The following is a 123,100-nucleotide window of genomic DNA, read 5'->3' on the forward strand; positions in this document are numbered from 1 at the left end:
GTTTTTGAAGCACAGGGATCTGATCCTCTTTTAATTCTCATGAACTCTGAGGACCACTGATGAGTCAAAGTTGGGTTTCTAGTAGAGTCATTATTCACTGATTTTTTTTTTACAGCTAGAAGTAGTGATTTACTTGCTACAGACCACTTTTCATCATTAACATCCATTGTCCATACTATTTGTCAAGAATAGTTGATAATCATTAATTATTAATATCTATAAAGATTGTATTTAGGAAGACTAATCTGGTTAGGTCTGGTATTCTGTTCCCTGAGGCTTAACCATGTATATGTATACACTTGGCAGGTATTCAGAATAAATATTTAGGTACTAATTCTTTCAGCTTCACTGAAGCATTTAACTTAATTGATTGCACTTGGCTTTTACAGATAATGATGTTCCCTGGCTGTAAATTGCTTAGATGACTACTCTCAATGGGTGATAATGTAATTAAACAATAATTTCTGTTTCAAATAAGTACTCTACACAAAACAATAGGCTGCTTTCATTTTCCAGATAACTTCTTGGGAACCATTACAGCTGAAATCAGGACACCAGAGGTGCAGGTGTCTGGAGAGAATGCAAGCAAGTCTGGGCTTTAATGCCAGCTTGGAACATGTTTACTTCTCTCTGCATCACCAAAGTACCTGATCTAAAAATTAAATCACCTGCATCCCAAGTCAAAGTCTGCCATACTTTTACAAATTAAATGTCAAGCATCTCCCAAGAGGGTAGCGTTGTACTCATAAGTGTTTTCTCCGTTCCTCACTTCATTCCTCTAATACCAATTTACTCAAAGTACCTTGCTCTTATCTGTCTCGCTGATGACTTCTTGCTCAGGTCTTCCCTCCAGCCTGGAACCACCCTTCTCCTTCATATACATTAAAGCCTTCAAACCCTCACTAAAATCACATCTTCTCCAACTAAGCCCACATTCCTCCTAGTCTCCCTTCCGCACCCCCAGTGCAGTCAGATATGTACCCTTTAAGCTCTTAATATTCATCCCACCTTCAGCCCCACAGTACTTATGTACATATCTGTATAAATCTGTAACTGATTTAATATCTGTCTTCCCCTCTAAACTGTAAGCTCCTTGCATCTACCAACTCTGTTGTATTATACTCTCCCAAGTATTTCCACAGTATTCTTCACACAGTAAGTGTTCAGTAAATAACATTGACTGATTGATGAGACCAGCCCCAGACAGATTTGAACTTTTATTACTTGTCATAGACCAAGCTGAATCAGAATGATCAAACCTTGAAATCAAAGATTTCCCTGTCATCTACTCCAGGGTTAGGGTTTCTTCCTTCTTGAAATTTGGATACAAAACTATGAGTGAAACTAAATATAATAATAATACTGTTGGTATTTGTTAAGTGCTTACTATGTATCAAGAACTTTTCTAAGCACTGGGATAGATACAAGGTAATCAGGTTGTCCCACGTGGGGCTCACAGTCTTCATCCCCATTTTACAGATGACGTAACTGAAGCACAGAGAAGTTAAATGTCTTGTCCAAGGTCACACAGCTGACAAGTGGCAGAGCCGGGATTAGAACCCACGACCTCTGACTCCCAAGCCTGTGCTCTTTCCACTAAGCCACGCCGCTTCTCATGCACGTGGGGCATAGAAAACTGTCACCAAGGCAGAGTCCCATATAAGTAATGGCGGTCTAGTGGAAAGAGCACAAGACTAGCTAAACTTTTCCTGATGTATGGCCTTCAGCAAATCACTTAGCTTCAATTTCCTCGTCTTTAAACTTGGATAAAATGCCTGTTCTCCTTCCCTCTTAGATTATATGCTCCACTTGGGAAAAGGATTGAGCCTAATCTGATTAGTTTATATTTACTGCAGTGCTTGGCACATAGTAAACACTGAATGAAGACCAAAGTCAATATTATTACTAACAAACATTTCTACACTCCTTGCTCCAGATCTTGGGACATCCTGTTTGGTCTGCAGGCAGCACATACTCACTGGAAAATTTCTCCAAAATCCACCTAACCATGGCCAGGTCTATTGTGGCAAGTTATTGGTTTGGAAAATATAACTATTCTTATCCTGATCTAGACAAGGCCAACAAGCATGTTCTTTCACTGATGACTGTCTTGTTGGACCTCCTGGAGTAGCACAAGAAGATAATCCATGGGGGCCCAAATGTTCAGCACATTTCAACTTCGCCACATTTAACAAAAGGAAATTTTTGTTTGCACTCGATTATTAAGCTTCCAGAAAGCAAATATGATTGTGGATGAAATGATAAGGCAATAGTATCCATGACATTAAATTCAGTGAGGCACCTTCTTTCATGACTTAAGCTAAATAGTGGTATAATGACAAAGCCCAATTTGTAGGAAATGAATAATCCTATGAGTTCAACTAGATTCTTCTCAATAGTAAGGCACAGCATGACAGCTGTATACCTCTGCCCTACACTCTTGGTTAAATAGTGAATTCAGTGGGTGGCATGATAAATCGGCACCCAAATTTTGATGCAGTTCTGGCTTTTGCAATTGTTGTTACCAGTATTATTAGTATGCCTAAAATGTGTTAGATGGGATGATTCTTTAAGGCATATTGTCCTTGAACCCCCAAATATTTACCGTGGTTTTTGCTTTTTGAATTCTGAAACTCTCATCTTGAACATATTCCCAGTAGGCCTTATTGACACTTGATAGTGACCCTGATTTCTATGATGTCCCTGTTTAGACCATGATAAGTCAGGCACCTAACTGCAGTGATAATATAATAATGCATTATGTTAATAATGCTGCAATTCTCTCTCAAAGTGCTTTTCAAACCTCATCTCGATAATTCACAGATCACAACTCCTGACTTCCAGTGCCAGAAAATTGATCAAATTATCACCTATTCTTCCTGACTTCACAAGCAAGAAAATGTGGTTGTGGCTTAGCAAAATCTTTTTCTCCTCCTATCAGGTATGATCTTGGCTCAAAGAAAGACTCTAGAAGGACAAATTAGGGGAAAAGTAAAGAGAGAGGCCTCTCCCTTCTGCTTCAGAAAGTGTTTGCTCCTACCTGACCCAAATGTAAATGGATGAATTGCATTTGTTGGTTTTTTTTTTTATATTTGTTCAGTGCTTACTATGTTCCAGGCACTGTACTAAGCACTAGGGTACATACAAGTTAATCAGTTTGGACAGTATCCCTTTTCATCATAGGGCTCACAGTCTTCATAATCCCCATTTTACAGATGGGGTAACTGAGGCACAGAAAGGTTCAGTGACTTGTGCAAGGTCACACAGCAGAAAAGTGGTGGAGCCAGGATCAGAAGCCAAATTCTTCTGATTCCCAGGCTCATAATCTATCCACTAGCCCATGAATGACTAATAACACCTTCAGACTACTGGGTTATTATCTAGAAGATCCAAAAAAAACAAAACAAGAAATCTTCTAATCTACCCAGAGAAGAGCTGGACTGAAGGCTCTTACCAAAATTTCCTAAACATCGGTAGTGATAGGTTGTGGTAGTAACTAAATAATATTTTATTTTCATGAGTTATCTATTTGAGGCACATTTTTGATTAGATGACATCTGTAAAAAAATCTTTCTGTGTTTTAGGAGAACAGTAGATAGAGACATGCATAGTAGTATTCAGAGTTCTTAATAGAAGCCAGGGAAACATTACTTTTTCAGTTATTTATTCAGTGCTTACTGTGAGTCAAGCACTGTTCTAAGAGCTGGGGTAGATACAAGTTAATCAAGCCAAATGCAATTTCTGTCCCACATGGGGCTCACAGTCCAAGTATAAGGGAAAACAGGTGTTGAATCCCCATTTTGCAGTTAGGAAACTGAGGCACAAAGAAACTAAGTTACTTGCCCAAAGACATACACCCAGCAAGTGGTGGAGCCAGGATGAACCAAGAAAGGATACTTGTTCACAGAGCTATCAATTGGATATTGTCTGGAGTTTCTAATCACATATCTTCTTGGATCACAAAAACATAGATTGGTCAGCTGGTTTAGTTCTAGTTCTGACTAGGATTAAATGGCCCAAGCCTCTATCTGCCATGCTGCTTTATTTATTCTATTGCTTTATAGAGATGACAATGCAAAATATGTCAAAGCAATCCATTTAAAGCAATAGGAATTAAGTCCTCCACCAGGATATTATATTACTTTCATTCAGTTAAACTCATTTCACATTTTTAATGGTATTTGTTAAGTATTTACTATGTGCCCAGCACTGTACTAAGTGCTGAGGTAAATATAAGATAATCAGGTTGGAGACAGTCCTTGTTCCACAAAGGGCACACATTCTTACTCCCCACTTTACAGATGCTGTAACTGAGACATTGAGAAGTTAAGTGGCTTGTCCAATGTCACAGAGCTGACAAAAGACAGAGCTGAGATTAGAACCCAGATCTTCTGACTTCCAAGCCTGTGTTCTTTCCACTAGGCAACACTGCTTTAAAAAAAGCATTCCAGAAACCCTTTACATTCTAGATATCCAGAAAGTTATCCAGTTGTATAAAGGGTTAAATAACTACTAACTACTCAAAGCAGAAAATTGTCATTGGATTCTTTTCTTCCTATGGAAAACACTCTACTTTATTGGTGAGAAACTGATGATGAATTAATTTAGTCAGTTAGTTGAAACCACAGTTCCTGACCTCGAGGAATTTATATTCAAGACTGAGTAGACAGTCACTAAAACATGAAAATAAAATTGGATAAAATGTGTAAATGCCAAGGCCAGAAATATATTTAAGAGAATTACAGAGCTATGTCTAGGTGCTGAGGCAATTGTAATGATTGGCATAAACAGGAATCTAAGGAAATTCATTCGGGAAACTTTAATGTAAGGAGGTGAGGTTTGGGTTTTTTTTTTTGGTAGGATATTCAAGGAAGGAAGATACAAGACTTAGTAAAGCAGAAAAGGAAGGACATTTGAGGTGATGCAGGAGAAATTGTGTGTGCTGGACACTATACAAAGTATCCTTTGTTCATTCCCCTGCCTCCCAGCCCCATAGCACTTACGTACATATCTATAATGTATTTATTTGTATTAATGTCTGTTTCTCCCACCTCTAGACTGGGTTGTGGGTAGGGAATGTGTCTGTTGATAGTTGTATTGAGCTCTTCCAAGTGCTTAGGACAGTGCTCTGCACACAGTAAGAGCTCAATAAATATGATTGAATGAATGGATGAATGAATGTTAGGGCATCACAGGCAAACGTGGGGGTGTACCAATTAAAGACAAGTCACCAAGTCTCTATGTAGGGGTTTAATTTTATACAATACATCCGGGAACTATTGAAGACTTTCAAGGTGGTAAGTCAGTTGATCATATTGACATCTGTTAGACAAGAAAACTTTAGCTTCATGAGATAGAGGTTGGAGCCATTGAATCTTAATTGGAAATAGAACTAAACTAGCTGACCTCTCTAAACAGCATGCTTAGTGGAAAGAGCATGGACTTGGGAGTCAGAAGACATGGGTTCCAATTTCGCTCCGCCACTTGTCTACTGCTATGGGGCCTTGGGCACTTGGGACACTTAATTTCTGTGCCTCAGTTACCTCACCTGTAAAATGGGGATTACAACCGTGAACCCCACGTGGGACAACCTGATTACCTTGTATCTACTGCAGTGCTTAGAACAGTGCTTGGCACATAGTAAACACTTAACAAATACCACAATTATTATAATTATTCTTAAGATTTAAAAAGGATGTGTGATTAGACACCCCAGGAATCATGGATGAATCCAATTCTCTGAACTGAATAGTGACCAGAGTTGAGAATTTCGTCAATATTACAAAATGGAAAGGATTGTAATCAAGAAATACGAGGCCTGATGTTTTCAAAATATTTAGAGAAAATGAGATTTACATCTCTAAGTGCCAAGCCTGATTGCCTGCTTATAAGAAACCACTCACGTATCCTTAGCTGCACAGCAACCAAGGGCTTTAGTTGGGGAAATGGCTGCAAAAACTGTTCTGACTTGAATTAATTCCAGATGATCTCATCCTGGCTTCTTTTTAGGTATAGTTATGTATATATAGTTAGGTATACCTTCTTTCAGGTATAGTTAACATGGAGAGCTATACATTATCATGTGAAACTCTTCTTTAGGTGAGGCCCCACGCAGCAGTTGATCCAAAGCGCATAGCAGAGGAAACTAAAAACTGAATTTCTACAAGATCCCCCTGAGAACTTGTCCCATCTCTGACGGGGGAGGGAGGGTGTTTTCCCTCTACTGACAGCAGAGTCATCCTGCTCCTGGAATGCTCCAACAGCTTCTAGGTTAGCGGGGAGAAGTTTTGTGCTTCTGTCTCTTCTTGGAAATTCCCTTGCCTGGTCTTTGAAAGATTGTAAAGTAACTGCTTCAGCAGCTACCTTGTTGTTTAACACTCTGAATAAAATGATCTTAGCTCCTATTGATTTAAACTTCATATATCTTGGTACAAGTCTTCATCTACCCAAAACAATTCACAGCTACACGTTTATGTTGACAAAGAAGTGGATAAAGGTTAGAAGTGAGAGGTATCCCCATTTTAGAGTTAAGGAAACCAAAGTGCAGAGAGGTTAAATTACCCATTTGAGGTTACCAGAGGACTGATGGCAGAGGTGGGGCCTGAATCTAAGATCTTTAACTCCCAGGCATACTCTAAAATCTCATTTTGTATTCTCCTGGGTCTAGACATGTATGAAGTTGTATGAATGGTGCTTGAAAATTGTCTACATTATTAAAAAGCTCAAGCATAACTTTTTGGTTTAATGAGAAATCTCACCATAAAGCAACCTAGGAACAAGACATTAAACAACATAGTTTTTTAATAATTTGAAATCAATGAATACCCCCTTAACATAAGCATGAAAGTAAAACTGCACTCAATGGTCCCAGTGCTTAAAGTTACCTCTGGTAATGTTGGCACTTTCAAACCCAAGAGGGCATTATAGTGGAATGTTGCATGCACTGAGCATACCCTGAGCACCACAATTAAGTGTTCCTTAGTGGTTGGTAAGAGTTAATATTATTACCAACATATTACCTAACCTACTGCCTAACTTATTACCAAGAGGAAATCTGAGATCTTAGGAGAATTGGGCTTATTAGTGTCTTCATTTGCCAGTGCTAGCATTACCTTCACAATTAGGGCAGAAACCAAGAGAATACCATCTGGACACTTGTTAATTTAGTAAACTAAGACTTATTTTTTTCAACTATTATCTCCCTCAGCAATCTGTTACTATGACATTTATTTCTGCCTTTAAGTAAATATTCCTCCTTATGAATCCAAGCAGACGGTTACTGGATTTCTTCAAAGATCCTCTCTTTGAAATTTAATTTTGGAATTTCACCCATTATATAACATCCCCTTCTCCCTACCCCTTTAAATCTTTTTCATATAGTTATGTGCAGGTCCATCAAAATTCATAGTTGTTTTACGAAACATCATTTCACTCTGACACAAATAACCCCCAACCTAGGACATTTCTACTACTGTTTCCTACCTTTATTTCCCCTTGTGGGAGTTAACAGAAAGAAGACTGCATCTCAGCAGATTGTCTGCTACCCTAGGAACACATCTACTGCAATTCTTAGCCTTAGGAAGGAAAAAAAGCTGGTAAAATGATAATGAATCATAAGGATGGTAGTTTTTCAATATCAATTGTCTTATTTCAGGCAAAAGACCATTTAAATAAAGTGTGTTCTTTATCTTTGGACCAGACTAAAAATGGAAGCAGCATTCAAGTATAACATGAACTGTAGTTGTGTGAATGAAAAATGCACAGTAGACAGGCTATTGCTAATTTTAGACACAAGCTGTTCTCTACTTAATGAATGTCCATAAGCATGTAGCACAGTGCTCTGCATACGGTGAGCACTCAACAAATAGCATTGATTTACAGATATGTATATAAGGGCTGAGGCACAAATATCAAGTGCCTAAAGGATATAGTTCCAGATGCATAGGTGATGCAGAAGGGAGATGGAGTAGGGGAAAAGAGGGCTTTGATATAGCAATTGAATATCCACAATGTATGGTTTTAGTATGAATTTTTGAAATTCAAGTTTTACACAGATGATAAATCTGATACTACAAGTAGCCAAAAAGCCCCAAAAGCTGGTTTCAGCAATGAAATAAAGAGGGTTTATTTTCAGGACCAATGCTTTCACACCATGTAAAATGAAACTTTCTTAACCTGGTAAGATTTACAAGTGGGCCCTACCTATTCAAGTTTTGTCATGGTATAGAAAAACGAACATTGGTGGGTTAAAAAAATCCAAAAACTGTCAATTCAGAGGCAGTCAAGGAATTTATTGACAAATTAACTGCTGAGAAAATGCATAATGCTGTTAAACAGAGCTATTTTCATATTTATAGCTAGAAATGAGACTATGGAGGGATAAAGATATCAAAAGGGAAACTGGCTGTATTCACACATGCAATTGCAGCAGAAACTCACAAACTAAAATTAAAAGGGATTGGCAAAACTGTACATCTTCATGCATATAGGGAGAAAAGCAATTTCCCATCCATTGCTGTGCAAATAAATGTGCCTAATTAATTTTGTTCTTGATTTTGTTGATAACTTGCCTTGAAAAACACCGTACCAGAGGGGTGTGTGCACTGCATATCTAAAGGATGAGTTGAATTGAAGCTTTACTCTGTATGGGGCAAGTCTTTAACCCCAAATTGACTGACAATTCAGCTGATGGATCAGGGAATTCTGATTCTTAAAATGTAGCGATTTCCACATCAAGGTATAGGGATAATTTTTGCCAATAATAGAGGGGAAGGCACTGACATATTTTAAAAGAAATTCAACAATATGAGTGCCATTAAGATTCTAATGGATGTGTGCAAAGATGAAAAATTTTAAAATGATTGACATGACTTGTGGCCTCCAAGTAAGTATTCTTGAGGATGATGATAAAGAGCTGTTGTTACTAAACTTGCAAAGGTTTTATAGCAGAGGTCAAAAGAAAGTGGTTTAGATGTATACTGCATTTGTTAAGGAGATACAGGTGACGCTGATGCAGAAAGATTGGAAGATGAAAAATTGGAACGAAATCAAAGACTCTGTTTCAGGTTTCGGTATCAACTGAGCTGCAGTGTTTTTCAAACTAGAATGATGACTAAATAGTGAAGGTGATGTTGATAATGAGCTAATATAAAAAAGTTTTGAGACGAGTGATACAATTGTTTACAATTGAATACAATATACTTTTTGCTTTAGGATGACTGCATGTTGATTTACAAGAAATTTTGTGTTTCTAAGATGTGCTAAAATAGTCTATTCAGGAAAAGAGTAGGTGTACCCAGTAAGCTCATTTGCATATCTTTAATAAAATTTATCAGAGAAATGCACAAGAAGATTCCACGATAAAATCAAGAACTAGTCATTTCCCCCACGCATAGTTTGCCTCCATCTCATGCTCAGCTTTTTCCTAGGCCAGCATGTAACATACGTTCCTATGTTTGGAAGCAGAAATGAGTGACACTGTGGTAAGAAAACCCTGAATGAACAATGTACAACAGTTTTGACACGATGCATGTTTTCAATACTCAATTTGGACTGAATTAGGGTCGTTCCGGCAATCACATATGTTGGAATGAAATATGACTCAGTATCAGAAGAAACGATTCAGCATATGCCATCGACATAGGGTGAATCTATCAAAGTCAGATCCTTTAAGAGTGCAAACATTTATCTGCTGTGTGGCCTTGGGCAAGTCACTTCACTTCTCTGTAAAATGGGGATTGTTACCTCATCTTAATAATAATAATAATTTAATTATTATATTTGTTAAGTGCTCACTATGTGCCAAGCACTGTTCTAAGCACTGGGGTAGATACAAGGTTATCAGGTTGTCCCATGTAGGGCTCACAGTCTTAACCCCCAATTTACAGATGAGGTAACTGAGAGCTCAGAGAAGTTAAGTGACTTGCCCAGTCACACAGCTGACAAGTGGTGGAGCCAGGATTAGAACCCACCACCTTTGACTCCCAAGTCTGTGCTCTATTCACTAAGCCATGCTGCTTCTCATAAAAAAAGATTATTGTATTTGTTAAGTGCTTATTATGTGCCAAGCACTGTTCTAAGCACTGGGGTTGATAGAAGGTAATCAGCTTTGTCCCACGTGGGGCTCACAGTCTTAGTCCCACTTTACACATGATGTCACTGACACACAGAGAAGTTAAGTGACTTGTCTAAAGTCACGCAGCAGACAATTGAGAGTCAGAGGTCGTGGATTCTAATCTAACTCCACCACTTGTCAGTTGTGTGACCTTGGGTAAATCACTTCACTTCTCTATGCCTCAGTTACCTCATCTGTCAAATGGGGATGAAGACTGTGAGCTCCACCTGGGACAACCAGTTGACCTTGTATTGACCCCAGCGCTTAAAACAGTGCTTGGCACATTGAAAGCACTTGGCACATTGAAAGCGCTTAAAAAATACCCTTATTATTATTAAGTGGCAGAGCCAGGTTTAGAACCCACGATCTCTGACTCCCAAGTCTGAGCTCTTTCCACTAAGCTACACTACTTCTCTGTGCTCTGTCTGCTGTGTGACTTTCAGCAAGTCACTTACCTTCTCTGTGCCTCAGTTACCTCATCTGTAAAATGGGGATTAAGACTGTAAGCCTCGGGTGCTGTGTCCAATCTGATTACCTTACATGTACCCCAGCCCTTAGAACAGTGCTTGGGCACATAGTAAGCACTTGCCAAATACCATAATTATAATAATAACAATAATAATAATATTTATTATAAGAGAAATGACTGCTTTTACTAATCATGTATTTTGATTCTTCACTCAAAACTTTAAATTCAAGTTATATGTACATTACACATTCACTAATGCCCAAACTACTCTAAATATCAATCAATTTCTTGAACAGGAACTCATACCTGACAACTCAGGATGGAGGTTTATCCATCATTCTTGACCAAAGAGTCTATCATCAATCACATATTCATCAAATTTATACAGTAGTTTGGCTATGTATGTATGTAGTATGAAACTGAACTTATCTTCCCTCCCTGAAAATCCCTGCTCTACCACTCATCTGTTGTGTGACCTTGGGTATGTCACTTAATTTCTCTGTGCCTTAGTTTCCTCATCTTTACAATGGGGATTAAATCCTAATCCCTCCTATATAGACTATATAGTTTTAAAATTAACATTTAGATCAGCTTTGTCAGTTATTGCATGCTAGGTACACTTGGGTCATAATTCAATGTTTAAAGACCTATCAGTAAAATGCTGTAGCTAAGGTTAGTCTTGTACTAATGACAGTGCTATGATCTGCAACCTCTAGGGTGAATTGAGTAATAAATTCACTCACAGACATAGGATAGACAACATGTAGGTGAATTAGATTCTAAGATCTCTTACGTCTTCTGAAAAATCCCACTTCCAGCCCCTTTCATATTGTAAATCTTATTAGGATAATAAAATATAGCCTGCACATATGTAATGGCTTTTATCTTCAATCTGAAGTGCTCTTATCATGGCTCCCAATTACTCTTTAATAATAAGACACTCACTCCTCTATGGAGTAACCTTACCCATTGTCTACACAAATCATTTGTCTCCATCCATTCTTTCCTTATTGTTGACAGGTAGCAGGCACAGTAAACTTAAATAGAATGCTAATCATATATTTTTTAAAGTTACTTCAAATGATGAATTTCATTTGCTCTTTCATCCCAAAACACGGGCTTTACTAACAACCAGTCAATCACATTTATTGAGCTCTTACTGTGTGCAATGCACTGTACCAAGAGCATGAGAGTGTACAACATAACAGAGTTGGTAGACCTGCTCCTAGTCCACAAGAAGCTTGGCAGTCTACAGAGATGCTCTGTAAGAATACTTAGAGTTCACAAGACCTGCTCCCTCAATCCTTAGTAATTTTTTAGTATTTCAAAGCCCACTCAAAATGCTCATGAGAAATGACTTGGATACGCACCAAATGCTCATAATCAAATTTTAAAGTCCAAACTGGATAAAGATTTCAGAGAAGATGGTCAAAGCAGTGTAGTTCAACTGACCTCTTAAAAAATGAAACTCAGAAACTCAACAAGAGCTGGGAAAATTTTAGTAAACAAACTAGTGTAAACTGAGAAAATGCATATTAACAGAAAAGTACAGTGAATGATCAATTAGTCCATCAATTGTATTTTTTGAGTGCTTACTATGTGTAGAGCACTGTACTAAGTACTTGGTAGAGGATAATATAATAGAGTTGGTAGAGACATTCCCTATCCACAGAGAGCTTGCAGTCTAGAGGGGGATTCTGACATTAATATAAATAATTACTGATATGTACCTAAGTGCTATGGGGCTGAGGGAGGGGTGAAACCCTGTGGAAGGAAAACTTGCATTGGATGCTCTTGCTAAGGTAAGTCTTGTACTAGTGACAGTGTTATGATCAGCAGCTTTTAAAGTGAACTGAGTAATAAATTCACTGACTACAAACTAACAATTGTCTTCGATACCACAATATGCCCAACATGAACAACCATGCTGTTCTAAGAATATTCCTTAATTCCCTAGTGAAAACTTGGGTAATGGTAGAACTGAGTGCCTCTCAAAACTCCACTGATCTTTTCTCTTAGAAAGTTAGCTAATGGATAGTAAAAGAAGTATAGGGACAGGAAAGTGAATCCTTGATCATAACTATGCTGTGCAGTTGCACTTTACAAAACAGTCCGTAACTCTCCTTGGGAAGAAAACAAACCAGTTACTCCCCCTGATCTTACTACATACTAGACTGAAAGCTGCTTGAGGGCAGAGATCGTGTGTACTAAACTCTGTCATACACTCTCAACTGTCTAGGACAGTGTTCTGCACAGAGCAAATGCTCATTAAATCTTATTCATTGATTGAAGAGAGATTTCCTCCCAATTAATTCTCTATCTCTGGGAAAAACTGATATTCCCATAGGAGATTAGCCCAGTTAACCACTGGATGTCACTCCTGCTCCAAAAACTGCATTTCAAAGGGCACTTGGGGAATACAATTCATCATTGAATTAAAATCGGTTGAAAGGAAAAACATTTTTAGTGTCTGCTTAATTTTATTTTGGCTAGAGGATTTTTGAAAGCACTGTACTAAGAAAGCCCTCAGGTGACTCTTTTTTCTCCTCAAAATTTCTGAAAACGTTCAGGGGAGATTAGTTGCTCTATGCATTAATTCATATTTACACTCTATTATCCATTTGCTTTTCTCTTCATATTTAAGTTCTATGCTCTGTACTGATGTATTTCTGGTGCTTGATTCAGGGTAAACAAAACAGCAGTAAAGGCCATGATCCTTCAGTGAGTAAATGACTCCGATAAGAAAACACTAAACAGCATGAGCTGCTATTTCACTAGGCCAATACCAATCTTTAGGCCACTAATAGTAGTACTGCTCATTAAAATAATTCATTTTGTGTAAAATCAAGGAAGAAGTCATTCCCATGGAATATTTTATTCATCCTGACTCAATATGGGCCATGGCCTTACATAAACAGGATGAATACTCATAAAGGTATATAGGAGTCAAATATTCACCTTTAAGAAATGGCAACCTTCTATTTTTATGCTTCTTGCCCTTATAGTCTTTCCAGTGTTCTACATGGTTTGAAAAAAAAAAATAAAAAGAACCTCACTGGACTGTGTCTTCCAGATAATGACTGTAGGATTCTAGTTTTAAATACAAGGGAAAGAGGCTGATAATTGGAGCCTTTTGTACAGTAGCATTTATTAAGCACCCATTTGGTGCAAGGCACTTTACTGCACACTTGGAAGCCTATAATATAATGATATGCCCCTGTCACTGGCAGCTAACATTCCTAAGGGGAAGACAAACAAACATATTTACAACAGAAGTGGGCAAATAAATGATTTGGCCTGACATATGTACATAAGTACTGAGAGTATAAATAAGTGCTAGAGATGGTTCAAAAGATGATAATGGCTCAAGGCCTGGAACTCCATCTCCATTCATATATGACAGATCACTATTCTCATGACAGATCACTACTCTCACAAAGAGGCCTTCCCCATCTAAAGCCTCATTTTCCCTTCTCCCTCTCTCTTCTGCATCACCTATGTACTTTTATCTCTAATAATAATAATTGTAATATTTGTTAAGTGCTTACTATCTTACTATATGCCAGGCACTGAACTAAGCCCTGGGGTAGATACAAACAAATCAGGTTAGACACAGTCCCTGTCCCACATGGGGCTCTTGAACCCCATTTTACAGTTGAACTAACCGAGGAACAAAGAAGTTAAGTGATTTGCCCAAAGTCACATAGCAGACATGTGGTGGAGCTAGGATTTGAAACCAGGTCCTTTTGACTTCCAGACCTGTGCTCTACCCACTAGGGCACGCAGCTTCTCTTCAAAACTTTAAGTACTTGGCATTCACCCCATCCTCAGCATTTATGTATGTATCCATAATTTATTTTAATATGCTCCCCCCCTCTAGAGGTTCCCTGTCTAACAACACTGTTGTACTGTGCTCTCCCAAGCATTGAGTACAGTGCTCTGCATACAGCTAGTGCTCAGCAAATACCATTTATTGATTGGTTTTGGGAGGAGGTGGATTTGAGAAGAGATTTGAGTGTGTGGAGAGCTATGGGCTGACACGGATAGGAAAGGAATTCCAAATCAGAACTGCATGAGCAAGAGAATGGTGATAGGGGAATTGAGAGTGAGGTACAGCTATAAGATAGACTTGAGAGGAATGAAGAAAGGGACTTGGAGAATAGCAAGTGAAGGGTGGTGGTGCAGGGCAAAAGGGATGAGTTAGTGGGGAAGGAAAATACAATTGCCTGATCATAACATAAACAACACTGCGGACTGTTGCTTCCAAACTTTCTAGCTACTTCAACTTCAACCAAGTAGGCCTGATAAAGAATTCTGTTCAGGTTCACTTTATGAGGATGGGATTTGGTTTGGTTTAGTTTCAACCCACCTAACCTTAAATTACTCTGGGCTGTGTCAGAACAGTAAAATTAATGGAAAGAGGAACAATGAAATAAAGACTGTGATCATTTGAAACCATCCAAATGATTTCAATGGCAGGTTTCTTTATTTCAGTTGCATGCATAAACATCCTCAAACTGACTCAGGACTTTCAAACTACCTCTTTCCAATCTTCGTTTTAATGGTCGGACTATTCTAAATAATTTGTTGTGGTATTTAAGTGCTTATGTGGCAGACACTGTATCCAGTGACTTGCCCAAGGTCACACAGCAGACAAGTTGTGGAGTCGGATTAGAACCCATGACCTTCTGATTCCCAGGCCTGTGCTCTACTACACCATGCTGCTTCCTTATCTTTTCCATGTGGAAATATATCGCATATACCTTCACTGTCCCTGCCCTCGTCACCAGATTTTCACTAGTCCTGCACTCTGGAGTCTGATGACACATAAAATAGCAGCAAGGCAGCATGGCTTATTGGAAAGAGCATGGGCTTGGGAGTCAGAGGTCGTGGGTTCTAAATCCTGCCTTCACCATTTGTCAGTTGTATGACTTTGGGCAAGTCACTTAACTTGCCTCAGTTACCTCATCTAGAAAATGGGGATTAAGACTATAAGCCTCACCTGGAACAACCTGATAACCTTGTATCTCCCCCAGCACCTAGAACAGTGCTTGGCCCAGAGTAAGTGCTTAAGAAATACCATTATTATTATAATCATTTACCTTAAATCTCCTGTGGATCCTGTTAGTCCATTTGATAACATTAAAATGTAAATTTGCCTACAGCAACTGATTTCTCATTGGAAGACCCTGTTTTTGGGACCTCTCTTAATTGTCCATACTCATGATGAGATTTCAGGAGGAAAGATCTTAATTTTTATTACAGAAGGCAGAACTGCTTAAATTAAAATCCCAGGAGTCTCTACTTAGAATACCAAGTAGAGTCGATCATGCCTTCAGAGTTGGAGGCCTAGAGAGGAATAGACAAAGGGAAAAAGTGAGTTTTCCATGCAGGTGCGGAGAATTCCCATGGAACTTGCCCAAACAGCTGAAGAACATGTCATGAGGAACAAGTCAGTTCTCTCAACAGGAGGCTCAACTCCCATGCTGTGTTTCAGATCTTTAGACCTGTGTAGTTAAATACTATAAATGAGAATTTCAAATCCAAGTTGGTTCACAGCCCTGTCCGTTCCCTTTGATTTTCTTGTTTTTTTCCCGCTCTCCGTTTGTCTGACCTTTTGCTTCAGCTAATTCAGCTTCATGTCTTCAGGCTCTAAATAGATATTCCATAAGATATATATTCCATAACATGTGAAAGCATTTTTTTCTTAACACATACATCCAGTTTATATAAGGTTTGTAATTTTTTCTCAATTTAAATGGTATAAAAAGGATTATCTTAGTTACAGAAAATGGATAGAAGCAGCTGTATCTTGTCACATCCCCGATATAGATGGAAATGAAAGAGCAAGGTTGCAGAGGTCATGAGGAAGTGTCGACTAAATTTGTAGGCTTGGCAGTCACTCTAAGTGAACTCGTTTTTAATCAAGACTAATGAACAATGATGTATTTTTTTTCTTCCATGCTCTAACATTTCGCTGCACTGACAAGATGAAAGTGGGGGCAATGTGGCATAAAGCTGCAGAAGGAATGAAAAAGCAGCAGGCTGCTCTGTTGGGTCTCCCTAAGGTCCCAGGGAAAACAGAGAAGCCTGATTCCCTCAGCTCCAGCTAATCTAATATTCTGCAGGGCAAGAGCTGGCAGGGGGATGAGATGACAGAACCACCTATTAAGATTCCCAACATACGTCTACCAATGCCATGGGAAAAAAAAGTCAAACTACGTGTCCTGGGTCAGGCAAACCTGAAGAATTCCAGTTTGAGGGGTTTGAAGAGCTGGAAAAAAAAACTGGAGACATCATGGAGGTTTGATAAGACTCTAGTTGGTGTGGAACTAGTCTCAAAAGTTTCATCGGTATAGGGCAAATAGTTCTACTTTCCTGAATTGCTTGAGATAACAAGATTAGAGGCATTTGCTTCTCTCCCATTCTTCATTATTTGTCTCTACAAGACTAGAGAAAGTGTTAACAACAAGACATGCTGGGAACCTGATGATGATGATGATGAATCAGGAGGCTTTGGACTCAAAAACTTGATTTGAAGAAGACAAAGGGTATATTATGAGAAGTAGCGTGGTCTGGTGGAAAGATCTTGGGACAGGAAGTCAGAGGACCTGGGTTCTAATCCTGGTCTGCCACCTGTCTGTTGTGGGACCTTGAGCAAATTACTTAATTTTTCTGTGCCTCAGTTTCCTTATCTGTAAAATGGGGATTAAATGCTTGTTCTCCCTCCTGGTTTGAGTGTGAGCTCCCTGCAGGACAGGGACTGTGTCCATCCTAATTATCTTGTATCTACTCAAGTGCCTAGTACAGTATTCGGCATATAGTAAGTGCTCAACAAATGCCACAATATTAGTATTATTAGTAACCGTTTTGGATGCTGTGACACTTATCAATCAGTTGCACACATACAAAATTTACATTTATAACTGCTCAAATATCTATTTATTGCAGTGGAAAAATACTGCACGAGTTAAGAAATAGCCATAATAGCTATTATATTAAAATCATGCTTAACAAATGTCTTTCATTGTTAACATTACAGAACTACAAGAAAATAGGAACAGCCTGGTGTCATACCTTAACCAGAAAACTTTTTTAGATTTTTGCTACAGATCAAGCAGTAAGGAGAGTTGAACTTTTTAGAAAAAATAGGCTTAAGAACACTGTTCTTGTTGCAAAGTAGTACAAGAAAAATCAGGTTCAAGTCCAATGTGACTATTCAATATTGTTGCAGATGATTTGGAAAAGACTGTCATGAGACCAATTAAAAAAGGTGCAAACAGCTGTTACTAGGTAAGACGATGGGAAATGGGTAAAATTCTGATTTTCCTTAGCCACTCCAGAAATGAGGTGGAGATGGAGATTTTTGAAATAAGCTGAAATGAAATTGGGAGAAAACACCAAGTTGAGAGGCCGAACAGTAAAACCTAAAGTCATCTCTCCTAGGGAGATTAAAGGTTTTCCAATTTTTTTTTACACTGGTTAGACAATTGCCCAAGAGGACTCCCTTTTAACACTGGGAATTGCTCCAGCATTTTGGCAGGGGACTGCTCTACAAAATCTTGAGTCTCTTGGCAGCCCTATATTCTATGTCATCTCCAGTATGCTGGCTTGTAGCTCAGTACATGATAGCTCCATCTAATACTCAGGGCTCAGTTTGAGTTACAATTACTAAAACGCTCATGACCACAGCAGAAGGGGCAATTTATGGATGAAAGTGAATTTCAGTCCATTTGCTATCAAGAAGCAGAGTTATTTTCAGTCTTCATCATCTCTCCAGATCATCACTTCATAATCCATTTCACACACGAGCAAATTTAAGTAGACAAAAGATGTGCACTGGTTTTTCAGATAACAGCATCAAAAACTACCTCAGATCAAAATTTTCCTTTTCATATTATTGCTGTAAGGTGTTTTACAGAAATGGTTCATTTAAAAATGAATTTGAACTAGTGATCTAAGAATAAAATAGAATAAACTTCTTGGAGTGCAGGTTTCCAGTTTGCAAGAGGATTATAAAGTGGCTGGTTAGAACAGAATTCTTGGGGGCAGAAAATAAGATTTCATTCTTTTCCTCCATTCCTCCCCTCTAGATTGTAAACTCACTGTGGTTGTGGAATGTATCTGTTATATTGGTGTGTTGTACTCTCCCAAGTACTTAGTACAGTCTCTGCAAACATTAAGTGCTTAATAAATATGATTGATTGATTGATTGATTACTCCATGACAGTCTGGCTATACCAAGCCCCTCACATTATCCAGCACTCAGAGGCAGAAACTTCTAGAACAGAGGTCAGCATCCCTTGGCTCTTCAGCTGTATCTGGTTTCTTGTACCCAAATATGGCTGGGTGAGCCCTGGGCTAGCTTGGAGGATGGCCACCCACCAGGGGCTGTGGCAAGACCCATTCCATCTCCTGCTCAGGGAGCCAGCAAGTAGCACTCATTCTCCCTGATTCTGCCTCAAAACCCCTGGCCAACCATTTCTCCCTTGGCCAAATTTCCCCCTGCCTAACCAACTGCCACCCCTTTCCATCCTGCTACAGCAATGGGGCATGTTGCTAATGGAAAATGGGGCCATGTTGCTCCTGGAAAAACATCTGCTGCTCTCCCCACATTCCCCACCTCTTGAAGCTGACCCTCATCATCAAATCTGGGCACTAGATTGTAAGCTCCTTGAAGGAAGGGGTCATGGCCTAGTGGAAAGAACATTAGCCTGGGAGTCAGATAAACTGGCTCTGCCAAATATTTGCTATGTGACATTTGTCAAGTCACTTAACTCCTCTGTGCCTCAATTCTCCTCTTCTCTCTCCTACTTGGATTGTGAACCCCATGTGGGACAAGGACTGTGTTAACCTTAATTAACTTATATCTACCCAAGAGTTTAGAGCAGTGTGTGACATGTTGTAAGCACTTAACAAATGCCATTAAAAAAATCAATTTATCATACTCTCTCAAGCACTTAATAGAGTACTCTGCAAACAGTAAGCACTCAAATAGAATTGATTGAGTTTTCCTTTAAAAAGTGACCGGCATATGATAATCTCAATTAATCACATATGATAATTCACCCCATAATTCTTTCAGCAGTGAAATCCACAATACGAGAAAGGTGATCCCAGGTCTGGTGAAATTGTTGGATGAGAAGTTTCTACTCATTTTATACTTATCCCATGATAATATTCACTTTCTGATAAATATTAAGTGGTTTCACCATGTTTATTGTACCTAAGCTTTATCTTTATATTGCATGAAGTGAGAAAGAGAAAGTAGGATGATTTGGAAAGTCTTTCAAGTGAAGAAATTAGAAGGTGAGATTATTCATCCATAGATTGCAGGAAAGTTTAAGGATCTTCTGAAGAGAATTAAAATGACATCCACCCCACTTTAATTAAGCACCAGTCTATGATTAGAATCCTCTTATGAAGTAATGAATAGACAATGAAAATATGGGCATTAGCACAAAATGATTAGTCAGTTTCAACCATTCTTGCTCACCCAGATGGCAATGTAATAAGGACTGTAATTTCTGAAATGAAGAAAAATTAGACACTAACAACAATGACATCTTTAGAAAATGAAGAAGTGCTTTAAAAATACTTTAGTAAATTATTTAATGCCTATAATATTTACTTTCAAAAATTCTCAAGTTACACTTTCCCATTTCCTTTCCACCACTGTAGAGCAAATGATTCATTTTGTCAATTCGAGCCTCAAGAGTTCTCTTATTCATGTTCCTAATACCCAACAATTCCTTTGAATTGATTATGGAAAAATTTTCCCCCAAAATTTGGGGAAAATGTATTCAGGTGACAAAAGAATGCAGGACTGTTGAGATTTTGAATTTAATTTACATTCCAAACAATAATACCCACAGAAAAAAGATGAAAAATACTTTGGTGGCTTTTTAAGGAAAAGAAAACCTATCCAAATAGCTATCTTGATTTACAAAGGGCGAACATGTCCTTTTTAATGCAACTCTAAAATATGAAAGGTACCAGAACAGTAATAATGTAAAAAATAGCCTTTGCTAAGCACTTATCTACCAAGAATTGTTCTAAGTGCTGGGGTAGCTACAAGATGATTATTTCAGACACGCTGTATCCTATATGGGACTTAAAATCTAAGGTGGAAGGCAAACAGGTAATTAATCCCCATTTTACAGTTGGGGAAACTGAGGTATAGAGAAGTTAAGTGATTTGCCCAAGGTCATACAGCAAGCAAGTGACAGAGCCAGCACTAGAATTCAGGTCCCCTGATTCCTGGGCCCATGCTCTTTCTACTTGGCCAAACTGCTTCTCTATACAGTGAATCTGTAGACAAATGACCTTTACTAAGAGAACAGCTAATACAATCTTAAATATAACAGAATTATCATTCACTAAAACAGATAAATGAGGGCAAGAAAATAAAGGATCAGTTTCTTCTAAAATGAGATAAAAGTTTCTCACTGCTTACTGGTCAATCAGGGACACAGTGACATCTTCTAGACTTTTTATCTAGACTCATTAGTCTTTGTAAATGCTGAGAGAATACTTTAAAATAGGTAGACACATGTAGTTAGGTAAAACTTGTCATTTGTATTCCTAAAAAGACACAACCTGTATTTCAAAAATATGGGTTCTGAAATAGCCTAGACTTTTAAAGTTGTAACTGGTATACATGAGAAGCAATTTTTTCCATTTTTGCAAATTTTTTTACCAAAAATATTTCTGATTGGACCAACACCTGTTATGTTATGTGAGCAGGACAGTTTCTCCAACAGTGGTTGCAGAAGTTGCCAGTATCCTCCACGTTGCTCGGCTGGAGAGTTTCAGGTCCTTTGCCATCACCTATGCACAAATGGCAAAATAATTTTCAATTTTACCAGCAGCTTTTAATAAAATGTGAACTGAATGTCAGGCATAAATGTACATTGTAGTGTTATAGCTGTGTACAGCACTAGGGAAGATTTAGCTCTTAAGTGAGAGAGTGATGATTTCATATCCCAAGAGAAGGCGACAGACGGAGAATCTAAGCTCCCCTTGTAGACGATAAGCTCCTTCTGCACAGGGATCATATCTATTGATTCTGATAATAACGTTGGTATTTGTTAAGCGCTTACTATGTGCAGAGCACTATTCTAAGCACTGGGGTAGATACAGGGTAATCAGGTTGTCCCATGTGAGGCTCACAGTTAATCCCCATTTTACAGATGAGGTAACTGAGGCACAGAGAAGTTAAGTGACTTGCCCACAGTCAGACAGCTGACAAGTGGCAGAGCCTAGATTCGAACCCATGACCTCTAACTCCCAAGCCCGGGTTCTTTCCACTAAACCACACTGCTTCTCTATTGCATTGTACTTTCTCAAGTGCTTGGTATAGTGCTCTGCACATAGGAAGTGCTCACTAAATAGGATTGAACTATCATTCTTTGATAACAATTTTAATGAAAAGCAGTTAATGAAGAAAATTTACAATCCCACTACTCTTGTAGTAATCAGTCTCTGATGTGATTTTCAAATGACTTTATCCTGAGGTCCCTTTGCAGATGACTTAATCTATCTGAGTCATCATAACCTGCTCCTGGTTTGAAGCTGAAAGTCTCTAGGCACAGAAAAGTGGAACCCTAGGGAGTAAAAGAAACCAGTTCACCCTATTCATGGAAATGAAACTTGTCACTACAGAACAGCTTTTTGAAGTCCCCTTGTTTGACATCCTAGTTTGAGAATACAACACAGATCATAACACAGTAGCTTCTCTATCTGAAAGTTTGTACTTACCTGAAATGTCCTGAATTTTTGATTGCTATACTTAAAAAAAAAGAAGCTATGTGTAGGTAATTTGGTGATTCAATTTTCATCTCTTGTGAAGGACCATTATGATCATTTAGATCTAGATTGACTCCCCCCACCAAATTATTTTCATCTTCATCAGTTCCTATATATTCTCCAAATCTTTAAAATGAAAAGGTTTTGGTTTGCTTTTATAGCTCTCATTCTTACACTTCATGAATTGCACTGCTTTTTAAAATGATTATGATCACCACCATCCTGGTCCACTCTGATAGAATTCCATTTTTCCCCCAAACAGGCAGCTATATAATTTTCTCAAATGACAGAAGTCAAAGTTCATATTGAGGAAATGGACAGAAGGATTTCTAACTATTGATAGTATAACAGGGATGGACTGCCCATAGTTTTAAATAAACTTAGAAAACTCAAGAACTCAAGAAATTTATTAATTGAGTGCTGATTGTATGCCAAGCAAGCACTGCACTAATTGCTTGAGAGAGTACAATACAATACAGGGTTGGTAAATAAGTTCTCTGCTCACAGTGAGCTTACAGTTGAAAAGAGGGCAATAGATCAATATTGTTTTTTGATCTTGCCTTTATTGCCTTTTTTTGTATTTGGAATTGTGCTGCAGATTTGAATTATAAGAGGATACTGAACAGGTCAAAATGTGCCTTCTGGCTAACCAAAAAAAACAAACAAAAAAACTTTCAAAATCACAAAGAGCATGGCCTTTGCTGTCCCATTCTGAAATGAGTCATAATCAATTAAATGCAAAAGACAAGATCCACAGTCAAAACCAATTGCTATGCCAGTGTTAGAAATAACCTGTTGATTACATCTTTAACATCCTAATCAGATTCTTTCTACCCTCTGGAAAATTAAAGGCTGCCCCACTGGCATCTTGGAAAATACCAGATTGCCTCTTTGAGTAGTCAAACTCTGACATGCTGTGTATGCTGACTCAATTATTTCAAATACCATAGTTTTTAGACAAGAGGAAAGGCTGTCAGGTTAGAAAGTTCCAGTTATTTTTCTTTTGTGAACATGGGGGTGAAATTAAATAGGTTAAGATTTCCATTTAGAGGGGTCTGAATAGCTCCATTTCAGGAGAGTTGAAGGAGACCTGGTGGGTGGAAAAGAGGAGGCTTGTGAAGGCTTCAAGAGAAAAGCTTAACTTTTGTATTGTGTGGTTTATTTAAAAGGCTTATCAGTCATTTCTTTTCATATTAATAAAATGTGAAAGTAGAGAAATGATTTCAACATGCTGATCTGCAAATCCTCCTTCTAATTTGGAAGTCATGGGAGTAAGTGAGGAAAGTTAACTTGAAGTGGATATAATTCTTCAAGGGGTCATAAAAGTGAATAGCAAAAGAATTTCACCCTATAACTTGGATCTGAGGCAAATAATGAAACTCAAGTAAAATTCTAGCCAACAAGGAACCCTTATTTAGGCTTTCAATAATAATAATAATAATAATGTTGGTATTTGTTAAGCACTTACTATGTGCCCAGCTGGGGTAGACACAGGGGAATCAGGTTGTCCCACGTGGGGCTCACAGTCTTAATCCCCATTTTACAGATGAGGGAACTGAGGCACCGAGAAGTTAAGTGACTTGCCCAAAGTCACCCAGCTGACAAGTGGCAGAGCCACGGTTTGAACCCATGACCTCTGACTCCAAAGCCCGTGCTCTTTCCAGTGAGCCACGCTGCTTCTCTACAGACACTGTGCTCTACAAAGTCACACTATTATCAAATTGTAAACTACAATTAGGAAAAAATCCTTTATAGAAGGTTGCCTCCCACCACAAACACCACTGTCTCTCTCACATCCTTTCACCATCCCCTGGACCCATCTCTAATACGGTCACAGAAGGCACACTAGCAAGGACCTGCAAGGAGCATAACTCAAATAAATTAAATAACTTCTAGAAGTCAAACCATTCTTCAATTACAATCACCTATCATCCTTAAACAATCACCCACTCAGGGCCAGAATTCCTGCCTCTGTGATATGCTGAGCCCAACAAGGAACTTCTCCCATTTACTATCTATGCAGCACAGACTAAGGTAAATCTGCCACACCATTTGACTTGTTTCACACAAACCCTACTGGCCAGTAGATCTCTCTTTTATATCCATAATTCCAAGCAAAAGGGACTTTTAAACCAACCCAATTTGATTTTAATTCTAAGTCAAAGGTCATCAATTTATAATTTTTGAGCCCCACCTGGCTCATATTGAAGACAAATGTAGCTCTAGGCTATCATCCTAGAGCCTTATTCCTTCATGTACAAGTTGAATCAAGCCAATTACAAAGTTGGATTAAGTATTACATAAAAGATTTATCCTACTATATCTCCAAACACTTTGCAGGATATATTATCAAAATTAGAATGTCCTTTCCTTACCAGGTTCTATTTTTAAGACTTCTTGGATTCTAGGAATAAATGTCTAATTAGACTATTCTTTGAAAATGGTTTGCTCTTTGCTACCTCCTGTCTGAATAAACTGAGTGTCTTGCCTCATTCAGTTGCTTTTAAATAGTGAGGTGAGATTGCTTTACAGTTAGGCCATAACTTTAAATTTTATCTTCACTGTTACAACACAAAATGGTGAATTTCACTTTACGTCATTTGTTCCTGGAGACCTGCATTCTCATCCAAATATCAGTGAATTTAGCTAGTATTTCTCAAAGTATTCATCTATGTGCTGGAGTGAGAGCTAAGTCTTTTTTCTAAAGACTTTAGTATCTAGGCATGAAGAGTCAGCAGCTGACAAATCCCTACTTTAACTCGTGGCTTTAAATGCTGAAGTTCAAAATGCTAGACCATTGCATAGTGACTACCTAGCTACACATGGACTCTGGATTCGTGATTAGGCACTTTCTGAATGGAAGGGAAGCCATTCCTTTTGGGTGCTATAAATTTGTTGTGGGCAGGGACGCTGTTTAACAACTCTTTAATATTGTGTTCTCCCAAGCGCTTAGTACAGTAGTACTCTGCACATGGTAAGCACTCAATAAATATGATTGATTGATTAATGCTTTCGTCACTCATGAAATTAAAATGGCTTCATAATCTGCCCAGGTGCTACTGGAGGTCACACAGTGGGTCTATAGGAGTGGGGAAACATGAACTGAATGGTTTCATAGAAAAATGATTCAGGCAGCAGAGTGAAGTATAGGCTGAAGTGGCGAGAAACAAGAAACAGAGTTTTACCAAAGAGGCAGATGCAGTAATCAAGGCAGGATAGGATAAGTGCTTTGATTAATGTGGTAGCAATTTGGATGGAGAGGAAAGGGTAGATTTTAGCAATATTGTGCAGTTTGAACTGACAGGATTTGGTGGCAGATTGAATATGTGGGTTAAATGAGAGACAGGAGTCAAGGATAATGCTAAGGTGTGGCTTGTGGTGTGGTACTGTCAAGGATAAGGCTTGTGGTGTGGTACTGTCAACAGTGATGGGAAGGTCAGGGGGAGACCAGGGTTTCCGTGAAAATATGAGTAGTACTGTTTAAGACATGTTAAGTTTGAGGTGACGGCAGGACATCCAACTAGAGATGTGTTGAAGGCAGGAGAAGATAGAAGACTGAAGAGGAGGGAGACCAGCGCAGGAGATGTGGATTTGGGAATCATCCATATAGAAGTGGTAGTTCAAGCTATGGGAGTGAATGAGTTCTCTAATGGCGTGGGTGTAGACAGAGAATAAAAGGCGACTCAGAACCGAGCCTTGATGAACTCTCACAGCTAGCAGGTAGGAGGCAGAGGAGGAGTCCACGAAAAAGACTGAGACTGAGCAGCCGGAGAGATAGAGAACCAGGAGAGAACAGTGTCACTGAAGCCAAGATTGGATAATATTTCCAGGAGAATGGAGTGGTCGACTACATTAAAAACAGCTGGGAGGTCAAGAAGGGTTAGAATGGAGTAAAAGCCATTGGATTTGGCAAGAAGAAGGTCACTGTACCAGTTTCATCCACATCCCTGTTATCAAATGCCTGGCATTCTAAAGGATATTTTCATTTTTTGTTTCATACTTTTCTGAATATTATAAAAAAAGATAAAACCACACACAATTTCTTTCAAAATCTCACTAATGCTATTATACTTGATAAATGTTATAATCTGTTTTTAATGCTCATGTTGATAGATGTTTCTATTCCTCATAACACAGTCACTGATTGACAGTACTATTTGATGTAAAATAAGTGATTCCAGATGGAGGAATAAAATCCTCAGATCATACTGGAATGTCCATTTCTATTTCCATTCTTATTTCACCAATTTTTAGAAACTGTAGCTAAGAAAGAAAAAATGTCTAAACAAACAGTGTTTCTGCTTCAATTATCCTGAATGATGTTCCAAAATCAAGTAAAATTGAAACCATAATTAAAATGAATGAATCACCAACAGGGCCCCATGAAGAGCGACCCAAAATTTATATCATAAAACCGAGCCACACATAGAAGAGAAGCAGTTCATTTTTCATGAACAGTCACTGAGTGATTTTGGGTGAGTCTTCACCCCCTTAGACTTTCATTATCAGATTTATTGAATAGGGATAAAACCAGTCCTTCCTGAAGAATTGTAATTAAGGGAATACCTAACACAGTGATCATTAAATATTTTGCATTTACAGTACAATGTTCTGAATAATGTGAACATTTACAGAGCCCTTTGCAAAACCCAGGTTAAGGTTTCCCAGTAGTAAAATAATTCTCCCTAGAATTTGGCCAGGTCACCAGCTTTAATTATTTCAGGCCCATGAGGGTGTGCATTTACAGAGTGGTGCACAAATATAAAGTAAAAGGTGGTGGTATACATAACTAATGTGCCAGTCTGATGTCTTGCCTCTCATTGAAAACTGGATGCTTGCCCAAATTAACTCCAGCTGATCTCTTTGTATGCAATTTAAAAAGCTTCTGGGGAATCTTACCTTCTTTTTCTGAAGGAGCATAGACTATTGGATAGAGCATAGGCCTGAGAGTCAGAAGTCCTGGGTTCTAATGCTGACTCTGCCACGTACCTGCTGTGTGACCTTGTGCAAGTCACTTCACTTCTCTGAACCTCAGTTATTTCATCTGAAAAATGGGGATTAAAATCGTGAGCCCTAGGTGGAACAGGGACTGTGTCCATCCCAATTACCTTGTAGCTACCTCAGTGCTTAATACAGTGCTTGGCAATTAGAAAGTACTTAACAAATACCAAAATTATTATTATCATGATTTATAATAATGATAATAATAAAAAATCCAACCTTTTTATTGGCTTCTGTACTGGTCTGGAATGCCCTCCTTCTTAATTTCCAAGAGACAATCACTCTCCCCACCTTCACAGCCTTATTGAAGGCACATTTCCTCCAAGAGGCCTTCCCTGACTAAACCTCATTTCCTCTTCCATTCCCTTCTGCGTTGTCCTTGCTTGGATTTGCTCCTATTATTAATCCCTCCCTCAGGCCCACAGCACTTATGTACATATCCATAATTCATTTATTTATATTAATGTCTATCTCTCTCTTTAGATTGTAAGATCCTTGTGGGCAGGGAATATGTCTACCAACTCTGCTACATTGTACTCTCCCAAGCACTTAGCACAGTGCTATGAACACAGTAAGTGCTCAATAAATATGATTGATTCTTTCCAGATGATGCCATCAAGTAAATCAGCCACTCCATTGATTGATCTGCAATGCAAATAGCTTCTCCAAACAAGGGTGGGTAGAGTGGGGTGGTCTGTGCCGTTTTTACTATACTGGTGCCTTTAATGGCCTAGACCATCCACCATAGATCCAAAGTGGAAAATATTAGACAGTAGACTACAGTTACTGTATACCATTAACAATGCAGAAACTCTCAATCAATCACTCAGGAGAAGCAGCGTGGCCTAGTAGATAGAGCACAGGCTGGGGATTCAGAGGGACCTGAGCTTTAATCCCATATTCCCCATTTGTCTTCTCTGTGACCTTAGCCAAGTCACTTCAATTCTCTGTGCCTCACTTATCTATAAAAATGGGGATTAAGACTGAGAACCTCATGTAGGATATGGACTGTGTTCACCCTGATTAGTTTATAACTACCCCAGTGCCTGGCACCTAGTAAGTGCTTAACAAATACCATAAAATTTTAAAAAATCAATCGTATTCATTGAGAACTTACTGAGTGCAGAGCACTGTACTTGGGAGAGTGAAATATAAGGGAGTAGGTAGACTCTACTCGTCTCATTTTTCTCTGTTTTCCTAGCTCTGCCTTTTTCTTTTCTGTTGTCCATTTCTGATGTGAGAAAAGAAGAAAATGAAGAAATCACAATTAAGGGTAGAATGACTACAATTTCAGGAAAGGACTTCAGAAAATTTGAGTTACAACTGCTTATTTATCTATGTATAGAAAATATGAAGACTGAAGATCTAATACCAAGCTCTATATTTATATGAACTGAATTAAGAGGTAATAACCCCTGTGGATTAGAAAATATAAATTCCAAGTTTTGTAATAACTGTCTCATCAGGAGCTAGTTTAAATCTTCCTCTTTGTAAGTCTCATGCTAATAGTCTTCCGAGAGACTATTTGATACAACAAACAATTTAATGAATTTTTATGTGCTGCTGAGGTGGTATTATCTTTGACTTCCCACATAGTTACAGTCTACAATGCTGTCAAATACTGAAGGATGCTTATACTTGTGTGCCCTCCAGAATTTGATTGCTGAAAAACATGAGCCACTTGTGACTTCAACAGTGAGGAGCTATTCTGTAAGTGAGGTTCCTTCTATTTCTGAATCTGCCTAAGAGGAGGTTATATTTTTATTCTTTGGGGTGAAGTAGAATAAAATATTATTTAATATATGGTTATTTAAATATATACACAAAAAGAGAGAATTATGTGTTCTGAAACACACCTGAATTTATAAATTCTCTCAAGGTATATTTTTTAATCATGTGGAATGAAAAGATGCTCTATAATTTCACAAATGAATAGAGTATTTTTGTTCATAGCTTGACATGGTGGAATATTTACGCTGGTGATACAATCAATATAATTTAATCAGTATAAAACAGAAGAGTTGGCGCTTCAAAACTTGAATGACAGTAAGGTTAGAGAATTAAGGAGCTGTTTTTGAGAAAGTTGAGCCCAATGACAATATATGGGTTCATCATAAAATGTTTAATTCCCAGAACATTTTATGAATCTTATGACTCTTCCAATCTTATGAATATGATTAGTTTTCTTACTAAAGACTTTAATGAACAGCAGACATCTCACAGTTTTGCTGTAAACACTGCAGACAAATACATAGGATTAGTTGATGAAAGGATCTAGTCAAAAGAACATTGGTGTTGACACAATCACACCCATACAATGAACTCAAATCAGTGGAAGTCTTGACTCCTTGATGCTATGATATTTTCAAAATTCTGTGTCATGAAGGCTCTCTGGGCAGGGTCAGGAGGAGAACAACTTGATTAGTTAAAGGGAGACGTCTCCTGTTTTGCTGAATCACAGAGAGACCTGAAGGATGTTTTCTGCCGATTGCTACTTGACACAGTGCTGGATACCCATGAGCTATACTGGATTATAAAACTATCTTCAAACTGTAAAGATGGATGGGAAATATCGGGGTGGACAAATCATGGGCCTGGTAGTCTGAGGATCCAGTTTTCCATCCTAGTTCTGCCACTTGTCTGCTGTGACACCTCAAGCAAATCACTTAACTTCTCTGTACCTCAGTAACTTCATCTGTAAAATGGGGATTATTATTAACAATATTGGTAATAATATTAATAGTGGTATTTGTTAAGCACTTACCATGTGTCGAGCACTGTTCAAAGTACTGGGTTACAGAGAAGATCATCAGGTACCACCTGGGGACTCACATTATTTTTCTTTTATGTAAAAGGGAGACAGGTATTGAAACCCCATTTTACAGATGAGAGAGAGCCGGCATTAGAACCCATATCCTTCTCACTTCAGGCCCGAGCTCTATCTACTTGGACGTGTTGCTTCTCTAGTGTTGCAAGTAATGTTAGTGTTTTTCTCTCGTCAGATGTCTTTATTTCGCTGGTCTCTAGATTTCAAAGGCTCTGTGTTAGTGCTTTCTGATTGTTTTTCTCTATATGGATTGCTATACACAAGTTTTCTACTCGTCTTAGACTAACTCAAAAATGATTACTCATTTTCACAACTTCACAGTTCAAAGTTCAAGATTTTCATTTACTTCAGAAGTCACTCACCCTGCTCCCATCGAGATCACTAGTAATAGCAATAGTATTTCTTGAGCACTTACTGTGTGAAGAGCACTGTACTGAGCACTTGGGAGTGTAAAATATAACAATATAATAAACACATTCCCTGTCCAGAATGACCTGATAATGACATTCAATTTGAAGGCAAATACTACAGTTTGTAAGATGTACCAAACTGCTTTAAAAGAAACATCGCCTTTAGTGCAGTTCACATTTTAGTTAATGCAACTAGAATATGCGCTGACCATGTTTAGAGTTTAGTGCACAATATTTTTTGGACCTAGGGAATGAGATTGGACTGGGTAAACCTCATGAACTGAATAGCTGCTAACATAAAGTGTAATATGGCTCAGAGCTGCAGAATAAAAAAAATTCCCTTTAATGGTATGATGAGCAGATGTGGGAGTGGTTAGCACTCTCTTGCAAAATGTGAGAAGCAGCATGACGTAGTGGATAGAGCATGGGCCTGGGAGTCAGAAGGTTATGGGTTCTAATTCTGACTCTGCCACTTGTCTGCTGTGTGACTATGGGCAAGCCACTTTACTTCTCTGGATCTCAGTTCCCTCATCTGTAAAATGGGGATTGAGACTGTGAGCCTCACGTGGAACAGTGATTGTGTCCAACCTGAGTTGCTTATATCTACCCCAGTGCTTAGTACAGTGCCTGGTATATAGTAAGCACTTAAATGTCATAATAATAATAGCAATTATTATTAATAGAATGTGTGCAGCAGAGGCTGGGGGTATGTCCCTCCATAATGAGATTCACAGGTCAATCCCATGTGGTTCACCTATCTTCAGTGGACTTGGTGCAAGACTAAAATCAATTCCTTCATGCAGGTTCCCAGTCCTCAGTTTTCTGGGCTGAGGCTCATCCATTCTTGTTCAAGGATGACCTCATCATCATCCAATTCTTGTTCAAAGAGGACTTCATCATCATTCAACTATGGGAGACACTAATGGTGTCATCTTCATTTACCTCAAATAGATTTATCTTTCATTGATGTTTCACTTACATATTACAGGACCTTGCACCGTTATTTCTTTCATCTTTGAAAAAGTCTTATTCACTGATGACGATTTATCTGCTCACAGAATAGAAAATATACCTGAAATACCACACTGATGTAGTTAAATATCACCCATCAAATTAAGGTTTGAAAATTGAATATTTTGTGCAGAAAAATTATGTTGTATCTGGTTAAATTAATTTATTTAGACTCACTTAGATACTGGTCTCCAGGAAAATTGGGTGGCTTCCTGAGTGACAAATAATTCATTGGTTCAAGCATTCTGAAACTTTTCCTTTGGCAGTGAGATTATTAATAGATTAATATCTATTCTATAGTCATAAAAGCCATCCTAAGGTGCCTCTCCTGGTTACAGAAGAGTTGTGTGGTGTTGATAATAAAGTCCTGTCTGTTTCAGAGAGGAATACTTTAGATACCCATTTTTCATTAATATTTCAGCAATTATCGGATATAGTCTCCAGATTTTTTTATTTAGTTCTAGATAAAATTGTTTTATTTGTCATGTCTTTCCAAGCCAAAGAAGATAAATTCCAAATTACTGCATTGGTTTGATTCACTGCTGTACTGATGAATGTTTCAATATGCATTTTAATTAAGATTACATAAAACCTTAAAATGGAAGTTCTGATGTATTAACAGATGAGACTGGAGAGGTGTGTGCATATGTGTATAATGCATACCTATTAGCTTCTAGTGTTTGAAGATGATTATATGTATGGTAAAAATATATCCATGTGTACGTGTGACTGCAAAAATGGTGCATTATGGATAACTCACTGCACCCTGTGCATACTTTGCTGTGTTGATGTCTTTGCCATTCTGATATTTCTTGCTACACTTCATCATCCTAAAGTCTCTGATAAAAAAAGTCACATCGTGCCTAATTATCTCATATTAAGTTGGCCTTTCTGCTGATATTACTTCCCAGGGTCCTTAAGATCTGCTTAAACATCTGAAATTATGTCTTCCTTGATCTTTAGATTTCTTATTCCTTAGTTCTCTGCTCTATATCTCACTGTACTATATCTGCTTGGAAATTCTTGACCATTTGGTCCTGGTGGTTTAGTCCTTCTTCTGACTAATGGCTCCCCTTTGGACTCGGAGACTTTGAAAATCTCTATGAGTCCATGGCTATGGGCTACATAATCCAATCTAACAAGCAATAGTATTTCTTGAGCACTTACTGTGTGAAGAGCACTGTACTGAGCACTTGGGAGTGTAAAATATAACAATATAATAAACACATTCCCTGTCCAGAATGACCTTACAGCCTAGAGGGGAAGATGATTAAAGAATAATTTGCAAAAATAGGTTACAGGGTAAAAGTCAATAAGACTTCGTAACATTAAATCCTATTTTACCAAGCCCATTTTGTTCTCTGACAGCAGGGAAGGCTTGATGGATTGCTACACTCAGGATTTATATATGTCCCACAGAATGGTCTCTTTACAAAACTACTTATGGTAAAATAAGGAATATATTAACAGTACTTTGTAGTGTACCATAAAACTTACAAATGGGAGATTATAGAAGATTAAATATGTGATTAACATTAGAAGCCCAAGCTAAGAATATCCAGGGTTGTCAACTACACCATCAAAAAAGGAGTCACTCATCATCCAGAAGCTTAGAGCGTGTCTCAGTGGAAAGAGCCCGGGCTTGGGAGTCAGAGGTTGTGGGTTCTAATCCTGGCTTTGCCGCTTGCCAGCTGTGTGACTTTGGGCAAGTCACTTAACTTCTCAATGTCTCAGTTACCTCATCTGTAAAATGGGGATGAAAAGTGTGAGCCCCAAGTGGGACAACCCAATCACCTTGTATCCTCCAGTGCTTAGAACAGTGCTTTGCACATAGTAAGCACTTAACAAATACCACCATTTATTTATTTATTTTTGAGAAGATTATGAAAAGATAGTGAAGACTATGAACCAAAAGAAACTATTGTGAAACTCTAGACAGTAAGCTCCTTTTAAGAGGAGATCATCTTTACTAACTCTATGGCATTGTATTTTCCCAACTGCTTAGTACAGTGCTCTGCACAAATAAAGTGCTCAGTAAGGACTACTGAATGACTCAGTACCACCAGGAGTTGTAGACAGCTTAGAGTAACAAGGGATAGTGCATGTAGACAGCACTTCAGGGCCACACGGGCATTTTCAACCACACTCAAAGGTTAATTTTACTAGGTTTTATTTTCAAATTCAAAGGAACTATTTAATATATAACCATGGATAAAATATTTAGGAGATCAATGGCAGGGGACAGAATGAATGCTGAAATTTCTTTCTTTAGGAAGTACTGCTTCTATCTTATGCCATGCACTTTATACTAAAAGAGAGTATTCAAGTATGAGTGAATTGTCAAAATTGTATATATATATATATATATGTACTTCTCTCTCTCTCTCTATATATATATATATATGTATATATATATATATAGAGAGAGAGAGAGAAATCAATATTAAATAGCAGTAGTCATGATAGTATTCATAAACATCTACTGGGGGTGACAGACACATTGTACTAGACACTTGGGAAAGGACAACAGAAGTGACAGGCACATCCCCTGCCTGCCAGGAGCTGGCAAATGAAATGTAACAAACAGATACAAAAAATATTTACAAATGCTGAAAGCAGTAGAAACAACAAGTAATGGGAAGGGAATAGATGAATATGCCAGCATGAAATTAAATGCATTTATTTTGCCAGGCTACAAACAGATGTTCATGTTTCAGTTCAACATGACAATTTTTACTGGGTTTTTTCTCCATCCAAAACTCCCTCTTAGAAGAAAAGCCTGGAAACGCATTGTAAATCCTATAATATATACAAGTTAAACTGGCTTTTATATGTATCTATATCTATCTAGATAGATAGACAGATATATAAGTATATGTCTTTCTATATATATCATAGCATTACATATGTAAACTACTTTTTATGAACTTGGTTTTTAAAGTGAACTTTTATAAAATAGGCAAATGAAGAAAAAAAGTAAAGGTTAAAATTAAAATATTCACTTAATAAGACTGCACTTTTAGTAAAATGAACTATGCTTCTTCTCAGTACATGGCAAAAATTTCACCTTTGAGAATCTTCAAATAGACGATACTAGGAATTTACTGATATTCATGAAAGGTTTTTGTATCTTATTATCATGGAAAAGAGTTAAATGAAAGATCTACCAAATGAAAACAAAGGCCATTGTCTAGTTAAAATCAAATCCATATGAATTAAAATTGTCTGCAAATAGTCCTTAATACACTGAATTTGCATATATCACCAAGAAAAAGATAAAGGGAATGTTTCATCAACATGGCACTTTAAAAAAAATAGGGAAATTACTAAAGGAAATTTTAATGCAAATTGGACAAATGAAAAATTAGTTTTTAGAAACTCTGGGACAGTGGAGTTGAAAGTCCAAGAATGCAAAGACTCAGATGATCCTAGGATGTGCATGAAAGAGGCAGGGTACAGTGGAGGGGGAAGTTGAAGCCACAGAAGGGCTAGTTGGAGCCAAGGAGATGAGTAGTTATGGAGGCAGCTGGAGAGAATTTGGAGGAGGAGAGGCAGAAGGATGTGTATAAAGAGTCACTGGGCGAGCCCATCTCTCCTGACTTATTAGAAGGTTCAGAAAAAATTTGTTCTGAAGCTGAATTCTAATCTATGCTCTTCAAGCCCTTATACTGATGTCTAATTGAAATGCATAAATCAATCAATGGCATTTATCTAGTGCATACTGCAGGAGAACAAGATCCTCACTCATGATTTGACCCTTTGGGCAGAGTGACCATGACAAACGTACTTCTCGCATTGATTTTTTTTAAAATTGTAAAGCATTGTTAAAAATAATTGGAATAAAGCTGAAGAGTGTTCCCTCCAGTTATACTGGAGGGAGTAAGTTAGATTGTAAGCTCATTATGGGCATGGAATGTGTCTGATATATTTTATTCTCCCAAGTGCTTAGTATGGTGCTTAGTACAGTAACTGATCAATAAATATGATTGACTGTCAAGTGCATTTTTCTTGCAACATCATAAATTCATTCTAAAGCCAACAATTGAGAATACAGAGGATCAGGATAGCAAATATCTTCCTCTTTCATGCTGACTGCATTTAACTTTGAAATTCATTTCTAAAATATCTCTGCCAGTTTTCATTCACTGGGAATGTGTGTCATTTAAAAGTCACATCAGAATTGGGAAGCAGCCTGTCTTACTTGAAACATGGGCCTGGAGTGAGAGTATCTGAATCCAATCCCAGCTACACCACTTGTGTGCTGTATGACCTTGGACAACTCACTTAACTTTTCAGAACATCAGTTTCCTCATCTGTAAAATAGGTAGTGCATATCTGATCTCCCTCCTACTTAGAATGTTAGCTCAGTGAGAGACAGGAACTCTGTAATTTTAGATCTACCCCAGCACTTAGTGCAGTACTTGGCACACAGTAAGCATGTTAATAAATACCACCATTAGTATTATTAAGAATGAATAATTTCAAAAGTTAATAAAATCCTTATTTTATTAAGGATTTTAATCCTTCACTTCACTTCCAAATGGCTGCACTTTATATTTTAGATCAACTAAGGCAATGTACCTAATAATGAATTATTTTTTTCCATTTCCCAGCAGTAACACCTTTCAGAAGATCCACTTGGCATGTTCCTCAAACTTGAATTTGTTAAGACATGTTCTGTAAAATAAACAAGAAAACTACAGGCTATTTTTATACAATATACAATTGCTAAAGTAACTAAAATAATTCAGAATTTCTTAGAGAGATTTGTTTCCCAAACTGACTTCCTTGACACCTCAATCTCTCTGATCAATATTTGAGAATTTATATGGTCATTATGACCAGTCAGATGTAGTGCATTCAAGGTAGGAAAATGCAAAACATTATTGGTATTAAAAAAATGCTTACAGAAAGAAGTGCTTCCCTCTTGACTGAGCTGAGAAAACCTAAAGATAAACACTACTAATGATCACACATTTTAGTAGTACCCTTGAGTTTAGCAGTTTTATAACTTCTAAGTACAGAACAGAGGGCCATTTTTCTGGAATATGATTGAACGTGATATTAAAAAGATCAGTATGGTGCTGAAGTGTTAAAACATTACTAAACCTTGGCAAAGTTCTAGAGGTAGTTCCTCGGGAAGTCGTAAACAAAAGAATCATTTTTGGTAAAACAGGGCCCTATAGGCATAAGTATATTTAGGGTATCATTATTGTAAATTATGGCACAATAAAATAAGCCTGGAGACAGAAAAGTCGCATCTCTTCAGCCTATTCATATATCCACAAGAAATCCTGACATAACTTGGACAATCAGTAAGGTTTTACATGATTTATATACAGGACAAGATTAAGGTAAGCAGAATAGAACAAAGCAAACAGAAGAAAACAATTGGGCAACCGAGGGTACTAAACTACAACCCTGGGTTCGTTTGTGATTTAATTAGTTTGTTGTTGTTTTGCAATGTCTTTTAAAAGGGGAAAAATAGTGTTGTGGTGTCTGGAGAGCCGACAGGAAAGGAATTACTTGTTTCACCCAGATATCTAATCAGAATTAGATGGCGCAGAACAGACAGCTGTCAAACCAGTTGTGTTAGGAGCAGCTCTTGCCTGGGCATGGCGAGGTTTTCACTGTCCATTCAGAAACCTGACTGGGAGTGGAAAGGGGGACAAAAGGAAGGCTCGAAATTGTTTAAAAACTGAACAGCAGGTCCTGGATTGTGGATTGCAAAATGGAGAACTCAAACAATACCTTTTCATTTCTGCTCATTCTTGCAGCAGCTTCTTTTACGCTTAGAATTCTAAATTGCATTTCTTTTTATTCACCCCAGTTAATTACAATTAAAAGTGAAATGATCTTAAGTTTCTCGCTGAATCTCAGTGGACACACAATTTTGTATGTTGCATTCTCTTTAAATATGTCTTATCTGTTGTACTCAGTTCAGCTGAGTGATCATGACAGAGATCATGTCTACCAACTGTATTATACTCTCCTAAGTGCTTAAAAATACCATTGATTGATTAAAATAACTTTTCCACTCTGACTTAAGAAGTGGTGCTTAGATAAGTATTCCATTCCAGGTTAAGAAGGCTAAGCATTTACTAACTCATCATATCCTCAATGGGAGTTTTTCTAACTCCGAGAAGAAAAAAAGAAAGAAGGAAACTTGTGAGCAAAACATGGGAGTTTATGAGAGAAAGGGTGGGATTCATGGAGTTAGGTGTGCACACTCCCTCCCATGTGAACATTGAAAAGAGCTTTTTTGGATTGCTATAGTTCTAAGCGCTTAGTACAGTGCTCTGCACAAGTAAGCACTCAATAAATGCAATTGAATGAATGAATCCCATCTGCTCGCTCCATGCCATAGATGGGAAAGAGTGAGCAGTGGTTGTTGAGAAACTGTTTCGTGGGTGAGAGGATGCTTACTGAAATCTATGTTTTGAGCTGCAAATGGCTGGTGCAGTGCATGTAATAGTCAGCTGACTTGAAATTGCTATTTAAAAATAATGGTCATATATATAAGGCCAGGCACTACTATAATTATCATAATCCATATGCCACCCTAGGTGACTGCAGAGCCTAATAGGAAACCAACATGCTTTGAGAAAAGCAGCAACATTTTGGATAATGAATGGATTGCTGGCTTGAGAGAGGCACAGAAAGAGTGAGCCAAGAAAAAATGCCAAGTTTTCTTTGAACCTGTTTATTTTTGTGTCACCTGAACTGAAGTAGAGATCATTTCAATATCTCATAATAATCCAGTTAGGTATCAACCTGGAAATTTGATAACTAGCCTCATAAGAGAGGGTAAAACTATTCTGGAATATTCTTGCCCTAGGGATCTTGTCAGCTGACTTCCCTCATTAAGAGAGTGTTTAGATTACAACACAATTACAATAGTCAAAATAGCTAGCCATTGCGCTCAGTCACCAAAGATCCTCCCTAGATAAAGGCTGCCATGTGAGATGGCTGTCAACTACATTTGAAGCAAAAAATTTCTATGTTCCCATTTTCTGACTTAGGCAAATGTCTCTCCTGGTCCTCAATATGTCCATTTGTAAACTGGTGAGAAACGTACTCTCTAATAACCTGATCATGACTGGTCAAGAGCCGCCCAATTGACAAGTGCAAAAACCGAGCAGGCTGAAGTTAGAGGCCAGTGTCAATAAAGGATTAGTGCTAGAGAGAAGAGGTGGGAGAGGGCAAGCACACTTGCTGGGTAAGAATAGGAGTGCAGTGAGAGGTCACTTTCTGAAAATGTAGCACTCTAAGTCCTCTAACAATTTAACTATGGAGCTGGGGAGAGGTCAATTGATGTCCATTGGTCTGCTGAATATTAAACACTCCCATCCTTGGATGTTGAAGTGGTTTTGATATCTCCAGGACAATGCTTTCCAATCAATGGTCCTGGGACCAGGGTAGCCTGTGAGTAGAGGAAGAGCACATGGGAGCATGTGTGCACACTGTCTTGGGCTTCAAAAGTGACACTTCTGAGTGTGAGGATTTTATCAGTGAGTTCAGGATTGGATCAAAAAAACCAATATACACATCTCAGTGCCTTTTACATCAGTACAAATGAAATTGTCCCTAGCTGCTATTGCATTTGATAGCCCCAGTAATAATAGTGGTCTGTGTTAAGCACTTATAATGTGTCAGGCACAATACTAAGGTATGGGGTAGATACAAGATAATCAGGTCCCACATGTCAGTCTAAGTAGGATTTAATTCCCATTTTACAGATGCAGTAACTGAGGCACAGAAAAGTTAAGTGACTTGCCAAAGGTCACACAGCAGACAAGTGGCTTAGAATTAGAACCCAGATCCACTGACTCCTAGGACCATACTCTTTCCACTAGGCCATGCTGCTTCCCTTAGTAACACAAATAGAAAGATAGTAACACAGAATGCTAAAGAAGTTTTCCAGGTAATTATAGCTTCAGAAGTTTTGAGATCATCGACCAACTTCAAAGTCTATCAGTCTGCTAGACCATGTAGTTATGCCAGGCTTCGCTGTTTGGCAACTTCTGAGAAGCCATGTTTAACTTTCAATCACCCACAAATTATGTTCTTGACCAAATTAATCCACTCCAACCTCTCTTTTTATCCCAGATGCTGCTTGGCGAGAGAGAAATACATTAACTCATGCAAATACTTTTGTCAGGATCTCAGGGACAGAAGTTAGGCCTGCAGCCCCATGCTTGGCAAACTCCAAATGGAAAACTTTCCATTGCTCAGTCCCCTACTAGTTTTCAGCTCTATCCCAAGATGTGGTGGGGTTTTTTTTACCCAACTAGCCAAAGCCAGTCCCATCCAGAATATTGTAAATTACCCTGGAATAGGGAGGGGAGCTCTGGTCTATACCAACTTGTGACTTAGCAAAACCTTATCCACAGTCTACCTTTCCCCATTTTACAAATGAGGAAACTGAAGCCCAGATAGGTTATATGAGTTGCTAAAGACTGCACAGTAGGTCAGTGGTAACGATATTTCTTGAACCTAGTTCTTTTAATCCTGTGCCCTTTCCACTAGGCCATGTTTCTTCCTTGTCTATCAATACCTCATTTTAGCAACCCAAAGTACACTAATTTGGGTTAGGCAGCAATTGGTGGGCAACAAGCAAGTGAGTCCCATTATTTTTCCCTCCTTTGGACCTCCATGTTCCTACAGTGGTTTAGTTCAGTTCTTTCTCATGGACAACCTATACCAACTGGCAGGGGTATTTACCTCACAATGTGATTTTTGAGTGTGTGGGAAGGGAGGAAAGCAGATTAGGTAGGATGGATTCACAAACAGGAACATTTATTTGATCCTCTGGTTGACAAGGGCTCACTGATAGGATATGATTCAATCAGAGTACTCACTGAGCTACTCTACCTGCAGAATTTTTTTGGTTAGTGCTTCAACCTACAATTAGAATAAACTGGCCCAGCAAAGATTTACTTTATAGATCCAAGATAAGGAGTGATTTATGCTTCCTTTCCAGTTTGCACTGATATATAGACAACAGAAAACCTGGCAGGTCACAGACAGCATCATCATCAGGGCTCAGTAGACATTTTTACTCAGTTAAAAATGGTAACTTGCCTATATCTGGTTAGAAAAGATATTTTTAAGGTGAATATCAAAACCTCACATATTTTCATCACAAAAATGATTACTCTGGAAATGAACTCAAAATTGGTACCAAAAAGAGTTCCACTCTCTCCTCAAAGGATTCCTAATAATACATATTAGTGATTAGCAGTCTCTTTCTACAAGTGCTTATTAAGTGCTTGTGTACTCCTTAATTGGAAATGTACAAAAAACTCAAGTTTCAAGGTAATAGACTCATGGGAAATCTCAAAAAAGAAGGAAATATTTAGTAAATACTGTCAAATATGGGTGTGACATTAGTAAAAGGAAAAAGTCAGAGTTAGAAGGAGAAAGTCAGGATTGTATCGCTAGCTTAACCTGATTAATTTCTACTTTATATCTCAGTTAACATGCAGATGGACATCACTGAAATTAGGAGGAAGTGAGGCACAAAGGAAATTTCTGGTATTGAGACGCTCTGATCATGTCATTGGGTCCCTCTTTACCTGTTGGAATGCAGTTCACACTTACTTGTACCAGCTGCCCAGTTCATTTTTGTAAAAAAAATCATTCAGTTCACATCTCCCCAACTCTTCAAAAGCCTCTAATAATTGGTCATGCACTTCTGCATCAGACAAAATCCTTACCATCGGCTTTAAAGCATTCAACTTGTCCCCTCCTATCTTACCTGGTTGATTTCCTACAACCCAGTCCATATACTTCGCTCCTCCAACATTAACCAAATCAATGTTCCTCAATCCTAATCAGTGTACCTTGATCTCATTCATCTTGCCCACCAACCTCTTGCCATCATCCCATCTCTGACCTGGAACTCCCTCCCACTCTCTATATCACAGACCATGAATCTCCCCAAATTCTTATTACAATCACATCTCCAAGATGCCTTCTTTTACAAAGTCCTCATTTCTCCTACTCCCTCTCTCATCTGCAACTGCTCTGCACTTGGATCTGTACCTTTTGAGCATCTCATTCTCTTGCCCCCCAATACTTATCTTTAATTTATATTAATGTCTATCTCTAAATCTAGACTGTAAGCTCCTAATGGGTTGGGAACATGTCTACCAACTCTGTTGTACTCTACTACTGAACTCTCCCAAGTATTTGGAACAGTGCTCTTGCCACTGCAAGTGCTCAGTAAATACCACAGATTTATCAAATGGATTCTTAATAATACGAGACACTTTTTCAGAGTGCATCATGATGCTAAGAGGACAGAATTATAAAGGAAATCTTCATGTCCCTAAGGAGGAAATAATTAGGCACCAAAATTACATCTTTGGTAACTTCATGTTAAAGGACACAGTTCCTCCTCAAGAATATTATGGATCAGCTACTCTATACAGAGCACTGTATTAGGTGGTAGGAAATCCACAACAGAAATAAAGAAACATGAACTCTATCCTCAGTTTGCAATCTAATAGACTAACTCAAATTACTTTAGAATCAGAAAGCATTTCTACTGTCACAGCATATTCAAAAAGTATTTTTAATATAGAATTTAAGGGAAATAACCCATAGTTTTGAAAAATATTGACTTACAAAAATTAAAACTAGACAGAGTTATGGCACATATTTTGTCTTCTTAGGAATCTATAGCATAAATTACAATCCTGTTGTCATAAATTAATATTTTTCTTATTTTTTAAATGAAGTTTCTAAAATAAATGATTTTTTGTCCTATAGTTCCACCTCAACAAAAAGTCCAAGTAACCTCCTTAAAAAATGCTAAGCAAAGTTACGTTTAAACTTTACTAGATGGTATTTAATGTTCTAAATGAATAGGAATGGTTTAATTTGTTTTTGTAACGATAGCTAACTCTAAAGACTGCTGAAGCCTGATTCATGAAAATAATAATTATAAGGCCTTCTATTCAATTGTGCTGAAAATACTTAAACCCTCTATTAGTCATTTACAAATGAATTTGAGTTCAATGTCTCAATTCATTAATTCAGAAATAAGTACTTCATTCAGAGAAATATGTTGTATATATTTAATTACTCCCATTCAATAAAAATTGAATCTGAATAGTATAATGTGTTTCACTGATAGAAAAACTGAAAAAGAAAAACTGCTTTTCTTCTGTCTTTTCATCTGCAAGAAAAGTTGACAGAGACCACTGCAATAACTCACCACTTTTATGGAGCCTAAGAGTGACAATTTAGAAGTTAAGTTTTATTTTATTCTTTCTTAGGACTGTTTTAAATCTACAGGAATGCCCCAGAATAGAATTCTATTCATTTTAATGGAGGGAGTTAGAAAGATATAAGAGGTGGTCAAATACATGCCAAAAGTTGGCAACAGTACTACAAACACCCAACCTAGAAAGAGATACCCTGAGGGAATGTTTTCTTCTCCAAAGAGCCTTCCTTCACTACAAATAGCTAATCGAGTCTTTCCTTACCCTTATACTTCTAAGTGTCAATAACAGGTAAACATTATTATATTGCAGAATCTTTTAATCCCTTCTTCTCCCCCTACCTTTATACATCCAAGTTTGGAGACAGGGCAGGAGAATAGGCTCATTGTGCACAGGGAATGTGTCTGTTTATGGTTATATTTTACTCTCCCAAATGCTCAATTCAGTGCTCTGCACACAGTAAGTGCTCAATAATTACGATTGAATGAATGAATGGAACTTTTTTGTACGGGAAAAAACCCACTGTTTTTCTTCATTAGGTATGCTTTGTGTTCTATGGTAAATCTGGTAATTGCCTACTGTTAAATACAGTGGAGCGACTACCTGACCTAAGTGATTTAGAGATAGGCTAGTAAAAGGAAAAGAATAGTCACCTAAGAAAGTTCTCAAATTTCCTCCCACCCTACATAAATTAGTATTGCTTTAACTTTTATTTTTACGACTCATAACATCTTCATGACAAGTTTTTGGACCAGAGCGGAAGCAGTTTGAATGAAGAGGAAGGGGCAGATTCTTTAGATGCTTTGAAGGATTTAGTGACTATGAGTCATGAGGAGTGACTAGTGAGGAGTCATGGATGGTGCTAAGGCTGTGTGCTTTAAAGACAGAAAAGATGGTGTGTTTGTCAACAGTGATGGGAATGTTAGGAGGAGGAGATTATTTGGGAGGGAAGATGAGGTGTCCAGTTTTGGACATGTTGAGCTTGACGTGCCAGTGAGACATCCTGATAGAGATGCCTCGGAGGCTAGAGGAGATGTAAGATTACAGAGAAGGAAAGAGGTTAGGATTAGTAGAGAATTAAATATAGGAATCATCCATGGAAAGGTGGAGATGAAGCTATGAAAGTGAATGAGCTCCCCAAGGGAAAGGGTGTAGATTGGGAATATAAAATGACTCAGAACTGAGCTCTGAAGGGCAGACATCCACAATTAGGAGGGATTGGGTGGTAATGGCAAAGGAGACCAAGAAAGAGGTCCTGGAGAGGTAGGAGAAAAACCAGGAGAAGAATGGATCTGAGAAACCTGGTTTAATGATTCCAGGAGAAGGAGGTGGTCCACAGTGTCAAAAGGCTTCTGAGACGTCAAGAACTAAAGTGGGAGGACTGAGGAAAGGACGGAAAGGACAGAGGTCAAGAATTAGATCACTGGTCACTTTGGAGAGAATGGGCTAAATGGAATCAAGGTGGGCAGAAACTTGTTTGTAGAGGATGGAGTTGGAGGAGAGGAAGACAAGTCAGTGGTTGTAAACAACCCATTCATAAGGTTTGGAGCATTCTTATTTAGCACTGTTTCAGTCAGAGGTCATGGGTTCCAATCCTGGCTCTGCCACTTGCCAGCTGTGAACTTGGGTAAGTCACTTAACTTACCCTATTTATTTTGTTAATGAGATGTACACCACCCTGATTCTATTTATTTGCTATTGTTTTAATGAGATGTTCTTCCCCTTGATTCTATTTATTGCCATTGTTCTTGTCTGCCTGTCTCCCCCGATTAGACTGTAAGCCCGTCAAAGGGCAGGGACTGTCTCTGTTACCGATTTGTGTATTCCAAGTGCTTAGTACAGTGCTCTGCACATAGTAAGTGCTCAATAAATACTATTGAATGAATGAATGAACTTCTCTGTGCTTCAGTTCCCTCATCTGTAAAATGGGGATGAAGACTATGAGCCCTATGTGGGACAACCTGATTTCCTTGTATCTACCCCAGTGCTTAGAACAGTGCTTGGCACATAGTAAGTGCTTAACAAACGCCAGTATTATTATTATCAATCAAAGGTATTTATTAAACACTTACTCTGGTAAGAACACTGTATTGAACAATTGGGAGAGAACAATGCAAGTTAGTAAAAATTGATCCCTGCCATCAAAAAGCTTACAATCTAGTGGAATGCAAAAGAAGCATTAGGGAAAGCTACTGACAAATATTATCATGGACTTCCCAGATATCCAGTCCATCTACTTTATCACTTTCTATAGCATGAAATAGCAAGATTTATCTTCAGTATTGACTTGAGAGCACTATATGATAGCTTAAAAAATAAGGTTAGAACAAAGAAGCATTTCAGTTAAGATTACAATTTCAATTGAAATAACTGGACATGAAAGATAATAGAAAATCTTCAGAATGCCAGTCTGATAGCACATTTTATCATCTTAAGGGTTTTTCATTACTATTCAGGCCAATTTTAAATCTATGGCATAAGGAACTAAATGAAAGGCTGTTAGTGAAAATTAAACTCTTGATTAAGTGTTGGTGATCCTGAATCTTTTTAGTTTCTTAATGCTAATTATTAGTTACAGATCCCCAGTGAACTTGGATCTTATAGCTGCATTCAAAAGCACAAGTCAACATCTGTCACTGTTCAAAATCTAGGAAATAAATATTGATCTAGCAGCATATTGCCTTAAATAGCATTAAAAAAAGAATTATATAGGGTCCATTACTAAACCTTACATTTTATAAATGTAGCACAGATGAGCACATATAATGACCTAAAGTCACCCGTCATTCAACAACAGGCTATCTTTCACAGAAAACTCTTCAAATAACACATCATCTTGGTTTTTTTGTTTTTGTTTAAAAATAGGTACTAAAAGAAAAATACCCAATTAAGAAGGAAGGTAATGACTAGACAGAGACTAATGTACCATGAAAAACACATAGGATCGTAAAGGTCACAATTAAAGAAGTCTGTGGAAGAAAAACTTTGCAAAGAAAGCAATAGGACTAGAAAGTACAGATACCACCTAAGCCGGTTTGCTCAGCTAGATGTTTACTGTTAATGACCTTGCACAAAACTATTTTTGGTGAGAATTTGGAAATCCAGACCTCTAATGCATGATACTTTCCTTGCAAATGCTAGTTTGGCATGCCTGCTCCGTTTAGCTAAATCAGATTCTGATATCAAATGAATGTTGACGGGGAAAGAAATGTGACCGACTGCCTTGTGCAGACTTGACTAGTTAACTGCACTATTTCCACAACTACCTTGTTGTTGGCAGATAAAAAGAGCCATACACTTCTGATAGATTAAAACATATACTCTGACATTGAGATGCTATGGAAGCTTAATAAATATTACTTGATTGATCATTCCACTTGATGTAGACTTCTGAAACCACTAAGCCATTTTGCTGGAATTAAGAACAGGCAAAATGCTTTTAAGATGGCTACCCTAGCTTTTGTTCCTGAGCTGTACAGCCTTAATAAAATCATCCAAGTATTCCCCAATAATCTTTAAGCCAATCAATGGAATAGTTGTAGCTTTTGCCAAACAGTAAATGTGATTCTGAATTTTTAAGCTTTTACATGTTAGGAGAATGATAAAAGACATCTCATTGGATACAAAAAGCAATTTTGGCTGGGTTACACCAGAAACCTATCTGAATAACTTATGCAAAACAAAGACAAAATTCCTGGATAATTTTCTGGATAATTCAATAAAATAATTCAGGTTGGGGCGTAGCAAAAAAAAAAATATCTGAATCACTTGAGGGGGGAAAAAAGTAAACTATTTTTAATTTGTGTTTTTGGAATCTGACATGATGATGAGCTGATCTAGACTAATCTCTACACCAAAAATGCAATTATTCTGCCAGAGTCTCATCTCTCCCACCACCAGCCTCTTGTTCATTCATTCATTAATCATATTTATTGAGTGCCTACTGTGTGCAAAGCACTGTACCAAGCATTTAGGACAGTATAATACAACAATGAACATGCATTATCTGCCCAAAATGAGCCCTTCTTGCTTAGCATATCCTAACCATCACAGCTCTCCCAATACTCAAAGCCTCTGAAATCACATCTCTTTCAGAAGGCCTTTTCTAATTAAACTTTAAATTATATATTCCCCAACTGCCACTTCATCTGAGGAACAGCATGGCTGAAATAAGGGAAAGAGCACAGACCTAGGAGTCAGAGGACCTATGTTCTAATTCCAGCTCTCAACACTTGCCTGATCTGTGCTCTTGAGCAAGTCACTTCAACTTTCTGAGTTTTAGTTACCTCATCTGTAATATGGCAAAAGTGTCTGTTCTTGCTTAGATCCCCAGGCCTCATGGGGCATGGACCATGTCCAATCTGCTTATATTGTATCTACCCCAGTGCTTAAAACAATTTGACACATAATAATGTTTAACAAATGCCATTGTTGTTATTATTACTATTATCATCCAGAGTCTCCTGAAACTTAAGCACTAAAATTACCATAACTCCCCAAAGCCCTTACGTACATACCTTATTTCCTACTGTCTGAAATTTGTTTTAATGTGTCTTGTACTGGATTCTAAACTATTTGACAACAGGAATCGTGTGTACTAATTCTACTACACTCTCCCAAGTTCTCTACTCAATTGACTATGAAAATTAACGTATCACGACATTATATGGATTTAATAATAGTCTGGACTGTTTTTACCAGGCTAGGAATTCTCAGCACACATTTATTACCTACTTGGCAATAGAATCCCTCCTCCTCAAATCTTTACACATTTGGCAGAATTTGACCCATATGTTATGCTTTCCCTTCAGATGAAAATCCCATTCACAAGGCCAAGAGATGACCCTTAGGAGTTGAAATTTTGCTGTCAACCTGTGCCCCACAGCCTGCATAGCAAATTTGATTATGTTAAGCTGGAAAGAAAAATTAAGTTTGGAAATTCTTTGACACACTTAAAGGGTGGGATACCAATGTGGGGAAAAATTCTACATGAAAGATGTTTTATAAGATTTGTGATACCTATCATGTAAACTCTTTAATTTTAGCAGTTTAAAACAGGTAGTGAAAAACTGGAATTACCTTCATGCATTTTTGTCCCACCGATAACAGTTTTAAGGAACCTATTAAGTGCTCATGATGTATTAAGTACATGATAGGATTGAATATCTGCAAGAAACATTACTGAAAAACAAAATGCAATAGTCAGAATTGTGCATCATTTCAACCAGAGAAATAGAGAAGTGAGTGATTCTTCTTCAGCAGAGGTTTGGGTTCAGGTCCATATTGCTTTCAGGCTTTCCTGAAAGGAAATGGAATGATGCCCTGCCTTATTTAGTTCTATTACAAGTACTCTAAAGATAGAATACTTAATTTTTCTTTTCTATTTTGCAATTTTAAATAGATTGGCATAGATACAATTGTTGTAATTACCTTTTACTATTCATCTATTCAGGAAAGAAGTAATTTTGGGCTTTAAATGGGCTTTCTTATGTGCTGATCAAATCTTTGATTCAGTTAAGTGCAGTGAAGGACCATATAGCAGGATGGGCGTTTGGCATTGCTTTGATTGTTCTAGAGAAGATGGCATGTACAAGTAGTCTCTGAACTTTCAGGAATTAATTTCTCCTAAGTTTAGTTTTTATGGAAAGCTCTTTTGTAGGGCACTCTAAAGCCATCAGTTAAAGACACCATTCATTATTTGAAGAATAACTTTTATTTCGCATATTTTACCTTTTTTGAACAAGCAGTATTGATGACTCATATTTCATCCCTTTTTCCATCAAAAAACATTTATCTTTCACAGAGCACAGTGGTTTTATGCTTGATGACATTTATAGTTCAGACAGAAGATCCTTAATGCTTCTCAGGCTATCTTAAATAGCTGTTAATGCCTTTTTAGTGAAGGCATTCTCCTAGAGTGTGAAATTATTGAGAATCAAAGTCAGTTTTATGATCTGTATCAGCTTTCAAGTCACCTCTGTAAACTGGAACAATTCCTTATCTACAGATGATACATCCCACTGGATCCTTGCACAAGCATAAGGAAACTGTGAAGTTAGAATGATTTGTCAGATCTTTTTCACATGAAATCAGTAGGCATGTTGAAGAACATAAGGAATTTGTTGTATTTGGAAGTGCCTCACATGTATTTACATTCAGGATTCTCTTACTCAACTATAGTTCTTAAGTTTGCATTAAGAATATAATTTATGGTGATTTGTGTGAAGCTGGCAGGAGGCCAAAACCAGCCTCGCCAGGGAGTTGCTACTATCTAGTGCTCTGAACTGTGGCCAAGAATCCAAAGAACAAGTGCCCTAACTGGGAATAGGGATGACTTTACTTATCCCCTGCGTTGAGCCCTTGAAGGGCTTCCACATTTAACACATTAAGAAGCTACCTTTGGTGATGAGGCTTCTCAATCTCTGTCCCATTTATATTTACCCAGAGGAAGATCTGGGTTAAAATCAGGGGCTCCTGGTGCCAAAGCCAAGGGCCCCAGATTTAACAGAGGTCTGGAAACCCCAAAATGTGATCCTGAAATTTACTCTAGTCAAATGAGCTGCTACTGAAGCCTTCATGTCTCAAGCACAGCTGGACAGAGAAACCCAATTACTCCCCCTCCTGTGACAGAATGGCCTTCCTTCCCTGCAGGCTGTGGCCTTTTGCCAGGGATAATCTTGGCATGGGATTGCCAGGCAAATAGCCTAGGCCTGAATAGGAAGATGTAATAGGAAAGTGAGGGTGTGGGAAGTGGGAAGATTAAGGTAGCGAGAAGTGAAGTGGCGGATGGCATTTTGGGAGAAGGAAAAACAGACCAACAACTTGGTTGATATTATCTAACCCAAGGATCTGGGGCACCCAGCAGAGCTTCATGGGGTAGTACCCAGCCAGAGTCTCCATGCCCAGAAAAACCACCCTCCTAGCATAGCAGTTTCCAGTAACTACTTTCCCAAGGAGAAACTCCAAATTCCTGATTTGGGAAAGAAGTGAACAGCAGCAAGCAGGGAAGTGAACTGTTTGTACTTTTTCCAAGTTGGAAATAATTTCAGGATGCTCCTTGGATGGGCTGGCAGAACACTGCTAAGTTCCTGGTCTTAAAGGGGCCAAAATATGGGTTGCTGGTCCTCCACCATTCATTCATTCATTCAATAGTATTTATTGAGCGCTTACTATGTGCAGAGCACTGTACTAAGCGCTTGGGATGAACAAGTCGGCAACAGATAGAGACAGTCCCTGCCGTTTGACGGGCTTACAGTCTAATCGGGGGAGACGGACAGACAAGAACAATGGCAATAAACAGAGTCAAGGGGAAGAACATCTGGTAAAAACAATGGCAACTAAATAGAATCAAGGCAATGTACAATTCATTAACAAAATAAATAGGGTAACCAGCAAGTGGATAGCTGCTTTCCGCTTAAGGTCTCCACCCCACTGCTCACAGTCTGCCTTATTCAAGTGGTCCCTAAATTTTCACTTACTTGGTCCTCCCACCAGTGGTTACCCTCCCCAACATGGAGCCTAGCCACTTGGCCTGAGAAGATGGAGGAAAACGAGGCTGAACCTTCCAATAAAAAAGACCCAGCAAGTCCTAGGGATTAGCTATGCATCCCTATTCTGGGTCCCAGTGAAGTCATCCAGTGGTGTAGGAGAGGAAGTCACTTTCTCTGCTGGTGTTCATTGATGCCATATTTTGTGTAATTTGATGATGTCATACACCATGGGAAGGCTTTGTAAAATCAATTAGCCCCAAGCGCTGGTGGGGATTGAACTGGCTCTGCCCAGACATAATTCCAGTAACTGTGCATCAGGAAAGCCCACCTTACAAGGATGCCTAGTTCTGGCCCAAAAGAGATCTAGCAGTAGGGGACGCAGGTGCAGATACTCAGAAAATGAGCAAACCACCTCCCAAGTGTTCAAAGAGATAGTGAGGTGTGAAGTGATACAGGTACCCAGGTTGCTTGGCTATTTAACCCTGATTGCTGGCAATAAGATGCAGCTGTTAAACTGTAACAAACCACAAAGCTAAACAAAGACCCAATTACATAGAGAACAAAAATATGCTAAGCTGTTCCACCCAGAAGCAATAGAACAGAGAACCTAGGACAGAGATGGAGGAAATGAAGCAAAGACAAACACAGCTAGAGAGCAAAGCAAAGAGGCAGAGAGTCATAAACTACAAGTGAGAAAGAGAAGATAGAAGGTGATCAGTACTGAGTGGAATAGTGACTCTTGAAAGAGAGAACAGATAGTAGTAGTACTAATGATAGTATTTTTAAGCACTTAGACTATGGAGAACACCCTGCCAACCACTGGAAGAGCATTCACATGAGAGTTCGACAAGGTATTGAAAAAAGTTGAAATATATAGACACGGAGAATAAGAGTGAGAAAGAGAATGAGGGGGAGGAGAGAGAGAGGTTGTAATTAGGCAAAAATAGTCAAATACAGAGAAGGTTGGGTAGTCAGAGAGACTGAAAAAGATAGAGATGTGATAAAGGACAGGAAAGCAGTTAAAGTCATAAAGGCATGAAAGGATATGGTCAGAAACACAGAATCAGAAATCCAAATATAGGGAAATAGAAAGAATGAGACCAAGACAGATGAGAAAATGATGCAAAACAACAGAAATACAGAGACTGAAGCAGACAGAAACAAAAAGAAATAGAGGCAGGAAAAGAGATTTCAGAGAGTCAGTAGCTGGGAGAGAGTGCATGGCTTGCTGTATGGGATACACAGACAATTAGTGAGAAGGTGGGAGAGAATGGATGTCCAATTTAAATTCATTTGTAGAACAAATATTCAACTAATTTCCTGCACATGGACAACAATATCAGCCCAGGTGATTTTATTCTTACTTAATGTAACTTAGGGCTTTAAAAGGGAAAGTCAGCTTGAAGTTTAAAGAATTATTTCTTAGGAAAGACTTTTTACTGGGAATTTTAAAAGGCCCAATCAACTTTCAGGTTCAAGCCTGGGTTGGGGAAAATTTTTCCTTACTATAAATTCTAGATATCTGACTGGAGAACTTAGAATAGCCATTGGAGAGTGGGTGAGCAGGGCAGCTCTTTTTAAAAAAAATACAACATCCCTTCCACTAGGGTGAGAGCATTGCAGCAACATATTCTCTGCCAAGTGACATCCCAGCAGGCAGGGCTTTCCATAGTCCCAAAGTAAAGCAAAACTGTCTTAGGGAACTTTGAACTCCAGCCAGAGGCAGTGTTATATTGAAAGAGGTACTGAACCACTCATCCCCTAGACTGGTCCATTATGGGAAGCAGGTCTCACTAGGAACAATATCCACAAATGGCTTAGGAATGGACCAAGTTTTTACTCTAGTTCCTTTGACTCGAGGAAATATAGTTTTCTTTTAGGAATAACAGACTGAACTGGAGTTGTCGGCCATGGTGGTGGCAGTGGCAGTGGAATAGTTAAGTGGACCAGCCTCATCTGGGGACCTGTCTTATCTCACTCTGGAGCATGAGGGTGGCATTACAACGTTGGATAGCCCTCTCTCAGGTCACGCACAGAGTTGCAACTGGGTATAAGTCCTTTTAGCTTTTATTACTTAGCCTTGGTATTTGATAATGATGGTATTTCTTAAGTGCTTACTATTGTGACAAGCACTGTTCTAAGCACTGGAGTAGATGCAAGATAATCAGGTTGTACTATGTGGAGCTCACAGCCTTATAGATGAGATAACTAAGGCACAGAGAAGTGAAGTGATTTGCCAGAAGTCACACAGCAAAGTGGCAGAGCCAGAATTAGTGTTCCGAGTATTTGTGTTCTTGCTGGAATTTGTGTTACTGAGTATCTGTAGTGTGTGTTTTTTACCCATCCCATAGGCTACTTGGTCCAAAGGGCCCTAAGTGGTGGGCACTCTGAAGACTTTGTCCAAGTTTGTCCCCTCCCACCCTTTCTGCAGGATCCATGTATCCATATTTTCTTCTGTCAGCCCTTCAGTACTTGTGTACTATTTTTAACACCAGAGCAGTGGGGAGATGTGCATAAGGACAGGGAAGGTGTTATAAAGCAGCTTGTGGTGTGTTCTCTTCATGGCTGTAATGAACCTCTTGAAGGCAGTGGGCTATAGACTAAAGGTTCAACTCCAGTCTGTTAGATTAATACAGTATAAAAACCCTGATTGTTAGTACATATAAACAAGAACTATTTGGTTAATGAATGAATGATTGAATACTTCAAGGACTGAGTCAGAGAAACCAGATTATATTCAAGACTCTTAAGTAGGAAGGTGGTTTTACTCCCACTGCACAGTTGTGATGGACTTTCTTCTTTTCATGTTGAAAATTTCAACTGAGAAAATTCCTAACCTAAAAACAAAGGTGTTGGCTTGAATTCCAATCAGACTGGTGAAACATTTTGCCTTTATTTGTAGTTTTCCCAATCAGGGAAAACTGATTATTGTATTTGTACTTTTCCCAATCAGGCTGCACTATTCTCTTCCCTTATTGTCTGTAAGCAACTCATCTAAGATGACTTTCTTAACTGTGCTGCTGTGAGACTGTAAAAGTGTTTAGGAATACTGTTATTCAGGTGCATCTTAAATGTAATCAAAATTCTTGCAAGGGAAACAGTTTACTAATGTTCATTTCAGCCTGTTATAGACATGGATATTTGGCTATGTGGCTGTAATGCCCCGTGGCTTCCCAGTTGGCCCTGGGTTCTATCTAATTGACAGATGCTTCCCAGGAATTCTGCACTACAGCCAGACTGCCTCGAGGCATCTCTTGCTAGCTGTGGGTGAGGAAGATGGGGAAACTGGAAAAATATGAACTACTAGGAAATATTCTCCCCACTTCTCCTAATTAAAGTCCTGTGAATCAGAGGCTCACTCTATAACCTCTTGTTGAGGAAGAGATAACAGTGCCATTTGATCACAACCTGGATGTTCAAGCAAACGTACTGCAAGGTGCAATGCTCACCTCTGATGGCAAGGAGTTGTAAAAGGTGCCCTGTCAGAATTTCAGGTCTGCAATCTCATCATCATCTTCATCTGCATTCAGCTATATCAGCGATCACCAAACATGTTCAAGTTTGTGCCCCCAGCGTGGGTTCAGAAGTGGGACTAGAAGATGTCACACCTGCTGTCTGTTCCCCCTGCTTGTGTTGGTTTGGAGCCTTGAGTTAAGTTTTTCCAGTGCAGATTAGATCATAAGAGGAATTTTCCGGAAGAAAAATCCTTCCCCAAATTGTGTTTTGCTTATGAAATCTTGGCATTCCTTTCCTTTTGGAAAATGTTGCCAGCAAAGCAACTATTTGGAAACAAACATTTCATCTGTTAATAAGATACCAAATAAAATGCTGCTGAGGCTAAAGCAGAATTTTGAAAATTTTCTGTCTTTTAAAAACTCCTTTGGAGATTCTTATTTATTTCAATATAATAAAATGAATGTTTCTAAGTTTCAGATTCCAAACCCAGTCAATTCCTGCTAATAATGCAAATGTGGCTTGATCCATTGCCAAAGCTTAGCTTACCTGTTAGACCATAGAAATTGACAGTTCAGAATTTTAATAACAAATCATCTAGATTTTGTGTCTTGCAATGAAATCCATTATTCATACCAGTACAGATGACCTCTTTCTGACCTGTTACAATAATCTAGGTCCAGAATTGCAATGTGTGGAAATTTACAAGCAACTGTTCAAGCTCTTTCAAGAAGTATTGGATGAAAACCTGTGTACTCTATGATAACTTGTCCAGAACTTCTTTAGGTGATTTAATGCAGGACTTTCAGAGGAAACACCATATCCTCCTCTGTCGCTTCTACAACCTAAGGTTGGAAAGAGCTGAAGCATAAAGATCGTATGAGAATATATAAGAAATCTGGCTACAGGAAAAACTTTTTATACTTGGGATATTCATACATTTATGGTTGAAATGTTTTCATTATCATACTCCTTAAATATAATTTTATTTATATAATATATTGAATTAAATGTTATTTTCAAATTTAAATTCTATATTTTCTTCAAAAATTTGGAGCTTTTAAGTTAGTGACACATTTATCATATGACTAAGAAAAAATAATTCTTTCCCCAGTAATCTGTACTTCACACATTGTCTTTAGAAATCACAAACTGACTACTATCAACACCTGAGTTAACTTTAAAAGATTAAATCAAACTCAACTTCATGCTTGAAGGATGATAATTATCTATTCACATAGCATGTGGGTTGAGTATTAATTGATGTAATGTTCTGTGGTTCCCATAGGATGGAAATCCTGTATCCTTCACAGAATAAGAAATAATAGCACACTCATCAAGCCATTAAATAAATAATAGTATCTGATTTACTAATTGTCTAAAATCTAAGAGAAAAAATGGGTCTTATAGAAGTGGTCTTTGGCATTTCATATTACGTATTACTATTTTACTTATAAATATTCTGCCATAAAAACTTGAAAATAAGAAAAATTGGAAACTAAGCAGGAATTGTTCTTATTGCATTCTATTACATTATATTTAGTATGAATTTAAATACTAAAAGGATTATGTTCCATTTCCATATGTAGAGGGTCTCTGAAAAGAATATTTATAATTGATCCATTAGGTTTAGAACAATCCAGTTTCACAAAAGGTTTCCATCATGTTTTATGACCCGATTAACTATGGTTTGTGTACACCAAAACCTCCTTCAAAAAAACAACAGAATTATCTGCAGATGATGTAACGGGAATGGAAAGTGGATTTTCTCAAAATTACCAATCATGAGAAAGGAGGACCTAGGTGAAATAAATAAAAGAGGGACTCTTCTTTCCAGGATTAGGGCTCAGCTTCGATACCTGTTGATTATTCAGGAGTCAGCTTGGATCCTGGAAGGATGATGTACACACCTCAGATTTACCGTGAACTCATTTCCATGAAATTTAAGATGAAGATTCTGGCTGAAAGCTACCAAAATCTCTGCAAGCAGTGTTCCAATTAAAGTAGCTGTGGCCAACCAAAGATTAGGCCATCAGTGCTGAGCTAAAAGTTGCTCTTACAACTGAGAAGCAAATAAACTTTAATTTATGCTTTCTTGTATGGAATAGCTGATATTTTAGAGTTTTAATTCAATTTCTAGGCAAGTTGTAGCCTCCTTTCAAGTATGTTTATGTGCTGTGACGAGGTACACTTGCCTCAAATCTAAATAAGCTTATTTGTTAGAAAAAAGAGTTTGTGGTGATAATCATTTAAAAAGTAGAAACTGTTAAACACATAATGTACATATAAGATTCAATTTAAGTGTACTTTTGGAAGACTTTTTAATGGTTATTGTTAAGCGCTATTATGTGTAGAGCTCTGTTCTAAGGGTTGATGATACAAGGTAATCAGTCCCTGTCCCACATGGGGCTCACAGTTTCAGTAAGAAGGGAGAACAGAACATAAAATATCCATTTTACAATTTAGGAACCTGATAGACAGAGAAGTTACATGACTTGCCAAAAGTCACACAGTAGGTAAGGGGTGGAGCAGGGATTAGAACCCAGGTCCTGTGAGTCCCAGGCTCTTTCCATTAGGCCACACTGCTTACCATTTTACAGATCCTATTTTATCAGTTAAGCAATCATTGGTACTTACTGAGAGCTCACTGTGTAAAGAGCACTGTATTACACACTTAAATACCATACAACAGAATTGGTAGACATGTTCCCTACCCACAGAGAGTTTACAGTCTAGAGTGGTGCTTCTGTAAAATGAAAAGAAATTAGTTCTCAACATTTATATCAACAAAAATAATCCTTCATCTTTCCTTTGGTTAAATGCTTATTTACTGATTTTTTAATCTACTGCTTTGTGAGTGCATTCTATTCAGGATAGTATACTGAGTCCAAGCATCCCTTCAGAGAGAAGGAGCCTTCAGGGAAGAAAAACTGAAAGTTAGATGACATCTTCCTGCAAATTGGGACTGTTTTATAACCTGTTTTTGCCATGGGAGCAAATGCAGGTCCGGGGAAGGGAGGAGCATTAACATCTCCTCTTAGGACTCCTTTGAAAAATCTAATTTTACAGGTACACCACTGATTATGACATAATCCAAGAAATCAAGAGTTGTAATTTTTAAAGCCCCCTTTTTAGTCTCACTTGGAAATATATGTGTATGCTGGCTAGTTTTAAGCAAATGAAAGTTTCCTCAACAGTGCTGCAGCTCTGTACAGCTGAAGACCTCTGTTATTCATACAACAAAATAGCTTCTCTTTTACAGTTAGCATTTCATGTATCTTGCTATTTTTACCCTGTTTAGAACCTTTTCCCAATACCAAATGCTTTAAAATATTAATCAAAAGAGACATTCTTAAATCAAATCTGCTTTTCAAATTGCTATTACAAAAAGTATATGCTCAAAACTTTAACAACCTCCAAATCTTCTCTTAGACATAACTTGTATACAAATGCAGCTCTATATACATATACACTTTTTTGTTTTGTTAAGCCACTTTTTAAAATCCATTTTCAATAAAATACTTTCTCAAATGTAGTGTCTACACCTCACAAGTTTCTGGAATGCTTTCTTAAAATCTTCATTAAAGATTGTGTAGATCAGTGGGTTAATAAGGGAATTGAGATATCCAAGCCAGGTCAGAAAGTTAGACATTTCTTCTGAAATTTGGCATTTTTCACAGACATTAACAACCACTTCCTTTACAAAAAAAGGAAGCCAGCAGATCACAAATGCACCCAAGATTAAACCCAGAGTAGTTGCTGCTTTGCGTTCTCTTGTGCTGGAGATTTTTTGCTTTTTCCAAGATTTCTCATGCCTGAATTCAGATTTGGGGCTTTTCACCGTGATATGAATCTTATCAAAGTCCGTGGAAGGATCAGATAAGGACTTCTCTGGCATGTATTGGGTGGAGACTAGTCTAGCATTTTTTTCACCACTTTCCAAGAGAACCTGCCCATTGAGCTCTTCTTTTGCTATGCGACTAGCATTCCTCTTGTGGTACAGTGTTTTTGCGGCCCTATAGATTTTGTAATACAGAATTAGGATTAATGCCAGTGGGATGTAAAAGGCTCCGAAGGTGGAGTATATAGTGGACACAATATGGTCATGCTTAATGATGCATTCATCATCTCGGCTGGTTCCTTGATGGCGCCAGAACAAAGGAGGCATCGAGATAAAAATGGATATGATCCATACCACAGCTATCATAATGCCAGCACGTTTTGGTGTCCTCTTCCTGGCATACTCCACGGCATTGGTAATTGCTCGATATCGATCCAAGGCTATTGCAGAGAGATGTAAGATAGAGCATGTACAGCACGTAATGTCAACACTCAACCAAATGTCACATACCACTTGTCCCATAATCCAAGTTTCTTTAACAATATAGATAATGCTGAAGGGCATCACCAGGATGGCAACTAGGAAATCCGTGACTGCAAGGGAGCAGATTAAATAATTGGCAGGATGATGCAGCTTCCTGGTGACTATTATTGCAGTAATCACAAGGGAATTGATGGCTGTTGTCATCATTGCCAATACTGAAAGAGTCAGTGAGATTAGAATCTTGGCTGTCATTCTGTTTAACAGTTCTTCTGATGTAATATTTTGTTCAGTTGAGTTTAAGAAATCCATATTTTCTTCAAAGGTGATTATTTACCTGAAGAAATGGATACCTGTGGCAAGGGAAAACAGTTGAAAAAATGTTGAAACCATACCTCTTCCTCTCAAATATCTCATCTTAAATGTTCATCGAAAAGGTAAGACATTCAGAATTCAGTGCCTATTTTATGACTTTCTCTAGAACATTCACTTTTAAAATTCTAAAGAGAAGAGCAATGTACAGGGATGGTCAATATACTTTCGAGAATTAACATTTCATTTCATAATAATTCAACCCTTTAAGTAACATTTTATTTTACTTAAATGGCCAGTTACAGCAAGAGTATTTATACAGAACAAAGAAGTTATATTCCAGTGTTGTCATTTGTTATTTCTATGGAAAATATGGGGTTAGGAGAAAGATGGTTCTAAAACAATTGAAATAGTATATCCTGAAAGTTAAAATTCAAGAAAGTACTGGAAGGTGAAAAATCTCTATTAAACTAAACTTATTTCAAGCTTTTTTAAAACTAAAACTTGAGGTGAACTTTCCTCCTTGTTCTCTGAGATCTCTCTGCCACTTACCAGTCAAACCTTCCATCAATTGTATGATGATTACTGTGTGCAGAGCACTGTTCTAAGCACTTGGGAGAGTACTATATAATAGTTGGTAGACACATTCCCTGCCCACAGTGAGCTTGTATTTTAGATGGGGAGACAGGCATTAATATGAATAAATAAATTATGCGTATGTACATAAGTGCTGTGGGACTGAAGGAGGGATGAATAGAGGGAGCAAATCAGGGTGGCACAGAAGGAAGTGTGGTAAGAGGAAATGGCTTAATCGGGAAAGACCTCTTGGAGGAGAGGTGCAGAGAAAATAAGGCTTTGAAGGTGGAGAAAGTGACAGTCTGTAGTCTCTTGCATTTCACAGCGATCTTGAAATCAGTTACTTAAAATAACTGCTTGTAATGAGTTCATAAATGAATTTAAAATAAATTATAATTTATTCCTTTTGTAATGTTACTCTATCTTTCCTAGCACTGTAGACAATACCACTTTCCTCCCTATCTCACAAGCCCATAACATTGGTGTTGTCCCTGACTTACCTCTCTCATTCAACCCACATATTCAATCTGTCACCAAATCCTGTCAGTTCTACTTTCACAACATTGCTAAAACCCTTCCTTTCCTCTTCATCCAACGGGTACTGTTGATCCAAACATTTTTCCTATCCTGCCTGACTACTATATCTGCCACCTTGCTGACCTCCCCGCCTCTTGCCTCTCCTCACTTCAGTCCATACTTAACGCTGCTGCATGGATCATTTTTCTAAGAAGATGTTCAGTCCATGTCTTCACACTCCACAAGACCCTTCATTGGTTCCTCATCCACCTCCACGTTGAACCGAAGCTTTTTAACACTGACTTTAATGCACTTGTTCTGCTTGCCCCCTCATATCTTACCTTACTGGTCTCCTACTACAGCCCAGGCTAAACACTTAGCTTTCCTAGAGCCATCTTACTCAGTGTGCCCCCAATCTCATCTATATCATCACTGACCTCTTTCCCATATCCTCCCCCTAGTCTGGATCGCCTTCCCTCTACACATACGTCAGACCCCACCACTCTCCCCATCTTCAGAGCCTTATTAAGGTCTCAACTCCTCCAAGTGATCTTACCTGATTGAACCCTCATTTCCCTGGCTCCCTCTCCCTTCTGCATCACCTATGCAATTGGATCTGTGATCTTTGTATTTAATATTATATTAGTATCTGTCTCCTGCTCTAGACTGTAAACTCATGCACAGGGACTGTGTCTACCAACTCCAACTCTGTGTCAACCAGACATAGCACAGTGTCATATGCAATGTCAGGTCAGAATGATTAAAAAGAACAAAATAGTAACTATATCCCTAAATTTAATTCCTTGTCAGAATAATATCCTCCAGATTATTTTATGAATTTTGGACAACACTAAGGAATATGTTTCACAAAAAAAATACAAAGCTTACTGCATTAAAAGATGAGGTAAATTTGGTTGGTTACATTAAATGAAAAGAAATGGATCACTGCTTAGCAAATTGAAATATTGCCCATATAGCTTACTGTCTTGGAAAGTTTGCCAGCAAGGAAACATTAGCAAAACTCACAGTGGCACTCACTCCAAGGTTGATTTTTATTTTTTAGTAACAAGTCTTGTTGACACCAAGCAGCTGGCCTTACCCCCCAAAGTGAAATTCTGTACACATGGTTAATTATCTTATAATTTCTGCTTCATTAGGTATTACTGCTTAATTATGAGTTTGCAAAAAGCAATTGGGCTGTAATGGAATATGATTAATAGATTTTGAAAGGTATGGAATTATTTATGGATGATGTTTGTGTTTACAGACAGTAGATCATCAGATGGAGTGTGGCTTGGCAAAGATAGTGGACTCAGGAGAAGTTTTGTTTAAGAAAATCATTGGTTGAATTTTTCTTTCTGTGCTTTCTTTGAGAATTTGTTCTATTTTTTTTTACCAATTTGCTAAGCCCTATGTGCCAGGCACTGTACTAAGTGCCAGAGTAAATATGAGCTATTCAAGTTGGACACAGTCCATGTCCCCAGATGAGTTAACTGAGGCACAGAGAAGATAAATGACTTGTCCAAGGTCACACAGCTGACAAGTAGAAGACCTGGAATTAGAACCCAAGTCCTTCTGACTCCCAGACCCCTGCTCTATCCAGTAGGCAACACTGCTACTTTGGGGCAGAAAGTTTCCCCAAGTATATTAACATGATTCAAGTTTAACCTTCCAATCTGTACCAGTTAGGTTTAAGGGTATTTCTGCATTTGTGATACATATATCTTTATTGACCATCTTCTTCATTCAGAATGTGCATAAGACTTTTATTTAATGACTCATTCTTCTTTTCCTTATGACTCCTCTAAAACAGCTGAATGATTTGCCCTTTACAGTTCTATTCCTGCTGTATCCGATCTGCTATTTACTGGGGCTGTTAAACAGGCAACATCACATGTTTTCCTTATGTGATACTTCCTTAGCAGGGTGTTGCAGTTTAGGGAGATGGCCTTGGGGGAAGGGAACATGAGATGCCCCTTTATTCGTATACTCCATCATGATTTCTCTGTCAGTTGGACTGGAATCCTTTTTTCCCCTCCTGAAAAATCTTAGTTTTTCAGTTGTCTGAAATAAAAAAAAATATGAAATTGGTATTCTTCTAAGGTAGGTCTCAGATCAGCACACAATTACCCAAATACATAGTCCAGGAACAGTGTTCTGAGAATTTGTCCATTTATCCAGTAACAAACCACTGCTTTCCCATATTTCCCAGCAGTATCTCAAGAGGAAATAACCTGCCTACTCTCAAAATCCATCCCCTCTACTTGTGCATCCAATCTCAACTCTTTGCACCTTATCAAAGCACTTGCCCCCTTCCTTCTTCTCTCCCTGACCTTTATGTTCAACTGTTTGCTCTCCAATGACTTCCCCAATTCCTTTGTCAGGTACATATTCTTTATCCCCTTCCAATTCTAAAAAGAGAAAGCTGATCTGCTCATCTGTGGCATAGTTGCTATGCTTCTTATGTACCCAAGTACTGAGGTAACTCTCTGCAATAGAACCAAATCACTTTCCTACTGTTAGCATATATACCCTTTAAAAAACACTGCCTTCTGCCCTTTTCTTCACTATATTTTTTTTTCTGAGAGCAGAAACTCTGCTCTAGGACACCTCCCAAAGGACATTGTCTTTCTGACCATCCCAAGAACCTTCCCCCTGCTCTGGAATTCACATTTCTCTCCTCCTCCACTTACTTTGGAATGTCTGAGTTTTCTTTCCTATATAATTGGTAGTCTTTCTGATTTTGGAAACTCACATTCAGTGCCCTGTGAGGTTCGTGATGACCTTGGAGAGTGCAGTCTCAGCTGAGTGAAGTGGGTGGAAACCAGATTGTAATGGATCAATAAGGGAGTTGGAAATGGAAGCAATGGGTACATGCAACCTGTTCTGGGAGTTTGGATAGGAAAGGTCATAGGGAAATTGAGCAACTAGGTGGAGATTGGAAAATCTTTTTTAATGTGGGGGAGACTTGAGTCAGTATTTATTGAGTGCTTACTATGTCAGAGCACTATATTAAACCCTTGGGTGGGTATAGTATAACAGTATAATAAACACATTCCTTGCCCACAGTGAGATTAGAGTCTAGAGGGGGAAACAGATATTCATAAAAATAAATAAAATTACAGATATGTACATAGTTGCTTTTGGGCTGGTAGGGGGGATGAATAAAGACAGCAAGTCAAGGTGACACAGAAGAGAGTGGGAGAAGAAAAAAGGAGGGCTTAGTCAGGGATGGTAACTGGGAGGAGATGTGCTTGCAATAAGGCTTTGAATGTGGTGAGAGTAATTGTCTGTCAGATATGAAGAAGGAGGGTCTTCCAGGCCAGATGCTGGACTTGAGTGTGTTTAAATGCAGTGTGAATAGAGCTTAATTATTTAGTGAACTGAATTGGACTGAGTTTAGAATAGTTTGACTTTATAATCCATAAGGTCAAGTCAAGTTGATCTTGACTTTGTAAGATCCAACTTTTAGTATTTTTTGTTTCTTTTTAACTTACTATGTATAATTAGAAAAAAACATAAAATCTACAATATAATCCTATTCTCAGGGGATGGAATGAATTCAATATGATTCAGGTACATAAGGGAGCTGTTGGTTTACTCATGAGAAAAAAAGGCAATCATCTTATGAATGTGACAACTGACAGCACCTTTTTATTTTTCAATTCACAGTCCTTTTAGTCAACAACTAGTCCCTGAGGAAGATCTCAATTTGACAATTTAGATCCTTAATAATAAACCATTTTTCCTAGTAAGATTATATTGTCACAGAGAATATGTTTTCACATATTATGGGCCATAATGAGTGGGATTTGGATGAATTCACAGACCTGTAGCCCCAAGTGGGATTGGGCTTGGCTTCTCCTGTGTACTGCATCCTGAAAAATGTGTGAAGACAAGTAAATGAAATGAATAAAATCCCTGAGAACATGGGGTGAATTTAATAGTATTTTCCAGATTACTTAGATTTCACTATCCAAAACCCTTAGCTCTCCATACAACACTCATATTTGGTGAAAAATATTACAAATTATCATTACCAGGGTTTAATTTGATTCTGGGTTCCAGTTGACCCTTCGCGCTTATTACTAAAAAGGATTTACATTGATTAAATTAAGTAGGATTACCTAGTTGAATGGCAGATTTATGACTGAAGTGAATAATTGAATTATGTTTGTTTTTAGATCAGATTAATCACATATTAGATTTAGTGGAATTAGTGGCCAGGTCAAGCAGTATAGAGGCATACCCCAGAATTCAATTGGGTTATGTTCTTCAAAGATAGGCCTGTTTCCTCAATGACTGTGTTGTAGGGCTATGTTTTCTCAAGATTTGATTGCAATTAGGTTCCTGGCCATAGTTGGGTCTGGGACAGGAAGGCGAGATATAAGGAGAAAGGGACTGTAGAGAAGTGCATTGGGCTTGGGATGTCTTGAAGCCGTAACACTGTGTCCAGGTTTTTGAATATATTTAATACGATTCAGGCACATAAAAGAGCTTGTAGGTTTACTCAGGAGAGGATTAGGGTTGCTTGCAGTGGCAGCAATTTGTGCAGCAAACAGCATATACTTCTAACTTGCAGATGTAGGGCCACAAACTGGTAAACTGCAGTGATGGTGCTGTGCATGCCCAGTTTGCAGCACTGTGTATTCAAGACTTGTGGAGGCAGTGAAGCGCAGTTGTAGCTTGTAGTGACTTGTGAAAATACTGTGCCCTAGAGCCAAATACTTCAATAAAGCCAAAAAAAAAAAAGAAATATGGGAGTGCATGGGGGAGATCAGGGAGGGACAAGTCTGGAGTACAGGACAGGGGAAGAAAATTGCTCAGAGTGAAGGAAAATGGACAAGGGGAGGAGAGAGCAGGGAGGAAACTGACTTCCCTGAAGTAATTGGATGTAATGTTATGGGTGGTCCTTGGGAATGCTGACACATGCCAGCACAGTGTTTGATGTCTCTTCAAATTGCCCGTGCTGTGGGGTGGCCATAATCTGAGGTATGCTTGTTTTGAGAATTTATAGTAAGTAAACTGCATTTACTTACAAGCTGTTTCAAACAAATTTACACATATATTCATTAAGAAAAACTCTTTCATAAAGTATAACTAAAATGTCATCTCTTTTAACTATTTATTTGCCTTTTCATCAGATATTTATATGTACACCCTTACACACAATAGAAACAATCACTGTGGCATTTGTTAAGGCACTTACTATATGGCAAGCACTGACAGAAAAACTAGGGTAGATAGTAGAGAATCAGGTTAGACATCATTATTGTCCCTCTTGGGGCTCAAAGTTTAGAGAGGGGAAAACAGGTATTTTATCCCCATATTACAGTTGAGAAAACTGAGGCACAACTAAGTTGTGACTTGCCCATGGTCACAGATCAGGCAAGTGACAGAACCGGAATTAGAACACAGGTGCTTGACTCCCAGGCTCATGTTCTTTCCACTATGCCATACTGTTTCTCAAAATATTGTTTGACAAGTCTCTCCTGAAAATACAAAAATGTCAGTCAATGCAATTTTCCAACTACAAGTTTCCTAGTGATGACAAGCAGGTTTTTTTTTTTTACAGTCTTTTGCAGTATTTGAAAAGCCCATTTTGAGTATTCAGTGCTTAGACAACTATTGGAGATTTAACATTAGTTTTTAAAAAATCTGCATCTCAAACACCATAATAAAAACACTCTAAGCCATACTCAGCAATGGATTATTTTAATTATTTTTTTAAAACGAGTTGGCTTTTTCTGTGTAAAAAATCATTAATTCATAGATTATTCATGAAAACATCTATGAAATTTTTAGGTTTGAGAACTTTCCTGGTTATCATTTTTTTCTGAAATACTTTACTATTCAAATGAAATATCAAAAAGACTGGTCTGAAATACCTAGGGAAGGGGGTCCTAAATGAGCTCAAATTATCAATTTATAAGAACAACAAAGTTAATAATAATGTTGGTATTTGTTAAGCGCTTACTATGTGCCAAGCACTGTTCTAAGCGCTGGGGTAGACACAGGAGAATCAGGTTGTCCCACGTGGGGCTCACAGTCTTAATCCCTATTTTACAGATGAGGGAACTGAGGCACCGAGAAGTTAAGTGACTTGCCCAAAGTCACACAGCTGGCAAGTGGCAGAGCCGGGGTTCGAATCCATGACCTCTGACTCCAAAGCCCGTGCTCTTTCCAGTGAGCCACGCTGCTTCTCAAAGTTTTAAAGTTAAAGTTAACTTTAACCTTGGGTTACAGTCAGTAAAATAACTCCTTTGATAAACAGCTGTCATTTCATTTTTGCTGAGATATTATAAACTTAGGTACCCATTCCGTAAGTGTGATGAACGTTATAATCCCTAAAGCTGTGTGAGCTGGAGTCCCAGATTTGCTCATCCCAGGTCTCCAAAAACACCTGAGAATTTTCAGTCAGGGCTGAAAATCCCCCAAATGGTGACTTTCTGGATTATTCACTCTTTGAAACTCTTTCACCACCACACTCATAAGGAGAAGTTTGTACCCATGACAATAAATGGTATTTTCAATACAGTTTGTGGATTCTTCAAACTTTCGATCCCACAATTCTAGTCTCTTTTGTCATTTTCCCATTTTTCAGTTAATCTCATTTTAAAGTTTTTCTGGAAATACTTTCTATTTTTCATTTTCTACTTAAAGAAGTATGTAGAAAAGTGAAATATGATTATTTTCTGTAGTTGATACAATTTTTAATCTCACTGAGAGCCTTTGTCTTGTGAAGGACCAAGTCCACTTTCCTCACCCAATAAATGTCACTACTCAACTAAGAATAAAACTGAATTATTAATTAACAGAGACCTCTTATCCTCTGGCACTGGAGTGACTGATTTAGCCTTTTTCCAGTTGCTAATCCATTTGATGAATTAGATTTGATTGGAAATCTTTCTTGTCATGGAGCACAGAAATCCGCTATTTAAAAACATGGATTTTCTAATCTATATCAATCGTCTAGATTGAAGGTTGTCTAAAAATATATATATTAGACTTCAGTTATCTGACTATTTCTACCTTAATATCTGGATAATTGGGACCAAAATGTATTTGAACTCCAATTATCCAGATGATGTACAAATGCATACCCAATCAGTGGCTCTTATTTTTTTTTCTTTCTCATCACTACTTTTTTGATTGCAGTGTGTTGGCTAATCTTGGCAGTTAACTCTGAGTTGAGATTCAGTACTGGGAATTTATTTTACTGTACCATTAAAACGTGTCCCCTCTCTTCCCTTTCTCAATTTCAACACACTTTACAGTAACTCCTTTTGGGTATTTTTCTTGTGTTCTCTATCCCTCCCACACTTTTTCTTTATATTAATGTCTGTATCTCTCTATGTCCACTGCTCTACACCTCTGCCCCTTTGTGTCTGTCTCTATCTTTTCATCTTTCTTTCCTTTCTTTTAGCCATCTCTCCTGTAGCTTTGTCCTTTGGCGGCTCTATTCCCTAGACAACCCATAACCATTCCACTTGAGGAAAATAGCCACTTTTCTCCATGGCTGATCTGAAACTATTGTTCAAGTGTTCATTTTAGGTGCCTAAGATGAGTGGGAGACTGTTTAGTCCTCTGAGTTCACTAAGAATTGTCTCCTTCTTAAAAACAAACTAAACATTCCATTGCACTTTCGAGAGCCTCCACCTCTCACAGTATAGCTGCTGAGTCAAGAGACTGTAACTTGATCAAAATGATTTAGGTATTGGGTTCCAAATTTTGAAATGCTGTTAATGTCTTTGAAACACACTAATTTTCAAAACTAAATCCATTCAGTGTAGCTTCATATTTTTCATATCGAAGGTGAATTCCAATAAAATAATATTATTATGAAAAACAGCCTCAGAAATAATTATTGACAAAGGCATATGATTGTAGTCATTTATTTCATACCCTAAATGTATCTTATAAGGGTTTCAAGTTTATTCGGAGATTAAATTTTTTGCTTACACTTGGCTTAGATTTTTGGAAGAAATAGCTTACTAATCACATATTAAAATAATGACTTCCACTCTAAAAAGACTGGGTTAAGTTTAGCCCATAAGATATGAAATGAATGATAGGTGGATGTACTTTCTGAGTTTTTTAACTCTAGTATCTCAAAATGAGTATGCTAAAAGACGTTGAACCAAGAATTTAAGAAAACCAGAAAACATTTCTATTTTGAATTATTTTAATTAACATAGTTGCTATGTTAATTTTTATTCACTTAATGAATTGTATATAACTGATTTTTCTCAAAAGAATGTTAATAATGGCCCTCCATAAATATGACAAATTCAAGTAATGAGAAAAATAAAATCCCTCAATACATTCCTTGAAGGAATTTGTGATAATGAGCTAGTGTCCTGTCTAGTATATTTAATCGTTCAGTGAAACCTGGGAATGATTCAAGTTTTTGTTTAAAGGAGATAAAGGAAGCAGCACATTCTTAATGTTTCTGTTAATCAGGAACAATGGTATCAACAAGAAGAATACCAGTTCCACGCATAAATATGAAAAACATTGAGTCAGGTAGCAGAGACAAACAAGTTGTTATAAATCATGTCTTTGGACAAAGGCCTGATCTCAGAAGTGAACTGGGAAAGATTTGACTCTTCAGATAGGTTTAGTGAGAGCACAGTGGGTTCAAAAGGGAGACTGAGTTTTTAGGTAAGAAATATGCAGGATGGAACTTGGCAGGATAAAGTCTGAGATGGGCAGGGGCATTCTTCAAAGAACCAAAGATGGGCAGGGGTATTCTTCAAAGAACCAATGAATCACACATATTTTGGGGTCTTTAAATCCCCAGTAAAAGTTCTCAAGGATCTGGGCTGAGAAAAGTCAAGAGTCCAACCCACAAAAGCTGTTGGGGAGAAAGCAATGGCCCCATCCCCAAATGCTTTGCCCTCATGAGAAGCTGTGCTGTCCAGTGGATAGAGCATGGGCCTGGGATCTGGGTTCTGATCCTAGCTTTGCCACTTGTCTGCTGTGTGACCTTGGACAAGTTACTTCACTTATCTGTGCCTCAGTTACTTCCTCTGTAAAATGGAGATTCAGATGGTGAGCCCCTTGTGGGACATAGACTAGGTCCAATCTGATTAGCTTGTATCTATTCCAGTGCTTGGTACAGTGCCTGGCACATAGTAAGCACTAAACACATGCCATAAAAAATTGACATCTATCAGAGAGAATGAAACTCAGCACACAGTGTAAGAGTTGACTGAAATATTTTGAACTGTGTGAAACTCTACTGGTAGATGTTATGGAAGGATATGAGGGTAGAAGGAAGAGAAAATGAATTTGCAGTAATGAGAAAAGAATGAGATTCTGGAGCTTGTAGTAACAGGGAAGAGGGATAATCAGAGCACACATCTATTGGAAAACAACAACTAGTGACTTGGGAGATCTTTTGTGTGACTTCTTAGATACTACTGCAGAAAGAAAATGGGCTGGACAAGTAGTACTGTGTGAGTTTGAGTTTACCTTTAGGTAAGGTTTCACAAGAATACAGCCCTCATGTTATATTGAAACTGGATGGACTGAAATAGTCTTGCACCTTGTTTATAAAGTTAGCAAGGCAATTAACATCTTTCATTACAATCCAGTAAATGGAAGCAGGCTCCTAAAAAAACCTTCATTCCATTTTTATACTTGGTTATTACTGCATTTTATATGCAAAAGGAAAGTGTGAGTTAAAATCAATTTATCACTTCTTTCCCGTCAGTGACTGATGTTTATCTTTTTACTAAGTCAAGAATAGCCAAACACCAAATGAGGTGTTTTAGACACATTTTTCAAGATTATTTTAGTATTAATAATTTGCATTTTCAGTCATCTACTCTCCCACTGATGTGCAGTGAATTTTCTTTGACAGAAAAGGAAAACAAACCTTTTAAATTTTAAATAAATTTTAAATTGTATTATCTCCATTGATACATTGGATGAATATGAAAGGTAATCCCAATAAGGTAGATTTTTTTGTGGTATTTAAGTGCTTATTACGTATCAGGCACTGTAGGAAGCACTGGGGTAGATGCAAGGTAATCAGGTTGGACACAGTCCGTGTCCCATATAGTCTTAATCCCCATTTTACAGTTGAAGGAACTAAGAGACAGAGAAGCTGTGACTTGGCCAAGGTCACACAGCAGACAAGTGGTAGAGCTGGGATTAGAACCCAGGTCCTTCTGACTCCCAGGTGCAGGCTCTTTGCTCTAGACCACTCAAAAGTAGGAATCCTCATTGAACTCTTTGAGAACATACTGCTGGGAGATGGAGCAATATTAAAATATTCTTTTAATTTTAAAAACCTCTTTCATAGACTTGCTCTTCATCAAGTTTATATTTTCACCTTTATCATTTCCAGTATTCCTTGCTGGTGCAGCCAATCAAACAGGCTCAGGATGAAAAGCTTATAATATAGTTACATTTAAAGTTATTGATAGATAACATACACTGAGTCCCACAGCGGAACTCAGGATACAACTTAAACCCTTCAGGTATCTGGACAGCTGAGAAATAGGTAATAATAATAATGTTGGCATTTGTTAAGTGCTTACTATGTGCCAAGCACTGTTCTAAGCACTGGGGTAGACACAGGGGAACCAGGTTGTCCCACGTGGGGCTCACAGTCTTAATCCCCATTTTACAGATGAGGTAACTGAGGCACCGAGAAGTGAAGTGACTTGCCCACAGTCACACAGCTGACAAGTGGCAGAGCCGGGATTCAAACCCATGACCTCTGACTCCAAAGCCCGTGCTCTTTCCACTGAGCCACGCTGCTTCAGGTAGTAGGGCAAAGCAGGGTTAATTGGGGTTTCTGTTTACTTTTTAATTCTGTGCTCCCCTGTTAGTAATCACACATTGTTGCCTTCATGCACGTACCTGAAAAGGATCTGTAAACAATCCGGGTTTTACTTTAGCTCTCTTTGCTGAAATGTGGAACTAAAGACCCTGAATTTTTCCCGAGGAGGAGTATTACAAGTGGGCCCAGGCACTCTGAGCATTCCCAGGTCTCCGTGTAGTCTCTTTTCCGTGGGTACTGTTGCTTGGTGCAATCCACATTTTCTGGATGGGAGGGGAGAAAGCTGTCACCCACCTGAGAGCCATGGCATGAACAGGAGAAACCCACAATGCTGGCACCTCACACACAATCCCTTAAATTGGGCTGCAAGTCCACCAACTCCCCTCTCCTTGTCCTGCCCAGTTAGAACTATATATTTCTGCCATTCTGATATCACTTCAGTGGGAGGAGTACGTCCGTTAGGTTTTGCGAGGACCCTGAAGGCTGTGTTATAAGCGAGTCCACTGTATAGTCCTGTGTAGGTAATCTTTAGAGTGAATTTGTGTGTGCCTTAGTCACTGCCCTATCATAGGTTAAGCTCATACTTTGGCTACTTTTGGAGTCTGGCTAAGTTTCAGGACTGCCGAAGCCCCATATAGGCCCCTGGCAAACACTGGCATAGCTACAAACTTCAAACATAATATTTCCATCTCCAAACAGTCTCAGAAATAAAATTTTAACTCACAGGTGGCCTGTGTTAAAGGATGGGAAAGACTACAGGGATGAATTTCTTGCAGTCTTGCCAGCTATTGTTGCCTAGTTGTCGGCAATTCAGGTAATGGCCAATGATGCCGTTCTAGCACAGGATTCTCTTCATTCCATGGTCAAGATTTGTGGGAGTAAAGAGAATTCTCCTAAATGCATCTCTCTCTTTGTCTCTCTTTCTCTGTCTCTCTCTCACAGTAGATGCAGTGACAGTTTCAGACAGCAAATGAGAGAAGCAGATGCCTCAGAACCCTTTGTGGGGCATTTCATAGGTGGTGGCCAATGGGCCCTTCTTAAAGATGGCAGTGATTTGGAAATTTTAGAAGGGTTTTGGCGTTAACGTGCCAGGGATGCCTGATGGCAGTGACAAAACACCCTTCTGCAAAAAGTTGCCTATAATATCATTATATAATGGTTAATGCATGCAGCATGATGCAGGAGTGTGCTGAAGAACTTAAGGAGCTACCATTTTGGCCTTAGGGCAGCAAGACTGTCTGAAACTGGTCCTGAGAACTAGCCTGTGTGGATAGACTACATGACAACTTGGCATCGACTAGCATTTCACCCTAACTACTGGGAAGCAGAAAGGCAGTCTTTTAGCCTAAGAAGGGTGAAACCAGCTTCATAAATTCAGTGGACACTAAAACAAACATACTGATCATGTTCTTAGCAGACTCTTGTTCACGTCGACAGACCCTTGTTTGGTGTAACCAGGCGCATGTCCAGATGGCCAGGTGATCGCAAGGCACCACCTAGAGTTTCATGGAGATTTGCCAATAGGAATTATTTCCGGTTCTCTGGCCAGCTGTGAAGGAGACCTTGCCCACGGCTGCAAGGCAGAGTTTCAAGTGCGAAGTTGTTTTAGCAAGTGACTGAATTCCTTAAATGCTCTTATTGAAATAAAAACCCAAATATTCAAAGTAGGTTAGGGAATATGAATAGAATGCTTAAAACAGTAAGGATTAAATCAAGCATGCCAATGTCAGAAACCAAAGGGAGGAAACAGCTGCAGTCTGAATAAATATCAACTAAAAAATTGCAAATTCAATAATGTCCATATACTTCTGAAGATTGCCATGCACATTAATGAAATAAAGTGCTGTAGGCCTTATATTACCTTTACAAGAATTCTTTAGCAAATAATCTGTTTCCCATGAGAGGCACTGTAAATTTATCTTTCAGAATATGACCACAAGGACATAAGTATCACTGTATTGGTTAAGGCCAATCTTCAAGCTGGCCCAATATTCTGTCTGTAGCAGTGCTCTGAAGGACATTTGGACATGGAGGGTTGCCCGCCTAGATCTCCATATTCATAATTAGAGATGTTCCATCTAACAGCTTTTATTTTCCCCTCTAACCTCCTTAAATGTAATTCTAATAATTTATTTTGAAACTTTTGTCTCCTGATTTGTCCAAATGCTTCTTTAACCCATTGATTTCTTCCAGCCCAACTCAGTGGTAATAAATTCCAAGTATATTTGGAAATACAAAAGTATTTCCTTTTGTTTGATTTGATCCTCCTACCTTTAAATTTTATATGAATTGGTGAAAAACAGTTCCATATACCATACTCTTCATTAATTTGCTTTCTTTAATCATGGCCCATCTTGATCTTACTCTTTTTAAATTGAGAAGGGCTCTATCTTTTTCAGTCTCTCCTCTTGATGAAATTACTCCACCTCCTTGGGCCTTTGGAATAGCAGTGCGCGAAGCATACATACATATTAAAAACTAAGGCAGTAATTTAAAAATGTTTAATACTATCTTCTTTGTTTTCCTATTTAAACCTCTCAAAGGCTTCTTAGACTGGTCTATTAAAACCCCTTTACTGATTAACAAGTGTCTCAACTTCTCACAACTTAAATTACATTAGAAAATTTAATACATCAAGTAGAATATTTTATCCTATTTTATAATTGTAAAAATTAGTGATTTTTTTAAAATGCTTGAATAACTATACCCAAAACCTTCTTTTTCCCGGGAAGAAATTCTGACACGAGGCTAATAGCTTTGGGTAAGCCCCTTTATGTTTTTCTTCTTCCCCTTCAGGATGGAAATTGCAGCCAAATGTTATTTGACTGATTTTTTTCCAGTTCTCAGTTGGATGATGACCTAATGTGACTTCTGTGAGTCTATACTTCTCTACACTCGAAATGCAAGAACTGGCATTTCAGACTCAGTGTGCTTTCACTGTAGAATTATGACAGACTTCATGTTCTGAATTTACTCTTGCAGTTTCCCTGTTTGCATAATAGCAGAATAGTTTTTTAAAAAATTGACTTCCTTTTTAAATGAATTATTATTTCCTTCAATCATAGGTTTCCAATAACCAGCCACCTGCCAGGCTTTCCCTGAAGACCATGTGTCATTTGTCATGGTAATGCAAAATGAGTGAGTCAACTGGACATGACACTCCACAGCATAATGTGTCTCCTGGAATATGGGAGGAAGAAAGCAGTGCCCTATTCCCTGTGGGCATATATAAATTTTTAGGTATTTAATGAGCAATCATATTGAATGCACATTCATTTAAGCAATTGACAACAGAACACTTCAATTGGTTACACAGTACAATGTGGTTTAATTTCATTCTCCACATCTGTCTTCAGTATTACAAATTATTTTACCTATCAACACTACTGAGATTGAGCAATGAGCCTTTTCATAAAACATTGTTTTACACTGTATATATATTTAATATGAATTGAGACATTTTTTCCAATCAGAGAGTCATCTTAAAGGTTGAAAGATTGAAAATTTTGCATTTTCTTATATTACAATGTTTCTGAATATGCTTATTTATGCTAATATTGCTGAAGAGTAAACATAGAAATGGACATTTAAATATCCCATAAAAAAAATGTTCTCCACCCATTTTAATCAAGGTTTTGAGAGATGAAATACCAGTGGGATCACTAAAAAACAACCAAATAAGAAAAAAACTCATATAGAACTCATTAAATGCAGCATAAAATCAAATGAAAATTAAAGATTCAGTGGTCCCCAGTATATTTAAATAAGACTTTTTAAGCATCTCTTCTAAATAATCCCTTCTGGTAAAATTTACAAACATTTAATGACTTTTTTGAGGAAGTCTTAAATGGCCAAGGTTATCAGCAGTATATTTCAAATTCAAAAACAGGACGAATTACTTAGGTTTTGTACAATTCTAATCTAAAGTATATACATTGGCTACACTCCAAAGAGTTTATAGAAAATAACTAAAAGCTTTTCTAAATCTGCTAGGTCTGTAGTTCTAAGGGTGACAGAGTTCCTCATTTTCACTAATTAGCAAAAATTTTGAAAGAAAAACTAAATAAATTTTACCGGCTCTAAGTACGGGGTTTCATAATTCTGTAATTATACTATACAGTTTGATAAAAATTGATACTACGAATTTTCCCTAATTTCACAGCAGTTTTTTCAGTGTTTAAAGGGTAAACCTTAAGTCTTGTACTTAATTGGTAGCAACATTTTATCGCCAAGATATAGTTACTTCAAACTAATGGTTTGAATGACGTCACTGACATATACTTTAATTTAGGGAGATGTTAATCTGTTGGGTGGTCTGCCCACAAAAATTTTAAAAAAACAAACTCATACTATGAATCTTGAGAAACTTGTAAAATCTAGCTTGGTCTGTCAGTTTCAGATTTATCCATAATATTAATAATCCAGATATCCGATTATTTCTGACCTGAATATGAAGTTTCCATGACATGAAATACATTGCTATTTATCAAAATTTTAAAATGATTTAAATATTCCTCTTATAATTGTAAGAAAAAATAATTTCATAAAAGCACCTTCTTCAGAATTCTGTTTTGAGTCACAACCTTAATTTTGGGTGTTGGCCATTATATTTAGGTTCAAAGTACTTACTAACTGCCATAATAATAATAATAGTGGTAGTATTTGTTAAGTACTTTTTAGGTGTCAAACACTTTTCTAAGCTCTAGCATAGATGTGAATTAATCATGTCAGACACAGTCCCTGACCAACATGGGGCTCACAGACAAAGAAGGAGTGAGAACAGGTATTTTTACAGATGAGGAAACTGAGGCACAGAAGTGATTTGCCCAGGTCACATAGCAAGTAAGTGGCAGAGCTGGGATTAGAACCTAGATTCTCAGGCCTATGCCTTTTCTACTAGGTCACAATATTAGTGACCTAATGTGAATGTTATATGAATATTTTAATGAATGTTATAATGATGGCTGTGAAAAATGAATATTATACAAAATGGAGACACTGTAACTCCTAACATTCAAACTGTATCTCAAACAAACTCCTTTGTACTACAGAAAATTGCATTCATGTTAAGCATGCATTTACTCTCCAAGGGCTAAAAATGTTGCAAGCAGGATAAAATAATGGATAAACTGCCTTATGTTTTGTTTGAAACTTAAATGTAATGTATTGGTAACAGATTTAGACGTAAAGTATAGTAGGCACAAATCATCATTCTTAAACAGAGGAGAAAGAGCAGCATCAGAAAATAGGAGTAGGGTTTTTACATAGTTGACAATCGCCATCCCTCCTGTTTTCTTAGTAATCATACAGCATTCTACATATGTGACCTCCATGTGGATGTGGCCTCTTTGTAGGCAAAGAACTGTGTCTTAATTGAGTTTTTTGCATAAAGCATAATTTCTTATTGCATAGAAGTTTCCTTTCATGACTTAAACATGTAAAGCATTCTTTCACGATTGTACAATAATCAGTGAGGAAAGCATTTCAAGAATGAGGAAACATATCAATGAAACACCTCAAAATGTTTCATCTACAACTGCAGTGACATTGGCAAACTAACTAGGTTCCATGTGCTCTTTAGACTTGGTAACTAGGTTATAACTAAAGAGTTGTGGGAAACAATGGAACTGGAAAATCATTAGTCATAAACATCAATCAATCAATGATATTTATTGCATCCTTACTGTCTGCAGAACACTGCACAAAACGTTTGGGATAGTACAGTACAGATACCAGACATGACCTATGCTCTCAAGGAGCTTTCAGCACATAAAAATTCAGCTATTCCAAGTGTTGTGTGGATCCATAGAATGGTGCGGCATCCTGAAGACAATATGAACGAGATACTCAAGACTTAATTTTGCTTAGGCTTATCTCACCCTAGATGTACAGGAAGTGATTGTGACTTTGGAAAGGATTGACCTCCTCCAAGTTGCTATATCCAGATTTTGTACCTTCAGGTTATCAACTCTTTGGCCTACTAACTGATAGATTACCTACTCAATGTACTGAGGATAAGGAAAGGATGATTTATGATTGATTTTAATATGGCCCACTGTGAAAGTAAGCTGGGCCTGGGTTCTAATCATAGCTCTGCCACTTGCCTGTTGTATGTCCTTGGACAAGTCACTTAACATCTCTGTTCTTCAGTTTCCTCTTCTGTAAAATGGGGATTCAGTAACTATTCTCCTTCCTACTTAAAGACAGTGAGCCTCAAGTGGGTCAGGGACTTATCCAAACTCATTATCTTGTAACTGCCTCAGGAATTATTGCAGTAATAATAATGGTGGTATTTGTTAAGTGCTCACTAAGTGCAAAGCACTGTTCTAAGTGCTAGGAGGGAATACAAGGTGATCAGGTTGTCCCACGTGGGGCTCACGGTCTTCATCCCCATTTTACAGATGAGGTAACTGAGGCCCAGAGAAGTGAAGTGACTTGCCCAAAGTCACACAGCTGACAAGCCGTGGATTGGGATTAGAACCCATGCCTTCTGACTCCCAAGCCCGGGCCCTTGCCACTGAGCCACACTGCTTAGCTCATAGTAAGCACTTAACACATACCACACACAAAGCTTGTGAAGTGAAGTTTTAAAGCATCAGTACACAGACAATACTTTTTTCAGTAGTGACAAAAATGAATTTGGAGCTGATAGAAATGATGTTGAAAAATGACTTAAAATTTGAGTGCATATTTTGTTTTGTGTGTATATACATCTTACATGTAATTTTCATTCATTAAAATTACATTTAGTCAGATACAAAGTAAGAGGCATATAAACATAGCACCCCATCTGTGCAGAGCATGATTTAAACTGCTCTGTAGAGTTTCAAAGAAAGAACAAGATGTGGTACTTGACTTTTAGAGGTTCTATTTCAAGGGCACTGATTTTACTCTCCAACATCAGTAATTTGCTGTCACAATTGTAAGGACATTCAGCAATGTACTTGTGTACTGGAAGTTGCTACTTGAAAAATAATTTCCCCATCATTCTTAGGGGGAAAATATTTAACAAGTAGAAGTGACTGGATGTTTTCCCTGAGTTTGCAACTGCAGAATTAAGACTTCAAGTATCCTTTCACTTTTTTAAAAAAAATTAGAGATTCTCAGAGAGACAAGAGATAAAATCTAAAAGGAATCAAGAACTGTTATTGTAGTTATTTCTCAAGGATACTTGCAAAGAGGAAGAGTGAAGTCACTGTGGACAGGGAACGTGTCTACCAACTGTATTATATTGTAGTCTCCCAAGCACTTAGTACAGTGCTCTGCACACAGTGAGCGCTCAGTAAATTTGATTGAAGTCCTTGATACATGAGGGAAGAGCAAGAAATAAATACTGGTGTGCAATGCAGCAGCCTGAAAGCAGGTGCCAAATTCTGAAGAATTCTCAAAGAGAAAAGCTACTAGACAAACTGGGCCTATTTTCAACTTCCAACTTTAATTTACCTAGCTCATAAGAGAAAGGTAAAACAACAGAGACTGTAATCCTCTCATGTTCATTTCTCCAATCGAAATGATGGTTTTGTTTTATGACTTTTTTTTGGTCTGTGCTTGAAGTTTCCAAGCAGTTCTATTACATTGACTCTCTCAAGTGCTTAGTACAGTGCTGTGCACACAGTAAGTGCTTAATGTATATCACTGATTTAAGATGGAGAAAATACGAAAGTTTTTTTTAAATTAGGAATCTAAAACTATATTAGTTTGGTTCCTAGAGTCGAGAAGGGAGAGTTTTCAGGATTCATTAACCTATCTGTTGTGAAGATGGGTGTCTCAGTTGTCAGCAGAATAATTTTACTATACTGCATGTTAAAAGAATTTAGGAATAATATTTAATTTACATATATATGCATATTTGTGTACATATATATGTTATAAGATATCTGTTCGAAATACACATAGCCTGGAGTTTTGAAGAAGCTATATCTAAATTTCCTCCTTACAGAGGTGCTAAATTTTGTTATGATATTAACTTACTTCTGAGAAGAAAGTCGAATGTGAGCATGATTCCATCTGACAGCTGTTCCTTATTAGAGATAGTTTTTATTTGGTCCATCAGTCCTTCCATGGTTAGAGGATTAAGGATTCTGAATCTACTGCCATTTAGTTCTGGTGTCCCTCCATAATATGTAATTGCCTGAGGGAACTGGGAAAAAAGGATAAAGACAAAAAATCAGTGAAGCATATGTGAGATGAAGGATCCATTAATTATCAATAGATTTATCAATGAGAATTTCATGACAATATGATTTGATTTTCCTAAATCCATTCAGGAAGGAATGAGACCTTACTGCATTTTCATATATATACAAAGGACATCATTAATAATAATAATGGTATTTGTAAGCACTTAGTATGTGCCAGGCAATGTACTAAGCCCTGGGGTGGATACAAGGAAATCAGGTTGGACAAAGTCCCTGTCCCACATGGGGCACACAGTCTTAATCCCCATTTTACAGATGAGGTAACTGAGGCACAGAGAATGGAAATGACTTGCCCAAGGTCACACAGCAGTCAGATGGCATTGCAGGAATTAGAACCCATGACCTTCTGACTCCCAGGTCCGTGCTCTATCCACTACTCCATGCAGCTTGACAATATCTACTCTCATTATCTGGTTATCTGGCAGTAGAACTTCAAGATTTCAGAGGGATTGTCTAGGTAGCACTACAGCACATGGTTAACATATATATGTACATATATATTCATTCATTCATATTTATTGAGTGCTTACTGTGTGCAGAATACTGTACTAAGCACTTGGAGTCTTCAATTTGGCAACAGATAGAGACAATCCCTGCCCAATAACTGGCTCACAGTCTAAAAGGGGGAGACACACAACAAAACAAAACAAAACAAAGCAAAACAAAACAAGTAGTCAGGCATCAATACCATCAGGATAAATAGAATTATAGATACATACACATCATTAATAGAGTAATTAATAAAATATACAAATATGCACAAGTGCTGAGAGGATGAGAAGGAGTTAGAGCCGAGGGAGGGAGTAGGGGAATGGGGAGGGGAAATACGGAGGGGAAATAGGGGGAATGCATATATATGTAAATTAAATATTATTCTAAATTCTGTTAACGTGAATCCCAGGGAGAAAACTAAAGAGAACCTAATGTGGGGGGAAACGGAAGACCTGTTGGCTTCTTGAGTGTAGGGATTGTGTCTCCCAGCAGTATTGTATTTTCCTGAGGGCTTAATAGAGTGCTCTGCACACACAATAAGCATTTAGCATGGCTGAATGGAAAGAACATGGGCTTGGGAATCAGAGTTCATGGGTTCTAATATTGGCTTTGCCACTTGTCAGCTGTGTGACTTTGGGCAAATCACTTAACTTCTCTGTACCTCAGTTACCTCATCTGTAAAATGGGGATTAAGACTGTGAGCCCCACATGGGACAACCGGATAACCTTGTATCTATCCCAACACTTAGAACAGTGCTTGCCACATAGTGAGTCCTTATCAAATACCATCATCCTCATTATTGTTGTTACTATTATTAATAATAGCAAATGCCACTGATTGATTGGTGGTGACTTTCTATTGCTCCACTGTGGGAAACTTTAGAGTAATTTCATAAGAGGCCAAGTGTAAACCAAAACTATCCAAAACTTCTGAATAGGCAGAAGGGGAAGAAGAGTGGAAGAGTGTTGTAGGTGACATTCCTTAGGTCTTTTCAGTCAAACCCACCTGCATGAATAGAACTGCATCAACAGGAGTGCCACCTTTGAAAAATGTCCTTCATTTTCAAAGATAGATATATAGAAAGCTATCCCAGGAATAGCTAAACTGTTGCTCATGATCTACAGGCTGATGTTCTTTACTTTCTCTGTGACTCCCATTCTTTTGCTTTATTAATTTTTTGCCATACCATGCTGCAATCTTTCACTTCTCCAGCCCTTTTAGCAGCAGTCGTATCCCCCCCAAGGCTCTTGGGCAATGATGAGTGCAGTATCTGGTTCTTCTACTCCCTATCCTTTTCCCCGCAGTCAGTGCTCACGGTTGCCCCTCGAGAATCTCTCCTTCCCTGCGACACCCTGATCTCTGCCACACATCTGATATCCCACTCTCCCTCCCCAACACACACTCTGTCTTTTTCACACACATGCCATCCATCTGTGTGCTGCTTCAGTTAAAATATTTTTTATTGAACTTTTACTCTTAGCCTTATCAAGTTTGCTTTATGACTTTGCTTTATGGCTGTGCTTTATGGCTCTTAAAGTCATGGGGCTCAGAATCCTAAATTCCTTAAATTTCCAGAAGTTCAGTGAAACTGAATGGCATTACCCTTTTTTAGTAGCATCTGCACATTGGCTTGTCAGATTAATAGAGTTTCAGCCTTCAGGAATCCAGCTCCCACTAAAATTTACCTTGGCGGTTGTTCAGCATTATGGATCATAAAAAGTAAGGGGAGTGAAACATTCAGTAATGCCATGAAACATTATAGGCTGTTAAGACAGAATGGGAGTGTTTGGCTCTTGGTGGGGAAGCAGACTCCCTTTGCCTCAAAAGACAATAAAGAGATTAGTGGTAGTGGTTTTCACTTTTGCTACCTTAAAATACTGAAATTCAGCAGCATAATAAACTAAATATAGTCTCTGCTAACACCTGAACAGACTGTTAGTTAAGAGAGGAGGATGGACCAGAGTCCTGAGAGAAGAGTGCCTAGACTTATAAAAAGCTGGATCAAGGGTAAGCTGGGGAGGTGGTCATAAATCTCTTAGAGAAACTGCCAAATGGCTAAAATCCAGTAGTTCATGCAGTTTATCTTAAAATGAATATTATTTTTCATAACTTTATTAACTAATTTAAAATTTTTAAGTTCTGATTTTGAAATGAAAACAGAAGAATTTTGGAGACATTCATAAAAGTATGGACAAAATATCAGCTATAGTATACAAGAAGTCTGGTGGCAAAAGATATATATATGAAGGTTGAAAATTGGAAGTGGGAGAAAAGGCAGAAAATGCAGTTTATTTTCAATCTTTATCTCAAAACAAACCAACAAACAGATACTGCTAAGAGAGGAAGCTACAATACAAAGGTGGAAACATATCATAAATGATTATCTCATGCTTTCATGCCCTACTTCAATATTAGGAAATTGTTCTAGTTTTATAAGAGAAATATGTACTCCCTTGATGCTCTTCTGCAACATCCTTTAACCATGAGACCCAGCAATACATGTTCCAACCCTATGTCCCTACATCTACAAAAGTACTATCAGACAAATAAAATCAGAAAAAAGTAAAAAATCAGAGCTGGTCATAAATTTACTTGTGCTTATCTACTGTATTTTATGCAAGGAAAGTCAATCTTACTTGGATCAGTGTTAATGTGAGTTGAATGATGATGCTTTGTTTGCGTAGAGATGAAGGTCAGGAGAATATATTTGAATAAAACTGAGGAGACCTAAATTCTTGGGCAAAGAGGTAAAAGCTTTCACACCAAAACTTACAGAACACCTAATTATCCTGCTCAGTAAAGCCTGATATAATAATGTAAGCATTTTCTTGAAAAATATGCATAATATCAGACTACTTTATGTGCCCCTGACTCCAATGGGAATTGGGAAGCTATGTTTTTGAGATCTATGTGACATTAATCTTTAGTAAAACACCACGCCTAACCATTATTTCCTGCCCTCCAGAACATAACGCAGGTTACCACTAGACAATCTCTTTTCAAAATTTCCCCAAATTTCCAGGTTTTCTCATGATGAGTTTTATTATCCTTTTTTTATGCTTAACTCATATTTTATGAAAAAAGGGAGTATTAATTAGGCAATGGCCTTATATAATTCTTCCTTTATATTCTCTCCAGGCTTTATCATAAATGAGAAATGAAAAGTTGCTGAGTGGTAAGATGTTTGAGATAGAAATCTTCATTTGGAAAGATGGACACTGAGTTCCGCTGGCTGCTACAGGGACTATTCTGATATGAAAGGTAACTTACTGTCCTTAGAGGAGCATTAGGCTAAAACTGGTGGAATAGGTCACACATTAATGTGATTCATTTAAAGATCAGAATGCTCACTGCACAGATGTTTTTGATCAAATCCCAGACAAGAGATTGCTCACCATTTTTCTGTTCGAGGGAAGGTTGTCAACTCATGATCACTTTAGACAGATAAAAGAGCTGAGCAGAAAAAATAGCACAAAATAAGAGACATCAAATGTCAGCAAAGTCAAGAAAAATAAAGGATGACTAATAGTACAATTTCTGGCATGTTAAATGTTTTCAGCTAAGCAAATCCTGGTAGCCAGTGTTTTTTGAAAACTATTTTGGTTTTGTATATTTTAATACATACTCACCCAGACTGTGTTAAAATGAAGCTACAGGACAAAACTTTAATTAGCGCTCAACAATCTTTTAATAACTTTTGAAATTCTCCTTCAAGCAAACTGCATTTTCTATATCAACATGGAAGCCAGGAATAGTAGAGAGAAACAAGATTCAATAAATGCCAGACCCCTCCAAGCTAAAAGCCATGACAACAAGAGCAATCTTCCCAGGAATGCATCAAGTAATGTAGCTACTTAATTTGATAAATTGACATAGCTAATTAACCTTGAGATAAGTAGAAAAAAATGCGAGTTGGGATGTAAGAAGAATAAGAAAGAACTGATGAATAGAACGGTTAATATAGAAACAGATAATTAAAATTAACAGGCAATGCTTATTTGAGGGTAAAAATGTAGAAAATTTGTCACTCTATTTGTGATTAACCTTTAAATAAATCCTAAACAATTTTAAAATATGAAAGGTGAGGAAGTTTGAAGAAACTTTCTCTCTACACACTCTAGTCCCTTTCTTCAAATTGTCAGTTTTATAATACATTTGGAGCAAGATAATGAATCTTAACTAATGAGTCTCAATGCTCATTTATTAAGAGCATTATTATTATTTAGAGCCCAGAAGGTGTTGTTTGTGAAGGAGTCGCCCATCAGGAAAGACAGATGAGTCTTGGGGCTGGGATTTCTGTTCTGAGATTTCAGTACTGAAGAAACTACCCTTAGGAATTGGGGAAATTGGTAGTGACTTGTGCAGGATTACCTACACTCTCTTGGTCCTGCCAGATCTATTCTCCCCAACGCTATCATGTGCACCTGCAGTATCACTGCTGTAACAAGAAAATAAATTACCATCAGCAGCATTTATTGTGCACACACTGTTGTCAGAGCACTGTACTAGTCACTTGGGAATATGCAGCAGAAGTAAAAGATATAGCCCTTGTTCACAAGGAGCTTACAGTCTAATGAACGAGTGAAAAAAAATGCCAAGCATAAAATAGTCAAGAATGAAAATGTGGGCTAAAAATGACCCAGAAAAGTAAACTAATAAGCACATACTGAATGAGCAGATATATAAATGGGTGGTCACTGAAAACTGATCTTTCTGATCAGGAAAGCAGGACTTGGTGTGAAATATTTTTGGGAGATGACCTTTTTAGAAAGGGTTTCAAGATGGGGAGGTGTGTGGTTTGGCAGATTTGACAGGGGATGGAATACAATATAGGAGGAAGTTGTGAGTAGTGGGTCAAAAATGGGAGTACTGTGAATAGATACACAGTTTAAAAGTTGGGATGTAAAATTAGCTCTGAAATAGTAAGAAAGTAACCTCAAGCGAGGTAGGATAAAGGAGTGGATAGATCAAAGCAGGACACCTGTTTAAGAATAGTTGATTAGAAAAGCCACAATAATTCAGGCTATTGCAAAGAAAATCATTAAGAAGTAACTCCCCAATTCTATCAGTGTGAAAGAAGTGTATGTATTATCAGAGGAAGCATAATTCTGAATTTCTCTATGGGCTTTCACTTCAGTTGTCTTTTCTTTAATGATCTAACTCCTGTCCTCTACTAAAGAGATTCATTGTTCCTTTTAAGCTACTATAAATCATTTCAGTAATACCATGGTAAATCAAAATGTGTATATTTGTTTTAAACCTGAAAAAAGAGGTTAAAATCATCCTGCACCTTGGTAATAAAACTTAGGTCGAGATATCTTCTGTCCTTTCTTAGTTGTATTTGAAAATAGTATGCTCTATCTTTCAAACAAGTGCCATTTCCCAGAGAATATGACTTTAGGCAACAGTAATATATGCAACTAATCATCATCACTCACTAATTCTATGCAGAACCCACTAAATCTTTTCAACTATTAGTGTCATGTCAAATATCAATTTTATGCTTTCCAAAAATTCATGGAACAGTCAGGTTTGAGAATTTGTCCTAAAACTTTGTTAAAAATAGTATTTGTCATGAATAGGAACTGTGTATATTAGATTGATGAGCTACTCTCTTAAAATGTCTGAGGAGTCAGATCAGGGTCATAATTGACTGGCAATTATTTGGTTCTTATGAAAAATTGTGATGCCAGGTAACTTTTTAAGATAAATTGCACTCTTCTCATCTTCAAAACCCTACCAAAGTCATATCTGCTTCAGGAAACCTTTTCTCATTAACCTTTAACCTCCCCACCCATTTTCCCTTCTGTGTCACCTAGGCATTCATACCTCTCTGCCTTTTGATACTCACCCCACCCCATCCTCAAAGCACTTATATTCATATTTTTTACTCTGTTGCTGCCCCTATCTATAATTTATTGTCATCATTGTGACTAGAATTTAAGCACCTTATGGACAGCGATGTGCCACCAATTGCATTCTTACTCTTCCAAGCATGTAACACAGTGTTGTACACAAAGTACTCATGAAATAAGTACCACTGACTGATTGATAGAATGGGAAGGTGTGATTTTTAGAGGATGATTTTTCAAATACACCCAAATGCAGGATGTCAGAAAGATCTCCAAGTCACTACTGACTCCCCTTTCAAATCATTGATTCAACAACAGGACCAGAAGTGCCACCAAGAAACTTCTTGAAAACGGACAACCCTATATCTGGGACAACTTTAAGGTACACCAGAACATTTCCCATTATTAACATCCAGTTTATTGTAGTCTCAGGAAGTTGTTTTGGGCAGGTTCACAATAGGTCAGAAAATCTTGGAGTCTGTGGTTGGAATATCCCTAGGATTACCTTCGGGCAACCAGAACATCTTTGGAAACTCTGGGTGAGAGGGGAGAGGAACAGGAAGAGTCAATTCCATCCCACTAGGATAACAGCACTGCAGAAATATCACATATTTTATTCAATTCCCAGAAGTAGTCCTTGGTTCTTCTGAAATTGCTACAGGACTTGGGGCGTATGAGGTAGGTGGTTTATAGAACCCAGTACATGATAACGTTGCTTTGCCCCAGTAGCTTCAAGCAGCAGGAGAGGTTCGGCAAGCCAGTTCCCTGCTTCTCTTCTAGGCAATAAGAGGCCTCTCTCTTCAATATAAACTCTGGCTTAACACTGCTTGATATGAATGGTGTTCTAGCTCTGGTTTGTAGAGAACAGGTCAGCAGCACAAAACTGAAGAACTTGATGGTGAAATATGTCGCTGCTCTGTGAAAAGCTCTACCCTGCTCATCACACATACCACTCCATATTTCTTTTCTCGAAAAGACTTCACCTAAACCTCACCTTACCTCAGCTAATCTGAAGTCTTTGTGAAAGAAAAGGTGATAATTAGAAGGATCATAAAAAGAATGCATCAGTCCCTTTTGATGAGCTTTCTGTAGGTTAAACATGCAAATAGCTAGATACAAATCCTGGAGGGAAAATAGACAAACAATAAAAATTCCAAAAGTTTAGCTCCTTTCCATTGATGCTCTCCATTGCATCCTATTTTGCTGACAAGGATTTCTTCTTTCTCAGAACTGTCACCAGAAATTTATTGTTTTTAATAGAATACTGAGGAGCAGTATTGCCTAGTGGAAAAAGCATGGACCTGGAAGTCAGAGGACCTGGGTTCTAATCCCAGCTCCATCATTTGCCTATTTTGTGACCTTGGCAAGTCACTTAACTTTTCTGTGCCTCAGTTTCCTCATCTGTAAAATGAGGATTAAGGTTGTAATCCTTAATGACATGGACTGTGTCCAACCTGATTATCTACCCCAGCTCTTAGCACTGTTCCTGTCACATAGTAAGTGCTTAATAAGTACCATTTAAAAACTAAAACTAAACCACAGTCCCAAAAGAGTTAAAAGTGCCTTATTTTGTTTTTGAACTGGGAAACAGTTTCATTCTCTTGTTTCCAATTGATTTTTCTTGTCCTAGCCTGTCTTCCTTCACTGAAACCTTCAGGCAGCAAAAGAAATCCTGCTAAGATTATTTAATTTCCCAAAGCAGCCTCAGGGCAGTCAGGACACAAAGGAATGGATGGAAACTATGAAAAGTACAAAACTCTCATAGGAAATAAATGGGTTAAACAAAGCTCCCCTCCCACATCACATCACTTTTTGAAAACACAGAAAGAACAAAACCTACACAATTTTCATTTCTCCCCTGCCTTCTGAGACTTTTGTTCTGATCAAGAAAAAGAGGGGGCATGTTCCTTCGAAGTAGCCAGAACATGCCCTTTACTACCCTCAAATTCTCTCCTGAAAACCTATCTTCTCTGGGAGATATTCTACAACAAGTCCCTACATCCCTGTTTATGCTATCCAGTAAGTCAACCATAGCAGTTTAATGTATATTGGTTTATTTATTCATTACATTCAGGCTTTTTTTTTTGTTTCTCATTTTTTCTGTTTTCAGTTTTCATTGTTACATAGTTCTTCCTTTGCTCCCTGTACATATCTTGTTTGCACACCTCTCCTATTAGATTGTAAGTTACTTCACTCATTCAATCAATCGTATTTACTGAGTTACTTGAAGTTAGGACCATATCTGTTACTTTTACGTATGATCCCAACTGTTGAGAATGGTGCTATGCAGCCAATAAGTACTAATGACGGAATTAACATAAGGTGACAGAAAAATCAATCAAGCAATGATATTTACTGAGTGCTTACCATGTACAGAGCACTGTACTAAGCGCTTGGGAGAGTGCAGTACCACAGCATTGGTAGAAAGGTTTCCTGTCCACAAGGAGTTTATAGGATAGGTGGAGAAACAGACATTATTATAAATAAATTATGGATATGTACATAAGTGCTGTGGCTGAGGGTGGGGTGACTATCAAGTGCTTAAAGGATTAAAATCCAAGTATATACACAGATAGTTATGAAATACGTTTTCCCCAGTAGTTTACTGAGTGCACAGCACTATACTAAGCACACAATAGAGTTCTTACAGTCTAGTGGGGGAAAGATGCGGACTTGAATAAATATTATTTATTTTTATTACATGTATTAAGTACTTACTACATGTCAAAGCACTTTCCTAAGCTCTGGGGTAGATGATATTTAGTCAGGTTGGTCACAATCCCTGTCCCACCTACAGCTCAGTCTAAGTAGGAGGGAAAACAGTCATTGAATCCTCATATTACAGATGAGGAGATTGAGACACAGAAATGAAATGACTTGTATATGGTTTCAAAGCAGGGAACTGGCAGCAGGATTAGAAACCAGGTCATCCGACATGCAGCTTCTCTGAGAAGCGTGCAATTTATCTGCACATAGTGGGAACAGAGGGGAAAAATATGACCAAGTCAATGAATAATTGGAAAATGTAAACTGCTGTTACGATGACACATCCGGTTTGGGGGAGAGGGAGTTAATCCTGAAATGCCTCTTGGAGTAGGTGTTTTCTCAAGAAGCTTTGAAACTGGGAGGCAATGAAATACTGAATTGGCAAATAAATGGTCAGGTCAACGTTATAAATTGGAATGAAACACTTTGTTCACCTCTGGAAGTATTCTTTCAGTAGGGATGATGCTAAGGAAAGAGCAATTACTATCATCTTTATGAGTTTTATTCCTCCCTTCAACTCTATTGCAGGTTTGTTACGGCTTTGAGGCTCTCTAACAGCTGGATTTCCCACAGTTAGTTCCCTTTCTCTCATGCTAGCCTTTAGCATATGTTCCCTGCTCCTCCCAAACCAATCTCCTGCCCATCCTTGAACTTGTCTCACCAACCCTCCAAAGAATTGTTAATGCCATTCCCCCATTCCCCTTCATCTGAAATTTCCTCAGTGCTCCTCTTTGCCAAGACACCTCCCTCTTTTATAGTTTTTTTTTTAACTCCATCTTCTCTTCTCTTCTCTTTGAAGACATTCTTAATTAATCTCCTGGTTATGCCGTCCCTACAGTTACCCCAACTAATACCACATTGCCTAACATAAATATCATATATGCAATTATTTTAGTCCTCTGTAACTGGTATTTCTATCTACAATTTTCCTTCTTCACTAATTCTACAATCTCATTCTTTTGTTTGCGTCTCACTGAGGTTAGGGAGCATTGTCTGTAAATTCCTTGTAAATTGCTGCACCTAATAAACCCTTAATAAACACTGGTAATGGTAAAGGAGGAAAGCTATGATAGCTATAACCCATGTTATATGAAAACTGGCAGCTTGGAGTCCCAGTTTCAAATGGAATAAAATATTAAAGCCAAGTACTGCATTTAATGAAATAAATATTGAGGTGGAATGTCACATGAAAGTGACCATTTCCAAATACAAGAAACTTTCACTAAAATAGCTAACAGAAGTAAAATATCTAATCCTGGCTCTGCCACTTAATAATAATAATAATGATAGTATTGGTTAAGCGCTTACTATGTGCCAGGCACTGTACTAAGCACTGGGGTGGATACAAAATTGATTTGGACACAGTCCCTGTCCCACATGGGGTTCACAGTCTCAATCCTTATTTTACAGAGAGAAGTGAAATGACTTGTCCAAGGTCACACAACAGACAAGTGGCAGAGTCGGTATTAGAACCCATGAGCTTCTGATTCTCAGGCCCAAGCTCTATCAACCACACCATTGTACCTTTCTTGTCTGCTGTGTGTCCTCAGAGACATCACTTAACTTCTCTGAGCCTCAATTACTTCGTTTGTAAAATGAGAATTAAGACTGTGAGTCCATGTGATACAGTAAATTGGTGAGTACTGAAGTGATTATTAGGTCTGGACTCGAGTTCACATGTCTAAGAGACAGGCAAAGACTTTGGGAAATTACAGGAGTGGTAAAAGATGGCAATCCCTTCAAAAAGAAATTCTTACACTCTTACATGGCTTAGAGATTCTCAGTGGACAGTGACAGTAAACTTTCCCAGCATTCAAATAGTAGAAGTGATAAGAAAACCAAAACCAAGATGGAAATTAGAATGGGGATGTTTTGTTCCTTTAATTTATATTCAAACCACTGCTGTTCTCAAATATATAGTAGTCTACTACTTCAGTACAGCAGTGGGCTTCTTCAGGATGTTTTAAACAATAAGAAAAGTGCAGAGGACTGACAAAGCCAGGAAGGCCTTCATTTGAAATACATATAGACTATGAAATGAAATGGATAATTGATTTGAAATGAGAAAGTTAATGTGGTTAGCATTGTGCTCATCAGTCCTTTCACTATGGCGCCGAGGCACAAATTTCTTTCTATACTGGGGCAGAATTTCCATACTGGGGCATGTACTGGATTTTAAAGTAAGTCATGCAGTAAGAGCAAAGTCATGCCACACTGAGAAACACTGTGACCTGAGCAGTGGCCTCAGAGTCAGAGGACCTGGGTTCTAATCTCAACTTTTCTGCCATGTGACCTTGCGTAAGTCACAACTTTGCCTCAATTTCCTCATCTGCAAAATGGAGATTAAGACTAGGAGCCCCATGTTGGACAGGAACTTTGTCCAGCCTAATTATCTTGCATCTACCACAGTGCTTAGTAAAGTGCTTGGCACTTAGTAAGTGCTTAACAAACACCACAATTATTATTATTATTATTAGTAGTAGTAGCGGCACATCACATGCTGTACCTTAAAAAAATAAACCCCACACTATATGGGGCTGGGCTACTGGGATGTTCCCTTGTAGTACCAGTTAGGCACGAATGAAAATAGGATGGCAGAAGCATTATTCACCATCTTTGGTGATAATGTAAAAATAATAGATATTGGGACTCAGGTCCTACTTAAAAATTCCCTATTAATACCTCCTTTTGCTCCTCTCCATCCCCTCCACAGTAGCTCATTCCTCTGGCATTGACTGCACTGCTCTGAGACTATATTATAAACTAATCAAAATCCTTAACTAATATCTTGGGGGTTGCCTGCATGTCACTGCCAAAATTAAATTACAACAGTAAATCCCAAACACATGCATGTTTGATTGTTGTAAAATCTCTGGCATCCATGCCTATATTTCCCCTGTCTCAACTTTGCAGGACTAGATATTTAGGACATATGCCAAATGGCAGGTTGCCCTAATGTTCATGTGGTTCACCACTCAAGTCATGTAAGGATACCCCGAAGTCTATTCATCAAGTACATTTGATTGAGTAAACTCTGGCAATCTTGGGTGATGACAGAGAGTTGAAGAATGACAACATTGGGTCGGCTTCTGCTAAGGTAAAACAGCCCTCGGATCCTAGAAATCACAAATGCATCATCTGCCTAAAGATACTCTTTGTTAATGCTTACTGTATTAGTTAAGTGCTTACTATGGGCCAGGCACTGTACTAAGCTCTAGGGTAGATAGAGTCTCAATTCCCATTTTTCGGATGAGATAAGTGAGGCACAGAGGAGTGAAATGACTTCCCCAAGGTCACAGCAGAAAAATGGCAGAGCCAGAATTAGAGCCCATGACCTTTTGACTCCCTGCTTTATCCACTACATAATGAGGACAGATTGTACGTATGCATAGACAACAACTGGGCTCACTCTTCCACTGCCAAACCCAAAATCAATCATCGGTAGTCTACTAGCGTTACCAGTGGACAGGAAGTCTATAGCTTTTAATGGGTGATTTCTGAGACTGTGAAACTTGGGTCCCGTCAAAGCACAAAATGCTATCTCATCTAAGTCACGTAGTGTCTGCTGAAATTTGGGACTTAGCCAGGTGGAGGCAGCAGTATTTTATTTGCTACAGCTCCTTGTCTTAAATTTTTAAAATGCAAAGATGCTGCATGGAGGCCTTTCAGCTACTAGTGGTGAATGCCCCTTTCTTAACTTGGCAATCTTCATTGTCATGATCACTTTAGACTTAAGAAATTAGTAATAAGAATACAAATATATGAGAATTGACCCTTGAGGATATACATGCAGATTCTGTTCAAGGAGTGTTTAGACTCCAAGTATAGGGATGCCAGCAATAAATTATCTCATCAGGAGCAAAGTAGGGGGCAAGACGAGCTAGTCATGGAACAGTGCTTGACACATAGTAAGCACTAAACAGATACCATTATTATTAACATTATTCTAAGGTTAACATTAGGTGCAATTGGTTAACAGTCTGAAAAGCTACAGGAATTGGGCAATAAACCATTGTTGGAAAGAATTTGACTGAGAAATGTCAGTTTCACCATCTGTAGAACTTGGGGGATGATTGGACTAGACCTCATGAAAGCTTTGGAGTGCCTGAAACGATGCTTGTAGCTTGTAGTATGCTCTGAACTTCTCGGAGCTAAATAGTCTACAAATATTTCCTGAATTTCTCTGGAAGAACAATTTTATAGAAAATCTCAAAATATAGTGCTCAACAACCCTTAAATAGCTCCCCGGTGTGCAACTCCTATAAAGTGACAAAAATCTTCACATCCTCCCTTAGGATGAGAGAAGAGATAGTTGAATTACTTTGCATTGTAAAATTCAATAAGGATTGAAATAGACCCATATAATTCACAGGGCTATCAAAGAATCAATTCTCCTCTAATATGTGTTTCCATTATGGTTTCTGATGCTATTGAAAATGCTACTGAGAAACTAGAGAATGTTCTTCCCACAATATGCATCTGACTGCATAACAGGGCCAGAAGAAATGAATGTTGTTGTTTTTCCCCTATGCAATGCATTGATCAAGCCCTCAGTACTATACTGCAAGTTTACTGTAGTGCAAGTGTCTTCAGAACATATCACCTCCATTAAAGAATTAACTGACTTAAGGAAGAAACTCAACTGCAATTTGTAAAGTTATAGCAATAAACACCTCAGAGATTATTATTTATTGACAGCCACAATTATTATTTATTAACAGTCCAAAAGGCACAAAATAAATTAGCTAGATTTTTCCTCTCCACACCAAGGAGGAATGCCATGTCCTGAAGGTTTATAACACCCAAGTATCGAGGGGACAACTACATGGGCTTTTCTTCAATGCATAAGGACATCAGGGACTGGATTGGGTGTGGCTGCTAGTATAGCAGTGGAGGAGACTCTAGCCTAGTAAGGACAACATTATTGGAGAAGCAGCATGGCTCAGTGGAAAGAGCACGGGCTTTGGAGTCAGGGCTCATGAGTTCGAATCCCAGCTCTGCCACTTGTCGGCTGTGTGACTGTGGGCAAGTCACTTAACTTCTCTGTGCCTCAGTTTCCTCATCTGTAAAATGGGGATGAAGACTGTGAGCCCCACGTGGGACAACCTGATTCCCCTATGTCTACCCCAGTGCTTAGAACAGTGCTCGGCACATAGTAAGCGCTTAACAAATACCAACATTATTATTATCTAGCCTAGACATTGTGCATGAGGATAACCCCTATTGTTAGGGTTGTTGGTGGAAACGGAGAAGACGTATCCATCTGAGTCAGGTATAGCTTTCCCGACAGACAATCTCTGTTTGTCTGCAGCAGTGGGAAATGCAGTCATGAGAAATGCTGAATAATGGGTCAATCATGAGGTTAGGGTTGCCCCAATTTCCCTGCATTTCCAGGCAGGTAAAGAACTAATTCCCTCCAGAATTTCCTCTAGTCTCATGTTGGGTAAGAGCCAAGAGTTCAGGTTCGGTCTAGATGTGGTTCAGCAATCTGGTTTAGTCTGGGAACTCTGCAAATTCCCTGACCAGCTCTAGAGTAGATTTGAACTGCCAGATTGATCCCTGAGTGGAAGGTGAACTTCACTTGTTTGCCTTTAAGTTCTTCCTAGTTATAAATGGAAAGAATTGGAGCAAATAAATTTACATCGTGGAGTGATTTTAGCTAATCTTTTAAATCGACTAAGGTGCGCTATTGTTTGAGGACAAAGTAATTGCTTCAAATCCTGTTTTGTTTTCTTTTGGCTATAAAAGGATTATTCAATTTACATTACAGTTTAAATAGTGCACACCCAAAGAAAATGAAAAGCAATGGAAAATGCCTATCATCTTATGAAACATTTAAAATCAATCATTGTGGATCCTAGGTTTGATTGAATTTACATTGAATTATCTTTGAGAATTTTAGTTTTGCTTTAAAATATTCAAAACTGACTAAAGGAATTCAATCTGAACTTAACCCAATATTTATAATAATTATGGCATTTCAATTCTTTTTTTTCTTTTTATGGGTTAAAATAAGAGTCTGAATTAGTGAATGTCAAAGTAGAGTTTCTGCTGCCAATTGTAAAGATATCAGATAGTTAAGGCAACCTTTTTCACTTTCATCAGGAGTTCAACTGCAGTACATGCATTTTGATCATTTTTTATAAAAAAACAAGATCAGAAGTGCTGCCTCATAAAATATTCATCATTGTCTTCCACCCTTCTCTACTACTTCATGTTCCCTGAATGAAGGTACTTTCACAAACTCACTTAACCTCTAAACTGAAAAGATTTCTTTACTACAAAGACCCATCCGCATATCAATGCCAGCTAAGATAGGTGATCACTTTAGATTGATCCATGGCAATATTTCCTCATCAATCAACAGAGAAACATAGTATAACAATCAACACAAGTTGCTTTACATACACTGTTTCTTCTCTTCCACTGAGTCACTGAAGTAGTAGCAGCAGCAGAATTACCACTATCCCTCCCTAGTCAGCATGGGTAGGTACTGCTGAAGAGAAAGCTCTCTGGTCAGAGGCAAAAGGAAAGGGCTTTGTAATGATTTCCTCAGGTGTTGAACCTGCTCTGGGCACAGGCTCCTACTTCCTGCAAGTGACTTAATGGAAAGACCACGGGCCTGTGAGTCAAAGGACCTGGGGGTCTAATCCCAGCTCTGCAATTTACAGAGAAGTCACTTCACTTCTCTGTGCCACAGTTCCCTCATCTACAAAATGGGGATTCAATACCTGTTCTCCCTCCTATTGGACTGTGACCCCAATGTGGGTCCTGATTATATCTACCCTATTGCTTAGGACAGTGCATGGCACATAGTAACTGCTTAACAATTATTATTATTGTCATTATTATTGATATTATAATAATTTCTACCTACTTTAAACAAACTACACTGATCAAACAAATCACTGAAAGTTGTCTGATTCATTTTCCTGGAAAAATATTATATAAAATACCTCAAATTCTTTGACATTGAAATCCAAACTATGCAATACTATCTAATTTATATAGGTGAGATATAAATTTGATTGTTTGCTTTATCTTATTTGAAATATCTTAAAAACCTCATACCATGTGCTTTCATATAAAATATAATAAATGAAAAAATCACATTAATCTCGGCAACAGACTGCAAGATCATAGTACGCTCTGGCAGAATATGTTCCAGATTCAGTACTCTGACAATGTGAACTCCTGAACTAGAGGAAATGAAATTTCTAGGCAAATCAGAGGAAGAATATACTAGAACAAATATAAGTATCTGTGTTTATACTATCTCCTACTGTTGTTTATTTACTTTTCGATTTAAGATTTGAATTAGCCCTGGAGTGCCTGTCACTTCCATTAAAAAATACTAATGGTTCTGTTAACAGCAAATACCAAACTTAATTTCAATGTATTGTAGTGGTGAAATGAAAATCTAAACACAAATTACTCCAGAAAATTTGATAGAATCATAGAATGTTTGTCCACCATTCTCTCTTTTCTATGCTGGCCGGCCCACACAGACATAAATATGCACAAACAGCAAAGCAGAGTAAAGCAAACATATGAAGAAGAGGCCCTGTCACCCCTTTAATAGGGTGGTGTAGATCTTTAGTATTATGATAATTTCTAAAAAATGAAAAATCAGACAAGTGATGAAAATGAAAGAGTTCTTTTAGTTCCAACTGAAGAAGTTTGAAGGAAGAAAACAGGCAAGAAACAAGAAACAATGTGGGCAGTGGACTGTAGTTCTCCTCCCTCATGGACTGCCATGTCCATTTCTTGCTCAATTTCAGACTTTAATTCAGTTCTGAAATCCCCAGTGGCTCCACCTTCTCTATCCTTGTGGCCCTGATGAACTTGCCAACCTTTTCAATGACGAAACCACCAGGACTGAGCTCCCCACATCTCCCACCCCGTCAACTTCTTCCCACCCTCATATCCACTCCTTAATCCTTCTTGGCTGTGTATCAAGAAATTTCCCACCAGCTTTCAAAATCTACCTCTTCTACCTGACCCACAGGACTAAATTCTCTTCTCAGTTAGTACTCACTCCCCGGAGGAACTCATCCACTCCCACCCCTATGCTGATGATTTCCAAATATATTTCTCCTTCTCTGCAATTTCACATTTTCTCCTGCTTCTAGGACATCTCTGTGTGATTGTTTCACTGGAACCTCAAAATCAATGTGTCTCCAACTGAATTCTTCATCTTCCTTCTCAAATTCTCACTTCCATCAAACTTTCCCAACACAGTTGACAAGACCCTTATCCTCCTTGGCTCTCAAACTGGTAATCTTGACATTATCCTTGACTCCTCTCTCTTTCAACACTCATATTCAATTTATCACCAGATTCTGATGTTTATTCCTCCATAACATTTCCAGGCCTGTCCCTTACCCCCCTTACAAATAGTCACCATACTTCTAAATATTCACCATGCTTCTAAATCTTGGCTTGACTACTGCATCAGCCTCTTTGCTCATCTTTCTGATTCCATTCTCTCCCTTCTTCATTCAGTACTTCATTCTGCTAGCCAGATCATTTTTTAAAATGATGCTGTGCACACATTTCCCCTCTCCTCAAAAACCTCTAATGGGTGCTCATTTTCTGCACATTAAACAGAAACTCCTGACCATCTGCTAAAAGATATGTAATGAGGTCTCTCTCCCTCCTACTTATATACTCTCTTTTCCAACTATACCCCAGCTCACACTTTTCATTCCTTTCAAGCTCACTTACTTCGCCTCATTTCATTCTTTCTACCCATCTTCCCCCTGCCTTGAATTCTCTTCCATTTCATATCTGACAGACCTCAGCTCACACCATCTTCAAGGCCCTTGTGATAACACCTCCAGGAGGCTTTTCCAAATTGCTTTCTAATCTCTCCACCTTATATCTCCCTAAGTGCCAGTTAAGCATCCGGGGAGATATACAACTCCTGTATCAATTATGTACATATCTTAAACTCCAAACTTTAATGGCTTAAACTTAAGCCATTTCTAATTCTTACTGTATTCCCTTAAGTGCTGCAGGCAATTGATTGGTAGATAGGGAGAATTTGGTAAACTGCACAGATGGAAGCTGAAAAGAACACAGAGATATTGCCAATGCCATAAAGAAATCTCTGATTACCTTCCTCTGTAAGTGAAGGTTAGGCATTGGTCAAGCCTGAATAGAATGACAGAATTATATAAATGTAAGGAATCCTTGAAGATCATCTGGTTCAACCCTCATGCTGCTTCATGCCTGCAAGACAACTGGTTTCCCCTCCTGCCCTGCCCCATACAAAACTAGCTCTGAACACTAAATAAGAACTGGTGGGGATTTTTCTGAGTAGGCGAGGGAACATTTGGTGGGGGTCTGAACAAGGTTTACTAAGAGTCTCCCTGACCAAGCCCTGATGTTGTATAACTGCTAATTTACCTACTGCTCTTATGTGTTCTTATTGCCAGTGGATCACAGTTATATAAATTAATTTTATTGAGGGCTTTAGGGCTTTAAGCAATTTGCAGGCCAGGTGTATTTATAGCTAAAGGTATAGATAAGTTTTCCTCTTATCACCACTATTTCCTTTCTTCCCATTTATAGGCATGTAGCCATTCTTTTGCTTCTATCACTCACCTTTCCACAGTTCTTTTCCCCGTTACCTTGGTTTACTTCTAAGTTCTCTTATTTTTGTCATATTTTCACCCCTACTGGGCTCTTGCTTTTGTCCTTTTTTAAGTCTCAGCTGCATCCCTCAAAACTCTACTCACTAACCTCAGCTCACATTTGTCGGTCTTTCAGCCCCATCACTATCTCATCACTCATGATATTTCATTTTTCAGATTCTTCCTTTACTCCAGTTTCGCATTTCTGGCTCTGAACTCATTGTCTTTCATCGCTTGAATCTGAGAACTTCCAGTATTGTCATCTCCATCTCTCTCAGTTTTAATAGACTGGAGTGATAGCTCTAGTTTGCAACAACGGTTGCCTAGCAATCCACTTCTCAACTTCCCTGTGCTGCTGAGCAGTCAGTGCAAGGATTTAAAGATAACACACCAGAGAAGAAGAGAAAGGGAAATATGAGTTGCAATCAAGATAATGTGTTCTTCTGGAATTTTACAAAAGGCAATAAATTCTGAATACCCTACCTAGTATAAATGAACAAGCTCTTTTATTTTCCAAAACCCTTCTCTTTTCAAGGGTTAATAAAGGTATAGTTTTAAGACTGGATTTCTTTTGACAAATATATAGCATCATTTGAAACATATCTGATTTCAGAATATGTTGAAAATTTTCAATATCTAGAAACTGTTTTAGGCAGAGTTGGTACTTAGTCAATAGATTATCAATCTCATAAAGATCACCATCACAATTGTTACCCTCCCTAGCAAAATGGGAAGGTGGCAAGGAACTTCAACAAGCCCAGTGTTGATCTTTTGCATCCACTGTATGATGAGGGCAGGACTTTGGGGTGGGGGAGAGTTGAGGAGGAGAAATTCTGAGGGAGTGAGGGAAGAAAAGAGGAAAAAAGAGAATGAAGAGAAGGAGAAATAGGGGTAAGGACAGTTGAGTTTGTATTTCTTGGTTTCCAGTGTACTTTCTCACAACTGCTGAGTACAGTAGGTGTGCAATGAATTAATTTACCCTCCCAGCTACATTGTTGCTATCTAACCCTTCTATATCTCTGTCCTTGTCTTGTCTTCTTCCTCCTTCTTTCCTTCACCCTTGTTTCTTCTTCCTTCTTTCTCTCTGGCAGTGCCACCTCAGCCCAATGTTATAGATTTTATTTTATAGATTAGGCATAAAGTAAACATTACATAAGATAATTCAGTGTATCTGAATTTCTATATATTTAAGCTCTGCTTTTTCCACATTCCTACATATTCCCTGATGGACACACTCGAGCATAAATATTGGGCTCCACCCATATTAGAGGATATAGATGTACAGTGCTCTGCATACAGTAGCACTCAATAAATACAAATGATCGATTGATGCAATTTCCCTTTTTCTCGTCTTGATTTTTTTTACTTCCATCATTCTTTCTCTTTCTCTCTTTATATATATATATATATATGTATATCTATATGTGAATATATATCTATTGATATGAATATTCCCATGTAAGCAATATATCACCACTGCTTTTCTCCTCTCTCATACAGGTTATATTCTAGACTGAAAGCCCATTGTGGGCAGGGATAGTCTCTCAATTTCTGAATTATACTTTCCAAGTGCTTAGTACAGTGCTCTGCACACAGTAAGTGCTCAATAAATATGACTGAATGCATGAATGAATATATCTTTTCCCCTCAGTTCCTCACTGAACATTCAAGTGAAGAACCTAATGAGACTCGGAAATGTTAAGGCAAATAAGGGACATTGCAGCATCTCCATTCTGAACTACATTCAAGCTAACATCCATTTTACCAGCTGTTAGTTAAATATTTACCAGACCTTTCCAATGCTTAGGTGTTCAAGTCAGGTAAACTCTTCCTTCTCTCTAGACTGTGAGCCATTCCTGGGCAGTGAATGTGTCTGTTTGTTGTTGTATTGTACTCTCCCAAGCGCTTAATACAGTAAACACTCAATAAATAAATTAAATTGAACTGAAAGTTGCCCTGTGACAATATTTTTATCATTTTCAGAAGGAGACAAAACTTGTTACCATTTTGAATATTCATTGACTACTTATAGTATTAGTCCTAGAACTCTTGCAGGGCTTCAAGAATTATAGACATCATTTTGGAAGATTTGTAAGAGTGTACCTTCACAATTTAATCCCATCATTGATAGGGAAGCTATGTTTACTTCTTCCCTGAATTAGGTAGGCAGTGTAATGCTTTATATATGGTAGTAATGTTTCATTTGCTTGCAGCTGTAAAACCGAAGAATGGTAAGACCTAAAAAGCCTTTCAAACATTTCAGTAAATTTGCCATCTGTCTTTTCAACCTTTTAAAATTTAAATATCTTTTATAGCACACAGATTTGAGAAATTTGAAAGATTAGCAGGTGATGCAGGTCAAATTAGATTCTATGTAACTCATTTACTTTTATTAAGGAGATTCACTGGTTTGCAAAGTGAAAAAGGCAGTCTGCTCATTCCACATAAAAGCTATAACCAAATATGTCAGTTTTCAAGCAACTAAATAATAAAAGAAATCTGGTTAATTTGTTAGAATTGAAAGCAGTTTTAAGAAAAGGTTGGAGTAAGAGAGAAAGGTTAAAATCACTATGGTGTGATTTTTCTTCTGGTTTTAATTTCTGATTCTCTCTTGTTCTGAAGATATAAGATACAGTTATCAGTATAGGTTTCCACTTCAAGGGGGCAATGGTTTGCCCCATAACTAATGGCTTTGACCCATAAATATTTTGAACAGAGTGTAACTACAGCTAGCTCTTCTTGCTCTGTGGGGCTGGAAAGAACCAGAGGTGGAGCCAAGATGGTGGCTTTTTATCATAAAGCAAATGGAACCTATGAATGGTGATCCCCTTTTCAACAGATTCACCAAGTAAGTTATTATTTGTTGTGGGAGTCATCGCTTAGCAAGTCATTAATCTATCATTTACCTGAGGGTTCCACTTTTACCCTCAACCAGAAGAAGGATGATGAGGACTTTGTAGTAACTTTTCTAGTCCTCTCAGAGAATAAAGGACTGGTTATGAGAGGGAAAGGGGGTGATGGGTTGTTCTTGCCTCTCCCAGAATCCTCAGTGAAAGGAGATGACCATACTCCTTGCCCCTACCAGCTCCAGGGGCATGTTGGCATGGAGGATTTACTAGATGCAGTAATTAAATGCCATTTTCTCTGGTTACCAGTGATGGCCAGAGGGAAAGTGAAGAAAAAGCTAGTGTCCTTTTTTTTCATCTTTTTACTTCCTTCCTCCTAATTTCTTTCATACCCCCTTTTCCATCCCTTCCGCCCACCATTTCCTTTCTAGTTCTCTAGAAGCCCTTTTCTCTCAAAACTCTACCCTCAGTGCATACTTACTCTTAAAATGTAAAGTTAGTTCCCCTGGGAAGTTCTATGGAGAGTAATTTATTAATTTACATCAGTAAAATCACTTATTTGTTTTTGGCATCAACCAAGGTTTTTGACTTTATTCAGTAAAACACTTATGAATAGTTTAGAGATTATCTCTCTCCAGGCACCCCCTCAGCACAACTTCAATGTGCTGGGCCACTACTGCTGACCACTTCTGGATTTAACAGTCTTGCAGTAAACCTCTTTCCTGGGAAGACAAATGGTTTCCCTGAAGTTCAGTGCTTTGGCACACCAGGAGTTAGGGGCACACTCGGCCCCTATTTTCTTTGGGTACTTAGTGTTCCTCCTAAGGGGGTTGTTCCCTCTCAGGTGCAATTACTAGATGGAGCCAATGAACTTCAGAGAACCCAGTGACTTAGGCCTTTTTTTAGCAGATTCATTCATTCATTCAGTCGTATTTATTGAGCACTTAAACTGTGTGCAGAGCACAGCACTAGGCACTTGGAAAGTACAATTCAGCAGTAGATTCCCTGCCCATAATGTTATATTCTCGACATCTACAAATCTACTTGTAGGTATAATTCAGAAAATATATCTGCTTACAATTCCCTCCAGGTACTTTTAATAATGATAGCAAAATTGATGCTCACAATTATAATAATGTGATATTTATGTGCTTATTATATTCCCAAGCACTGTACTAAGCACTGATTTAAGATGAAAGATAATCAATTTGGACAAAGTCCCTATCCCACAGTGGGCTCCTAGGCTTTGTTCATTTATAGCACAAACTTTCTCTCTTTGCTACCACATTCTATTCATAGTCGACAGTCCATTCTCCAAACACTTTGACCATCCTTCTTCTAGCACTTCAGCTTTAAGTGCTTTCTTCCAGTTTTGGGGAACTTTCCACGAAACATCTATTTTTAACATTTCTCCTCCCCTCTTGACCAGGGCTCTTCACTCTATCTTCACAATTATTTTGGTTTCATTTTGCAAATATATCAAGTGGCTTTCCATGAAAAGTAGTTTAAGAGATGACCAGTGGGCTCACTAAACCATCCAGTCAATTCACATTATTCTGCACTGAAAAGATCTGAGCAACTAAGAAAGATTTCAAGTTAATCATTAAAGAGAGCAAATAATCCAAAGTACTGGATTCTGGCCAGTGCTCTACCCATATTTTTTAAAAGAAAATATTATAAGAGATAATTCAAGAATTAGAGTCCAGAGAGTCTTTCAGGAAATATAAATTGAATACATTTTTAAAAGCATAATTATAAAGCATCTTCTGTTAATGAACCTTAATAAAACATGGAAAACAAACTCCCAAAAGTTTCATGAGAATGCAAAGCAGTTTTACTTTCTAACCTGCTAAAGACTACTGGAGAGAAAGCTGGTGGAATTAAAAATTTATGATGCAGCTCTATTTACCATCTATGGGATCCACACCCACTAAAATTCACTCAGTGGATTCATTAGTGTCCTGGAAGACAAAATGAATAATGTGGTAGCAATATGTAAACAAAATTATTTCACTAAATACACATCAGGAAAAAATGACACACTCTTATTGGAGGATCTATTAAAAGTAAGTTAGTAACCGAAGGTATTCTAGGGCATCTGGCCTAGGTTAATAAAAGGTAATTTCCCCTTCACCCCTCTAGAAAAAAACAAATAGTTTAAAACAGACACTGATGGATTCTAAATTATTTTCAATCTCTTATTAAAACTTTTTCCTTGCTCCCTGTAGCTAATTTAAGCACAAGCATTCAATTTATAGAGGCCACAATGGAAGTGATTTTAAAAATGGGAAAGAAAATATCATGTGATTATCCAAATAGATACATTTTAATTTTAAAATATGAATGCATAATGTTTAGCAAAAGAAAATATGAAAATTATCTGATGTGAATGAAAGCTGTATATGTCTACTTCAGATGGAGAAAGATTAAATGAAGAGCAGGCAATTTAGTGTGGAATGAAGGTGGTTAGAAGGGAATATGAGAGATTTTTATAAACAGAAAATAAAGATTAACAACTGACATCACTTTTCCATCTTTTTTTATGATATTTGTTAAGCCTTTATTGTATATTAAAGGACTGTTCTCAGCATTGGGGTAGGTGCAAGTTAACTGGTCCAAATAAAGTCCCTGTCTCACATGGGACTTTCAATCTAAGTAGGAGGAAGAATAGTTATTGATTCCCCATTTTTCAGTTAAGGAAACTGAGGCACAGAGAAGATGAGTGACTTTTCCAAAGTCACACATCAGGAAAGTGACAGAGCCAGGATTAGAACTCCAGTTCTCTGACACCTAGAGTCATGCACTTTCCGCTAGTCCACACTGCTTTCCTATTAGTCTTCAGGGCAAAGTAACATCTTCAAATCTAATACCAAGAAAAGCTTTTGAGGGTTTCCTATACTTTTGTCATATAGGATGTTTTACAGTTTATAAACTATCACGTGAACCTGGTCAGCTTTACAGTGTTGGTGCTTCTATTTTCCAGTTCCCTGATTTCTGCTGGGTTCTCTATTTTGAGAAACATTTTTTCAGTAGCCACTTCTTCCAAAGAGGTCTTCTGAGGATCAATACCAATACCAATACTGAGATGCAGCATGGCCTAGTGGATAGAGCACAGGCCTGGGAGTCAGAAGGATCTGGGTTCTAATGCTGGCTCTGCCTCTTGTCTGCTGTGTGACTTTAGGCAAGTCACTCAACATTTCCTTGCTTCAGTTACCTCATCTGTAAAATGGGAATAGGACTGTGAACCCCACGTGGGACATGGACTGTGTCCAACCCGAGAAACTTGTATCTACCCCAGTACATAGTCCTGTGTCTGGCACAGTGCTTAACAAATACTATAAAACAAGACAAAAGGCAATGTCAACTTACTGCTAGCTAGATGGTGTTTCTTTCTCATCACGTGGAGCATATATATGAAAAATTCTTCAGAACCATTGCAGTACAGGAGCATTGAAACTATCACCCAAAATCTTTTTCCTTGTTTCTCATCAGTTTGCTTTCAATAACCTAAAATTCACAATTGCATAAAATGGAAGGAAAATGGGTTCTAGACAGCATTGGTTATGAGGGTGCTTTTCTTTTAAAAACAAAGGTGAAAATCCTTTCTAAGACTGTGAGTGAGCAAAGAAGTATATGAAAATATATAGTTGAGGTTTTCTTCAAAGTCTCTTGTTTTACTCCCATTCTTGTTGGGGATTATTGTTTTTTGGGAAAAGAAGAAAATACTATAACAAAGCATGGATAATTAGGCTCCTGTTTTGGATGACTTTTTGATCAAGGACAGTGAAAGAACATGAAACAGAAAATGACTATGAATATCTGAGGTTCTGTTTGACTTTTTTTTTCAAACCCCCCCAAAGCATATTGTTTTGATTTTAGTGGAATGAAAGACAAGAATAAAAATAGAGTTTTGTAGCTTTCATTTCAATTAGAAGAGGGAAGATTGAAGGGTCCTTGGTTTGTTCGCAGCAGCTGCCAAAACTCCACAGACTGGCCAGAGATGCCTTGAATTATTAGTGCAGCATTGCAGTTTTGAACTGCATAAAATGCAGAAGGAATTTTGAAAAGATCAGTTTTCAATTCTGATATTTGTTATTTCTTATATTGTGTAACAAGGGGGTATGAAAATATATGCTTCCCTTATTCATGATCCTGATTAAACCATGAATATAATTGAATGACCTTTGTTGGAAAGGGAAAACTAAATTAGTCTGTCCAGAATTACCTTTGCCATTAACACATCAGACATAAATCCTGCTTTTCCCAGTTCCTGAAAAGTCAAGCCAGTACAAATAGAGATTATTACAAATAATTTCAAAACATAAATTTTAATACAGAGAAACCTTGTATAATTCAAAATGCAAACATCAAAATAATAAAAGATCGGTAGGAGAAAGTTAGAGGTGCAAACATCTAAAATTTGTATTTAGGTTTTGCTAGAAATATGTTTTCCTTTACCAGGGTAGAATTTTATATCCTAAAGTAAACTTTCTAATTTTTTTCCATAGTTAAATAGGTAAGTAGATGGCCAAATTTAACTTGTAAAATGACAACTGTAAGCCAAGTACTAAGAGGGAAAACCCAATACCACATTAAGCCAGAGTCTGACATTCAGAGTTTCTTCTATACACTTTTGGAGGTCCTTGGAAAGTCAGTTACAAATATTGAGTTTAAATAGTTCTTAATTTTGTTTGATGTTCTATCTTCCAGTAAATGAAGTCTTTTTAGAAGAAGGAGGGTAGTCAGCTATTAAGCATCTCCTCGGAAAGCAAGACAAAAGAAAGTGGGCTAAAAGCGCAGCAAAATTGTTCAGGTGAAGTAAAAGACCTTTCTAATAATGGATAATAATTGTGATATTTGTTAAGCACTTGCTATATGCTAAGCACTGTAATAAGTGGCGAGGACGTAGAAAATAATCAGATTAAACATCTGGAGATTACAATCTAATTAGGAGGGGGAATGGTATTGACTCCCCATTTTATAGATGAAGCAGTCGAGGCAGAGAGAAATTAAGTGACTTAGTGACTTATGGAATTTGAGAAGCGCTTACTATGTTCCAAGAAGTGTTCTAAGAATTGGGTTAGATACAAAGTAGTCAGGTTGGACATGGTTTCTTTAGCATGGGGACTCTTAGTCTAAGTAGGAAGGAGAATACGTATTCCCTATTTTACAGTTGAGGAAGCTGAGGCACAAGGAGTAAATGATTTGCCCAAAGTCACACAGCAAGCATTTGACAGAACCAGGATTAGAATTTAGATCCTCTGACTCCCAGACCCATGTTTTTTCTGCTAGGACATCTCTGTACAATCACAGAACTACCTATATGCATGGGTGGTTTAGTTGCATTCCTGAATGCTTATGCAGGAATTCCTTGGGCAGTTTTATTACTCTCATTTCCTGGCTATACTCAGCATCAAAGAGCAAGAGAGGGTCAAAACAATGAATTTCTCAAATGAAGTTAGTCTCCTAGTTTACCTATGCTTACCTCAACATAGAAGAATTGGATGAGATTTGTGAGAATAAATGATCACACAATGGCCCAAATAATTGCTGTAAGGATAGATAAAATTGAGAAACTAAAATCAATCACTGGTATTTATTGAGGACTTACGGTGTGCAGAGCACCGTATTGAGTGCTTGGGAGGGTTCAATACAACAGAGTTGGTACATTTGGTTCCTGATCACAAAGAGTTTACAGCCTAGAGGCTGAGTTTCTAGTCCAAAAGCAAGGAGGAGAAAGGAAACACAGTAAAAGAAAATTTCATTGTCACATCCCAGATGAAAACTGGGAGTCAATTTTCAAGGACAGACGAGCATAGCATACTGCTATAAAAAAAGGGGTGACTCTTTTAAAGCAAAAGTTTTATAAAGAACCTGAGCTAAAGAAAACAAAATAGGATAGAGCTTTCTGCAAATGTCAAACATGACAACATAGCACGGGACAGGCTGTTTTGTTCACCAGGGTGAATGGACTGTGGGTACCACATGACTTTTTCAGTCTCACACATACACATAGGTGGATTTCACCTTCAGAGGTATCTTCTCCAAATGTGAAGGAGAACCATATAAATGTAGGGGCATAAGATGTGAAATAGGCCATTCCTAGGTCAGATTGATGGTTCATCTAGCCCAGAAGTCTATAGCATTAGGGTACTTGTATTTTAAGTATTTTGTAGCAGTCTGGATTGGTTTTTCATGCAAACATTTCCCAGCTGGAAAAAGAGTGGTGGGTGGGTTCTAATATATGTTTAGAGGGGAAAATCTAATTCTAATTCCTGGTCCCATGAAGATCTGTTATTTTAGTAGTAGTCCCCTCAAAGGAGAGTACTTTCCACAGAGATATCTGGCATCAGAGTTTCCCACCTTTTCCCAACCTTCTATCCCATCCCAGGATTTGAGCACTAGCAAGAAGACCTGTCTTTTTGGATGGAGATACAGTTGTGGGCAGTTCTGGGAAGTCCTGGGTTTGATTAGAAGACAGTCTAACCTCGGGGGACTGCAGAGAATGAGTATCATGAATAGGAATCTAGACTGTGGAGTTTTGAGTGTGAGCCCCATGTGGGACCTAATGGTGGTATTTGTTAAGCGCTTACTATGTGCAAAGCACTTTTCTAAGCGCTGGGGGGATACAAGGTGATCAGGTTGTCCCACGTGGGGCTCACAGTTTTCATCCCATTTAACAGATGAGGTAACTCAGGCACAGAGAAGTTAAGTGACTTGCCCACAGTCACACAGCTGACAAGTGGTAGAGCTGGGATTCGAACTCATGACCTCTGACTCCAAAGCCCATGCTCTTTCCACTGAGCCACACTGCTTCTCCGATGATCTTTTGACCTGATGATCTTTAAAGACCCGATGATCTTTAATCAACCCCAACACTTAGTTCAGTGCTCAGCACATAATAGGCACTTAACAAATACCACAATTATTGAGTCATTTTGCTTGTTCAGAAATGAGTAGTTACTCTTGCCAAATTTCAGGAAAAAATAATATCATGAGAGCAGAAGTTCATGCCGTATGATTCTACTAACTTCCTCCAGAGACCACCCTGTAAATACATAAAAACAAAATGTTTTAAAGCATAAAAATGTTCCCTTCTCTAGCTATTCTTAAATTTTTATTCTCAGACCTCTTGGCTCTGAGATACACTTGTTGTTCCAGATCATCTTGACTCTCAACAAGGGTCCTCCTGCCTTTCTGAAACGAAAGTCATCTTCATCTCATTCATCCTTTGAAAACTGTAAATTTCAGTTTTCCCAGGGGATGCAACAGTTTGTTTTAGAAATGTTGATCTCATCTTTGAACATGTTAACACACTTTCTCAGGTTCACATGAATAAACCAGCTCAGAAGGACAGTGAGGTGTGGATTACTGAGATAGATGGTTGTGTTATTTCAGATTCCTGGTTTGGTTGAGTCCCCAAATTACTGAGTCAATTCCCTGTCCCCAAGTAAATGATCACCTCACTTCATGGTGCATGGTCTCTGTGGGAATCGAATCCTGGCTCTTTATCTCCAAAATGAATAGGGGGCAGCCTTGCAGGCTTGAGTCATGGAAGGGCAGCTAAAGTATCTAAGTTCCTACCACTGGAAGCTCGTCAGCTCTACTTCCTAGTGTGGAGTGGCCTATCCTGTGGCCTTTGCCCAGCAAAGGCAATCCCCCAATCACTTCTGGAATTCCCCCTGCAGGAGAAGGGAGCAGTATTCTCCTCCTACACTGCCACAATGGCTAGAAGAGCAAAGTCTTGTGACTCTTCTCCCTCAGCTCTGAGTCAGCTGCCCAGAGTGTCAGATTTTCCAGGATCCCATTTGAGAGTGGGACCTCTCAATGAAAAGGGCTATAATGTCTATGTCCTGTTGCTTGTGTCTTGCAATTTCTTACAGCCGCTAATTTTCCCCAAAGAATGAGGGAGCACAACAACATGGACACACTGTGTGTTGCTGTATTCATTATTTTTTGTGGATGTTACTTTTGCAATTGACTAGAATCTACTTTTGTAGGGTCCTGACATACCTCGGATAAAGACGGGCAGCAGCAATTGAGGACAGCCACACACAAAGAAGACACCAAACTGTTGTTTCTTCGCCTGCCCCCTGCATAGGCTCAAAATAGCACATATTTCCCCATTGTAAATATGTGTAAAAATTGTAATGGTACCTAGATCAGTCCTTCACACAGGAGGTGGTATTCCAAACACACACACACACACACACACACACACACACACACACATGAAATGAGAGAAGAGAGAAGTTCTGTCTTTCAGTGATTTTCTCAACTTGCTAGTTTCCTGATTGTCCCTTCAAAACTGTCTTCCTGGTATCAGCCAAGCATATTATAGATGAAAGAAAGTTAATTAGCTACATTTTTAAAAATAATAAAACTCCAATTTTCACCATTGCTACAATAAAACCGATGAAAAATAAGTGGCTACACAACCCAAACACACACACACACACACACATACACACACACCCCCCAGACTGTGAGCTCTTTATGGACAGGAAATGTTACTGTTTATTGCTGTACTTTCCCAAGCACTTAGAATGGTGTTCTGCACATAGGAGAGCTTAATAAATACGATTGAATGAATGAATGAATCAATTGAGACAACAAGGAAAAGTTGTAAATAATCCCCCACAAAAACCTATTTAAAAAATAAAAACCCTGAAACTTGTCTGAAAGAGAGAATTTCCTGAAATGATCGAAAGCCATCTTTCGACTAATACTGTCATATTACAAACAATATTTTCACTACCAAGTAAGGATGTAGGAGAAGAAATGTAACTTTCAAAGGTAAAACCAAATAAATTACATTTTTTAAAATGGTATTTGTTGCATGCTTATTATGTGCCAAGCACTGTTCTAAACACTGAAATAGATACACAGTAATTCGGTCTTGACATAGTCCGTGCCCCACCTGGGGATGAATCAGAGTCTAAGTGAGAGGAAGTACTGGTATTCAGTCTTTTTCATGTTTGAGAATCTGGTAGCTCCACTTCTTGTAGTAGGTAGACAGCCTTTTATAATTCACAGGGTCCCAGGTAGATACTGCAACTCAGATCTGAAACCATATTTAATATCCCCAAATGAGGAAGAAGTCAAGATCAAGACTGTGTACTAGGGTTGTTACTGATATTTTGGTCGACCTCACTAAACAGCTGGACAATGGCACTTTTCCTCCTGTGACAGGAATGAAAGATGGGGAAAAGGGCAGAAAGAAGAGAGATAAGGAAAGGATTCAGAGTGAGAGGAAGGGATTCCCAACTCCTTCCTGGGAAGCAAATCTCTTTCTGTTGTTGCCACCCTGCTGCAGTATATGGGAAATGGCTATCACGAGCAGTTATATAGGGAAATTGTCTTTCATCTCCCTTGAAACAACTAGTACTAGTACTAGCACTAGTACTTTGGTGACCCTGCACAAACCAGCATTTCATTAATGTTGGTATTTGTTAAGCGCTTACTATGTGCAGAGCACTGTTCTAAGCACTGGGGAAGATACAGGGTCATCAGGTTGTCCCATGTGAGGCTCACAGTTAATCCCCATTTTACAGATGAGGTAACTGAGGCACAGAGAAGTGAAGTGACTTGCCCACAGTCACACAGCTGACAAGTGGCAGAGCCAGGAGTCGAACCCATGACCTCTGACTCCGAAGCCCAGGCTGGCTCTTTTCACTGAGCCACGCTGCTTCCCCATTTCATGACACTGGTTGGCGAGGAGAAAAATGTAGGAAGATTTAAGATTCTAATAGTCCTGCTCTTTGAATCTCCTCCCCCCAGATCAAACCCAGAACCTAGAGCCCAACATCCAGTCAAGTTTGGTTTGGGGTGGGGATGGTTTAAAATGTGCATTATTAAAGAGGGATGTGTCTCTGCTCTTTAAATGCCCCACATCTGAATCCTGAGAATGCTCGCTTGGTAGGGACTGGCAAAAAGTTGTGCTAACAGGGATGGAGATAGTGGATTTTCAGGGAAGAATAATGAAGGAAAAGTAATTTCATAAAAAGGGATACTTCCAGACCCCTAAAACCAGGTCTGTCCTTCCACGTAATAGTTTTAGATTAAAATTGAACATTTAAATTGCTTTTCTGATCTTCTGATTTTCCTAGTGCCTAGTACCTGTACTAAGCTTGTGGGGCGACATTGCCACAAACCAGAATGCAAAAGCAATTTGTGTATTTAACTTCCTCTGGAATTGAAATGCTATTCTTTACAAGATGCAGGAGCACTAAGCATAGTTTTCATTCATTAAGGGGACTATGGTAGTTTGAAATGATTTCACAATTTTCAAAAATGATCAGTATTATAATTGGTACTCTCCTAGCTTTTAATATAATGAACTTGTCATCTAAGTACTGGAATACTACATTAAAGCCAGAAATCCAGTAAAGCCACTCATTTAAACATTGATAATGTCCCATTTCCAAGAAGTCTGCAACACTTTTATTGACTCTCTAAATATTCCCGTAAAGCCGAGATCATTTACCAGGGAAGGGAAAACAGAGGCCCAAAGAGACAGTATGATTGACTCCAAGACTCTCTCAAGGGCACAGTCCATACAGGACAGAGCCCTACGACTCCAGATTCCCAGAGTGGAAATGCGTGGTATCAGGCTGCATTTATCGCCTTCCTTCTTGGGTAGTCAAGCGCAATCTGTGCCAAAAAATTGCCTGTGCCAGAAATGCAAAGGGGAGGATACAAGGCTTGTCTTTTTCCCCTGCCACCTCACCCCAACCTCCATGGGTGGGAATTTTTCACCACCCTCAGACACCCCGATAAGTGGGCTGGGACCCAGTGAGGGGGGTGGTGGAGTGTCCAGGGCAAGTCTGAGCCTGCAGGGTAAATCTGCAGCTCTCCTATCCTAACTGGGTCCCCACTCTGCGCTTTGGGATCTCGAGAGCGTCAACTAAGTTTGCAGCTGGAGATTTCAGGCCCGAGAGGGGAGATGCCCGCTGCGTCTTTTTTCCTCTCCCTGGACGCTCACTTCAGCCCCCTCTCCCCTCTTACACTTCCGTCCCTCAACTGTCTCTTTTCTCCCAAGCATCTTCTGCCTCTGTCCACATCCTTCTCCCTGTCAGCCCCCCGACTCTGCTCACCCCTCGTGGGGGAGACCCCGGCCCTGGAAGCTCCCCTTGTTTTGTGGGCACGGAAAGGATAGGAAGGACGGAGCAGGGATAGTAGTAAGGGCAGTGAGGTTGGCAGAAGGCAGAGCAGAGGGAGGGAGGCTCCTGGACCCGTTAGAACAGCTTCAGCCGGCCCGGAAAGGACGGGAAGGACCCGGGCAGGGATGGTAGGAGGGGCAGAGAGGTTGGCAGGGGGCAGAGCAGGGTGGGGGAAGACTCCTGGACCCGACGGGAAGGACGGGACAGGGATGGTAATGGGGCAGAGAGAATGACAGAGGACAGGGCAGTGGGGGAGGCTCCTGGACCCGTTGGAACAGCTCCACCCAGCCCAGAAAGGACGGGAAGGACAGAGTCGGGCTGGTAGGGGAACAGAGAGGTTGGTAGAGGGTAGAGCAGGAGGAGGGAGGCTCCTGGATCCGGACGGGAAGGACGGGCAGAGATGGTTGGGGGGGCAGAGAGGTTGGCAGGGGGAAGGAAGCTCCTGGACCCTCTGGAGGAGGACAGGAGCAGCGAGGATGCTGACCCACAGTGAGGCTGCGTTCCTCGGGGCATCCCATCCCATCCCATCCCATCCCATCCCATCCCATCCCATCCCATCCCATCCCATCCCATCCCATCCCATCCCCATCCCATCCCACCCTGCCGGCCCAAGAAGGGGACGGGGCGGAGGGAGAGCTTGCTCACCTGCTGAGCGGAGAGGGTCCGTCCGGGCCGGGGGAGCCGGAGCGGGTCCGGGCCGGGACTGGCCATGCGGGCCCATGGCCTCGCGTGGGAGCCGGGGCGCCCACGTCCCCTCTGGACCTCCGCGGAGCTGGCGCGGAGAAGCCGGCGGCCGGGCCGGACAGGGGCTGGGGGCGGAGTCCGGGGAGGGGGGAAGGGAGGACAGGGGGGCCGGGCCGGGGGAGAGCCGCGCCCCCTCCTCCCCCTCCATCCCTTTCTCCCTCCCTCCTTCTCATCCCTAGCCCTTCCCAGCTTCCCATCTCCGGTCCATCTCTCTCCCGGGGTCAGGGCATCTGTGCCCGACCGTGGGAATGAGGTTACGTGCAGGACTGCACGCCTGGGCCTTTGACCCCGGGAGGTGTCGGTCATTTGGGGCAGGGGATGCTTAGAACAGTGCTTGGTACATAGTAAGCGCTCGACGAATGCCATCGTTATTATTGTGCTGTATAGCTCCGGCTGCAAGGGATGGGCTGTGGCTCAGGATTGGGAGGCAGGGACCCCCAGAGTCAGTGGGACAGCAACTCCAGGGTAGCTGGTGGGAAAGAGGGCTGCCCTGCAAAATTGTAGCCGGCCAAAGACCGTCTTCTCTGGGGGATTGAGGGGTCAAGCAGAGGGGAAAGGAGAGGGCTACGAATGGTTGCTTTTTAACGTTAGCCCACCTGTCCACATACCTCAGGGGAGCAGTTGGATTCCTATGGAGAAAGGAAATGTTGGCTACCCTCTCCGGTAGAGCTGGCCTCCATCATCTCTCCGCTGCGTGGCCTGGCCTACTTTGCCTTCCAGGAACCCTGATAGGTGGCTTCCCTGCTGCCCGCTCTGGTGGGAGGCAGAGGACCTTGTAAGTAGGACATCCACCACGGCGGTCTGTCCACCACCGGCTTGTTTATAAGGAAAGAAAATCTTGATTCTAGGGTATAAAGCAGTGGAATGGTCTGTGGAGGGAGGGCAAGCTGTTTCCATCCTGGAAATATTTAAGAAAAGACCAGTCACCCACTCCCCTGGGTGGGTTAGTTATTTATCCACCTCAAGGCAGGGAACTGGACCAGATGATTTTTCAAAGTGCCTCTCAGCTCTGTGCTTCTATTATTCCTCTAGGAGTCTGAAGCTGGGAGCAGAAGGAGAAAGGAACCCTTTTCTCATATTTCCCCTTTTTCTCTTTTATCCAACAAGATTGAACCTCCCCTCCCAGCCTTCTGGCCCCAAATATGGAAGAGAATGTTCAGCCCATAGGGTTTCCTCCCTTATAGCCTGCCCTACCAACCAGCCAGTCAGGCAGGAATATCTGTAAATCTCTTACTAGTAGGTTGAGCTCTATATTAAGAGCTGGGTATTTACAAAGGAAGCAGAAGGCACTGTCTCTACCCTTCAAAGAGGTAAACAGGACCAATGCCAATCCACAAATCAAAGGAAACATAAAACACAGGCTCCAGAAGTATGCAAATATGTGATTAACCTTAATTGCCGAGAGTTCCTGAGCAACCAATCAATGATATTCATTGAGCGCTTACTGTGTGCAGAGTACCCTACTAAAACTACAATATAGCAGAGTTGGTAGACATGTTCCTTGCCCACAAGGAATTTATTGATCTCACGATGGGAGCATGAGAGGGTTCTAGGCCCCAGCAGGAAGGTAGCAGCATGACGTAGTGGAAAGAGCAAAGGACTGGGAGTCAGGAGATCCAGATTCTAATCTGAGCTATTTCATTTGCCTGCTGTGTGACTTTGGGCAAGCCACTTGACTTTTGCTGTGTCTTAATTTCCTCATCTGAACTATGGGGATTAACTACCTTTTCTCCCTCCACTTTAAACTCTAAGCTACGTGTGGTAGCTCTGTTCTGCATCTTATTTGATTATCCTATACTACTCCAGTACTTGATAATAGTAAACACTGTGGAAGAATCAGCATAGCCTAATAGAAAGAACATGTCATTTGGCTATGATGATCCTCACAATGCTAATTATTGCCAAGTATTGTTATTATTAGAGTAAGAACTTAAATACTGCAATCATTATTGTCATTGGCTAAGCTGGTTTTGCATGCTGGGCAATGGAATTGCAATCAAAAACCAAGTATCTTTTTCCTTGTTTAAATGGCTGCTGGGGACACAGATGCTTAATGCGACAGACAGAATGTACCTAGTTCAACTCAGAGGCATTGAGCTGCACCATAAGTGTGTATGTGCCCGAGCATGCAAGTGGGGATATGTGCAGGACTATGGGTGTGTACCTGTGCCTTATCGTCCATAAGGGTGCATAACGCTGCACCATATTCTCCTTCTCCATGCACAAGCTTCCACTTACTTTCGAGGAACCCAAATCTCATCTATAAAATGCACAGGAGAATTTATTTATCCAATACCAATCATTTCAAAGCCAAAGTTATCTGGATGTATGAGGTCCTTTGTGACTTGCTGAAATGGAAGGCCCTGAATCCACTTAGGTGTTTGTTTTTCCTTTGAAAAAGAGTCATGATGGTCTTGGGTATTAATATGCACCACACTAATAGCCCAACCCCTGGGCTACTGCCAGAGCAGAGCTTTTCACTAGGGACAAGCTGTGCTGTTTGTATAATATTGATCGCAGTTCAACATCATGTTGAAGCTATCATGCTCTATTCACTTGGTGCAATTGAGATACTGAACTGATTACTGAAAAGAATTCCAGTGTTCTATATCAGCAATCTCTCAGCCCATTGAAGCAGTCAGTGTAGATGACCAAACTAGTTATTTCAGGCATAAAAAAGAGCCTCACTTTTCCTCTCAAGAGCAGGTCTTAATGTGGCTTGTACTTAATTAACTATGGCCATGTGGCTTGACCTAGTATTCTGTACAAAGAAGACTTTCACTCACATTTAGCCCAGGACACCAAAAAATTTGATCATAGGAGAGTAAATTTTAACTTTGTTAATTTTTTCTTTGTTTCTCACTTTTGAGTGTAATTCCATAATATTACTTAGGATGAGATGAGACAGTAATCTAAATAATACTCTCCCAAAAAACCTTTAAAAAGGCAGGAAACAGTTTATTGACAGTCCACATTATCAAGGTCACCAAATCGTTGCTCGAGTGTTCACTTCATCTGAGTAGAAAAGTAGAAAAAGAGAAAGAGGTAAACAAAATGAGAGATGAAGGGGAAAAAAAATCACCTGAGTAATTCCTTAAGACACAGAGAAACAATTTGATAAAACACCTCCTTCTCTGTAGACAATGACCATAAGTTTTGTGAAGAGAAGTTCCAGACTGGAATCCTAATCTTTATAGGACAAGCAAGGCTACCCTGATATGCTGAGTATTGCATTAGACAGCAAGAACTACTCACCACTCACACAATCCTACACTTCAGCCAAAGAACACAGAATACAGCTCACATTCCAGGCTTTTCCTTTCTTCCACTTCTGATGCATTAGTATTTATTGACCCCCTCGCCTCTTTGCTCAGTACACTAAGATTTTAGGAGAGTACAAAAGAAAGTAGTATTTATGTTCCCTGCCCTGAAGGAGTTTACCATCTAGTGGTAGAGACAGATTTAAATGTTACAAGTAGGAGGAAATAATCTAGAATTTAAGATATGTATCTACCTACCTTCAGGGATTGGGAGTCTTTAAAGTGCCTAGGAGGGGATGAAGAGATGAAGGGGCAGTTAGGGGATAGAAAGTGGGAAAATTGGAGACTAACTGGGGAAGGCTTTCTGCAAGAGACATCTCAGAAGGACGTTGAAGACGGGGATTTCTATGGACAGTTGGATATGAAGGGGAAGGTGTTCTCGAAAGTGGGGAAGGAAGTGCGAGCAAGAGGTAGGTTATGAGAATTCTATTCCTAATCCCACTGCCACTTCAGTACACTCCCCAGAATCCAGGAAGGATGATGGCAGCAGCAATCGGACAGATTCCTGGGCCAATCATGAGGCAAAATCAAGGATACAATCTCAATATCATGCCTAGTCCAGATCAATCTAATAATGCCAGATAGTCCTACTCTGATGAGTTATGACAAAGTGCTAAATTCCCTTAATTTGTGAACCAAATAAGCATTTTGTATTGAGCTGGGAAAGTTAGTACTGGAAAGAGGTTAATTTTCCATGCCTTTTTTTTTAGCATATTGTGTCTCCCAGCTAAGTGTAATCATCAGTACCATTCATGGTCTGTATACAGTTCCTGTCTGGCCTCACTAGGAGAAAATAAGTGCCAAGTACAAAATACAGTGAAATGAATCACTGGTGACCCCCCCCAGAAGAGATAGTATGTTCATCTCAAGGATTACAAAATAATAGTAAATTTCTCACTGTACTTCTATCTCATCTATCTCTCCACTGACCCCTCACCCAAGTCCTCTCTCTGGCCTGGAACACCCTTCCTCCTCAAATCCAACAGGCAGTTACTCTCCCCCTTCCCTGTTCAAAACCTTATTGAAGGCACATCTCCTCCAAAACCCTTTTCTGACTAAGCACCCCCTTTCCTCTTCTCCCACTCCCTTCTGCATGGCCCTGACTCACTTCCTTTACTTATCCCCCCTCCCAGCCCCACAGCATTTATGTACATATCTTTAAGCTGTAATTGGTAATGACTGTTAGCTCGTTGTGGGCAGGGAATATCCCTGTTTTAATGTTATATTGTACTCTCCCAAGTGTACAATACAGATACAGTGTTATACTGTACACTCTCCCAAGTGTAAAGTACAGTGCTTTACACCCAGCAAGTGCTCAATAAATATGATTTAATTGAATTGAATTTTTGTACTCCTTACAAAAAAAACCACATAATTCATTATTGATATTTATTGGGCAATTACCCAAGTGCTTAGTATATTGCTCTGCACTCAGTAAGTGTTCAATAAATATGACAGAAAGAATGAATGCAATCAATGAATCTGGTATTGGTCATAACCTAAAGATAGATAGATAGATAGATAGATAGATAGATAGATAGATAGATAGATAGATAGATAGATGTGTGTGAGTGCATGTGTGTATATCTTACACCAACCTTATAAGGCATGAAGGAGGAAGGCATTTTTTTATCCTTTTTAGAGATGGGGAAGGCAGGTCACTGGAGGCAAAGCAAGCCAGTGACAGAGCTGGGGCCAAAATCCAGGACTTCTGACTTCTAGGACAGGGCTTATCCTGCTGCGTAGGTTGCTTTGTGGCCACCATTCTTGAGCTATATAGCCAAATAGAGAAATCATATCTCAAAAGGAGGTGATCAGCGGGGACTGAAATATCACTGAAATGATAACAACCAGTGCGTCGGACACAATTTGCACATTTCCACCAGGGGACACTACATTCTAACACTCATTTCAAGTGGGAAAAGTCCTCTGTTCTGTTAACTGGTACCATTTAAAAATACTCAATAACAATATTTTGAAAATAGCTGCCATTTTTAACTGCTGGAAGTAAAGTGTTTTTTGAGTTATAATAAAACCACTTTTCCATTGTGAGAATATTTTCTGGCAAAGTATATGTTTTCTTTCTGAAGCAAACATTTTGGTTACACTGATGTCAAGTAAAACTTTTTTTGTGCAGAAAATATCTTATTTTAAAGTAATGTATAGATTAACAATCTCTTTGCAGTAATCTAGATGATTCAAGCAATCATATTGCTCGAGGAAGAGCATGGTCTAGTGGAAAGAGTTCGGGTCTGGCAGTCAGAGGACCTGAGTTCCAATCCCAGCTCCTCCACAGGCCTACTGTGTGACCTTGGGCATTTCACTTAGCTTCTCTGTACTTCATTTACTTTGCCAGTAAATTGGGGATTCAATATCCATTAACCCTCCTTCTTAGTTAGTGAGCCCTTTGTGAGACAAGAGACTGTCTAACCTGTTCATGTTGTATCTTCCCCAGTATTTAGAACAGAGCTTGACACATAGTAACAAATAACACAATTATTATTAAAATAATTAAAATTATACTATTTATAATAAATCTATCTGAATATTTCAGGGACAAAAAACTTTGTCCTCACTACCCATTTATTTATTATTAACATAATTATTAATAACAATCAATAACCACAACAACAACAATAATGAAAAGGATATAGAGGTCAAAGATTATTTGGTTCTGAAATAATAATATTGACTGTCTCCACTGCTCATTGAATCATTTCCATTCCTCCACTTTTCTTCTTGACATATAGAGCTGGTCATTAATTCCTAGTCAGAGTATTTATTATGGCAAGAGGAATTACTCCAGGTGTTTATATTGCTGAAGGGAACTATTCTACCATGCCAGTAATTGAAAAGATAGATCAATAATTTCAATACAGTGATATCATACAGCAGCTGTAATTTTAAACATATATATTTCTGATTATTAATGTGAAATAAGACTAATCAATGAACAATTTAGAAAAGCCACTGATTATTATTGTTTCATTAAGTGTAGTTCTCAAAGGTTTTTACTGTAATTTGCTCAAACCCTACATCAGTTGTGACATCATTTAGACTGTCTTTGTAGGAATAGGCAAAGTTGGAAAACAGAGCCTGAATCTGCAAACCTTGAGCAGAAAAATCTATTGATCTTGACAAATGTGTTACTCAGAATTTGGTAGAGAAGCCAGTGGCCATCAGGATCGTTTGAGTATTATGGGATCAAGTATTTAAGTTTCTGGTGGAAAAATCAATACACATTTTAAACATATTGATCACACAATTAAATTTAACATGTTGACCTTTTAGGAAATTAGTATCAACACACAGTATCCATCTTCCCATACACATAGATAACCAATATATGACATTGCAGAATCAATCAATCAAGAGTACTTACTTATCTACATTTGTGCAGAACACTACTCATAAAGTGCATTAAAAGATACAGTTCCAGCCTTACCATCTAAAAAGGTACTTGCATTCCTACACTGAAAGCAAAGAAACACAAAGAACACACAGAGTGGAGGTAAAAGAGAATAGAAAACTAGATCAGAAGAAAAATGTTTTTAAAGAGAAGAGCATGAAAACAGATATGTACAAAATGTTTCAGGTGATTGGGAGAGCATTAATGGATGAAGGAAGATATAAGCTGGGGAGAAGAAAATTCACTGTAGGGATGCCTGTTGCAGAAGGTGGAATTTCAGGAGGGGTTTCAAGATGAGAAGCTCTTCAGTCTTGGAGGTGGGAGATTTGAGAACGAGGCACAGTGAGAATGTTACTCTGAGAGGAACAAAGTCAGAAAAGTAAATCTATTGTGATTACCTAGTATTTTGTCTGGGAAATGTGGTCTGCAGCTTTATAGGAGGAAGTTATTAATTCAGCAAAGACAGAGGGTTGGGGACAGTGTGAAAGTTAAAAACTCTTGGAAGGGAGACAATGCCACTGCAGCAATGGCTTAGGAAGATGGCATAATTCTGGAAAAGGAGTGACCTCACAAAGCTGGAAAGGGAAAAAAAAGAGAAGATTAGTAGTGGGAGGGAGCAGAAGTATGGCTTGAAGAATTAAAAAGAGATAGAAAAAGAGAGAGGGGATATTCAAAAAGGAAGAGAGGTGGTGAGAGACAATGAAAGATGGTAGGAGAACAGGATATGATGCAGAGGGAATGAGGAATGAAAAAAAATCAGATAATAGTAGGGGAGAAAGCAGTCAAATGGAGAAATAGGAAAGGAAAGGAGAGACATAAAAAACAGAGAAATGTCTTGTGACATCTTGTGATTGTTGCACTGGACTCACCTAGTATTTGTAGACTTGCCTCTTATGTATTTTTCCCCTCTTTTTAAAAAAAAATAATTATCTCTCTGTTCTTGAATCTGTAATTTCCATTTCTCATCACCATGACAATCTTTTCAGCCAGTGTATTTTCCCAATAATTGAAGTTCAGGTAGAGAGTTCTGCTTTGGTTTGGGTCGGTGATCTAACTTACCAGTGATAAATGAAGAAATAATCACATTGTATCTTCTTCAGAAAATATCAAATCCCCAGTTAACCTTTTTAGCTTTGAAGTGTATATGGAGTAGTTCTAATACTTCATATCTACCTCATACCCTCAACATTAAGTTTGTGAAGATATAGGTGAGCAGAAGCTTTATTTTAGTTTGGACAGTCTCAATTTTAGTCTTCTGTTCTACTTTATGACAGTCTCAACTAGGTCACATTAAGGATCAATCTAAATTGTTTGGATTCACTCAGTGGTATTTACTGACTACCTATTCTGTGCAGAGCACTCTACTAAGTGCTTGAGCACACTACTAGGTGGATTTCACATGAAATAGTTGAAAACCTGGAAAAAATTATATGTGAATTAACTTGTAAATGATCAAGAATTTGGTGCTTTTCTTGTAGTTTTTGGAGTTTGTCAGTTTGTCAGATGATTAGTATAAAAATCAATTGCAACAGATCTATTTTAAGTTTAATAAGATGTGCTTTGTTTTCCCTGAACAATATTTAAATAAATGCTAAAATAGACTAAGCTCTAAGAAATTGCCAACACGGTAGTTAGAGGAATAACTATGCCATGACAGGAATCATATTTAAAAGCTTAATAATAGTAGGGGATTTGAAAAATATTGAAAGATCAATGATATTGTTATTGCATATTATCGACCAGCCATTAGCCCATACCATCAGTAATTTGTCACTTTTACAGAAACTTTGAATTTATCATTGAGTTAATAGGAATCATAGCATAGAATTTGGATCTTTTCCATGAAAACATGGAACACCAATAAGACTGCTAGTCAAAGTGGAAATTATTTGCAATTAACTGTAAGGCAAATAGGCATATCTTAGCTATTCAGCTGCTGAAACCCAGCTCGGAAAGATTTCATCCCAGGTTTAATGACTAAATTATGCATATTAGAATTTAATGTGTATATACAAAGTATCCTCACTAATCTTAATGGCCATAATAATAAATCTACAATAATTACCCACAAACACACTTAAAGAGCAATTTCTTTGAAATTTCTGTCAAAACTCAGAAAATATTATGTTCTTCTTTCTACATTCAGTTATAAATGGCCAAATTGGGAGTAGAGTAACTGAGTGCAAGGGGACCTGTCTTTGTTTGGGTCCCCCAGTACACTAAAACATCACAATTGCACTGGCTACCATATATTTACATTTATTCACTCCACCATAAAGATTCCATTCCTGTTCCCAGGTCTGTTGTGTCTTCTGACTGTCCAGCCTTAGCACTTTTGCTCAGCCATTTGGTTGTGATTCCCCTTTCTATGAATTTTTGCATGGTATACATAAGAATCAGCAAGGAACTCTCTTCCTCTAGGGAATTTTTTGTACTTTGCCATTTCTATTTGGAATATATCTGGATTCTCTCAAATTCTCTTAATTCATGTTTTTGTAATTGCTTTTGGCCTGTTAGAGAATCCCTTTCAGAGAATAATTTTATTTTAAACTATCAGTAATATGCATACCCCAATTTGAAGAGGGAGAAGGAAACAATTTTCCTTTCATAGACACAATGGGGAGAAATAATCTAATTATCCTGAGATGGTTAAATAACAATTGCTTAAACTGCCTTCGCATCTCTCTCCTCACTTGTAAGGCTGTGCTGTGCTGTCTTGAGGTCTGTCTTTAGTGAGAGCAGTGTGTGTTCAAACCACTCTAAGGTCCTGTTATAGAATGTTCAGGAAATTGCAGAGAAGAACAGGGGGTCCATAAACCAGCAGCATCAGGACTGATGTATGACCAGTTTGCACCACAGTCACTGAGTGGTGCTTGGTGGGACCAAACTCCTGAGTTCCCCTGGGGAGGGTCAAGAAAGCTCTTCCACTCTGTTTTCTTTGTGATAATGGTGGAGTTATGAGAATTGTCATCTACCACTGCATAAGGCTGACTCCACATATCCCCGACTTAAGATGATTGGAAGATAGCTCAGCAAATTTGAGTTGATGATTTATTCTGTTTTTTTTAATAGGAATTTCAGTTTGTAGTTATAAATTTCTATTTGAATTTTCTTTCTTGCATTATTTTCAATTGTGTCTCCAATTAAAATATTATTTGGGAAGTAGCATGACCTAGTGAAAGGAGCATGGACTTCAAAGTCAGAGGACCTGGATTCTAATCCCACATCTGCTACTTGCCTTCTTTGTGACCTTGGGCAAGTCACTAAACTTCTCTGTGCCTGAGTTTTCTCATTTGTAATGTGGGATTAAATATCCATTCTCCCTCCTAACTAGAGTGTGAGTCCTCAATAAACAGAGATTGTGTCTGACCTGATTATCTTGTATTTACCCTAGTACTTAGTACAGCGCTTGGCACTGAGTAAACACTTAACAAATACCACAATTATTATTATTATTATTTGTTAGCTAACAAGAGAGGTGAGATAGAGGTACGTTAAGTTGGCTTTAGAGGAATGAACTGTACAGGCTTGTTTATAGTGGGAGAAGAGCAAGAATAGGGAAGATGAAGATAGCTAATTGAGTGACTTAGAGCCGATCATGACAAGTTTTTGTTTTATGTGGAGATAGAAGGGCAACCATCTGAGGTTTCTCAAAAGTGAGGAGATGTGTGCATAATGATTTTTGGTTTGAAAAATTATTCTGGCAGCAGAATGAAGTATAAACTCGAGGGAGGAAAGGCAGAAGGGAGGGAGGTCAGCAAGGGTGGTGATGTGGTAGTCAAAACAGGATGTGACAACTGCTGGATCAGCATGGTAACAGTTTGGATGGGGAGGAAGGAACAACTTCTAGAGATGTTGTGAACTAATAAATCTGGTGACTTTTTTAATATGTTGGTTGAAGGTGAGAGATGTGTCAGAGAAAATGCCAAGGTTGGGAACTTGTGAGATAGGAAAGGTGGTGATGTCACCATCTTGGTGTCTGGATGATTTCCAGAGCTTTTGACTTTCATTCATTCAATAGTATTTATTGAGCGCTTACTATGCGCAGAGCACTGTACTAAGCGCTTGGGATGAACAAGTCGGCAACAGATAGAGACAGTCCCTGCCGTTTGATTGGCTTACAGTCTAATCGGGGGAGACGGACAGACAAGAACAATGGCAATAAATAGAGTCAAGGGGAAGAACATCTTGTAAAAACAATGGCAACTAAATAGAATCAAGGCGATGTACAATTCATTAACAAAATAAATAGGGTAATGGAAATATATAAAGTTGAGCGGACGAGTACAGTGCTGTGGGGATGGGAAGGGAGAGGTGGAGGAGCAGAGGGAAAAGGGG

At 38.5% G+C, this 123,100-nt stretch overlaps 2 protein-coding genes across 4 annotated transcripts; both read right to left on the minus strand.

Annotated features, from left to right (window-relative positions):
• Positions 1–56,506: 56,506 nt before the first annotated feature.
• HTR1F (5-hydroxytryptamine receptor 1F) lies at positions 56,507–59,094 on the minus strand. Its single transcript, XM_001515114.4, has one exon. It carries the CDS (start codon positions 58,445–58,447, stop codon positions 57,341–57,343), a length of 1,107 nt encoding a protein of 368 aa, XP_001515164.1. The 5' UTR covers positions 58,448–59,094; the 3' UTR covers positions 56,507–57,340.
• A 1,993-nt stretch (positions 59,095–61,087) lies between these two features.
• On the minus strand, positions 61,088–112,038 carry LOC103170102. 3 transcript variants are annotated; one of them, XR_005661012.1, is made up of 5 exons: positions 111,935–112,038; positions 109,048–109,191; positions 78,306–78,474; positions 70,415–70,597; positions 61,088–61,603 (listed from the first exon to the last, which is right to left on the minus strand). XR_005661012.1 is itself a non-coding variant. In XM_029082760.2 (4 exons), exons 1-3 carry the CDS (start codon positions 111,998–112,000, stop codon positions 70,449–70,451), a joined length of 384 nt encoding a protein of 127 aa, XP_028938593.1. In that variant the 5' UTR covers positions 112,001–112,038; the 3' UTR covers positions 61,089–61,603; positions 70,415–70,448. The 3 variants fall into 3 exon arrangements, 1 of the variants encoding a protein (XP_028938593.1); XR_005661013.1 differs by lacking the exons at positions 109,048–109,191; positions 111,935–112,038 and adding an exon at positions 82,421–82,484 and having other exon boundaries at positions 61,089–61,603; XM_029082760.2 differs by lacking the exon at positions 109,048–109,191 and having other exon boundaries at positions 61,089–61,603.
• Positions 112,039–123,100: the final 11,062 nt, after the last annotated feature.

The sequence above is a fragment of the Ornithorhynchus anatinus genome, chromosome 17, assembly GCF_004115215.2.
Source record: "Ornithorhynchus anatinus isolate Pmale09 chromosome 17, mOrnAna1.pri.v4, whole genome shotgun sequence".
NCBI classification, from domain to species: Eukaryota; Metazoa; Chordata; class Mammalia; order Monotremata; family Ornithorhynchidae; genus Ornithorhynchus; species Ornithorhynchus anatinus.

Excerpts from the sequence above, each read along its gene's own strand:
- HTR1F (XM_001515114.4), bottom strand. The coding sequence starts at position 58,447 with ATGGATTTCTTAAACTCAACTGAACAAAATATTACATCAGAAGAACTG.
- LOC103170102 (XM_029082760.2), bottom strand. The coding sequence starts at position 112,000 with ATGGCCAGTCCCGGCCCGGACCCGCTCCGGCTCCCCCGGCCCGGACGG. Across the intron at positions 78,475-111,934 it reads GGACCCTCTCCGCTCAGCAG|TTCCCTCAGGCAATTACATA; the intron begins GTGAGCAAGCTC and ends CTTTTTTCCCAG. Across the intron at positions 70,598-78,305 it reads ATTCGACTTTCTTCTCAGAA|AAAATGTGGATTGCACCAAG; the intron begins GTAAGTTAATAT and ends CCTCCCATCCAG.